The sequence below is a fragment of the Sinohyriopsis cumingii genome, chromosome 4, assembly GCF_028554795.1.
Source record: "Sinohyriopsis cumingii isolate HCF-2022 chromosome 4, ASM2855479v2, whole genome shotgun sequence".
Taxonomy (NCBI): domain Eukaryota; kingdom Metazoa; phylum Mollusca; class Bivalvia; order Unionida; family Unionidae; genus Sinohyriopsis; species Sinohyriopsis cumingii.
In genome coordinates, this window is record NC_142964.1 from 102,140,599 (window position 1) to 102,274,703 (window position 134,105).

Here is a 134,105-nt window from a genome sequence, read left to right on the forward strand (position 1 = left end):
TTTCTCTGATCTCTGTGTTTTGACCGCTTCGGTGGCCTTGTGGTTGAAGCGTCCGCCTTGTGGTTAAAGCGTCCGCCTTGGATGCGGTTATGCATATGATGTTCAAGTAACTATGTGTTTATTCAGTTCGTATCGTTAGCATTTCTATTTTGTACTAACTCAAGTAAATCTTCCACCTTATGCGAGAGCCAAAACCATTATACCTTCAGAATGGAGAGAGAAAAACAGAGTACAAACAGGAATATGACAAACGATGGCAAAATGAAAGCAGAGAATGCGATAATTTAATACCATACTCAAAGAGACTAAAGTGATGCAAACTTTAGATTGTTTCAAAATGCAAGACGTATAATTTTGAAAAACTTGAAAGAAAATATTAAACGAAATCTGCCTCTGAAAATGTTGGTTATTGCATCAATGACTTGTACTTTAGAGGACTTACCTTTAGTAAACCTGAACTTGTCAGTGAAGATGGCCTTAATATTTATACTTTTATATCATTTCATTTGATCTGTCCGAAACTGAGCAACAAAGAAATGATTTTACTGGTCACGCACCAAACAGATGGAAACCAGCGAAAACATATTTTTTTTTTACAAATTTATAAATTCTTTTTAAGAAACTCGATTCATGATCATAAATAACTTCATCATTGATGAAATTTTTAACAGTATGGAATAATCTATTTTTCCGATGCTTTAGTCATGGTAAACAACTATCCCTCTAATGACCACTATTCTAGGAATTGTCGCCAGAGGCATAAATGCATCCAAAGCAAAAAGTTACTTCAGATAGGTGTCTCTTCGAAAGGACGATATGTTTGATGTCTGAATGTATCCAAATTTGCACTCATGAAAATAAAGGTACCTCCAATTTGAACGGTAAAACTCTAGTGAAGTATTTTATTTCACTTGATATCATGTAATCATTTTGAAGTTTCTTTTGTAGACTGTCTAAAGTATCAATGGGAAGAAAAATGTTAATATATGATGGAGTAGGCTAAATTACAGCTGACTATAACTGGAACGTTTAACAGTTCAACCATTCCCACAAAATTTGATTTGCCTTCTTGATTAGTTTCCCTTTCATTTTGCCGACTAATTTTAAGTTAAAGTTTTTCCGGCTATATATTTGTTTTTAAATTATTTGAAATTCTTATATTCAATTTCTGTGTGTACTCTTTAGTTTCTCTAGTTTTTTTTTTTTTTTGTTTTGTCTTCAATAAGTCATGATGCTTTTCATCAGTGGGGCACTGTCAATTTCTTAACTTTTAAACATCTGAAAAAGCCTGAAATTGATTATGATGTTTTCTTGTTATGTTAAAAATCTTTTATATGAAGATGATGTTGTTGTAGATATATAACAAATACAAGTTGACGATGATCCATATTTTGGTAATTTTTTTTTTTAAGATCAGCACATCAGATGTCTTGTTGATGTTACACCAATTCGATATGCTCGTTTTTCAGGTGAGGTTTTCTAATTGTACAAGAACAGAATATAGCAGGTCCTTGGTATGTATACGTTTCAATATCATTGTGAAATAAACAACTTACAATACAAAATAAAAAACATTATATTGTGCACAACCAGGTCGTAAAACAATGACAACACCCAAAATTAAAACAGGCAATACGGGATAGGAAATTTGGGAGACTATGCCGAATAAGGAAACCAAATAAATTTTAAATGTGTTTCCTATTCACGAGAATATATATAAATATCGTCTGAAAACAACAGTTAACATTATACAACCCATACATGTACATGAAACAGCAGAGATACAGCTTTGCTGCAGCGCGAATCCGCAACTTAGATGTGAATCAAGAAAACGTGAATCTGAAAAAGTAGATGAGTTTTTTGATGAAATACAATGAGTACCCCATCAATCTATAGATCCCTAAGAATAATTGCAAAATGGCTTTTTATCAACAAGAAGAAAGAAAATTAAGACATTGTGTAAATACTGTAAAATGGAACAGAAAATATTCATTCTGATTTCAAATGTACAGTAAACAGGTCGAAGACTGGAAAATGACATCGGGAAAGAACAGACAAAAATAAAACAAATGTGTTTCAAAACTGACACAGCTGGACATTTTGAACCGCTTTTATGTCTACTACGATATTTTGCTAAGCTGAACTTATAGAATACACGAGAACGCCAACGGTCTTTAATGTTTAGAACGCAAGGAATTCCATGTGAAGTTAGAAGTCACAATTGTCCATAAAATGGAAAGGACTTACATGGGTAAGTTGATTAATAGAAACAAGCCAGTTGCCAATGTTGTATCAATAGCCCAGACTGTGATGAATAGAAGGTTGAAATCTAGTCTGTCAACCACCACCTGCATAGCCGAAAGTAATTACAAGGTGAAAACTACACATAGAATTTGAAACAGAAGCAAGAAATATGTTGTTGTTGTTGTTGTTGTTGTTTTGGGGCTTAACGCCATTTTTCAGCACACGATAGGCTATACATGGCGGCCAGTATTAATGGTGGAGGAAGAACCCGGGAAAACCCCGGAAAGAACCACCGACCCACGAGAAGCTACTGGCAAGCTTTCTCACATACCCACATTGGCTGAATCCTAGACTCGAACCGCCGCAGACAGAGGTGAGATGGCAGTGATCCGTAACGGAGAGCGCTTTAGACCACTCGGCCACTCGGGGCCCCGCAAGAAATATAAAAGTAGTCTTATGATGAAAAAATACAACGACTAAGATCGTTTGGATCTAGTGAAAACGTACGACAGTTTATTCAACAGAAAGGAAAAAGGGACTCGTTAGTTGTGATCACCACAGCGCAAGCTACAGGATTATACAACATTAGAACATAGGGCGAAGGGGAACATAGAAGAAACTGAAAACATCTTCGGAAAATATAGGAAAACCTACCAGAGTGTAAAGGTCTGCATGGGGAGAGCAGTGAATATCTAGAAAAGAAGGAAAAACAGGAGAGCACCAAGATGTGTTAGGCAAAAGATGAAACCACGGCAGAGTTCTACAGAACAAGGTCTAGAAGAGTCGAGAAGAAACCAGATTTTGTAGAACATTAAATGAATCTGAAATTTGAGGATCATTTGTGACTCTGTCTCCACAATTAACGGGCTTGATCATTTCATTATTTGGTGGATGTGTCAAAGCGGTTAGAGTGTTGCTCCTTTAAAGAATACACATCTAAGTCTAATTCAAAATGCAATTTTTTTTACAGCTTATTCACAATTTCAAGTTCCTTTGTTTATTGTTTTTTTTTATCTTCTTTATATTTTGTTTCTTTTAACAATACTCAGAAAGAAGTTAAAATAATTAATTTAATATACATTATACTGGATATATACGGTTGTTTAGAAATTTACAGTTTAGTTGGCAACTAGATAATTGTGTCATAAATTCAAGTACTGAATCTGTTAATGTCATCATTGGATATAGAGGACTTTAAGAGTGGCATGCAGGTAAACTGCTTGCTTGACTGTTTTGAGCGTGTGTTTCGCTGATAGTTCAATAGGACATATACGGTATAAAACTCTAGATTATTTGCGCAGTGATTTCAGGGCCATAAAGGTCTGATTATCTCACATTGGCTAGATCTTGAAACCTGAAATAAATTAATTTAATTGATTTATTGAAGTAATTTATGTTGGTTTGTTTCAGATGGGAGTTGCAATGATGTGATGTGGGTTAGCCCAGGACGCCTGAGTAATTAGGATCAGTTTGCACTTAAAGCGAGATAATATTTATTATGTTGGTTTGAGGGTGTTTTGTCTCCAGTTGAAATCAAGCAATGGACACTTGATAATCAGCTTAACTTGAAAACAGACATAAATCAGATTGATGTTTTACAGTACTATTACAAAACATAACAACAGAGAGTAACTCCTAAAACGCCAGTTATAGAAACGAAGTATGAATTTGATGCAGATATTTGTGATTTTTTGTGAAACCAGGCCCAGGAAAATGTTCAAATATTGTCTGAGACTGAATTTTCACAAAACTTTGCACACAACGATTCAAAATTGTTTTGTTATTTGCCCTTATTTCGCTTGCGGCATAAATTTTAGGTCAAACTCATGATCGAACATGCATTAAGGTCATGAGCAGATGCCAAGCAAGGTTTATACAAAATTAGGTGTGAGTCATTTATAGGGATGCAAAGATGGTACACACACACACACACACACACACACACACTCTCTCTCTCTCTCTCTCTCTCTCTCTCTCTCTCTCTCAACGGTGGAATGATCACCAGTTTTACATATGTCATCATTTCAGAGAAAGCTTTCAGTGAAATCACTGTAGTTCACTCTTCCATTCTATGACGTACATCCCCATTTAAAAATGTGTATAAATAATTCAAACTACGTCATTTGAAGTGTACTGAAGTAAGACAGCAAACCGTACTGAGGTGCGTCTGAATGTGGATAAATTCGTAGGGTAAAATGAAAGCAAGCATTCTTCTTTTCTTACTGCTGGTTAAAGCACTTCTAGGTATTTCAAATTGTTCCGAAGCATCATGTTACTGCAATCCAATAATCCAAATTGGAACAGAATCGTCGTTTAACTCTGAGAAGAAACATATGGTAACTGTGATATCCCACTTACAGGCTGATCAGGTCAAGCAAATATTTGAGAATGTGTCCAGTGCTCTCTTGGACAACCAAGATACCCGTTTCCAGAATCTTCTTAAACTTTTGGATCTTGACTCTCGACCAAGTGACTGCCAGGACTTGATGCTGATGGGTTTTGCAACATCGGGAGTCTACAAAATCTTTCCCACTGGAACTTCTGGCTTTTCCGTGCGGTGCGACCAGGAGACAGAGGATGGCGGTTGGACAGTGTTTCAGAGACGGACTGACGGGAAAGAAGATTTCTATCGTGGATGGTTTGACTACCAAGTAGGATTCGGAAATCTGGACGGAGAATTTTGGTTAGGCAACCAGCAGCTACACACGATAACTTCGCAAGGATGGTATGAACTTCGGGTCGATATGATTCTAAATAATGGGAGCCGTGTCTTTGCAAAATACAATGTATTTTATGTGAAAGGGATAGATGAATATTATCGTATTTTTGTCGATGGGTATTCTGGCACAGCAGGTGATAGTTTAAGTAGTAGTCGTCATTTTGGACAAAAGTTTTCAACAAAGGACAAAGATAACGATATTTATGAACCTAGTAATTGCGCTACGGATTATCACGGTGCTTGGTGGTATGATAAATGCCATATATCAAATCTCAATGGGCTATACGGATCCACGGAATATGCTAAAGGTCTGACTTGGTATACTTCGACTGGTTATTATCAAAGTGTTTCTGGAAGTGAAATGAAAGTTCGCCGCTGGATGCATAAGAAAAAAGAATAGTCAAGTCTGTATAAATTTAACGAACGTATTCGCTTGAAACTGTTGGGCTTAAATGACCTTAATGGCTGAATTAGGAAAATAATTGTATTTTGCTGTGAGAATTTGTTAAATTCTAATGCTAGGGATACACACAGACGGCGCAGAATCTCTATATAGTCCATAAGAAATAGCCTTTTGAATCGAAATTATAACTTTATTAGTAAACTTTGTTTGCAAATGCAAGACAAAGTAAGAGAATTGTTTTTCTCCTAAACATAGAAGGAACAATTAGCCAGATGGTATTATGATATTCAATCAGTGTATGATACAGCTTTCACTTATATATATATATATATATATATATATATATATATATATATATATATATATATATATATATATATATATATATATATATTCAGTTAGAAAAAAAATACTATTATGACTGGGCCACAAAAAAGAAAATATTCATTGTGCATGATTGGAATAGTTGCTTTATGATGATACGTATACGGTTACTTATGTAACGCAAATTTCATCGGGAACTATTCTGACCCTAGAAAATAATAGTGAGCCGTTTTTCGTACGGGTTACGCCGTTTACTTTTAGGTCGTCCGACTTGAATTTGTTTTTTAATTAAAGAAACGACACCACAATAAAGAGTGGCAAATAACAAGCATTGTAAAAAGATCGTGGATGCTGTTGTGGATAAACTTTATTCATTTGTAAAGCCGGTAATAGTCGATAGGCGATATAAATCCACAGCTTGGCCAATATTCTTAATCTAACTCCTACCCACCCCCACCCACCCCATAGATATTGGTTTTATTTCGTAAATAAACGTATTTCGCTTATTTTGTCACTACACTAAACACATATAGAAGAAATCAATATATACAGCGCACTTACATATAATGGCAACAAAAATTTCAGGAAAAAAAAAAAAAGAAAATGGGTGGGCAAAATATGTTTAGCACACTGCATAGAGATCCTAATTTATCAAACTCTGTATATACTCACCAAGTCAAATCCTACCGCAAGCTCCACAGATCCAGATCTGTCATTACATTATGTACCAGCAGAGATATACGTCGATGCATTTTGTGAGGAGTGATCAGTAGAACACAGACCCTGATCTCCCAGCACATTATTCAATGGTTGACCAGGGTCAGTGTTCTTTGCAATTTGACTCGACTTATGAGAGAGTACATATGGTATACAAGCACTCCAGTGTAGAACAGGCAAATATATCTCTATACTGGACAGCATCATATATGTACCCAATGGTGCACTGGGCAATATCACACAGGTACCCAGTGTTACACCATATTGTACTATACATTTCTGTATGATTTTCAAAAACGTATGTGAATCCATTTCATTCTACCGGATGTGTAATGCATAGTTTTATAAGCTTAGTGAAAGTCTAAGTCAAAATAAAATTTAACATTGGACCATAACCCAGATCATAATTTTGTTGATGCAATTTATCAGTCTACACAGTTCTGGGTCAACCAAAACACATCTTCTCTAGCCAAGGTTCCGATGTGATAACCCTATCTACACCTTGGCGCATCGAGCAGACATTTCTGGGCTTCGGGTATGTGAATTTTACTGGATGCGGCCGCAAGCCACCGCATCTAATCTAAAGTAAGTTGTGCAAATTTGAACACCGTTCCTACATGATCGAGTAGGGGTGGGGGGCACATAGCTCGAATTGACTAATAAATAAGCAATTTTCCACTGCCGGTGCGTGTTTGCACCAATACCTTTCACTTTAATAGACCTGTAATGGTTTTCCTCTGGTACAGAGTCCAGAGTCATACTACTTTCGATGTTAAACTTACAAAGTATTCTTTTTAGGTCAATTGCCTAAACTATTTTCGGCCAATGTACAGTGAACCACGCTATTGGTTAGTTGGCATTACATACTAAGGAAGGCAACTCATGAAATCCAATAGATGTCGCTACCGCAAAGCACCAATATATGTTCTATCCGCCAAAATTTAGATAGGGTTATCATATCGGAACCTTGGCTAGCGAAGATAATCAAAATAAAAAATTCATTACATGTTTATAAGAGACACATATTACAGTTGAGACTGAAAGGTATTGACAGACTGTATGGGTCATAAGTGTAACTGCAGCCATAAATCTAGAATAGTACTGGTGTTGCTATCATATTCAGAAATAATTTAGAATTTTGTTTATTTACAGAAACGTATATGATTGCTTGGGTAGATACACTATCTTAGATTAATTAGTTAAAATTAGACAAATATTTATGCAAGAGAGTACATGTAAGAGTTTAACGTTGTTTTTTCTGAGTTCATCGTGGTATAAACTGTCACTTGCCGACTCACACAGCAAATAACGCCCGAAGGGCGTTATGTAAGCTGTGTGAGTCGGAACTGACAGTTTATACCACGATGAACTCAGAAAAACAACGTTAAACTCTTATAATTGAAATTGTAATCATTGGTTATGTTATTTTGTTTGCATCATTAAAAAAAACAGAAATCTTAATTGAGCGTAGTAATACATATTTGTGGTTTTTCTGTTACGTGGCTATTTATAGCACTTGGGATGTCCTGCTTGATCGCAATAAGGTCATCATAATACCAGTCCTTCAACCAATGGAAGCCAAATTTTTTTTCAATTATTTTTTGTTTGTTTGTTAGAATGTTGTTTTTCTTTAATGCTTACTTCATGTCTGCCTTAACTGGCGGTGTTTATCTTATGTTGTACACGTGACTCTATTTATAGAAGTGGAAAAGTAGTTCTCCTTACAGTTCATACAGAAATGAACGCAATTCGTTTTGATCACGTGGTAACATTCTGACCAATGGAAATGTTACTTTCCTGTACCAGCTACTGGCATTGCAATTATACAGTCATCATGACGATAACGTTGACTTTTGCTAGAGAATTCATAGTCACCATGATGATAATTCTTAGTTTTTTTTATAGAATTAAGTCATGACAATGATAATGCTGATCTTTTTAAAAATAGAATTAAGTCATGACGATGATAATGCTGACTTTTGTATATAATTAGTTCGTGACGATGATAATGCTGATTTATTTTTATAGAATTAAGTCATGACGATGATAATGCTGATTTTTGTATAGAATTAATTCATGACGGTGATAATACTGATTTTTATATATAGAATTAAGTCATGACGATGATAATGCTGATTTATTTTTATAGAATTAAGTCATGACGATGATAATGCTGATTTTTGTATAGAATTAATTCATGACGGTGATAATACTGATTTGTTTTCTAGAATTAAGTCATGACGATGATAATGCTGATTTTTTCTTAGAGAACCGATACATTCGTCATGATGATAATACTGACTTTTGTTAGAGAATTCATAGTCATCATGATAATGCTTACTTTTTTATGGGGAATTCAGCCATCATGATAATTACGCTGATTATTTTCTTATAGAATTTACAGTCATCATGATTATAATGCTGACTTTTTTTAAGAATCTGAATGAGAATATTACACGTTGTGGTAATCTTTATGTTAATATTTGTGGTGACTGGAATGTTTAGAACATGCATGGAGCCCGATTCTTATATTTTGCACGTTAAACACTATATGGCCCGAACGGCAATCCGGAAATCAAATTGATTCACTAGATCATGAAGAAAATTCTGTCAAGAGAGTAGATTATTTTTCTTGATATTAGGCAAACCCTCTGCGGCCATGTTTTCAGGTTTTAAAGACTCGTGTATTGTATCTGGACCTTGAACAGCTCCATCAGCAATAACAATCGAAGTGTCTATATCTACATTACGTGGAGGTTCTGGATACTGGAAATTCAATACCATGTTATGCAAGCAAACTAAATATTATTCAAAATGTATACAACCAATGCAGTAGAAGAATACTGATGTGATGCTGGTAAGAAACACCCAATTTAATGATTAATTTTTTATATAAAAATTCTCAACACGATTATAAACTTAGAATCAATTAGGTATTCACATGGTAAAACAAAATAAGAGAAACAAAATTTCGGGAAAATTAAAGCAGAAATACAAACTTTGCATACTATGAATACAAAAATATGAAGCAGATTTACTACTGTGTTAAAGGAATTTTCTGGACCATTTCCTTTTAACTGCCGAGTGTTTAAACCATATTTGATACTCTTCAGCGATTGCATGCTTTATGTAGATGACAAGATTGCTTTCTACATCTATTGCTAACCGGGTAAAGAAAATCCTGTTATCAACAGTAAAAGGGTTTTATAAAAGGGAGATTTATTGGTGAAAATACAAAGCATACGTCTTGAGGAAATACATTAATATTTTTTCTTCTTATTGAACACTTTAAAAAATGCTACTTATTCTGTTGAATGTGACCTTTTGAAAACAACTCTGAAATCTTTTCATTTTGGAAAATCCATTTGTCACTCGTTCAGGGTAGTTTGAAATAAATAAAATAGTTGTGCAATTAATAACGGACATTTTTTAAATTACTGAAAGTTAACGAGGGAGACCCCTTTTGGCTACCAGCTTACTTATGAAAGGAATTGAATATCCTGCACTCTAACTAAAACAGATTTTCTGTTTTGAAAAGGAGTTTAAATTAGGGTAGTATGCAACTATAGCTTTCCTATTCAAACAAACATAAACATTTTTAATGACTTTGCCCCGCTATCCGGTCTGTACTGTCAAATTTTTAAATCAAAAGCTATAGAAATTGAAAATACAAAATGCTCAAATAAAGATAAAAAATGTTCAGAAATTGATATAACTGGTCAACGTATATTTTTAGATTACGGGGGTAAATCTCTTTGAATTTGGAAGATGTGGCAGAGCTTAATTATTCAAAGAAAATTGAAGTAAAGAAACTGCTTGGCTGGTAGAGAAGAAGAAATTTATCCCTTATTGGAAAAGTTACTGTAACAAAATCCTTGATTTGGCCTAATTCATGCAATTCTTTTTAGTCTACCAAATCATCAGTCCCATGTAGAAAATGAACTGGGGAAAAAAAGAATATTTCCAGTTTATTTTGATAGGTAAAACAGAGGGTTAGACGAGACACTCTTAAAGCTTCTTTCAAAGGGGAGTAAACATTGATTTACTTACACTCATTCGTGTTATTTCATAAGTTTTTCTCAATATGGCATCATTTGGCAACTGAGGATATTTATGACAAAAATTGGTTTCTGCAAAATATTTTTGGAAAATTTGGAGGGAGAGTTATTGAAATTGGGTAAACTTAAATGGTATGATATTTATGCTTTATAAATATGAAAAATAAACAATAGACTGCTTGTCTCGAAGATAATCTGAATTGAGTTAATACATGTATAGACAATTTAAAATCGTGATCTGGAGAACTTACTTATTCAATACCTTTTTGATGTACAATGATTTCTATTCAGATGACATAAACAAGAGTAGTATAATGGGGTTGTTTAGGGTCAATGGAAAACTCAGTCAAAAAGGTAGTAGGCACGTTTAGGGTCAACAATTTTTAAATCACACTGGGTACGCTTAGGGTCGATGATAAAATACATTACAGGCCCCCGTGGATACGTTTAGGGTCAAGATTGTTTTAGCACAGCTTGGGCACTTTTAGCGTCAAGGGAAATTATATACGGGGAATATTGGGTCTGTATAGCGACAAGGAAAAGCTGGGTTGTTGTAAGCTGGGTTGTTGTATAGGGTAGCGGGTAAGTTCAACTAGTTCAGAGGGTGACGGGTAAGTTCAGCTAGTTCATAAACTAAATCAATAAACAACGCTTGGCGGGGCGGGACATATAACTTCTTTATAGACAGAGATACAGATATACGACACATACATAGACTGATGAACATTGAAGCAAATCTTTTCGAGGCATATGAGTGGCCCTGAAAAGGGCCTTTGGCATATTTTTTAACGCCATTCCGTTAACATAGAGGGCATAACATAGGTCTTCTTCTCTTCCTCAGACATCTTACGACTTCTGGACCGTAGATGATGACTTTCTTCAGACAGCCTTGTCTCTCCACATAAATCCTTCTTTTCCAAACGCTTGCATCGGTTATCCGGATGATTGTCCATGATGATTTGCCATACATGGGTAAGCCTGTGGGGAATAGCATCAACGATACGAGAGTAGATGATAGAACATTAGTTCACATCTTGTGACGAGAACAGGTGAAGGGAATGAAGTGGAAGATCGGAGCGAAACGGATTGAGTTTTTTCACCAATCCTAACACGCGTTACAAATTTCAGTAACAGTGTGGAGCCTGTCTTCCAATCCGAAGAGAGCTATATGTGACGTCACATTCCCTATATAGGTGCGCTAGCGTTTGTGTGTAGTGAATCAATGCGATAGTTTTCAAACATGACGGAAACTAAGAAGATGATGAATTGGGGTGCACCGGCCGTGGAGACGAGAAGCGATGATATAGCAGCGGCTACCAAAGTCAACACAGTCCTACTTCAAGAAGAGGCCGATTTTAATTGGGATTTAGTCGATTTTCTTTCTTCTTTGCAAGAATTTGTTCCGGTTCCAGTACCTTCAACGCCTTCTCCTTCTTTACCACACGTCGAGGATTTTAAACAGAGACAGAAAGAAGAATTGGAGAATTTTTTACAGGAGCAGAAAGAAGCAGAACAAGCTTTTCTCCTTCAACAACAACAGCAACAGCGGCACGAAGAAAGAATCGACAGGAAGAAGAAGAAGCAGCAGAGAAGAAACAAGGTCTAGGAGAGAAGGAGGACAGTGAAAGTCAAACAGTGACGGTACTCTTAGACATTTTAGCAGAGTTAAGGAGTTTGAAACAAATGTATCAGACTTCTTTAGTACGAACCAAGAGAAAAAGACCTTCCGGTGCCAAACAGCCCAACCATATTAATACACCTGCGATACCATCCCTAGTCCCTAGTGATTTCTACCAAATCATCGACAGGAGCCAGTCTAGAAGTAGGCTTTGGCCGTGGCACAGACTTAAGGCAGTTAAAGCCGATTACTTCCCTTTCCTAAGTTTGTTTTTTTTAAAAAATAAAAAAACAACACCCAACGGTCCTTTTCAGGGCCACTCACTTCTCTCGAAAAGAGATAGTATTCACTTTGCAAAAATCAGTTAAAACTAAAAATCCCTTTTTTGCCCTTCGATATACGTGTTTGTGCGTGAGTGTGTGAGTATAGGTTCTTATTATGCTTATAAAAATCAGAACCAAGAGACACTTATGTCTTCTGTCTGGTCTATTCTGTTATAAATTTTACAATCCAATTCACAACACTTTACAAAGTTCATAGACTTCTTCTGTGCCTTTTTTTTCTCACTCCCTCTGTTTTTTAAAAATAAAATTTCTTCCCTTTCATTGGTTTTCCCTTCTCTTCTTCCTCACTATCTCCCCGTCTTCTTTTCTTCTCTTTCTGTGCGTGTCTTTATTCTTCCTTTTCGGAGGGTATCTCTTCTTCTTGTTTTAACCCCCCCCCCCTCTTCCTCTTGCTCCTGTTGTTTTAGGGCATTCTGAAGACCAATGTCCTTTCTCTTGGCAGCGATAACAGGTACCTTGACTTTTGTCTCTTCTGACACTTTTTTCTCGAAATGAGGTGAGTAGTCCGTCGGCTTGACTGAAAAAAACTTTGGTATGACACATCGCCAAGATCCGATTAGAAGTTCGATCTGTGTGGGCCCTTCCATCTTTCTGGTCGGTTTGAGAGTGAAATGAATACTGGAAGGGAATACACTGACCCTTTATATAGGGAAGACCCTGGTTTTATATCAATATAGGGACCCATGGCGTTTAAAATGTAGTCATTTGCCTTTCTGCAGTCAAGATGAAACGATCGCATCATTTCATGGAGAAAGGAGAAGAAAGTAAAAGTTAGAAACGTGATTTGTCGCCTCGCACAGTAGCCGAAGTCTTGGATCAAATTCATGCCAGCGATTTTGAAGATGACATAAGTGAGCCAGAATCCATTCCTAGAGAGCATACACCCAACCGAAGTCCACCATTAACTCCTCAAAAGTACTACCACATTTGAGAGACGGAAAAACGCTCCTCTAGAAAATGAAGAACTACGGCTAACACGTACGCGGAGAAGTTTAAAGATTTAAAGTCCGACGTGCCGTTGGAGAAAGCAGAGGTGTGGAATTCTTTGCTAACCACATTGAAACGGTAATGTGAAGCTAAAGAAGACGGTCGCTTGAGACTTTCCATTCATCACGACAGTTTGAAGTCTCCCACTTTGATCGAGTTTAGCAAGCCAGCAGAACTAACACCTTTCAAAGTCATTGACAAGATTCAACACGTGCAACAATCCAACGACAAGTTTCACATCACCGATTGAAAAGCGACACTGTTCATGACCCACGTTTCTCTTCCCCAAAAGACAGGACGCAAAAAGGTGTTATTGGTGGAAGAACTTCGCAGTACCAAAAAGAACCTCGTTCAAATTAACAATCCTCAAGACAAGATGTGTTTATCCTGTGCCATCGTGGTGGGATGAACGTATGCCGATAAGAACGACACGGCATAACGGAAAAGAGACTGGGAATGCATTCGACAATCGGACCGAACTAAAGAAAGAAGGGAAGCAGAACTCTTGTCACAGCAAGCGGGGTTATCCAAAGACACACCCTGTGACATTCCTGAAATGCAAATAATGCAAGACCCCTTGGCTACGCTCTACACCTTCAAAGTACACCCCCAAGAAGTGCGTGGACCTTTGTTGTTTTCAGGCAAAGATTTAAAAAACGGAAAATACATTCACGTCTATCATCAAGATGAACATTTAAATGTCATCACCAGTATCGCTGCATTCCTGGGATATGGTTATTACTGTGAGAAATGTGATCATTGCTATAACAATCGAGGGCAACACAAGCATTGTGGATCGAAATGCTCGGGACGTTTCGCCTTTCAACCCTGTGTTGACGAAGGAGGAGAGCGAGTGCATTGCCCTGCTTGTCAGCGAACTTTTGTCAGCCCTGTCTGTTACCAACAACATCTAAAGACGCAATGTTCACAGCATAAAAGTGCTTGTCAACTCCTGAGAGTGTGCCCTACTTGTGGACAAGGCATACGTACCAATAATACCAAGGCACACGTATGTTCAAGAAAGAAACGATATCACATTTGTTGCCAGATCGTAAATTTGGAACACGAATACTACATTAAAACACACCATTCCAAACAAGAGGAGGAATATAACCAGAAGAAAGGGAATTTCATCTTTTTCGATTTCGATTGCACGCAAGAGACCGGCATTCACATTCCTAATCTCTGTGGGGTTCATCGAGCGTGCGAGAAGTGCATCCAAGAGCATATCTTGTTACGTGTTTAGGCTCGAATAAACAGTAACACGAGAAGGAGTGAAAACAACAAGCTTTGAAAAATATAACAAATAATTTATTTCCCTGGATAAATACTGTAAAAATGAAATTAATATGAGAACTTGCGGTTTCCAGAATCAAATCCAAAAATAATACAAGAGTAATCCACGAATAAAATTTTTGAAGTCCTAATATTGAAATGTTCTAATGATTCCAAGTTCGAGTCCAGACGAAGAATCTAAGAGGGAAAGCGATGACGTATGCTATAACCTATACTGTGTTGACGTCTATAGTTCCTTGTAGAAACGTAATAATTAATCCTCCGGTCTTGGAAATCCAAATAAAATTTTCAAGAAAAGTCCTTGTTCAAGAATTCTGTATGAATATAATAATATTTCCAGATAAACGAATTAATCTTCTAGAGTCCAAATAATCTGAAGAAAAATTAACATATAACTTAAAAACTCAAACTTCAATACTGGTCACAACAGAAGAAAACAACTTGACATCAAAGTGTTTAAAAGTCCGGACTCTGAGATCTCTCTCTCTCTCTCTCTCTCTCTCTCTCTCTCTCTCTCTCTAAACATCACTATTAATACTAAATATTTCGCGATTTCGGAAATGTCTAATTGCATATAGAGGATGACGTGATCATGCTTACATGTAAAAGTTGCATAGCTCCTGTATGTCCTTGATAAGAACCAATCAATTTGCTCCGAGAAAAAGTTGTTTACTTGACCCTCGATCAAGGCCAGGAACTATTTCAAAAATAGAAACAAGTGTTTCTATTATTAGGTATCTAAAGAAAAACTCAAGTGTTTCTATTATTAGGTATCTAAAGAAAAACTCAGGTCAAACTGAATTTTCTGGAAAATATCAAATTCCTAGTATACAAAATTACTTTACATTGACATGTAAAGAAAATAAAAAGACTCCATAACCCACAAACAATCAAATCAAATCAAACACAAATTAAATATATGTAACAATCTTTAGACATTGCCCTCGCTGCAGCAATATTTCTGGAGGACGTGAAAAAATCTTTCGGGTCCTAACATGTGGCCGATTCGCTCAATTTATCTTAGAACCCATCTACGAGACGTGTAGCCAAGAGGACATCTAACGTTACGGAGATTGTCATCGCCATGCCACGGTGATGGCTCACAATTTCTCGGGATACGATGGACAGTTTCTTTTGAGGTACTATACGAAGCAAAGTAACTTTGAACGGATCCAGAATTGTTGTCATGCAAGTGGGACAAGTGCAGTTTAAAGATTCGATGAGTTACTTGGCCATGCCTTTGAGAAGAATGCCTAAAACGTTTGGAATGACAGAAGTGGCCAAAGGCTATTTCCAGCACTTTTTCAGTACCGAACCAATCAGTAAGCCGTTCTACCCCATTTGCCTGTGGCTCACTATTACGACCCCGACATCATGCGTACCGAACAACGAAAAGCTTTCTACGCTTGGTACCACATTCACGTCTGGGACCCCTTCCACTTTCAGGAAGAAATGTTAAAGTATTTTCGTTACGACGTGGACATTTTACGGCGTTGCAATGGAAACTTTTGAGAACTGTTCATGGAACACGGAGGTATCGTTCCTTTGAAAGAAGCCTGCACCATTGCCAAAACGTGTTCCTTAGTGACCACCAACGATTCATGCCTGAAAACACCCTCAAACGACGAACTTTGACAGAACCGTCCTGCTACTTCCAGATGATTCACGACAAAACCAAACACATGAAACACTTGGACATCGTTCGTGAGGACTTGATCTTAGTCAGATACGAGGAAGAACTGGACTTTGATGAAGCTGACGAATTTGGAAATGTCACCATTGCGGCTTACGTGACAGCCCATGCTCGCTTAAATTATACGAAGTTTTAGAACTGTTAGGTGATCGCGTCCTGTATTCTGACACGGACAGTTGCATCTACATCGATGGCCTGGGTTAATGTTACCCTAAAATCGGAGACCGTTTAGAAGCATGGACGGACGAGCACCACGAAGACAAGATTATAACTTTTGCTAGTGGCGGTTCCAAAAATTACGGCTACGAATACCAGAACAAGCAAGAAGTGCACACGGAGTGTAAAGTGAAAGGATTGACTCTGAATTATCGCACCAGTCGAGTGGTGAACTTTGGCGAACTGAAAGAAGCCTTGCAGTCTGTAAAGGATGGAAACTTTAAAGTGACCACCTACGAACCGCACAAGATTATACGTTTACCCACACACCAAATCGTCAGGGCCTTTGGAAAAGGTATATCAAATCGTGTACCAGAAGAGAGTGCGGCTTCCCAACCACTTCACTTTGCCGTACTGACACGTCAATATTGATCAGCATATAAAAAGGGACAACGTCCAAGACCGATAGTTTATTATAACTACCAAGACCAAGCGAGAAAGATGAATACCTTTAAACGGACATCATTCACGTTCGGTGATTCTCAAGTGGAGTGCGATGTTGTGCCTTGCAATGAGAGCGATGCCGTACGCTGTGACCTCAGCGATACAGTACCACATCATGGGAAGTTTGCTATGACTGCTACTACTACTACCACTACACATACCACGGATGCGAAAGCGACGTTACTCGTTATCGTAGACGTTTTACTGGTTTTCATTGTCAATGTCATCCTCCACGTGAAACTATGCGGCTGCCACCCTACGGATGTCATCCAGCCCTAAGCAAACTTCTGCGGATTTCACCGTACCCTCAACGAAATGAACCTATGAAAGACGAATATTCGTTCCCTGTGCGTTTGCTGAATCTGCAACTTTGAAAGCCATTTTCAAACCTTCGAAGGAAAATGGCCTAAATATCTGGGAGGACCTACTCCCGAAGAATTAGCCATAGACGGATTTTTCTACTTGGGCGAAGGAGATAAAGTTAAGTGCTTCAGTTGCGGTGTGTCACTTCACGAGTGGGAGCAGAAAGATTCGGGTTACCTGGAACATATTCGATGGTCTCCGCATTGTCACTACCAACCTTTAGTGGGACTCATTGAAATGGCATACCATGTCGTTTAAGAAACCAGCTTGGCTAGGAGTCAAACGTTGAACAACACCGAGACAAGTATTTAAACCCCATCTGAAAAGTAATATTCAAGGATTACCTAACGAACTGCAAGAGAAGATCTACAAGGATGTTTGGCAGGGGCTTGCCAGAGCAAAATCTCAGTTGGTGACTGTAGAACTTTTGTGTCGAGAAATTCACAAGAGGAAAATGAAAAGTCAATAAACTCGTCATATTTCTCTGGATCAAGTCTGCATTTATCCGATTATTCCGCTTTAGACCCTTTACATTAGAAGATTTTATTGACATTCTTGACGGTTACTCTGAATGTCAGCGGTCAGAGATTACTATATCCATTACCTTCGCTCTTGGAGAAGATTTAAAATAAAATAAGGGCAATTAGAAGTGACTTCCTAACGTGGGTATAAATACTGACTGCCATGATCATGGATACTTTACAAGAGAACATTTTGGGCTTGCCTGAGGAGTTGAGAGGGCGTATTTACCGAGAGCTGGTCAAAATACAAGTGAAACGCAAAGAACAATTGCATCCGCCACGTTACCGATGTTTAAACCACTTTTACCTGAATGTTATTAAGAGGACTGATTCAGATGAATGTGTGTGTGATTTGGACTTTTAACGTAGCTTTAACAATTTTTCAGTGTGGCAGTTTACAGTGATGTCTAGCACTGGGACATCATGCCGCATACATATAGCATCATGTTCCACCAAGTCACATTATCCTGATACCAGGCCGACCTGTCCTAACACTAACCTCTTAATGCTGAACGCCAAGCGAGGCAGCTGTACCATTTTTATGTCTTGGCATGATTCGGCCGAGATTCGAAACTCGCGACCTACCGCGTCCGAGGTGGACGCTCTAACCGTTTAGGCCACCGGAGCGGTCATATCGTAGTACAAATATATTGCGTATACGAATATCTCTTTAAAAGTAACAATACATGTAGCAAGATTTTCCAGATAGACGCCAAAGTGGCTATACGTGAGGTCTGATCAGCACCATTCTGATTTAGGGCAAACGCATAACATCCACAGTAAGTCTTTAGTACAAACCGTATATGACCACAACTGTCGATTCTGGAGAAGTAACAATAAGACTTTCAAGATAGCCATCATGCCAGCCACAATGATGACCTAAGAGCCACCATTAGTCTTTTAGCAGAAGCGAATGCCAATATCACTGTCTATTCAGTAAAAAGAGTTACAAGATTTTTAAGATGGCCATAGTAGCAACACTGGAAGTCAGACCGTCATTTTTTTTTCTTTTAAGATCATCTAAATGACACAAGGAGTCTTTTAGTGTAAACTCCATGTTTGAAGAAACATTTAAACAGGTGTAGCAACAAAAAGAAAAAAATATTGACAATGTGGCTGTATTAACAAACTATCGCTTCTGCATGACCACATGCCCAACACTGTACTTGTATGCTTTTCTGGTTTTTGACCAGTATGTACCACAGTCGACGCATAAGCCAGGCATTTTATCACCTTTTTTCCTACTAACCAGCTTAATTTTTGAGCCAAAACTTAATGACTCTATTGTAAGGAGTGGATCTGACTAAAGTGGAGGTTAAAACGTGACAGCCTGGATAAGGAAACGCATGGGGAAAGACTCGGAAAATACGAGACACTGTCAATAAAGATGTATAAACAGTCCAAATTTCATTAAAATATCTTCATTGCTTTAAACGTTATACACATAAATGGTCAGAGACCACAAATTTACACATTTTCTTCACATGACCTTGACCTTGAGGCAGGAGGCATAGCTGTGATATATAAAATACTATGACATTTAACTGACTTTAGTTTCACTAAAATATCTTCAGTGGTTGAAATATTGTACATCTGATAATGATACATGCCAAAGAATTACAATTTTCGCAGGCATGGAGGCTGGAAGTGTAGCTCTAGTATGCCACATATTGACATTACATCATATGTCACTGGCTAAAATGTTATCATATCTTAAGTGGTTCAAAAGTTACACCCCAATCAAGGATGCAAGTTAATGAACTAAATCTCTCCACAATACAAAATCATGGGCAAGCAAATGATAATTGTGGACAGACACACATAAATATGTATGGTCAGATGGACAATGCCATAACATAATACACTGAAATTAGGACAAAACACTAACACCATCACATGGTCTTTAATTTTATTTGATCTTTGTGATATTGAACAACATATATTTTAAATTTCATCATATTTACAGTTAATTTTATATGCACCCATTTTTCTTTTCTATTTACAGAAACTGTACAGTAACTTACATTCATCAAGCATATATGTATACAATGGCAAGTGTGTGGCATTGTAATCATAATCAGAATCTGTAATTTAAATTAATTTTTTTTTGGATGGGGGATGAACAAGAAGATAGTTAATACAGCCGTTTCCCATTGACCGATACCAAGCAAAATCTGTGAAACCATCCCCACCAGCAAAGAAAAGATTCCACAATATGTCTACAAACCAATACTAAACATGTAAAATATCTGCATAGTGTTCTCTGGGACTTTTCTGCTTTTACATATTTTGACATGTTACAAATTTTAATGAGATTCAATACCTTATATATTCACTTACAAGTTGAGTCAAACTGCAAACTACACAGACCCAGATGCATTGGCAGATCTGGGTCTATGTTGTTTTAAGTTGGACTAAACTTGCACAAAAGAATACATGGTACATGTAAGAACCAGACTTCTCTCTGCAAATCATAACCCATTACAGTGTGCATTCTAGTCCATGCTAAGAATTTTAGGCATATGCTTTCCTTAGAAGTGACCCAATATTTTCATGGAATGAGAGACAAAGGTTATATTACCATTTGATGACACAGAGACAAAAGCAAATATCAAACTGTGACTAAAGCAAACATACTCTCATCAATAATAGTATCAAAGTACTACTCTGAACTTGGAAACTAAAACATGACTAAATGTTCACAATGTTAAAAATAAAAATAAATAAAAATCATTTGCTCTTATCAGCTGCATTGGTACAACTTGTTTGCATGAACACTTGAAAACGGACACTATTGCTTAAGTTTTCAATATTTGCAAAATTATGTAATGAATAATGATACACTGTAGATCCATATACAAATTTAATTTGGCAGACTCTTCATAAGGATGTTCCAGTAAAATGTAATTGTGGACCAAGGGAAGACACTTCTGAGTAGTCACCCACTGATGCAATTTAGAATTTATCATTTTCATTTGAGCTCTGAGTAACCAGAGTACTTTGGCACATATAATTTTTGTCAGCTCCTTTCCTCTTTATTACATGTTTGTATGGAACAGCTCTAATGAAATTTTTAGAAAGTTACTAATTCCTCTGTAAATGGCTGAAAAATAATGACTTGTTCACTCTTTCTGAAACTGGCAAGAATGTGTATAAAATTGTTAGAAGTGCATGATTGTATGATTTGGATAACAAGAACACACACACACAACTACTAAATAGAGTTGGATACCACAAAAATAAGGCAATGTTGTAGGTCACACTATTTCTGAACATACTGTGACATGTACCTCAGTATGCTGCAATTATATTAGGGACCAACAATTTAATTTTCTGAGGCAAACATCTGTGATTTTTCTTTTAATTTCTGGCTCTCAAACAGTTGGAACAAATATCCTGCACTGATTTATAGCCAAAAACTAACATTATTTTCATTACATTATTTGAAAAAGAAAAAAAAAATCTCTTGAGAGAAAAAGAAAAGACCAAAAAACATTTCTCAGTTCAAAACAGAATCACACCAAGAACCAGCCCATTCCCCAAAAGTTAAATGGCCCATATCTTACATTAGATGAAATTGCTATGTGTATTGTATGGTAACTTAAGTGGGATGGTTCAGCTTTCTTTATCACTGATACCCAGTAAAAAAACATAATGCTGATATTAGAGTTTGATATAATAGGAAGGGAAACTTTGCCTGGGATGCCAGCATTCAGGCAAGATATTTGTGAGAGACAACCAGTAAACATAAAACACAAAGATTCAACAAGTCATAAAACATTTCATGAACTTGAGAAATGATATAAATGAACACAACCTAAAAAATCTGCTCTCCTGAAAATCTAAGAATGATTCTCAGCCTTACAAAGGAATAGATCTACTTAACACATTGACATATATACAAGTAAAGAACCGAATAAAATAAAAAGGACATTTTTTTTTCTTTCCTTTGTTAATAAAACTTTTTTTTTCAAAAGCATTTAGCAGTCTCTAGCAGCCAGTGCAAACATTAGAAAAATATCATGCTGAAATAAATTCAGACTGATGTGATCACACCAACAAAATGTTGACCCTGTGATAAGGCACAAAAGACAAACAATAAAAAAATACATTCTTCATACATTCTATATTACTGCTGAGGTACTGATATAATAATAGTTTCATTAAAACTAGAGATTAATTACTATTTTTAAATGACTGTTTCTGAAATTCTACTTCAGAAGCTACATTACTGTTCACCCACAAAAGCCAGATTTTTACCGGTTGAAGGTCAAAGGCAGTGAGTAACCTTGGAGTGACATGCTGTATGACTGTTATTAGAGGCATAGTCGTTGCATGAGTAATTACTCTAATTAGTCACTACAGCTGAGGCCTCAAATGAAATGCAGGCCATCTGTATATCTAATCCCTATATTCTGTCACATTTGCAATACACACTTAACTTGATGATGGTACATATCACAATATAAAATATAAAGTCATTGATATTTATTCCAACTTCCAACTGCGCTATCAGAAAGGGCCTTCTGTGTATGCTAGGCTATACATGGCGTGGAAGAATGTGAGTGGCCATGAGCTAAATACAAATACTAAACCCTATTTGAGTAAAGCATAAAATGTAGATTAACCTTCTTTGGCTGTAAAGGTGTAGTACTAACAGAAATGCATCCAATTACATCACATTTCAACATCAACAGCACCCAAAAAATAAACTTTAAAAACAAAATTTCAACAAGTCACTAATATGGAATAAAAGTTCAGAGACTTCTTTTTGCAGTATGGGTATAGTACTTCTCACTCAAGTTCCATGATTCTAGGTAAGATAGTATGCACATAAATTGCCAAATACTTGTATGGTCATTAGCTTGATGCATAAAAATGTATGTAAGGTCGGTACATGATGAAATATAGGCCATGATGACATTTTTTATTTTAAGTGTGGTACTAACAGAGATGCAAATCATCATCTATTTCACGATTATAGTATGAACACTGAGAAATACACACCAACCATAACATTTAACCTAAGTGGGCAAAGTGGGCCATAATGACCTACTTCTGTAATGAAGTAGTACTCATCAAGATGAATCACACTACTGTTTCACGCTTCCAGCTAGGATAGTATGTATACCACATTAAAAAAATTGTCATCAGGTATATGCAGAATCATAACCTATTCCAGTAAATTGTGAAATGGGATCCCATTTGTCACAGTGACCTCATTTGTCTGTACTTGCATAGCACTAATGGAAATGTTTACACTTGTCTAGTTGAGTGATTCACGTATGACAGTGAAAATGCATTTAGCCAAAGTCAGTGATGCATGAAATATGGATCAGTGACCTACTTTTGTGATGATGGTGTTAGTCCTCTAAGCTCATCACCATGCCAAATTTCATGATTCTAAGTATAACAGTACATATCCAGGGTGACAAAGAAATTTTTGTGGTCATGAACTTAATGCACTATCGGTCTTCAGCACAATTATGGCTATACAGTGCCAATTAAGTTCAGGCACCCCAGAATGTATACAAAACAAACGAAAGGAAAGGGTAAAAATTTTAAAATAAAACTAACTCTTTATGTCCAAGACCTCAGCATCAACACCATGACAGGCAACATCCAAGATACAAAAGGTTGCCTCAATTTGTGGTGCTTGTTGTGACAAGCAGGCATGTGTATTATGGTGTTTATAAATCAGAGTGCTCTAGCAATTGTTTCCACTGCTGTGAATATATATTGATCATGGAATGTTAGGTCCACTAATGTGGATAAACTATAAATGATGCATGTTCATGGAGGGTGGTTTGTTTCTACATTCGACCTATCTTTTGCTTGCAAATCCTTTTGTTGTTTCATCATAGTAAATGATAAAAGCAGTTTTTCAATAGTTTTCAGTTCTTTTCTCATCTTTCCTATATGAAGTAGTGTGGAACTATTAAACTATTGGCATCAGCATATACATATGAAGAAGCTCACTACATCTATACCCTTCTTTCTTCCTAAGCGTTTAGCAATAGTTTGTATTGGTTTTCATAGAACCTTAGACCCCCTTGGGAGGTGTCTAACTTTGTATATTAGTTGTACATTCTGCATTTATCACAAATGTTTTTGCATCCCATATACACTTTTATACCTGAAATTATGAAATTTACAGAATGGGGTGAATCTGATAAGTACTACATCAGCACCACTGAAGTACATTTGTGTGACCCATATTTCATGTTTCACTGACTTGAGTCAAATTTTGTGTTAAAAGTTTATTTCTCAAAGTCTGCTCATGCTAGAATCATTAAACTTGATTATATACATCTATATTAATGCCACACCCTTACAACAAAAGGTTACTGTGACATTTCACATTTTATTGGCTTAGATTTTACCACGCAGGTTTGGGCTTTAGAATAGGCCTAACACACATGGACTGATGCAATACTGGCCTAAAAAATGAATTTCAATGAAACAGTGATAAGACACTATTACATCAACTGCTATTAACACATTAACCCCTAGCGATGACTTAACGGGGCAGAAGGTAGTAGCCTACTGCCGAGCTCTGTAGCGTCATGGTCATGCATGATACAATAAAGTGGGTGGTAATATAGAAAGGCAGACAGATGTAGCTCTACAATGATACCAAATAATCTGGAATATCTAGTTACACTACAAAATATAGATTAAAAAAAACTAACTTTTTAAACCCAAAATTCGTCCATGGTCGGAATCCGATTTTGTGTCAGGATTTTAGACTTTTTGGTCTCGGATCTAAGGCAAACCGGTATGAACTGCAAACAGACAGATGAGCCCATGCAAAAAGTAGGATAAGATGAGCATTTGGAATAAAGAGTGGTCTCCATACAAAAATAATTGCTCCATTTAGCCAAAAAAAAAAAAAAAAAAAATTTTAACCCTTCTCTGCTCATGCGCAAGTCAAGTAGCCAATGAAAAATGATGTTTCTAACACAACTAGGCAATATGTTATTGAAAGATGACCGGGGATTTGGTGCTTTCGAGTCTATTCAGAATTAGCTTTCAAAATGTGTTTCCTACTTGATTTTCAGGCAAAAATGGCAAAAAACTCCAGGGGTTAATGTGTTAATAGGAATTCCTCATTGGGATTGATGCTGAACCATCCTAAAATAATTTCTAGGAATTCACTATATAAAAAAACTTTTCTAATGTGACCATCCATCAGGTTGAGTAGCAAGATGGCTGATGTGGTGGCCATATTAGATGTCTGAGCAGCACCATTTTCAGTTAGGGCCAACTAGGCCTTGGGATGAACATGTGTTTGAAAGTTTCATGGCAATCCTCCATGAAGTTTAAGGGAAGTGATAACATACTTGTGCTAATGGACAGACAGACATCAGATAATGAATGACAGAAGCCAGGCAACAAGCCATCCCTTCAGCTCTTCTCGTATATGAGCTAAAATTAGACTTTCTGGCATTTAATGCCATAGATACAAAATATATACAAATATACTGCTGCACTGCACACTCTATCATAGTTCTTAATTTAGACATACATGCTAATTATTATAAATAACAAATCAATATATATTTGGACCCATGGGCTGAAACTAAATTCTGAGTTATACTGTAAGAAAATTTGTATGGTTGTTGTTGTTGTAGGATTTAACGCCATTTTTCAGCACATGATAGGCTATACATGGCGACCAGTATTAATGGTGGAGGAAGAACCCGGGAAAACCCCGGAAAGAACCACCGACCCATGAGAAGCTACTGGCAAGCTTTCCCACATACCCACATTAGCTGAATCCGAGACTCGAACCCACGCAGACAGAGGTGAGATGGCAGTGATCCATAACGGAGAGCGCTTTAGACCACTCGGGGCCCCAAATTTGTATGGTAACTAAAGTATCAACTGTAGTACAAAAATGACACTGTAAATTAATAAGTTATCTTGTGTGTTCATAAACCACTTAAGATGCATGGGCCTGTGCTGGGGTGCAATTAGGAGGATAAATCTAAAGACAGAACATTTACATTTTATCTTGGCCTTGGGTCCAATAAAGCATAAACAAACATACTGCAAAGCCCAGGGTCCTACCTGCATCTTTGCAATAATGCTATCCATCCATTACACTAGTAATAATTTAAACAAAATTTAATACTGACATCTCTACTGCCACCCCAATTCCCACTGGAACAGTGTTACATATGCCTATACAGGGAAGACAAAAATAGAAAGGAGACTAGATAGAGTACACAGGACTTGCATAATATGGGATGCCAGACCATTACAGGTGAACACCCAAGCTGAAGGTGCCATTTACTAAGGATCTTAAAAAACTCTGCAAAGCCTATGAGCAAGATGTTATTTTATGTATTGTAAGGTCACTAACTTGATTAACTGCACCAACATTGCACATTTCTCTAGCACTGGCCTAAACAATGATATTTAAAATATAAATGTGGTAAATATCAATACTCTTAGAAAACCTTGGTCACAATGTTTTCTGAAACTAAGTATTTGGATTTTTAATGTAGCTTTAATGATTTTTCAGTCATATCGCTACGATGTCTGCAGTGTGGCAGTTTATAGTGATGCCTAGCACTGAGGCATCATGTCACAGACATGTAATATGATGTCCCACCCAGACACATTATCCTGACACCAGGCCGACCAGTCCCAACACTAATCTCTTAATGCTGAGTGCCAAGCGAGGCAGCTTTAAGTACTATTTTTTCTTTGATATGACTCAGCCGGGAATCGGACCCACGACCTCCCACATCTAAGGCAGACACTCTAACCACTTGGCCACCGGAGCGGTCCAGAAACTAAGTAGCTTCTTCAAAGACCGAGTGAATTTGTAGCATCTTCTGAACCCAAATTAGCTTTGCAAACTACCTGTATGTGTCAAAAAAAACCAAAATAACAAGCCTTTATTTTACCTGACATACACAGGGGGCTGAAATAAGTCAATATAACAAAACTGAACAAAGTCAACATTTTTGGGAAGTTCTGTCTAAACTTGGCAGATCAAGAAAAATACTGTTTGATATGTTTTTCTGTCAAAAGGTTTTGATACTCTAGAGATTATTGTCACATGGGTCTCAAAGACCTGGACCTTTCCCCAATGGATGCAGTCTTGAACTAAGCCATTATTTTCTTAAAAGAATTATTATGACCATGACCTCTGACCTTAGGAATACAGAATCAGAAGATTTCTGCTCCAGAGTACAAGCCAACCATTTTCCTTTAAGCCATAATGACCTTTTGACCCCAAAATCAACAAGCCTCTTCCAAACTTTAACTGTAAGCCCTCCACAAATTCATTTCCAGAACTTGAGTTCTTATGCAAACACAAGTTTTCTTCAATCAGTCAATGACCTTGATATTTGATTCCAAAATCATCAGGCTTCTTTCTTACCAACATGCAAGTCATCCAAAACTTTGAGTGAAAGTAAATAGCCACGAACTGCAACTTTTATGCAGAAAATTGTTTCTTTTTTCCATTTCACTGACCCTGACCTTTTTACCCTAAATATATATAAAGGCTTACACCTTACTCGAAAGTGCAAGCCATCAACAAAAGTATGGTCCTGGTCTGATGAAAAACTAATTTATTATAACCTCAAATCAACAGTTTCTTGCAGACTCCATATGTAAGCCATACACAAAGTTTGGTCCAGGTATGTGATGCGCACTCGTTATTGTGTATAGACAATTTTCTTGGTTGAGTCAGTGACCTTGACATTTCACCCCACAATCAACAGAGGCTCTCCATACATAAAAAAAGAACCATTTACAAAATCTGGTAACTGTAGATAATGAAGAACGGAAATCATCATGTAAGAAAGGAAAAGTTACTAACAGACAAGGTCATAGCATATTACACTGCTCCAAAAGGGGGGAATATAAAATTGGATAAGCATAGTTCTCACAAAAAACTCATGAACAGTGTTGAAGCCGAGTCACACGGTTATGACCTTTGAATTTGGAATCCCAAGTGAAAACTACTAGGATAAAACCATGCTATACTGCCTCTATTCAGTGGTAAACTATGGCCCTGTGTGCTTGAAGACCTTGTTAAATCTCAGTGCATGGTATATTCTTGCTCTCAAAGTTTTCTCTCTCATAAGGCACTTAAATAACAACACCCCAACCTCCTGAAATGAATGGAATTCAAGTTTTCAATGCCTACTGATTGACTGAATAGAGGTTTATGTTCACAGAGTGCTGTGCTTACTAAAAAAATACCCATAACTAGGACTACTGACAAGATCACGTTTGGCAAAAGATAAAATATAAACTCAAGTTCAGTTTTTTTTCTTAAAATCTCTGCCTCATTAATGAACTTTAATGAATGGTGTATTCTAATATGATGAACATACTTATCTGTCTTATTCATTAACAGCTTACCGTTCTGAAACTATAATCAAACCACATCTGGTGTCTGAAATTTAGCTAATTTAAAGGCTTCTTTGCCATCCAACACGATTGTAGCCAATCATTCTGAGGAACACCCATATTAGATCAATGATTTTATTTGGTCTAAAGCTTCCAATCAATGAATCACTCACAGCAGTACAAGGATGATATTTCTCCTCCAGTTTCATCTGTAAACCTTGTAAATGCCCCACCTGCCGACATCAAGATGATGTCATCCAATATGGCATACTGACTGGGGGTGGTGGTGGATGTTGCATCTGGGGTGCTAAATTTGGGGTGCCTGGAGGTGGAACTGGCATCTGCCCTGCATATTGCTGACCTGGTTGTGGGCTTAAATACTGAGGATGGGGCACATGAGGAGGACCCACAGGGGCTGAAAAAGACTGGTGAGGGGGTGGCCCCTGAGTAGTATACTGAGCATACTGGGGAGGGAGTGGGGGTGGGCCACTAAAAGGTGGATGTTGTACAGACTGTATCATATTTTGTGGTCCGGCTTGTGGGTGTGCTATAGTATAAGTACTCTGTGGGTGTTGTGTGTACTGGGAGTAAATGGAGCCTGGGACAGGACTAGGGTTAGGACTAGAATTGGGTGGTGGGGCCTGGACAGAGTATGTGATGGTATGAGGAACTGATGAGGCAATGGAGTAGTGAAGCTGTTGTTGGTAAGGTGGTTGAAAAGGCGGTTGCTGCGAAATAGTTTGCACTGGTTGACCACCCAGAGGATGCTGAAACTGTGCTGGCACCTGGTGAGGTTGGGGTTGATGGTAGTATGGATGGGGGGACAGAGACTGAGAGAGTTGGGCAGCCTGGCTCACTGCTGCCTGACCTTGGGGTGACTCTGGAGGGGGAGGGTACTGCCCCACATTACAAATTTGATCTGCCTCTGGAGAAAGGCCTCTGTGCGGTGGTCCTAGTATGTACATCTCACTGGGAGGAGGTGCTTGATTGTACTGGTCGTTGACCACTGGTTGCCCTGAGGATGGGGGTTGCTGACCAGGCTGACTGCCATAGAGTTGAGGTGTACTTGAGTACTGGTTGAAGGAGTACTTTTTGATTTCCATGGCCTGGTTCTTCATAACTGAAGGAACTTCTTCCTCTTCTTCATCTGACCCATAACCTTTAGAAAATATAAGTACATGCTGAATATATAAAATTAACTTTCTAATTTTCATTTCAACCTGTTTCTTTTTCATTTATGTACTGATGATTTCAGGCAAACCAACATTCCTTTTTAAAGCTTTTCAACAAGCAGAGTCTATAATTAAGCAACAATTCCAGAATACTGTACAGAGAATGAAAGCAGTCATACACATTTTGCATATTTATAATGTTACTAACAAATTAAATGAACCGTAAGTATGACATACTTTTACCTTGAATAACCTCTGACCTCTGTGTTAAGGAACATGCAGTGTATATCTGTTTTTTTAGAGATTTTTCTTAATTGGGAACTAGGCCAGGACACATCATTTTGAAAGAAAAAGATAATGGACCCATTGGGAACAAAATTGTCAAGAATGAATTGTTAAAACTGGGAGTTCTTTATGATTTTAAAAGATATATCATTGTAGCAAAGGCCCATTAATGACTCTAAAAATTTGATTTTTTAATGCCTAGATAAATATTTCTTGTTGGATGAGGAATCTATTCTGATTTCACTATGTGATCTTAGAAAAATTGTCTGGCCAAAAAATAAATATGAACCCAAAGAATTTACAGAACCATGATAACTGGGTGTGAACATTGTTTCAGTTCAAAATACAGACTTAAATGGCATCCCATCTGTTCAACATGGATCAGTGCATGCATGACAAGCCAACAATTGAAATGTCTATGTACAATGTGACCTTGACTCCAACATCAAATATTGTGCAAGCATATCACAATGATTTCTTGTAGCTTTATAATATTTCACCTTAAGTATAAGCAGAACTCATTAGGCGATTAGGAAATATAAGAAAATGAAAAAAACTTGAATCAGATGTTAATGCAAATCTTAATGAAAATGACAACACATCACATATTTAAACATTAAAGCACATTATGGTGGTACCTAATATTTAGGAACACAACTAATATTTTCAATTATACAAATTTTAACCTTTTCATATCTTAGCTCTGACATTAGACAATCAAATATCAAGAATATTATGAAGACAATAAATATGGGACAAATAAAAATTGGTCAGGACAAGCCATTTTTCAGAGTCACTTGTCCTTAACAAGTGACAGGGAAAAAATGTAGTCCAAGGAGTGGGGCAAACATGTCAAAGAATGTTTAGCTTTAAAATGATTTATCCCCAGTATGAGCCAAATCCATTCAGAAGGATCAAGGAAATATATGCAAATTAAAACAAAACTTCAACCAATACCTTAAAGCAAACTTTTTTCAGCCTTATCATGACCTTGAGATTGAAACATTAAGTGAGCACGTTGCAGAATGAATTTTCTTTGCTTCACATTGTTTCATTTCCAAGCATGGTGAAAACTTTAATCAAACCCTTGACAAACTGTTGGCAATGACAGCAGTGACGGAAGACTGACTACTATGTCTTACTCTCCAACTAATATGGGCTGGACAAAAATCATCTGAAAATTCTTGACACCGAGCTATTATCTACAAAATATTGTGCAACAATGGATTCAATAACAACAATGACCATTATCGTTGAATGCTACCATATTCGTTGTGCATCAGCATACAGCCATCTGTGAATACAGACCTAGCTCCTCCTCTCTTGCATAATGTGCTAGCAGATCTGGATCTATTATCTTCATATGGTGCATGTCACACATAGATAAATACAATGTACAGTAACTGCATGCTGCCTATTCTTTTAATGAATATTCACGTCATGATACACCCACCTGATACACTGCCAAGAGCTTTTGATTTTTTCTTCTCTGGACCTGTTTGTGCTGTGGCTGCTCGCTTTGCTCCATGTCCTGTTGGAGAAAAGAACAAAAATAATATATAGTACATGGTTCCCACGCTTTTCTAAAGATAAATTTCCAGGTCATTTCCAGGATGAAATTCATTTTTTCAAGGTTCACATATGACCATTACTGAATGGAATAAAAAAAATTTTTGATTGTAAAACATGCATTTTCTAAATCTATAGATATTTCTCTTTCAAGACTCTCCGAAACATCTAAGTCAGAAAAGAAAGATGATCGTGTACAAAACCACAAAATGTATCACACGAAACAAGTTTGACTATATTCCTATAAATTGGCATGTAAAGTCATTTCAATGTATAATAAAAATTCTAACATTATTTTGCTGACCTGCATTATGTTGCCAAGTGGGAACAACATAATGAACATAAATTAGTTTTGTTTCCTTTCAAACCTATAATTCTATAGCAATATATATATATATATATATATATATATATATATATATATATATATATATATATATATATAATAGAAAGTAAACATTTCCTATTACAGTATATAAAAAGCAATAAATGCAAATAATTAAAATCTTGTCTTACAGCGAAGAGAGTTTAACCCTAAATTTGTCAGTCCCAATAAAATCCCAAACTAGATTTTTCAAACAACCTAATCTCCTTAAGACAATCTGGTTAAAAATCCATCATTTAAAAAATATTTTCAAACAGGTTGATTTAAATTTTGACTAAAGACCTTCAAAATTATATACTGTTGTATAAACAAGGACTGAATTTTCTGTAAAATCAATTTGTCTTCTTGTAATTCATTAAACCAGTCCCCAAGCCTGTAATGATACAGGGGCTAGTATCGTTTTTTAATATTAATACAAGGAACAACAATTTCTCATTTCAGCTCTTAGATTCAACAATTTGGACTACAACTTTGGCTTAAAATGAATAGCAGTACGTTTTCAAATCTGGGTTTCCTCTGGATACTCTCACCCTATTTTTCATATTTGGACATTTAGGTTGGGGTGTGGGGTCATTGCAATTGCATATTTAAAATTTGGAATTTTCGGCCACCGTGCTTAGCAACATATGGTAGTCGCTTATCAGTGGGCCTAGCAAATCTAAACTTATGTTATATCAACTCACACCTGCATGAAATCGATAGGAAAATTTATTTTCTCAGAAATGGCAAGTATTATTAACATTATGTCTTTAATCCTGTGACAGACTAGACGAAACTACGGCATAGATGAAACCTGACCCTGTACTCGCCATTTGCATTACTAGTCACATGACTTCACAAATCTCAAACAACACTGGAGTCCAATAGTCACGTGATGTCAACAAAAAAACTCCTTTTTAATGGGGCTGTACAGAAATTCAAGTACAGTATATTAAATGAAAGTCAGATACTTTTTGTAAAAACCAGCAATCTGGCCAGTGATTTATCAAGCAGAGAGCACATGTCAACAAAACTCCAGAAGTTGTTCTTGGAATATATAAATATGGAGAATTCTGTGTTCTTTTGTTTTTCTATTTTTATTACAACCAGCATACAACTTTCATTTAGTATTTTTTTCTCTACAACATTTGAAAATGTGGGTTGTTAGATTTGTGTACTCATGCAACTAGCAATGCAAATTGTGAGTACCAGGTAACATTTCATCAATGCCGTAGTTTTATCATGTCTTTCAGCAGATTAAAGACAACAATTTTAATCCTCACAATTTCTTACAAAATGAGTAATTTTCATATCGATTTCATGCATGTATCACTCAATCTAATAACGTTTAAGTTTACTCGGCCATCCGGTAAGTGGCTACGCTTTGCCATGACCATGTGAGCATCTTGTGATGCTATACTGGTTTTCATACCTTCTATGTAACAAAAGATACGAATATCGAGCTGAGTTTGAAAATAAAAGTCTACTAGATGAATCTAATCCACTGAGCATTTGGATTCACTCAGCATATATGTTTACTGCAATCACTCAAATGATCCATACTGCATCCACCGAATATTCTGGTTAGAACTGGATAAATTTAACTCACGATCAGTTTAGTTATGACTCAATTACGTGACCGTTTCAGGTGTCAAGTGGTGGCGGAAAATTCCCGGGTTTTCCTGACTTTCGTCAATATTTGTGAAATTCAAGGACTTTTCACGGTCAGTAAAATTGTTTAATTTCTCCCAACTCTTTCCTTGATTTCCTGGTAGCGTGGGAACCGTGAAGTATGTAAAAATACAGTGTTCATCTGAGCTGATACTATTAAAGCATTCATACCTCTTTTCTTTTTGAGGGGGGGATGGTAGTTTCATCACAATGATAATTTTTATTCTCAACACATTGAAAGAAAAGGTCATGCTTATGCTTGGAATTTGTTTGTTCCTGAAAAGTTGCTCAGATCACCAGATTTGAACCAGGATACAAAGGACTGAAATAGCATGTGAATGCATCCAGCATTTTAATGAATTGGTGGGTAAAAAAACTATCCACAAAACATTTATTAACTACATGCTTAAAATTCTATATATAGTCACTTATAAGATGAGTCCAATAGCAAACACTGTCAACCCTAATCTGCCATCACATGTATTGGCAGAAAAGGGTTCATGTTGTTCTACTAATGATTCCTAACAAACTGCACAGACCCAGATCTGATAGCATATTATGTGATGGCATATCTAGGTCTGTGCAATTTTCAATTGGACTTGACTTACAAGCAGGTATATGCAATAATTAAATGGTTATGGGTGGAAAGATTAAATCTCAATCAATCATCCTGCATCTGGGCACAATTATTACGCATACCATTAGATACCTGATTAGAAGTTGGATCCAACTGCTAGGTATGTGCAGTTTGTTTAGAGTAATCTGTAGAACAAACAAATACAGGCATGTTGTTTGCAGCTGAATAAAACCATATCAGCCCAAGAAAGGTTTGTATTCAGACCAAAGAATTTCTTTATCAGTGGTGCAGACAATCCCCAGAGAATACATCCCAAGATTCATATCCATTTTACTATACAGAGCTTCAATGGCTAAGACTAGTATTCCAAAGTGAGTCTGAACAACACCTGCCCAGGCCAACACAAGTTGGTTGCCTCGGTGTGTCCTCGTCAAAGACATTTAGGTCCAATTTACTTGGCTTAATATATCCATTAGTATTTAAAGTGCCATTCAGAAAACCTAACCATTTTACTAAATGTGAAATTAGAAGTGAATGATAACTGTCAATTCATCTATTTGTATGAGTTACCAAGTTTTTTTTGGGGGGTCACAAAAAGGATAAATTTGTGCATGTTTTTTTTAACACAAACATTAATGCTCATTTGTCTTTAAATATGTACTTTGTAACAAAAAAAAAATCCACAAGAACAGGTACAAACAAAAAGTAATGAATTCAAAGCAATAAAGAACTGGATGCTATGGGCAGTTAGATCGACCAACACCAAGGTGTTAAAGAATGTCTAAACACCAACAAGTGGCACAACATGTTACTGTACACATTATTTAATCTGATGACTGCATCTAATTATGTGAACAGTTACTGTGGTTTCAGTTATTTCTTTGTTGACTAATTTTTCATCAATTTAAGATGAAAAACCCAAAAGAAAATGAGCCAAATATGATGCCAAAAACTCAACCTTATCCCCACTATTTTACTAATACATTCAAAACAATCAACAAAATGTCATTATATGATTACTGAACTTCATTACTGTAATAAAATATTGCCCCTTACATGTTTTAGTTTTTTTCTTTTAACCCTTTTAAAAAAGAATTTTTTAAAGCATTTTGTGTTTTTTTTCAATGCACAGGTATGTGCAGTATCTGGTAACTAATGGTTTGACTTACAAGAGGGAAAAAAATAAAGCAGTTAACGACAGTATTATTGAAAATTAAATAAAGAATAAACAAATAATCTAGGAATATTAGATTTAATCCTCATTTACACTGATGTTTCATTTAAGTGAAACTGCTGCTGAAAATATATGACAAAAACTGAATTGTAATACAAGATTTATCCATAAATGTAATCTGACTAAACAAATAATCTTGTGAGGTCACAGGCAAATAATTATTTTATGACCTTTGGATCTGGTTGGCTGACTGGATTTTACGGTGCACAAGCATTGAAAGGCTACAAAGAGACCCACAAAAATGGACAAATGATAATGATCAATGCATCAAAAAGATTCACCACCAAGTGATGACCAATGGAACCAGCCTATATGTGGTGGGTATATTTAATAGGGTATTTACAAGAATGAAGTTTGCTGACTCACTGAAAATTTTTCAAAACAAGGCTGCATATGGGTAAACTGCACACATTAGAAGACTTAAACATACAACTATTTTTACTTTACAGCTATCGCCACACATGTACTACTTAAACACATTGATCTCATCTGATGGATCTAGTGGGAACCTACAAAGGAATTATTCTCAAAATGATACATGCAACATATCATTTTTATTGTTTTTAAAATTTCCTAATGGATATATCATGCACAGAATGTAAGCACGATTTGCAAGTCTTACCACAAAGGTGCAGTTATTTGGCCAAATAGTAAGGTGTAAGGGAACATAATTAGTTGTCTATGCTCACAATACACCATATTTTGGTGGGTATAATGCACACTAATTTTACTAATTTCTTCTTTTCTGGAGTGGATGCACTATTTACAGAAATATTTTTAAAAAAGTTCTTCCAGGTCAATCTGACTAAAAGCACTGAAGCACTAAAGTTTTTGACACATGAAATATTAAATCCACTGCAATTAGACAAAATTGTTTATCAGTGTTATTAATGAGTTAAACACTGCTTACAAACCTTGATAGTCTTGATTACTTGTGTCAATTAACTCATTTTACTTCACATTACTGTCTAGCTTTCTGCTTTGACTCAACAAGAAATACACGTATATGTAACTGGTATGTTGTATTTCTCTGCCACATTTACATTAAAGCTGTACAAAGTGCAGCACTGCCGCAGAACATATATGATTACTATACCAAAATCATGTTCCATATTCAATAACTGATGATCTAACCACTAGGCCACAGGAGCGGTCAGATTAAAGTGAACATTATAAAGTAATATTGCATGGGTAAGAACAACATATGCATCTAATTAAGATTTTTTTAAAATTCTGCACATATATGCATCTCGAAAAAGAAAATAATAATGATAATGAAATCTTGTTTATGGTTGTTCAAAAACCAATTTTTGAGAGATGCAATGTTTTTGTGTTTGTTTTATGGATGTTTCTTTTTGTGTTTGCTTTTTGGATGTTTAACGTAAGATTAACAATTTCAGTCATATTGCTATGATGTCTACAATGTGGCAGTTTATCGTGATGTCTAGCACTGAGGCATCATGCTACAGACATGTAGCATCAAGTCCAACCCAATCGCATTATCTTGATGCCAGGCCAACCAGTTCTAACCTCTTAATGCTAAGTGCCAGGCCTTTTCATGGGTGTCCTCTATAGGTCTGACTGTAGATTCGAATTGAATGTATGCAGTAAGCCAATTCAAATATTTTTCAATTTTATATCTTTCCAGCAACCATTTATGAAAAAACAAGGGATAAAGTAGGGCTGCTGTTAAGAACAGTTGCAAATATATTGAAGAAAATAGTGATATTTTATAAAGAAAAATAGGATGAAATTTAAATAAATTAATGAAACATTACAATGTTTACCTGACTTATATTAATATACTTGAACAAAAGCATCCTGCTACCCACATAATGGCAGTCTCTTTAACCCAGGATGCCTTGATCTTCTTAAACACCCAGCTCCACATCACAAAGATCATATCAGAATTTACTTTGCAATGGCCATTCATGCAACATGTTATCAATTTTCAATATAAAATTTTCAAAAAATTTTGACAGAATATCCATTTTTGAAACAGCTGGGGAACAAAAAGTTGGAAAAAGCGAAAAAAGAGAAATTAAGACTTGGGAAAGAATGATATTTGTATAGTTTAACACAAGCCCAAACATTTGCACCAACATGAACTTTTTCCTGGCAAAAATTGTTCATTCAGAACCCTAAATTATCTACCTATCTATGCTGGCCCTTACCTGCTGGTGGTGGTGGAGGTGGCATCAAGGATTTGCCTCTGTCCCCAGGCTCAAAAGGACCATTATTAACTGCAGATGCAGTACTCTGGCTGTTAACCACTGAGGAGGGAGGTGGCATTACCATTGTTGGGGTTCCATTTGCATGATGCTCCAATGGTGATTGCCTAGAATGTTAAGTGTCATCCACTTGCAATATACATCATGCCTAAATGTTCAAATCTGACAATTTATATGATTCTTTGCATGTCTTTTTAAACTATGTTTACAAATACAATGTCTATTAGTAATCTACTGAATTTATTATAAATCATAATATCAGGATTTATGCTTGTGAAAGTGTTAAAGCCATAATTGGCATTTTTCAGGCCAAATGATCATCTCAACAAGGTTATACCGTAATTCAAATGATTCCGGAATAATTAACTAGAAAACAGTGTGGTAACTTGTAAAATTCTGATAAGAAAGACACAATGTCTGGTCATAATAATAAATGATACCAAGTTTTACTAACAACAGGTTCATGAGATAATAATTAAACTGAAGTATAACAGGCAAATAATTACAAAAATCAAAACTGTACAACAGTACAGAGTAAATGAAGGTGTAACTGATGGACAGATAAATGGAAGGATAGATGGGAACAACACTACATGTCCCTCCCATGTTCAAAACAGGGCACCTGCTTACCTTTGTTCCTCCAAGCCTTGTAGCCCTACTCCTCCATTTTGTGGCCCTAAATGAGGGCTCCAAGCCATGCTAACCACTTGAGAGGGGGATGAACCTCCAGAGCGAGCATGATCACTGCTTAAGGGTATGGAGGCATAAGATGAGGGAGGAGGTGGACCTTGTACCACCAGATTCGTCAGATGAGGTGGACCATGCTGAAAAGGATACAAGTAAACATTTACACATGGGTACTGCAAACAGCACATTATACATTTGTTTCATGTTTAATGGTCTTCCCTGCAGGCACAAACACACTAAACTTGCAATACAGAAACAATTTATTTTGATATTAGACTTTACCATGACTGTGATCTCCGAACTTTTTGATTCCTGAATCTATACACTTGCATATTTGGTCAAGGACCTTACTACTGAAAAAAAGTTTATTCTGCAAAACCTATTTTTCTCCATTCAGTCAGTGACCTTGACCTTGGATCTTTTGACCCCAAAAATCAGAAGGCTTCTTTCATACCCAGTGTGTATGTCATCCACTAACTGTAGATTAAAGGTACATGGTTAACAACTAAAGTTTTGTGTGCAGAAACAGTTTTTCTGCTTTCACTCATAGATCTTGACCTTTGGCCTTTCACCCCAGGGTTCTTACACAACCCAAGTGACTGCCATCCACAAAGTCTAGTAACTGCAGATGATGGGCAACTCAAGTTATGTGGGAAAACGAAGGTTGGACAACATCATAAAACAGTTAACTCATCTTAGTGTGGAAATGTAAAAAATGACTAACAGAAAAAGATGTCAAATATGCAAATTCTGACTCTTTACATTAATCCTCTAAGCATCTGTGTAGCCTAAAAATCGTGTCTAATTTAATTGATATACTGAGTTTCATTGGTAAAATGCTTTTTTTCCTAGACATAGATCAATTCAGAGTGGGTACTTTCATTCTAATTGAGAAGTTCATATTTGGTTCTTTGTAAAAATTATATGTATTTCTTGAGAGTTAAATTTTAAAGGTATTCCCCCATTTTCCACACTGGTTATCCTTGTTACAAGAAATGTGTATATCCTATGAGAGATTAAAAATTTTTTTTTTTTGTATTTGAATAATGGTGATTAATTTGGGTTTCATGGCATTCAAACTAGACCTTACTTTTGATGCACCACATATACTTGCTTGATGAATTTTTAATGCACATTCAATTTACACTTAGTTGGGGTCATGTTATAAGCATGACATACAACACATTTGATAAATTTAGAGGATATACTGGAAATTCTTTTTTCTGCAGAACAAATAAAATGGTCCCAAACAAATATTTTTACATTTTTTAAACTACCATTTCCATCCAGAAATTCATATGTGATATGCAGTGTTTGCACGTTTAATTATAGTATTTACAACACAATATACACCACTCCCTCGATAACTCGCAAACCTGCTTATAATGCGGTGTCAAGCATGGATCCCATTTTTTAAACCCGAAAATACCCCCAAAATTTATCCCTATTTGTTGAACTTGAAAAAAAATCGTGATCAAAATTGGTAACGGAAACTTTAATGTATCACTTGTTTTATTGTTGAAAACAGTAGATAGGACCTGGAAATTTTGATCAACACTATGAAATATCAAATTTAAAAATAGCTCATACAATTTTTTACATTTTCTTTCCAAACGACATTCCTAGTACCCCGCAATTAACGATATGTAAGGAAATTTTGATCAATGAAAATGTCACTTACGCCGAGTGGATAAATACAAATTAAATTAAAAAAATTATCAATTGAAATTAGTGTTCTACTTCCATCTTTTAGTTCCTTTTAAGTGTAATCATCATAAATGCAATGTGTCCTCTTGTAATTAAATGTAAAATGTGTCAATCTACCTTAACAGCTATGTCGTGAGTGTTTCTCTGAGAACCTAAGTGCCGACCGTGTTTTGATAACTGAATTGCGGAAGTATTTGTTGTATTGTTGCACTGAATTAAAGCTGGCCTCCTCCGTATTATCACGTTAATTATGTCTTTTGAATATAAAAAAAGGAGGAGGAATAAAATAGTTAAAAAGCACAAAAATCAGACTAACTTAAAATCTAGCGGCTTCGGTCATATGTCGGGTGAACTCACTTCATTTGATCAGTCAAACACTTGAATAAACGTTACTGTGTATGTAACAGAAACTACCTTAAATTAACCGACTCTTTCATAACTGTGATCAAAGATAACAAGGCAGTCAAGCGAAATGAATACTTCGTAAAATATCGAGCTTGATTTCACAAATAGGGACCATTGTGGACAAGCGAGGTGCAGAGAATTCTTGAACTGGCATTTAGAGATATCCTCAGGGATGATAAGAAATTTCATTATTACTTCCACTGAAATCACAACATTAACACTGTACTAATTGAACAATAAAAAATTGAGTTTCGATGTAGATGTATCACAAAACAAAATGTTGCATGTTTATGAAAAAAAAGGAATCTTGTTTGGTGGTGTATCAACAGTTAGTCTAGTTCCCAAATTATGGACTACAGATTTTGCAAGATACTATTAAATACCACTACGGGAACAAGACTCATCAAGAAAACAAAAAGCAGTGACGTAATACACATATTTTTCACGTACACATGATGGTTGTTTAAATCAGTTAGAATGATCTTTCATATGTTGGATATTTTGAAGAAAAAAATGTTATTTAAACAGAATAACAAACAACTTCATTAGAAAAAGCACATTATTAAAAATTATTATCGACATGATTGTAAAATGAGGATTCAGTCATTAAACAGCCCAGTTCCCTAATGCTGGCCCCCCCCCCCTTTCAGTTTTCTCCACGTCAAAGCGATTTTTTCCAATTTTTGGAGGTCCCTCGGTAACTTGCGCCTCGTTTATAGTGCGGTCTATGTTTGTGGACCCCGTTGTGTGCGAGTTATCGAGGGAGTGGTGTAGTGTGACCCTGCTATTGCATGCTCCATTATAACACAAATTCAGATGTATGATTGTGGTTTGGCTCCCAAAATGTCATATACATATATTTTTCTCATACATGAACAAATATTTGTTTCTTCTTTTGTTACATAAACTAATTTTTTGTTCATAATTACATATCATCTTCACAATGAACTGTCTTATCATAATCTGCTTTTGCTGACATCTGGCCTGTTTACTATATGCTGTAATACACTCCAACAGTCATACTACCGGGTCTAGTTACAACTGACCAACCTCTGAAGGAAGAAACAGTAACTGCTACAATAAACCAATGACGATTAATTCCTTTTTTTTTAATGCACCCAGAAAAATAGTTTTGCTGAAACTTCAAAGAAAACTAATTACCTATGAAGTAGTGATCATTCTGTATAAATACTAAGCAAATAAAAAACGAATCAGTCTCAATCAATGTTCTACAATTATTTGATGTTGCTGCCACAACAAGAAATGGGCATTTGTTTGGTTCCCAAAGCTCTCCTTTAGCAGTGACTTCAACAGTAAATGCACCCTTCATCAAAGAGAGCTGAATCTTCAAGAAAAAGAGAACCTTTTACCAAAGGAAGTCAGCACCAAACTTAAATAATAAAATCTGATGGATTGTTGCATTTTCCAAAGTGACTGGAACACGTTTATTGTGCCTTGAAGTTTCCTTTTGCAGAAAAATGTTTATGCTTACAACTGCTACCAATAGTGGCATAAATGCAAATTTAATTTTCAACTTTTTGAAACCACAGATATCTGGCCATCACATTAACTGAAAATGGGGTACCTCACAAAGATGGTTGTTAAACTTTTAAATTTGTTAATGTTTTCATTTTTCTATGAATAGCGTCATCCCCTGGATAGCCTTGGCAAGATGATATGTCTCCAGCTGACCAAAAGCCAGGCCAATTTAATCACACGTACATGTAGTATGTAAACAACTTAGCCAAATGTTACTGGCAACAATATTGTAGCTAAATGTTAAGTGTCAGTTGGATATAGATCAAACGAGGACTACCAATTTTTTTGTACATGTGAATTTTTTAACACGTGATCTATGTTCAAATTCATAGATTTTTCATATACATGTACAGTACTTAACAGAGTATGAAATACAAATGTTAAGCTGTCAATATATAAGTGTATTTCAGACTAGTTTGTCTTCATTTAATCAAAGGAACATATTTTTTCACCTGCTTTTATTAATTATCCCCCCCCCCAAACATTCTTTTGGTGTGTGCATCATTTTCTTCAGCTAACCAACCTGGTTGGTTATAACATGGTTTGGTCTATAACACGGTCAGGTTCTATGGTCCGCAACCACCGTGTTATAGCCGGGTCACACTTTACTTACATCTACATTTATTTTGATTATAATAATCTGAAATATTAAATTAAATATTACTCATCTAAAAGTGTAGTGTCCATCAATGTTGTTTACCATGGGTCTTTACCAGAAAGTATACTGCTTTCATTTTCACAGTCCGAACAAATTGAATTTATATTCTTTATTGTGTTTTGCTGTACAAAACAGTTTGTTTTGATGCATTGAAAGCTTTGATTTGATCTGATTTGCATTTGCCATTTTCATTAGCCAGATCTAATTCCCAAATTATATTTCCTAAATTATCACCAAGTGCATGTGGGTCAACAAGACCTTAGTTTGTAAAGACAGTAACCACTTGATATTTATTCAGTTCCAAACAGTTCTACAACCCCCTGTGCCATCTGAACTTAATCCCCTAGCATCCAAAGGCAGCATCCAGTTTGTTTTCCCAGTTGACAATCTTTTGATCACACTACAAATCTGATACCTGAATGCCTAGCAGAGCCTTATGGTGCTTATTTGAACTTCTTGCAGACACCTGTTCAGTTACACAAACCGGTTGATCAAAGTGTCACACATAAGCATCTGCAGATGGCAGTAAAGATGATGTTTAGAGTGAACAGGTAAAGGTGGAGGATTTTAGATCATTATTTGGTGATTCAGAAAATGCTGAATTCTTGTGGTTGTAACCAGATGACATAGTGTGAATCACTAAAGTGTGAATTTTTATTTTCAATGTTTATATGTAAAACTTATGGAATTATCATGTTACAGGATATTGTGAATCAGATCATTCATGACTGCTATTGTGTGACCTATAACTGATATCAGGGATTTAACATATAAATTGACTAATGTCAAACATTATGGATATTTAAGGATTCTTTACAGAAAGATGGACAAACAGTAAGTTTTCAATTTATTTGTGACATATTCCTCTAAATAACATAACTGTATTTATTTTACACTGATTTTTATCTTTGAATTTCTGCATTAGTTTATTTTATACTGGTTTTGTCTTTGAATTCCCTATCAACCCATCCAGTTTTGTTTGTTGATTTTCCAAAGTGAAACCCTGGTGTATGTGTGATTTGGACTTTTAACGTAGCTTTAAAAAAATTTCAGTCATATTGCTCTGATGTCTGCAGTGTGGCAGTTTATAGTGATGCTTAGCAATGAGGCATCATGTCACAGACATGTAGCATCATGTCCCACCCAGTCACATTATCCTGACACCAGGCCAACCAGTCCTAACACTAACTCTTAATGCTGAGCACCAAGTGAGGCAGCTGTCATTACCATAAGTCTTTGGACTCAGCTGGAGATTGAATCCACGACCTCACGCATCTGAGGCAGATGCTCTAACCACTAGGCCACCTGAGTGGTCACTGCAACCCTGGTAAACTGATGGTACAGATGGATTTGACTTGCAATGTCAATTATCTTTCAAATTTAATACTGATTTCACCAATTTGACTATATAGTCTTAAAAAAAATTGTTCTGAATATAAAGGCATAAACAATATCCATAGCTACTTGCTCATAATCAAACTTATACAACATCTTGATAATGCATATCCATTTACCAAGTTTTATAAAAATTAGATGAGAAACAGACTCGAGATTTAGACAGGGAGAACAGGTAAGCCAATCACATCCAAGATATCTCCTTAATACTGTAGTATCATTTATTTTCGTTGGGCTCAATTTTCGTGGTTTTGTAAAAAAAAAAATGACCTTTTCGTGGGTACTTAAATTCGAAGTTTTGCCTGTCAAAGTTTGCATATTAGTAGGTATTTAATTTCATGATTTAACCTCTACAAATACCCAAAATAAAGAATACAAAAGAATAAAACTATGCCAACACAAACAGCAGTCACTTTAATGTTTAAAACAATACTACCACCTGTATGAGCACAAATCAAAGACCTGGCAAATTCAATACTTACACCGTGTTTTCGACCAAGTGAATAACATCAGTTGAAGCTGATGCAGCCAACAACACTAAAACAATACTTCCATCTCTATGAGCATAAGTAAAACATCTGTCAAGATAAATCACTTCAACATGTTTTCATTTGAGTGCTCAAAATCAAAGGAAGCCAAAGCAGTCAACAACACTAGGCCAATCAGTTATTAAAGTACATATGAATGATCTCTAACTTAAACCATTGTCCACCAAGCTGCAGCATCAGTACTTTCGGATCATCATGGCGTTAACACAGTGGCTTAAGAGTGGTAAAATTCAACTTAGACACACCCCTCCGTACCTGGACTTCCTAACCTATCACAAGCTGCGAACACGGTGCAGGTGCTTGCTTACCAGGCAGATAATGATTGTGCCTGCCTCTTGTACAGATGGACTTCAACCACTAGACTTGATAGTAAATAAAGAGTACAAAGAAGAATTAAAGTCACAATTCCATGCTAAACAGGTCATGGATGTCATTATAGAAAAAAAAGATGTTACTGGTGACGATCAGTGCACAGTATTAGTAAACCTTGCAACCTCATTAATCAAGCCAATTCACAGTGAATAGATAATTGCAGCTCACGTGACAATGAGTGAAAGATTGGACCTAATTATCAGTGTTGTGAGAAAGCTGGACTTGTTTAATTCAGCAATTTGGTAATTATTTACCGGAGAAGTATTTGTGAGTACCATGAGACTTGATTGACATGATGTTGATACAGTGGCTTTGTCCAAAAATCTGTGTTTCATTCATAATAGTGTTTCAAGAAATAGTTAATGTATTTTACAGGACTGTTGTTCCTTTGGATAAAATTAAATGTGTTATCAGAAGGATTTAAATGTTTCAACAACAGCTGTACTCAACTGAAGGATTGATTTGGATAAGTACTAAATTTAATTTTCATATAATGTTATTTTGTATTATTTTTTTTCTTTCATTTTGAGTATTACTATTGTTTAAATACCTTATGCTTTTTCTCCATTTTCTCTCTATCCTTACTTACCTCACATATCAATTAAACGCAGTGAATGTAAAATTACAGCTATCGGATACCTTATGGAACGTGTGCATTAAAACAATATAAAATGATTTATAATTCTTGTTTCAAAAGGTTAAAATACAAAAATAAAACAAACACATCATCCTACATGGCTCATTTTTCATTGAGAATTTTAATTCATGGTTTGGGGCAACAATGAAAGCCATAAAAATTGATGATACTACTGTATGCACAGAACATGCTTATTGCACCTGTTGAAGACAATGATAATATAAGCTTCTTCACCAATCTGGCATAAAATCTGATTGGAATGCTGTCTCCAGACTGGTAATATGCTCAGATCTTGCTCACAATCAAAGTTATCAAACACCTTGATAATAAAAGATTAAGTAACAAGTTTGATCAAAATATGGTCAGAAATATGGATAGTAGAGTGTTGACGAGTCCAGCCAGTCTGATGCTAAATCACTCCATTAACATGCATTGCTCTCATTCATACTCATACTCAGTGAAGATCTTTGATACAAATCTATTTACCGAATTTTATCAAAATCAGTCAATCAGATCAATCACCTAATAAATATGCACAGGTCATGATCATAATAAAAAGCATCCAACATACTGATAATATTTGCTCCGTTACCAAACAGGATAAAAACCAGGTCAGAAATATGTCTCTCAAGTGCGATGAAACTCATTTAATCATATGCAAGATTACCTCAATAATATGCACAGATTTCACTCATAATAAAATACATTATACATTTTGGTGATATAAGCCTATTTACTGAATTTGATAACAATCTGATCAGAGATAAAGTTGCTAAAGTGTTGACAAGTGCAATCTGAGATCTTGAGCTTATATTCCTGGTTTGGTAACAAGCTCAGATAATCAGAAGCAAGATAAAACCATGCATCGATCTCGCTAACATTTGAACTGGTCGAAGCACTTCATGATATCAAGTATATTCCGAATTCCATCAAAATGAATCAAAGCATGGCCTCCAGAATGATAACAAGCTTAACTTAATAGATGTATAACACACAAACACATGACATATGATTCAGCATAATACCATATACTCAACTGACCTTACAGAAAGGTAACTACTGCAAAAGATCACAACAGTAGGATATGTACATGTTGACTGCATGTGAATAAGGTCTAAAAGGTTTCCAGGAAATTCATCAAGAATTGCAACCAGCTGTGCATACAAAAATCACCATGATAAGAACAGCAAACAACATGAAAATGGGCGGCACAACTCTTGGATAAAAAAAAAACTGCAACCAGTTGTGCATACAAAAATCATGATGAGAACAGCAAACAAGAAAATGGGCAGCACAACTCTTGGAAAAATAAAAAAACTGCATCAGAGCATGATAGAAGAACATTCTCATGTGGAACCCATGTCAATAATGTCTGCCAATTTTCAAGGCCATTCATTGAAAATCGTGTGACATAAGAAGTAACATATATAGTATATACAGTAGAACTTTGATTATACATCAGGGTGTGGGATTGAAACAATGACAGATATGAGAACAGAACAGTAACAGAATATGTACATTAAAAGTATTATGCAATATACCCAGTGATAAAAAAAATCATAATATCTACATATGTACATGTACCTGTGTTTAATAGTTCGTTCAATGCTCTGACAGTTAACAGAGACTGAGGGTTGACTGGGTGCTGGATAATCAAAGTTCTACTGTATAATTAACACCAAAAAAGAAACATAACTCATAAAATATCAAATGTATCAGAGCGTGACAAAACAATGTACAAAGTGATATCAGCCAGGTTCCAACACATTCCATGCAAAATTGAGATTGGTTGGACACAAAAAGTTGAGGATACTCAACAGACATACAAGACAACCTGCCCCTGCCATATTCATGGTGGCTGCATAAAAATTAAGCATCCACATAACACTATGGCTGGCCTTCAAACAATGTTGTGATATATCAATAGCATAAAACTGAATGCAGGCAATACAGTAAATTTCTCAAACACAATACTTTCTTTTTTCTAAAAGTACAATCCTTACCTCATATCCTAGCAGATTCTCTGGCACTTTATCTTCCTGTCGCTCTTCAGTGAACCTGCGTTTTGGCTCCTCCCTGGGGGCAACAGAATATGTGTAGGAGGCAGAGGATACAGACACTGCTGTGGATGATGGAACAGTGGAGACATAACTGTTGGAGGGAGAACTGTTTACATAGCTTCCTGATAAACCCTGCCAGGAAAATGAGGAAACTTCAATAGCTTGGTTTTATTTACCAAATTTTTATGGTAAACAAAGTTTCTTCAAGAATACTTACAGATCTTAAAATATTAGGAATACATCCACTAACTTGCAAATCCAGCTCTCCTGAGCTAAAAATAATGTTTACCATAATAATTTATTTGTTTTATCAACAGAAGTGTTGAAAAGTTGTTTGCCTGCCATGATACAGGGCAGACAAGACTGATCTCTCCCTGCACAGAGAGATTGAAGCTAAATCAAGTCAATCATCAGTTTTTTTTTCTACTGGAACGGATCTGAATGATTTTCACGGATGCAACTGCAGGTAGAGCTTGGGAGAGTGTGCCAAAATTATGAACAGGAAAGGATTATGAAAAAAAAAAAGATTTTACTCTTGGTTTCATCTTAAAATATAATACCTGATAATAATATGCTAGGAGAATAGGTAACAGGATGAGTTACATACTCTAAATCCCGAGCCGACACTTTCTCCTAATGTATACGAGTTTTGTGGTTTAGCTAAAAATATTTCACTCACACAAATCAAGAGGAAGTAAGGTAACACATGTTGTACAAAGCTGCTGAACAACCTGAAAAGGTAGCTTGTTGTGTTGCTGGCATATACCCCACTAGGCCAAACGAAGTCCAGTTTTGCATATTTTAAATCTGGTAGACACAAAATTTCTAAGGGACATCTGCACCATTATCTTTTCTGCACATACTTACATGACTGTAATACAAGCATCACAAAAAACTTAAGTAACCAGGGAGTATTATGAAATAAATTTTGAATATCCCTCAATGATAGCATCTAACACCAGACTAATTTCTTGTTTTGTAATGAGCAACAGAAATAGGGTACTAAATTATGATCACCAATCCCAGTCCACTCTATGCTGACAATGCATGATTTTAGTTCTGTAGCATCATGTGATTGTAATACTTTAAAGTAGAACTTTTTTTAAATATCCAATTCCTACATCAATCATGTTCATCCATTCTAATACACCACACTACTGGATATTTCAAAATAAACGATTAAAAAAACCTACCTGTAGGTATGCTGAAGATGCTGGTGGTTGGGAAATTGGTGGGCCTCCCCATATATGACCCCCAACACTGATAGGAGGGACAGGCATTGGCTGGTATGCTTGGGGTTGAATATGGTGTCCTGGTGGGCCAACCTGCAGGGACTGAGAATAATCTGGACCCAGAGAGGGTGAGGATGAGGGTGGGAGACTGATCTGAGAATGGACCACAGTCACTGTCCCTGGTAGCTGGCCAGCTAAGGACATTTGGCCAGGAACCTGACTAACCAGAACCTGACTGGGCTGGCAAATGCTCATCTGACCACCACCAGGGCCTGAAAATATAACACAAGACAGAAAAAAATTTAAATTCATCTTTGACAACTATTTACTCACCCCATCCCTGGTTCTTATGATGTTTTATACCATAAACTGTACACATACATTTCAAACCTATGAGTTATTAGTGAAGATGATGAAGTCACAAAGGAAACCATAAGAAATCTTGACAAAAATATAAATTAATAATAATGTACATGGTATAACACTGCTTAATACTAATACATTTTTGCCCTCTGAAACATATACTACAAGAACAAGAAATAAAAAGATGTATGCTCGAAACGCAAGCATGAAACCAAATTTTTCATAAAAATCACTGTGTGTGTATATGTGTGGACATGGACTGAAATGACTGCAAACATCCAGACCATGCCAAAGATTATTTCATGGTTTCAAGTCTCTGGATTTATTAGTGTAAGTGGTGTGTGATTTGGATTTAACAATCTGAGTCATACCACTACAATGTCTGCAGTGTGGCACTTTACAGTGAAATCTGTCACTGGGGCATCATGTCGCAGACATGTAGCATCATGTCCCACCCAGTCACATTATCCTGACACTGGGTCGACTAGTCCAAACACTAATATCTTAATGCCGAGTACCAAGTGAGGCAGCTGCTAATACCATTTTTGGTACAACTCAGCCAGGGTTTGAACTTGCAACCTCCTTGCATCTGAGATGGACAATCTACTACTTGTTGTGAAGTGGAGTTGGGCAACAACTTAAACTCCTGAAATTACTATCATTATTAACATAATGAGAGTATTGTATATGGTCCACTATACATCTGGCGTGTGGTAAAGAGTATTATCATACTTCTGTTTAAAAACCCTTTCATTGGTTGGATTATCTTGTACTAAAAATGCAGTACCTATTGAACACGTGTACTATGCTACTATCACTGTGATCTTGACCTTTGACCCCTTGACACTAAAGTCAATACTTTCCATGCCTTATATGCATGACAGCCAGAAAGGTTGCCCTAAAAGCATGCTACTAATGAACTTTGGACTAGGCATATGGCACAGAAGTTGCTATTCCTGTAGATTTTTTATCTTGACCTTTTGAATCTGAAATCAACAGGCATCTTCCTTGTCTCAAATGCAAGCCATCAAAAATGTCTGGTTTTGGTCTGTGGCGTAAGTCATAAGTTTATTTTCCAGAAACTGTTTTCCTTATGAGAGGGTACTATGTTCACCTTTGACCTTGAAAACCACAAATCAATAGGTGTCTTCCTTACAAGTTATATATATATCTTTGGTTTTAAATAATTTTTCTGTCTTTCAGTCACTATGACCTTGACTGTTTAGCCGCCTCCATGCATGCATGCACACACATGTACACGCATGCACACACGATACACATCATCATAACATGATACACTCTACCTGATGGCAGGTGCATAGCAATATTTTGAGGCTAATGTGTCCCCTTCTGCACCCCCCACCATTCTAACTCCAACTCTATCCCTTTGAGTTTCATCAAACTTCTAAACCTGTTGTGCAGATCAACAGACCATCCACAATTATCCAAAAGTTTAATGTCTATCTGTAATGGTGTAGGAATTAATGTGTATTAAACATACACAAGGATGATCAGATGGGCAGGGTAACATAATCACATATATGCCAACTCCTCGAGAGGAATAAGCATAATTATTGCTATTATTAGTATCAAGAAAGCATAATTTGAGCATAAAATGTGTAATCTATACATTACACGCCAGAATAACAGCATGTATGAAAAATATACATTTTTGCTAGAAACTTTGTTCTGCAGCTGGTCAAAATTCTTGTCACAAAAGTTCAAAATCCATATGATGTACATCCAAATATACTGACAAATTATCTCAGACCTGCCAACATTGAAAAAATCAAAATCAGGAATTTGCCCCCAGATCATCAGGAGGCAGGGTAATAAATCAGGAGGTACAAGAGTAAGGTGTATATATCATGATAAAGATGTATACTTTTATTATTTAAGTCAACTGTATGTTGCAGATATGCATTTCTGCAAAAGTTCATCATTTATTTGTCCTTGGGTGCCAAATTTGCTAACAAGAATAGCTTCCACGGTTGATGCTGACAGGCTGGCTCTTTGGCTAGTTCTGCTTTTTCTGACCATTGAGAATGCTCTCTCAGCATTGCTGTTGCTGTGCGGTATTGAAAGTATTGATAGCATTATCCTCACAAGGGTTGGAAACAAGAGTTGGCCAGATCCATCCTTTTTTTTCCCCTGAGAGCAACCCACTGATGATCTGCTTATTCCACATTCACTGTGTTTATTAATATCATCTAGACCACCACATCATATTGAGAGATGTTGTGAGCAGCATTGGCAGAATGCATGATAGGCCCTGCAAGTTGATGGACGAATGAAAGCAAACTGCTTCCCCCAATCACTCATATTTTTGATCCCATTCCTTTTCTTGACTGTTGAAAATTCATCAGTTACTTCCTTTTCTTTTTTTCGCTTCCTGCTGATAAACTTATCCTATATGTTGCTGAGATTTGCTGATGGGGTCAGAAAAAAGAGAACCACACTGTAAGACAATCTCTTTGTATTGGCAGGTGAAAAGTGGAAATTTAGCCTGATATGGTAAAGTACTAAGAAACATACCAGACACAGAAAAACTAGATACAGAAAAAGGAAATGGAAAATGATGTTTTTGTATATATAAAAAATAAGGATTTTTATTTTCTTGAAGAGCTAAACAAATCAGGGAATTGGGAGAGAGGTCCAAAAATCGGGATTCTCCAGATTTTTTCAGTAGGGTTGGCAGTCTGTTATTTATATTTAGCACTCACTGTAACTAGTGTACTTGTGTAACTTTCACCGAATGATCATGAACTGGAACTTAAATTACAATGAGCATGATCATGTGCTCAGCATGCTGTATAACAATACTCTCACTTTCTTTTGCAAAGGTTTGTAAAGCAGTGATTCTTTATCCTTTTTTCTGATCTGACATGTTTTGAAGTTTGAAAAGATCCATCTGCTCTGACATTTTCCATCATATAACATCAACAACTTGCTGGGTAAAGTGTTTTGCTGAACATGTGGCACCATTTTCTTTAAAAGTATGAACTAGTTTGCTGACTAACTAGCTTACCAATATAATGAATCTGTGGTGCAAAATTCAAATTTGAAGAAACACTTATGTTTTCTTTAAAATAGGTCATATGCCATTGCTATGAATAGCAAATAGGGAAAGAGTATTCTTATACTATTCTTATGCAGCAGTAATCTTTTTAAGAATATTCTCAAATTTATATCAGTGGAATTAAAGAGGTGATAATAAAAATGACAAAAACAACTTTTCATTGCTTTATGTTTATATTTTTAGAATCCATATACAGGCCAGTGTAAAATTTGGTGAAAACCATAATGGATGGCATGTATGTCATCTGCACCTTTGATTAAATAAGTATAGGGATAATTGAGTATGTTCATTATAACTCCAAACAAGTGACATTCATTTCAACTAAAAGCTGTGCTTACCCAGCATTTGTGGTTCTGATGTTGGCATCATCTGTTGTAGCTGAGTGATACCACCACTGATTGGCTGGGAATATGTGTGCTGCAACACTGGAGGTGGTACGCTGAAGTTCGGTAAAACTGTAGTACCTGCCTCTACCTGCCCTGCTATACTCATGTGGGGTACACCTGTCAGACACATGGTTGTGTTCACTGTAATAGATGTTTCCCATACAGTTAAACATGCTTTATCAAATCTTAAAATGATGGACACTTGCTAATGCAAGGACAAGTATACAGTGCGAACCAAATTTCTTTCACCTTGCTGTCATATTCAACCTCTAAAATATACATTAAACAGGAGTCCCCTGTGGAGAATAATGCTCTACTATCCAGAATTTCCAGGAACGGAATGTCAGAATCACTCCTCACAAGTCGCTACATAATTGACCTTACAGAGAGAAAATGCATGAATATTTGTTGACTTCTATTTTCAACATATTGCAATTTGTTCTAACAGCCCAATAAAGTACATAACTTTAAGTCATACAGAGAGTTCAGTGATCTGATTATCCATATTGTATGCTCCTTTCATGTTCAGTTTTGTCACACTGACAATTACTGGCTATTATTAACACTAATAATTATGAAGATGACAAAAGATAACCACTGAGGAGCACAGTATTTTGATCCAGTCAGCATAAAATAACATCTGGTTGATATGAAGTAAAAATTATACGACAGCCATTGTGTTTCCTCTCTTTTAAGATTATGAAATGTGCCTAAAAGGGTACCAGACTAAAACCTTTCAATAATGTAACAACCTTGCTTCCTTTGTAAATGCAGCATTTCATACTAATAAGTGCTAGGGGCCCCGAGTGGCCGAGTGGTCTAAAGCGCTCTTCGTTACGGATCACTGCCATCTCATATCTGTCTGCGGCGGTTCGAGTCTAAGATTCAGCCAATGTGGGTATGTGAGAAAGCTTGCCAGTAGCTTCTCGTGGGTCGGTGGTTCTTTCCGGGGTTTTCCCGGGTTCTTCCTCCACCATTAATACTGGCCGCCATGTATAGCCTATCGTGTGCTGAAAAATGGCGTTAAACCCCACAACAACAACAACAACAACTAATAAGTGCAAATTGCCAATGATGCAATACATTGTTGCAAAAAGAGCTAAATGCCTTCAGACATTCAATTTAGAAGAAAAAGTGAAAGCAATTCAACTCAACAAAATGAGGTAGAGTCCTATGACTGCTGCTAAGAAATTTGCTTTCAGAAAGATTCAGATAAACATCATCATTTTTCTATGTCAGTGGGAAAATGAAACAGATGCACACTGATCGTTACTGATGTTTGGATCCAGATATTTCTGACAAGGTAGTTTTGCACCAAGTAAGTATGAAATATTTTAAAAAATTAGTTATGGGTTTCACATTTTATACATATTTATTCTCACATCTGTTAGACCTAACTCAAGAATGGCCCCATTTCTTATAAAACAACTTTCCTGCTGCAATTAGAGGTGGCCATATAATATAGGGACTATTGTATACGTAGATATTTTTCAACAGACTTATACATGGATAGGAAGCAAACTATTTTCTAGTTATCTTTATATCAAAGAGAGAACTGCCCGTCCAGATAATCAGTTAGGATCATTCAATAAGATTTCTGAATCATAACTGAATCATAATTACCAATGAACCATAAACAACCCTTTCATATTGACAAGACATTAAGCAAGCTCCTTGAACTTGCTGATGCCAAAGAGAACAGGAAAAAAGTCGCTAAAGTTAGGTTCCCAAATAAGTTTCATTCAAAAGTTCAAAGGGGGGTTTTGACATTGCTCAAACACACAAAAATTCCATTTTGGCATTAGTGAGATACCAGTATTTAAAGCTTAAACTACCTGATGAGATCTTAAAATGAGGGTCTAACACAATTAAAGAACCCCTTGGGAATTATAGAGGTTTATAAACAGCCTTAGTAATGGATACTCAACATTCTCTTTCCTACAATTGAGAAGAAAATCTGCAACTTTGATCCACATGTTTCCTACTATAAAAATCAAAGACTGCATCATAAACACTGCAAGCTGACTGCCTCGTAGCCCAGACAATGCAGCTGACAACCTTGCTCGAAAACTTGTACTAGTGGATTAATCCCTTAAGAGGAGTCAAATGTGAAAGTGAAGAATCTGGTCTGTTGTGGAGGAGAGGCCCCCTGTACTCTGACAGCATCATCCTCCGCTGTGGTAATCTGCATTCATCTACTAACAACTGGAGTAGGTTCTAGAACTGCGACCACTAGGGCCACAGGGTAGCTTCCAGAATGAACCAAGCAGTGGAGATCCTGATTTGGTTCAGCACATGCATAATTATTATGAAAGGTGAGAAGAAGTACAAAGACAAATGATTCCACCTTTGACAGAAGACATCCACCACTGAGGCCCTCCTATCTGATACTGGCAAGACATAATTAGTGCAGCTTGTTGTTCAGTCTCATCAGCAAACTGGTCCCTCAAGGGTCTTACTCATAGTTGGAAAAATGTCTGCTATAGAATGGTGCAAAGACCCATCTGTGAGGACCATGTGACCCTTCTAGACAGATGACCTGCCAAGATACTCCTCTTGCCCAGAAAAAAATGGACTCAGAGTGCAATCTCCTCAAAGTCTGTCCATCAGTGGAGACTACAGACTTCCAAACAAGAAAAAGCAAGTGAACCTCCATTATGTCTGCAGTGTGCTACTACTGATACATTGTCTGAGGCAACCATAACCTGATGAGGTTGATACACCACTGTGGCAGTATAACCGCTCTGGTGGTCTAGTGGTTAGAGCGTCCGCCTCGGATGCGGGAGGTTGTGGGTTCGATCCCCGGCCGAGTCATACCAAAGACTTACAAAAATGGTACTAATAGCTGCCTTGCTTGACACTCAGCATTAAGAGGTTAGTGTTAGGACTGGTCGGCCTGGTGTCAGGATAATGTGACTGGGTAGGACATCGTGCTACATGTCTGCGGCATGATGCCTCAGCGCTAGACATCACTATAAACTGCCACATTGCAGACATCGTAGCGATATGACTGAAAAATTGTTAAAGCTATGTTAAAAATCCACATCACATAAACACTGCCATTTTCATGTTGTTTATATGAAGGATGATTCTTTCCAGAACCAAAATCCCATGAGAACTACCTCTGCCATCCCAAATCTGATGCAATGGTGTGCAGAAAGAGGTGAAAATTTTGGGGTTTTGGGGACTTCAGCCACATACTCTCCTGCCCCCCCCCCCCAAGTTAAACACCAACACAACTGATAGAGTTTCTTTGAGCAGTCTCCAGTTTACAAGTAGCAGGATTGGGAAAGTGCACATGTAAAGTCTCCCTAGGGGAATGAAGTACACAGCTGAGTTCAGAGTCTGCAAGAGAGAAAAGTAAAGTCTAGCAGAGAGCAAGGTCTTGGCCAGAAAAGTCATTAAGTTGACAGGATTTTGGTTTATCCGGTCTGGAGAAACACAAACACTCCCTAAGCTGGACAGGAAATTTTTCCCACATATACAGAGTCAAGAGAAAGGATGAGATCAGATTTTTCTAGAAATTGACAGAAAAATGGACAGGTTACTGTTGACCAACAGCTGGTTGTTGTTGTGGGGTTTAACGCCATTTTTCAGCACACGATAGGCTATACATGGCAGCCAGTTTTAATGGTGGAGGAAGAACCCGGGAAAACCCTGGAAAGAACCACCAACCCATGAGAAGCTACTGCAAGCTTTCTCACATGCCCACACTGGCAGAATCCAAGACTCGAACCCACATGGACAGTGGTGAGATTGCAGTGATCCATAACGGAGAGCACTTTAGACCACTCAGCCACTCAGGGCCCCTGACCGACAGCTGGAAAGGTCCTTCAGATGATTCTCTCTCAGGATGTTATACATCAAACAGCTGTTGAAATTCTGGATGAATCCGGGAATTCCAAACAATCTCAAGTGGGCAGCAACTACCCTATCACTCCACTAGAAGCTCAATGGGGGAGATGAGGCTGAACAAAAGAGCTAAACTTAAAAACCTCCTGGTCAGGACAAAACCTGAGGTATTTCCTGTGTGGAGAGAAGGTGGGGATGTGCAAATACACATCCTGAACATCAATGGAGACTGCCCCGTCACTGCATCTTAGGTGGAAGTCATAATCTTTAAGTGTTATCCCCCTGAAGAAAAACTGTATGGTAGGAAAGCTTTCTGCCTTTTTTTCAACACAAGATTGATCCAGGAACATAAAGTTGGAGTCTTGTCATTTTCTACTCTCTTGACTGCACCTTTCTGCAGAATTAGGTATATCACTTCCCTAAATTCAGCCAGTTTAGACTGGTGAAAGATGTGGATCAGTAAAAGAGGAGGATGTTCACAAAAATGAAGCCGTTAGTCATCCTTTAAGTTCAAATTGACTTACACATCACTGGTGATGCCTAAATAAATCTTTAAGGGGCAAATGGGCCCTTTGCCTGGAGGCAGAAACTAGTCGCTGAAGCAAAAAAGGAATAGATCACCTCTTCTGTTGCCTGGTAAACTCCTGTGCCCTGAAAAACTTCCATGCAAATTCTTGGCCCATCAATGAGTGCAGAAGCAACATAAGAGCAGGATGAAATGCTGCTCTGAGAGTCTCTCAAGATGAAAAGAAACTTTTCATACTCAGCACCAGAAGTCTTAGGACTCAAGTCTAGGGGAAGGAAGCAGTATCACCCTGCAACAGCTGAAATGGAGGCATTTTTTGGAGAATGTGTGAAGTGGAATATGGAATATGGAAATCTGGATCAATCAAATCCACAATGATCATGTTTTCATTGTGACAGGCAGATCTTGCCATTGCAAACTTGAACTACTTGGCAGAGATAAATTGGTTGAATCTGCTCAAGTCTATTACAGGCTTCCATTTTCCATTGGCTTTCTTCACCAGTAATTGTCTACAGAAAAAGTAAGGGCAGTCTGCTTTTCAGACAACCTCTACTGCCTGCTTCATGAGCAACAGATCTTGTTATGTATGATGTATGCCTACATGGAATTGCTTCGGAGTCTCTGTCATAATGGGGACTGATGAAATAGAAGAGGGTTGGAAAAAGAAAATTTGTAGCCCTTCCTGCCTGAAATGGATGACCCAATCATTTGTAGGAGAAAGCTTTAGCCATGTTTGATACAACAGCTGGAGTGTGGCACCCACAGGTGGGTCACTGGCAGATAGGAGAATTGGCAATGTAGGCTTGGGAGATGAGAAACTTCGTTTATACTGTTCCCACTACCTACTATGGGATTTGAGCCATAAGGCTGCCTATAACTTGTGTGGCTGTGAAAAAATTGCCATTGTCACTGATTGTTGACCCCACACTCTTTCTGATGTCTGCTAGCCCTTCTCTGGTATCCCCCTTTACAGGGTCACACACAGTTAGGGTTTTGCCCAGAAAGCTGAATAGGTTGTTTCTGTGCTTCCTGCTTTCAGACTTCCTCAGTCTGGTCACCAAACAAGAGTAGGGTACAATGCTGAACACCCACTACAAGTGTCATGATTGTCCTCCACTACTCTGAAAGGAACAAACATAATTTTTTTCATTTGACTTGAAACTCTGTAATAAACGGGAAGAAATTTAAAAAAACAAAAAGACCATGTAGCAAATGTACATGAAAAAGTAGTGACTCAAATAAGTAAACTTGTGAATAATGACACAGTCCAAAAAGCACATAAATACTGGAATTAACAATGCAATGCAAAATACACTGGTGATAAATTAGTATTACCAATTACAATTGCAAAACATAAAATAAATTAACCATGGAACATAAAAATGTTGATTATGCCAGTTATATCATTATTTCATCTTAGTATGCTACTGAAGAAAAAAAAGGTGGATGGTGAAAATTAAGCACAAATGTTGATGGATTCTTCGATCTACAGGGCTCTAACTAGCGGCAATAAGGGTTTATAATCTATACAAGTTACTTCCTTTGGTCTACAACACTATAAAGTGGCAGGGTAAAGTTTTGTAAATTGGCCCCTGGCAAATTTCTTAACTTAAGGCTATGGTATGACTTTTTCAGCTATTATTGTTTACTTTTTATAGATATGGATATATTTGTGAACTAGGTGTTTCGGGCTTGTGTTGTTCTTGAAACTGATGTCAGGCATGTACACCTTCCATAGTTGCTCTGCAGTATGTTGATAGTGAAATACCAATAGTAGGCTAGGAAGAAGAGCTAGCCTCTCATAGCAGTAGACATGTGAGTTCAAAGCAAGTAGAATATCCCAAAAATGGCTTGGATGACAACTATTCTGAATTGCATGAAGCTATTTAGTAGACAATTTTTTTCAAAATTTTCATCCAGGGAAAGGGCTTGGTGTTTGCACTGTGAGCACCACATGCTGTCAAAATGGCCTTTGGATGTGAAAAATGCATGTATAAACTAGGGGTTGGGGGCATAAACTTCTTCTGCTATGAACTGCCATTGACTTCTCTGGTCAAGTGAATAATATTCTTATGCTTTGTTTTAATATAGGTATCTACAAATACCGACCTTTCTGACCTCACTTGTGTATTTGATTTTTTTATGATTTTTTTTTATACTAGGTCACTGATTGCGGCATTAAATTTGTACATAAAAATTGGCCACTGCCCCCTCAGGGCTGAGCAAATTTTTTTTGTGACCATTAGTCCAGGACAAGTGGTTTCAGAAAATTCACTAGTCCCACCTTTCTCTTCACTAGTCCCACCTTTCTCTTCACTAGTCCCACCTTACTCTTCACTAGTCCCACCTTACTTTTCACTAGTCCCAAAATGGTAATCACTTGCCAAGATTTGATGAGACGTATGTACTTAATCCATAGAAGAAAAAAAACAAACGAAATAATATACAACATAATTATTTCTTAAAAGAATTTAATTTTTCAAAAACATTGGTTGTTGTAACATTTGGCTTCTTCAGGTTCATGTATATATGTTTTAGCTGATGGATTTGAAAATATGTCCATGTATATGTCTGCCACCTGCACCAGCACTAAGCCAGCAGTTGATAGCTGTGTCTGGGTTAAAGTCCTCAAGCACTGGTCCATTTGCAGAAATGGTCATTAGCATTTGTAAACTCTTTTGGTTTAAGGAATTCCTTAAAGAAATCTTCTCCAAATCACTGTTATTACCTTCCTTTTTATGGGGGGGGGGACCAGACAGATGTCCCCCCCACTTCCAAAAAAAAGAAAAAGGTGCTTTATATCTGTGTGTACCCCCTCAGATATGCTGTGTGTTGTTGTTTAGTTACAGAATTTCCATTCCTTACAAAAATAATTTAGCAAACTCATTTTATCCCCAAAAGTAAGTATCAGCTTGCTTGACAGCTACTTCTAAAGGGATCATAACATCAATTTTCTCTTTTAAATATGAACTGAAATAGCTCATTAATTAGCGTAATTGTTTCACTTCAAACACAATATTGCACGTGGAAGTTAATCATCTGCATAATCAATTATAAATTAAAGAATCATTACTGTCATTTAATCAGCTCATAAAGGAAACCAACACTGATGCTGGTAAAGTACCTTTCATTAATTTTATTACACTGACTCGCTCGATTAAAATCATAGTGAGCTGCTCGTTATGATCTAGATTGAGTAAACTGATTGCAACAAAACCGCTTACAACACTGCTAATTGATCAGACTGGCTTTCTTTTGTTTGACGTGTTTTGATTTGCCAATGATTTGGTCGCTTAGCCCAATATGCAGTCAAGCGGTAACAGGATGTAAATGTATACACGAAGAGGGGTAGAATCAAGTATTCAGTACGCCTGAAGGGCATGATCGGCCAAATAAAGGTAGATATAGTGATTAAAGCATGAAAATAAGGACTAGCCTGACTTTTTAAAAAAGCACTTGTCCTGGACTGGTGACCTGGAAAATTTTACTTGCCCGACTTCAAAAATGACTAGTCTGGGACGTCGGGCTATGAGATTTGCTCAGCCCTGCCCCTATATGGTAGATGTACAAAGATTCTTCATTTCCAGAAGAGCTTGATTCTATAAAAGACAGCAATTTCTAATGCTACTAATTAATAATGCTAATGTCACTGGGTAAACTATTTGACAGAGAAATGTAGGATATTATGACTGTATTTTAAACCTTAATGCCTGCTAAATGTTCACTGACATACTAAGTTCCAAAGAGCATTCGAAGATGAAAATTTGAGCAAGCAGATGCAGGTAGGTCTGTATGTACATTTACTAGCATTTAACATTACCCCAAGACAATAATGGATATATAGTGCCAACAAAAATATAAAATTATGAAATTCTGCACAAAGACTTTATGATAAACCCTTACAAATAAATGTAAACCTTAAGAAGAACAAGATAAATTATCTGAATGAACATTCTTTTCTTTCTGTGTGAACTTGTCAGTTTTTTCTTCTTCATTAATTTGCTATGTAAACAGCATGCATTAGACCAAAATTTATGCAGGAGTTAAAACAATTTGTACATAAAAGAAATTTGGACAATATAAAGCAATTACATATCCCTCATGCCAGTTATGTTGTCACTAAATTAAAACTTTCACATTGTTGACACCCAGATATTACAGATGAAGTCAGACCTGTCTTCCAATACTGTTGGGACTAAAACTGTGAAAGATTTACAATAAGGACAATTTGGGATAACACCTGCTGCAAGTCCTTTAATGAACATGTCACATACAAACTATTAATGTACATATTGGTCATACTGATTCTTAATTTATGCCTGATATGTTAAGTGACATTAGCCACATAGAGTGATGTAAAGAACTGTCTGAATTTCACCAGCATATCACATACCAAAATTCAAAATCACTGTTCATCATCAGCAGTTTATCACAGTCAATCCATTTGTGTATTGTACTATAGCTGCCGACCCCAGAGTACAAAAATACTGACTGCTTATGACAAAAATACTTATTTCCCCAAATAAATACTGTTTAAAATTTCAATGCATATGTAACAACTTACAACATCTACAACCATTAGTAAAGCCGGACTATAATTTGCTTAATTATTTTATGTCAGAGATGCATGTAATGACTCTTGCATCCTCTGAGTATGTCATCAGACAAAGGCTGTTTACAGAAGCCTTTTCCACGCTTGTCTTTTCAATCATTATTGATTCCAATGTACCATCTTTCATTGATGAACCAAATTCAGTGCAATTTGTTGTTGTTGCTGTTGTTCGGTTTAACGCCATTTTCAGCACACGATAGGCTATACATGGCGGCCAGTATTAATGGTGGAGGAAGAACCCAGGAAAAAACCACCGATCCACAAGAAGCTACTGGCAAGCTTTCTCACATACCCACATTGGCTGAATCTGAGACTCGAACCGCTGCAGACAGAGGTGAGATGGCAGTGATCCGTAACAGAGAGTGCTTTATATCACTCGGTCACTCGAGGCCCCAGTGCAATTTGTAATGAACTAGAAATCCTCTCACAATCAGTATTAGAGTGTGGTAAAGAAAGAAGTCTTGACATAAAATAACCCAGATGACTATTTTCATTCTAGCACACAAGTAATCCCTTGAGATTTTACTGACTGGAAAAAGTGAAAATAAATCTCCAGCATCACTAGGAACTGAAAGAGGAAGGTTACTTTCTGAAGAAATTAAGTAAAACAAACTTCCAACTGAATTAAATCAAGGTTTTCTCTGGTATTTATAATCGTCAGTTCAGGCTGTGCTGTTGTTGATGAATCAGCAAGCTGATGTTTATTACCTTTTTCATGCTGCTTTAAGTATTGGGCACTTCCATGCCCAAAGTTGAAATAACAATTACATTATCTGCAAAATGCCAAGTTTTCTCCTTTACTAGATGGTTTCACAAATTTAAACTGGACAGCAAAATTGTCCTTCCAGTTTTCTTTTTTTCCTGGAGAAATTTTTTAATCTTATGCTTTCCTTTTCAACATGATGAAGATAAGATACAGTGATACTGGCACATGCATTGCATGATCCAATATGGTGGTTAAAGACTATGACTGGCACAGTAGCCTTGAGAACAAACCAATCATATTTTAGAACTCTGTGTCACTATGTACATGTAATACATTTACTCTAAGAATGGAATGGGTGCCCATTCTAAACAGAAAATTACACAGAAATTTTTAATTTTACAAAAATACATTTTTAACATGCACAATCATATTCAGGTTCAAAATACAGGTCAAATATGGAAAAAACAGGACACTTGGTAGCTATGTTCTCAATTACCCCTTAATAAAAGTGTTACTTTCAATGGATCAGATAGAAATTTTGTAAAGTCATTAGAAATTTGCCCAAAAATCATAAAAAATATAATTTTTAAGCATGTTTCATGTTGCTATTCTTTTTATTTTGGTATGGAATCAAGACTAACCTGGTGGTCCATTCAAATAGGTTGATGAGGGTGCTGTCACCAGAATACTTGGTCCTGATGGTGTTGAATATACCACAGTTGTTCCCGGGGGTTGAAAAATCCCTGAAGATGGAATAAATGTCACAATCTGAAGTTAACAAGATATATATCAAATAGCTGATATGCTAATATTTAAATGTGAATTATGCTGGATTTTAAATTTAATACACATGGATACATTTTTCGGGAAGATGTATATTTTGCAAAGATACTTTTTTCTTAATAAAAAAAAATCTACTGTACACCAACATATTTTTCCTGTATGAATTATGTTATAATTTCATTTTTGCAACAAAATTTATACTAATTAAACTAAATTACAAAGTCTGCTGACAACTTATGTCAATTCATTAATACATGTGCCAAATAAAGCATTTAGTGTGTAAATCGGGTAAAAAGCTAGATATCAATTTGAAAGATGGCATAAATCAGGCACTCAGAAATAAATTTACACTGTGGTGCCAATTATTTATGAACAAACTTCAGCAATACAGCAAAATGTGTATGTGCCACAACAATTTTTAATCTTGAGATTACAGCTGTTACAACTCTCTGGTCTTAAACTAAGCAACAGAAGAAAAGAAAAAAACCAACATGTTTAGTAAAATTCAACAAATAATTTATTTCCCTATACAGTGTAATACAAACTGAAAAATTTAAAAGGTGATTACAGTATTGTGAATTAAATCACAAATAATAAATAATCCTAAAAGTTCTATCACAAGTCCAAAAGTATAGAGTGCTCCAAATGAATTCCAATCTTGAATGTGCTGATGCACTAACAGCCTTGAATATACTGATATACAAAGTCTTGCTAATCCATAATGTCCTCAAGCGAGTCCACAATAATCTCAAAATAGTGTTTTATTCCAAAGTTAATCAGCACTTTATAATTCCAATGAAATGCTTTTTATCTAAATAATTCCTCTCAAATTATACCTGAACACAACAGTAAATACTTCTAAAGACTGAAATTAAAGGAGTAACAAATAATCTTTTGATCTGAACTTTATACACATCCCCACTTAACCTCTGTTGCAATAATATTATCTGAAAAAATGAAATCATCCTAATGGAAAATTACTCCTAAACTGGAAGCAAGGTGAGTCTGGAACCTTCTAAGGTCATAATCAAGACAAAAATCCGGAATGTACTAAAACTCTATTCTCAATCATGGACAAAGGTCAAGTACACAATACAAACCAAATAAAAACAACACAACGGAAACATTTACTGATCTCAGTACTTGGTTATGCAGCATCTCACATGAATTACTTTCAGAAGGCACCTTTGGGATGGAAGTATATAAGTTTCTGATTTACACTAGTGGGTTTTTATTCCATATGTTGGCGATTTCAAGTTCAAGGTCTGTGTTACAATTGATGAGCAAAGTTCTGTTTTTCAACCCAGTCTTCGCATGTAGTCAACAATTTTCAACACCATATTCGACATGTATATTGGGACACTTTAAATTAATTTTAAAGATTTTTTTTGTGCACTGTACGTTGGGACACGGATTTTTTTTTGAGTTGCAAATTGTCAGACACCATTGAATTCATTTAATATTTTCTATCAAAAAATACACTCAAACTTAAATTTCATTTTTAAAAATATTTATAAATAAACTGCTCAGTGTTGTTTACAGTTTTCTACTCAACTGTAAATTTTTGAAAAACAAGAGTTTGGGTAAGAATTAAGTTTCTGCATATGAGAAAAGTTCAACTTTTCTTTTCAGATTTATGCTGCAGCCAAGTTTCTTGTTGATGCAATGCTAAGGTTTATTTCCTGTTTTTGCTCATTACACCAATTATTCTGAACAAATGACTCCTGTTATCATCCCTCTTAGGAAAGTAAATTTCTATTTGCAATTGAAATTTCGTTACTTCTCACCCAAAAAATGAAGTCTTCTGGTCAAAAGCAGTTTGTATTTGAAACTTTTTCACTTTTTTTGACATTATGTAAGTTGCTTTGATAAAGCTGTTTTACTGCTATGTTATCTTTGTGTCCTCTTTTTACCATATTCATGTGACATACCAAGCACATGTGTACTATTTTCAGAACTATTTATCTGATACAAACTGCACTGAAAAGTACAATTATCAGCAAATAATTTTTATCAGATATATCCAAATACTGGGTTTCATAAAAGTCTACACATGCTTTTTTGTGATGTCATGTTCACAAGTTAGTGCAACTAAACACCACTGCCATGATCCTGACCCTAAAATCAACATCAGTGCTATCAACTTGATCACTGAAAAGCAATTAAATACATAATCACTTGTATATGTACAAATCACTGTGTTCATAAGCTAAATGAAGTACAAAAATGCAAGCAATTACCTTTCATTTGACCCCAGGGTCAAGTGCACAATTATGCTGGTGGTCAAATCTGAACAATTTTGAGACAAAACCAATTAAATTTAGCAACAAGTGTTTAAGTGAAAACCCCAATCAATGATACCATTCTTACAAGAGTAGTAGTGAGAAAACAAATTGAGATGACAAATATAGTACCATATTGCTGCCAGATGAACACCTTTTTCATTAAGAACTGGATACATAGTTATGTGTTTTAGCAAAAATATATGTCAATACCACATGCTCAGGAGAAGTATACATACCAGAATTTTCATGATGCCTCTCAAGGATGCCATCTGGAGGTCAGATCAATATCATTTTAATACAAGACAACTAAATATTGCAATAAAGAAGCTTCTGGTTCCTTCCTTCAGGCTATCTTTTCAGAAAAGGCTGCCATAAGATTTGTAAATATAGTGATGTCACTTTGCCATCATTTTGATTTAGAACCAACTGCATATAATGAGAAGTGTTTCAGTTAAAACTCCAGGTCAGTATAACCAGCCCTTCAGGTTGAGTGGTGATATGAAGTTTTTCAAGATGGCCCCCATTCACCTGTGCCACTTTTATTTACAACAAGCAAAATATTATTAGTCTTTTAGTGAAAACATAATGTCTTATATGACCATCAGTTCAGATGTTGCTGCAACAAGATTTTCAAGCTGACTATGATGACTGTTATACTGGAGGTCTGATTGGCACCCTTTTTCATTTAGGAGCAACAAGAAGTCTTTAATTGAAAACCTCATTTCTTTGAATCCACCTGTTTTGATAAAGTAGTCTAAATGGAGTACCTAAAACAATTTTCAAGATGGCCACATACTGGATGTCAGATCAGCACCATTTTAATTTAAGATCAACAAGTCTTCCAGTGAAAGTTTCATGATGATATGGCCATTCATTCTGGAGAAGTGATACGATTTTCGAAACAGTAACTGTCGCAGCCCTATCAGATCCAGATCAGTATCATTTTCATTTAGGACCAAGCAGACATATTAAAGAAGTCTTTTAGTAAAACCTCATGCTGATACAACCATCCATTCAGGGGAAGTAGCAATAATAAGACTTTAATGATGCCTGCTGTGAGGCATCCTGACTGGATGTCAGATCATCACCATTTTTACTTAAGACCTACTGGATATCACAAGAAATCTATGGTAAAAACCCTACATAAACATAACTTTCTGTGGAGAAGAAGTTGCAGAATGATTCAGAAGATGGCTGCCAAGGTGGCTATGTTGGACTTCAGATCAGCACCATCTTCATTTAAGACCAACTTGCAAAGTCTTTCAGTGAAAACTCAATGTTGATATCATTATCCAAGTAGGATGAGTACTAAGTAGGAGTCACAATAACAAGATTTTCATGATGGTCAGGTGGCCTAGTAGTTAGAGCATCTGCCTCATATATGGGAGGTTGCGAGTTTGAACTCTGGCCAAGTCATACCAAAGATTTTTAAAAAATGGTACTCGCAGCTGCCTCACTTCGTGCTCAGCATTAACAGGTTAGTGTTAGGACTGGTCGGCCTGGTGTCAGGATAATGTGACTGGGTGGGACATGATGCTACCTGTCTGTGACATAATGCCCCAGCGCTAGTCGTCACTATAAACAGTCACAATGCAGACATCGTAGTGATATGACTCAATTTTTTTTTAAAGCTACATTAAAAATCCAAAACACACACATTTTTGTATAGGATAAACAAGACATCATAAGACTTTCAGTGAAAACGCCATGCTGATACAGTTATCTATGTAGAAGGAGTAGTGATAAAAAGATCTTCAAAATGTCATTGTGGTGGTCATACTGGATGTACGAAGAGCACCATTTTCATCAGAGACCAACTAGACTATGGGATGAATGTGTGTGTCAGGTTTTATGGCAAATGTCCTAGTAGTTTAGGAGTAGCGATAAACCTGTGCTAATGGTCAGATTAACGAAAGACGGTGGATGACAGACAACAGACCATCTATAAAGCTCTTCTGGTCTCTGACTCATAAGCCAGAAACCAATGTAGATATAACCATCCATTCAGGTGTAGTGGTGATAACAAGATTTTCAAGACGGCCACTGTGGAAACTACGTCTAAGGAGCACTACTTTCATTAAGGACCAATGAGACATTACAGAAAGCCTTTCAGAGGAAACCCCATGTCAATATCACCATTAAGGACAGTGTTTCCCTTTACGCACAGTTGTGCGTCAGAGACACATGTTCAAAACAAGTGACGCACACTTTTTATTATCATGCGTATTTTTGACGCAAAGGATGTACACAATGCGATGTGTTCAATCTCCAATGCAATGGACGAATGATGGCATCGTGTCCGACTTCGAGTGTAGGCATTGTTATGATGGAGTACCTTCCCCTATCTTGCGAGCTCATACCAGTCTGGTTCTAGTGTAGGCTTTATTATGATGGAATAGCTTCCCCATATCTCATGATTATGCGATTTCTTTCAGGCTCAGCAGCACGTCTTGGAAACAAAGGAACATTGATACTTTTCTAAGTAGAAAAAAAACCTCCAGAGGAAAACCATGCATACCAAGAATCATCAGCCATGAAGGTGAAGGTTGATGAACATATACAAGTAACTGTGGTGCATAGCTTCAATGATAAATGGACAAAAGAATTCCCCTGGATGGAATACATCTCATCTACTGGAATGACATGCTTGACTTGTGTTCTGTCAAGTACAAAGACTTCCAAAGTGAAGAAATCTTTTGTGACTGGGTCAAAGAACTATCAAAAATCCGCCCTTGTTTGCCATGAAGAATCTGGGGAACATATTATCACAAAAAGGATTATTTCGCAACAATGAAATCTGGATGCTTGCCAAGAAAAATGCAAAGAGCAGGTAGACGCTAGCCTCATGGCGCAGATGAGAATGGCGGCACATATATGCCTAGAAAATATTCCAGACTGACAGTTTCCTAGTTTAATCGAACTTCTGGTAAAATCCGCTCCCCCACTCTCTCTCTCTCTCTCTCTCTCTCTGCTTGCATGGGTCTGTGTATGTGTCCCATGTATTATTACTTGAGATCAAATTAATTTATAAAGCGAAATGGTCATTGATCAGTCCACTCCAGTTTACTTTTTTTAAAATAGAATTTTTAGTTAAAGAACTATAACACTGAATGAAGGGATTAACATTGGTTCTGCAATACATAGTAAACTCAATACTTAGTAAACTCATACCAGCTGACTTGTGCTCTGTGACAGGATGATACTTTTTTTTTTTTTTGATAAAGCATGGGATTGTGTCTGAGGTGCAGGCAGCAGCCTCTTTAGTTTGCAAGGAGAGGTTTCAACAAAAGGTCCATGCTTCATCATACCTGGGCATTCTTTTGGATGAGTCTTTGGATATTGCTGTGCAAACAAAATTGGTTATATTTTGTCGAACTGTTCATGTGAGAAGGTAAACACAATATTTAGCGAACGTGAAGTTGCAAGATGGAAAAGCTGAAACAATCACAAATGCCGTAATGGATATTTTTCAGGAATACGAGATTGATATTAAGAAGGTGATTGGTTTGGGCACTGATGGGGCAAATGTGATGATGGATTCAAAATCTGGAGTGAGTGTATGGCTGAAAGAGAAGAATAAAAGAATGGTGAGAGTCTGGTGTATTGCTCATAGATTAGCCTCGGTTGCATACTGGGCTGCAGCAAGCATAGCATACATGAAAAAGTACCAGTCTGTTTTGGTCACAATCTACAACTTCTTTTCATATTCAGATTGTAGATATCAGAGGATAAGAGACATGTGCCAAATGCTTCAAAAGACATGTGCCAAATGCTGCAAAATGCTTCAAAAGCAAAAGGCATCCTAGCTGAGGTACATACATACAAGTTTCTAGCATCAACAGTGTTATTGCTTGATTTCCTGCAAGAGGTAAACATGTGCAGCAAAGTGTTTCAAAAGGAGGTCATTGACATTGATCAGGTAAAATATATGCTTGATGCTACTCTGAAAGCACTTAAAAATCATGTCAGCAATGTAGATGGATACACATCACGTGTGACTGAACTTAAATGATCAACTTGACTTGCCAGGAAAATACCAAGGTGTACAACCCAAAGAATATCATCAGCGTACTAAAGAGTCTGTCAAAAATCTTGGAAAAGAGTTCGTAGCATGTGTTGAATCAGGGATGAGAAAAAGATTCTCCCCATGTGATATGCATATTTTGAAAGACCTCTCTACAGTACTCAATCCTAGACAGTTACCTCAAGACACTTAAGAAATAAGAACCCATGGTTCCGAGTAATTGGAGAGGCTAATTGAACAATTTGGAACAGGGGAAAATCCTCTGATTGACCCTGAGGAAACCAAGGCATCTTTCCTTTGCTTCAAACGCTACATTTCAAGACATAAAGAGAAGGGGCTGGCTGAAATCAGTGAACTACTTCTTCAAGAAGGAGGGGATATTTTCCCCAACTTTGCTCAGCTTGCTGTTATTAGTCTGGCCATCCCACTTACCTCTGTGCCTTGTGAGAGAGGGTTCTCTTCAAAATGCTATACATTCACTCAAAAAGAAACAATCTTTCATTGAAGTCTCTTCATGAGAAAATGCTTGTCAGATATGAAGACAAACGTCCCGACTTTGATAAGCAAGAGTTTGCAAAAACTTGTGCATCAAATTTCAAGAAATCTGTTCTAGGAAGAAATAAAATAATGGCAAGAGTGTAAATTTCCTTTCAGACGCATTAAAATGATTGTTTGATTATTGAGCTCGTTTGTTGATTTTTAATTTTAGTTTGAGATAAAGTGAGCATGCAATACATGTTGTAATTTCATATGTTCAGATAAAAAAGATTAGGGATGAGATGAAAATTTGTCAGCATATTCTTGACCCCCAAATTTTTCATTTGACCCCCAGTTCTGATACCAAAGTTTTTTTTTAACCCTCAGTTTTACACTCCTAGGGGATACACTGATTAAGGAGAAGTAGCAATAATGACTTTGTGTGTCTAAACTGATCAGTCCATTATATACGATGTAAATTGTGAACTGTACTTTTTAATCTTGATTCTTTATTTTAAAAACAGCATATCTGTTCACACTGTTGGCAATGACTTGTTTCATTTTTCTAAGAAAACTGAAATTGTTTGATTATTTGACCTTTCTGACAAAGGATTGCCATTGCATTAAGGAGGATTCCACCCACCCCAATACAATTTCTATGACTAGTATCAGTGTAGACCATGATTGTATGTGTCTATAGATCAGGCACTTTAGTGCCTTTCAACTTATGACTTCATGTGAACAACAGAGATCCTAATGTACCATTGAATAACCCATAGACTGGAGTCTTTACTCTTTGTTCTACTGGTGGCAAAGTGTAGATATGAATCTGTTGTTATTGTTGTTATGGGGTTTAACGCCATTTTTCAGCACAAGATAGGCTATACATGGCGGCCAGTATTAATGGGGGAGGAAGAACCTGGGAAAACCCCGGAAAGAACCACCGATCCACGAGAAGCTACCGGCAAGCTTTCTCACATATCCACATTGACCAAGCCCGAGACTCGAATCCACGTAGACAGAGGTGAGATGGCAGTGATCCGTGACGGAGAGCTCTTTAGACCACTTGGCCACTGATATGAATCTGTGATTAGACTCTTTAATGCTAGTTCTACCTGTCATTTCATGAATTTGCCACTGTATAAAAAAAATCTGTCCACATATCAGGCTCCTTATTGCTTGTTCTACTTATGAATTTAAGCAAAACATAGTAGATCCCAAAATGCCAATGTATAACTTGCCCACATATCAGGCTGTCAACTGTTATGTTTGTCATTTTTTAAAAAAAAGGTCTCAGATCTCAGTTAGCCAATGTATAATTTGGCCACAGATTAGGCTCCTTACTGTTTGTTCTACCTGCCATCTCAAGTAAACACCACAGATCCTGATCTGCCATTGTATAATCTGGCTAGAGATCCGACTTCTTATGCTTTGTTTGACTAGTTACTTAAAGTGAACAGTGTAGATCCATATCAGCCATTGTAAAATTCATCCACAATTCGGAATCCTTAATATTTGTTCCACCTGTAACTTTAAATGAAGACTGAAGATTCCCATCTTCCATTTGTATAATGTGCTTACAGACCAATCACCTTACTGTTTGTTGTATCCAAAATTTCAAGTGAAAAGTGTAGACTCTGATGCATCCATGTTTTATGCAAAAACAGGGATGGGTCTTCTTACTTTGCAATGGTGGGCAATTTTTGCTTGCATAAACATAACCATGTGAAAATACACCTTGTGATTCCTATAGATTTAAAGCTCACCGTTTGGTTGTACTTGATGCATGACTGAGGGAGGTTGTCCCAGGGAGGTCATGGGCTGATGAGGTTGGGGTGTCATCAAAACTGAACCATGATGTACAGATAAGCCTGGGGGAGCTAGAGAAAGAAACACTGAATGAATAATCAAAAATTGAAGAAAAACCTGAAAAATAAGTTACAATACATCAATTAATAAAAAGAGTGAATGGATGTAAATGTTTTTGCTGCAAAAGATAATATTGTTAAGGACCTAAGTAAACCTTAAAATAAATATATTATCTATAGCTAACTAAAACAAACATGTTGGCTTCATCTGCTCTGGCCCACATTTCACTGAAAATTGTAAAGAAAAATTATCATCTTACTAGGATTAGAGAATAGCACATCTCTGCTGAGGAAGGCAAGAAAGAAACAAGGACAAAAAGTTATTTTTATTCATAAATATTAGGTTATTTCACTAAACAGAACAAAGTCTTGCATGGCCTTATTATTGACTATAAAACTGTTTATGAAAGAGAGACCAGAGTTTAGAATGAAGACAAGAATACAAAAAGATGGCAAAATGTATGAATACCCCATATACTTACTGAGTCAGATTTCAAAATGCACAGACTCAGAATGAACATCAACTAATGCTATGACATATCTGGGTCAATGTGTTATGTAATGAGTAATCAATTGAACAAACAACACAGATCCTGCTCTGCCTGATTAGGTGATGACAAATCATGGTCTATGTTGATGTCAGTTGGATCTGACTTATAAGCAATTACATATGGTATTTTGGTTCTCTTTTTTTGCCATCTTTATTGATACTCTATGTTTGTCGCAATGGTGACAATACTGATGCAGTTAAAATCAGATCAAAACCTGAAAATGAAGGTGAAGATTAGTGGTACCTTCAATATGACACATTGATAAAGATAAAAATAGTATCTATCGCATCTTCTGCTGGCAAAGTAGTAAAGTTCTGGAGGGAATAATGAGTAACAAACAGGAAAGATGGCATGAAGAGCAATAATTAATACAATATTCAAAAATACATATTTACACATAATTTACAGAAATTACTAATAATTTAACTGTTATTCTAAACATTTTGTTTTGAGACAACTTGAGTAGTAGTACATTTTTGGTGCTCACTGTTTGGTCAGTTTTAGTGTTTTACAGCACAGCAACACAAGTATGTCATTTATAGCTGAGGCAACTGGAGTGACAGGACTTGCCAAAGAACATATTGTATTAAAAGCCGATCCAATGAAGGATTCAAACCTACACTGTTTTGGATCGCATCAGGCATGCCTGCCACCAAGCTATTGTAGCTCATGTCTCCACTAGTTACCAGTTACCATGTGCAGAAAGAGCACTTAGAGCCTATCAAACATACTATATCATGCAGAAATGTGCTTTTTATTGTGTGGTAAAACAAAATTTAATTATATAATAGATACTTGCTGTTACTGAATTGCTATCAATTTTCCTGTTACTTGTTCTCAGTCCAAGGTAAATATTCCTAACTACAATCAGTAACTGAAGGTCTAGAATAAAAACATGAACCCAGTCTGATTCCTTAGTTATTTCTGTCATTTAGAAAACTGTCTTTCTTTGACTAGGGGCAAGACTGAAGGAGATCAGAGCAAACAGGGAGGAGAGGTATTCACAATAATAGCAGGTAAATACTGTGAATGATTTTTACTTTTGTGGGTACAAACATGTGGTTTGTAAACACAAAAATAAATTTTATAAACCTTTTTGGTCAGTACTCAAATTTGTTGATTGTAGCTTCCATCATTTCCAAAGATTTAAATTAATGGTTTGTGGCAATCACAAAATCCACGAAAAATAATAACTTCACAGTATCATATAATTAAAATTAGCCACCTCCCATCACAAGTACATTCTCAAGAAAGAAAGATATCTATCAGTGAAAGTTAAATATGTTCTTTTTATCCACCTGAAGATGGTGGCTACCAAGATATCAGAGATACCTTCAACAGGAGAAAGAAATTTGGCCATTTTTTTTGCTTTAGCCCGACCATTCTGGTGGCCTAACTGGTTTGATCATCTGCCTCAGATGCAGGAGGTCAAGGGTTCAAACTCAGGGGAATCATATCAAAGACATAAAAATGGTACTAACAGCTGCCTCACTTAGCATTTGGCATTAAGAGGTCAGTGTTGGGACTGGTTGGCCTGGAGTCAGGATAATTTGACAGGGTTGGACATGATGCTACATGTCTGCAGCATGATGCCCCAGTGCTACACACCACTATAAACTACCACACTGCAGACATCGTAACGAAATGACTGATATTTTTTAAAGCTATGTTAAAATTCCAAATCACATGCACACACACAGATTGAGTCCAATAGAAACACAAGACTCAAACTGGACAAAAGAACATATTCTGATCATCCAGAGATGCAACTGAGACAAGGGATTTCGAAGATGGCAACTTCTGTTTCAAGGAAATATTGAGGATCCCTCACTCATGGGTGCTGACAACTTACTCTCATCAAGAAGCATTAGTGATCCCACTTTGGTGGGACCAGACCATTTCTGTACATCAGAAAGTGCCGCAGCCTTATAGGCATTAGCAACTTCCCTATTACCAAAAATGTTCCAGACCCCTAATGAAAACAGAGGGGGCCATCCTGTGTGAAGAAGATGGCAACATTCCCCTTCATCCTGTCCATATAGGCATGGCAGATCTCTGCAAAATCGAATGTCTCACCAGACCAGAGAGTACAAAAAGGAACTCCAGATCATGCATGCAAACAGATGTGGGTAGAGTCCCATGCAGCCATTTTCTGGCTGTATTTACCCTCACCTTGAGGCATACTGAACACTGGTTAGTATAAGACTAGAGGGCTAAAAACTGAAGCAACACTGCTAGTGAGGTATCAAAAACCCTCAAATATGACAAAAAGAGACACAAGAAATACAAGCAGTGGGGTGAAAATACCAATTACAACACAAAACTGTATGTGACCAACAGAAGACATGCCTATAGTCTACTTAGATGATCAAAACCACCCAGCAATGAGACATGCGAGAAATAAACAAGTCTAAGGAAAAGAAGGATGTTACTTCAAATAATGGAAATAACTCAAGAATCAGACTTATATTTGTTCAAGACCTGAAATTACAAACTGACGGAGAGAATATTGTATATACTCATTTATAAGTTGAGTCCAACTGCAAACAACAGATATCCTGATCTGCCATAGCATAATGCACCTGCAGACCTGGGTATATTTTATTTGTTTGACTGATCAATCCTTACAAACTGCACAGATCCAGATCCGCTGGTGCATTTTGTGATGGCAGTTCTGGGTCATTACAGTTTGCAGTTTAACTTATAAGTGAGTAAATACAGTATTCAATTCGAACTGTGGACCAGCAGCAGGAAATGAGATCAATAACAGCAGGCATTGTATTAGTACTTTTAAAATTTCCACATCTGCAGTTTTCCAAAGTTTACACTAACCTCAAAGATCACAACAAATTCACATAATGCAAATAGTGCTGACCGAAATTTTTTAATAGCCCTGACCCGAATTTACAAGTTTATAATGTAATGACAGATCTATATTAATGCTGTTGGGAAGTATTATGCATGTAAATATGGTTCATATTGTAGCACTCTATCACTATTATTATAAATTTACAAATACAACAAACACTGGTTTAGAATTAGGAGGATTAAGAAACATGCATAAAGGTTATAGGGATGCATGTGAGTAGGTGTGAAGAGTGGAGGAAAAAATGATCCACAGCTAAAAGCCTGCTCAGTTTTGGAACATAATGACTGCAAGAGGCTTAAATCTGAATTAGTTAAAAATCTTTGCATGTGCTGAAGTATTTCAAAGATCACTCCAAGGAATTTGGTTTAAGCCCTCAGTTATGAGTTCAGGCCTGAAAGAGTATACTACATACATCATTTTTCTTACTGGCCTTGATACAAGTCCAATGCAAGTCACGTGGTCCAAGTCTGGTTGTATTGACCCAAGGTAGCCCTTCAGGTCTATGCAATACAAACGATTGTTTTGACTGATCAAGGACATATAAAAATAACCAATGTGAAAATACCTATTTCGTTATATGTTTATTAATCAACTTGTAGCTTTGCATACTGCATAAATACCATCAACTTTCATATAATGCATCATTATTTTCCTTTTATTTAGCTACTGAATTAAAAGGTTTATTATTAAGTTAAGAGAATCAATGGCAAAAGATCATAGTTGTACAGTACATATGTTTACTGATGGGGACATCAATATTCATATGTATAGTAAATCCTCATACCTAAATTTGCAAATGAAACAAGTCTTGACATGGGGAACAACATTAATTGGAAAGACATCCATATAGTGCCTGAACTTTGTGCAATGTTGCAAAACTTTCTTTTATATCTATATAGGAATTCAAGTACTGTATTGACTGGACCAACATCTATGCTGGCATGGCAGTTTTATATTGGGTCTTGTACAGGGTCTATGCAGCTGTGTGTACTATTTCAGAAAGAGTAATAAAGATGCTGAATTTATCCCCATACAAAGTTATGTATGCCACCTGCTTTGCTATAATACTGTATGGACAATTTATAATGTATTACACTATGCTGATTGACAAATTATGGGCTCTTCCAGGAAAACATGCTTGGTATGCAGGGAAGGCACTTTCAACTATGGTAGTTCAATTGGTAGAATGTCGGACTCATAATCAAAGAGTTGCATATTCAATACCCACCCAGTCAGCTGCCTCTGTCTTTTTTGGGAAGTGCACCAAGATCCCATTACCTTGGCATGATGTAGCCAATCTTGTGCCATTAAAATCCACAGAAACAAAGCACATTCATAGTTGTTGTTGTTGTACAGTTTAATGCTATTTTTCAGCACACAATAGGCTATACATGGCGGCCAGAATTAATGGTGGAGGAAGAACCTAGGAAATCCCCGGAAAGAACCACCGACCCTCGAGAAGCTACTGGCAATCTTTTTCACACTGGCCAAATCCGAGACCTGATCCCATGCAGACAGAGGTGAGATGGCAGTGATCCGTAACCGAGAGTGCTTTAGACCACTTGGGGCCCCAATTTAGAATTTGTTACCATTTTCTTGCAAACTGAGTACCTTGGCACATATCTTATATCTTTCAGATAGTGCCTTCCCAAGTACCATGTATTTTTAAATGGAACAGCCTTAATAGAACGATATAGGGAAGGATAATGCGTCAGTTACATAGCTGTGTCCGTTCACAAGGTTATGTTGTGTCATATATATATATATATATATATATATATATATATATATATATATATATATATATACACACACACACACACATACTCACACATATACATACATTCTCTCTCAATCATCTTACAAAGTGATTTATGATTTATTTCTTTTCAGAATTTATTGTTTATATAAAAAACATCAAATAAAAGAAACAATCTCCAATGAGCAGGTAGGCATGTCCATTTGACTCTATTGAAATATGTTCTTGCTTCACTAGAAACATTAAAAAAAATAGAAATGAATTATAACAATTATTATAATGTTATTATTTCTTCCTTAATTCCCCCACCACATATCAAATCTCACTAGCTAGCAGTTACTGAACAAATGTCTTTATATACAACAACAACACAAAAATGCAAGCAAAAAATATATACTGTCAATTCTAATGCAGTGATACTAATCTCCCTGTCCACAAAGTTTTTAAAAGTTTTATTTTTAATGCAACAAATTCAAATGCCTGTTTGGGAATCTGAATATCTCAAAATCATGTTTCTTTTGCAAGATGGCATGTTTTGTATGTATGGTAACAAGTAGCCCCCCAGCTTTTCTTGAACTCTGGGGGACTGTTCTGTCAGCAAGTTTCTGTAGGAGGGATGTATCAGTGAAGCTGTAATGAGAAGTACATGTTCACCTTCTTAACCTCCAGATACATTACTAAAATTTTAAAAGGGAAGAAAGATAAATTTTAGGCAAAATTTTGTATATCTGCTGTCAAGAACAGTTCAAATCTGCATTCCAAATGGCAGCAAAGCTGAAGATAAGCTGCCTGGAATGTTCAGTCTGCATGTATATGATTGCAAAGAGTTGACCAGCATAATGAGATAAACCTACTGACTGAGTTTTATCAAAATGGATGATATAGTCCCTTTACTAGTCCTTTGAGAGGCAACAAGCCCACCCAATCAAATGCAAGAGCAGATCATTAAAATAAGCATATCTCACTAATACCATAACATAAGACTATGGTGATGTGAGTTTATTTACTAAGTTGGAACAAAATCCAAACAAATTCAGTCTACAGAATGCATACCAGCTCAGGTAACCTGATACAAGATTTCCTTACAAAATATGCATTGATCTGCTCATTATCAAACTCATCCAATATCTTGCTGATACAAGACATTTAATAAGTTTGATAAACTCTAGTAATTTAGTTGCAAGAGTGCCAACAAATTCAACCAATCAAATGCATGATCACATCATTAATGAATGGCTCTCACTCATAATCCTACTCACAGATTTTAACAATATTGACCTATTTACCAAATTTCATAAAATTCAATACAAAAAATACAGATGGTAGAGTTGTAAAAGAAGCTCTTCCACCAATTCAAGATCACTTCATAAATATGCACAGGTCTCGCATAATATAACCCATCAACATCTTGATAACATTAAACTATTTAAGTTAAATAAGGTCTGAAATAATGTCTCTCAAGATGGGTTCAGGAAAGCAACCTGTCCTGACCTTTGAAATATTGACTAGGTTGAATAAAACTTAACTACCTACTTGTCCCTAGGCCAAACAGATGCAGAACTACATCTTGCAAATGAAGTTGTGTGTATTTTCTACCATTTACAAGTGCCAAAGTTCAACACTGCATGACATCTAGCATGTTTCAATTACCCATTACTTTTGCTTATTTGCCTTCTTGTTGTCAATCTCCAGCATGTTCCAAAGAGTTTTTCTTTCTTAATGCAGGTACCCTATGTAAGCTTGATACTAAAATGCATAAAACTAATGAGTATTATGTTCAGAATGAAGACAGCTTTTTAAAATCTTTCTGTCAGTTGTTGCTGTTGTTGTAGGGTTTAATGCCATTTTTCAGCACACAATAGGCTATATAGGGTGGCAAGTATAAATAGTGGAGGAAGAACCTCGGAAATCCCTGGAAAGAATCACTGACCCATGAGAAGCTACTGGCAAGCTTTCTCACATACCCACATTAGCCGAATCCGAGACTCGAACCAACGCAGACAGAGGTGAAATGGCAGTGATCCATAACAGAAAGCGCTTTAGACCACTCGGCCACTAGGGGCCCCTCCTTTCTGTTGGATAAATATATAATGAGCTATAAGGTTTGTATATTAAGACCATAACTGAAAGTTTTATGTCTATCACTCGATTTCTTAATGAATTTATAGAAACACTTTTCAGTGGAGAAATTTTCTATTTCAATGAATTATACACATCTTATTGAGTCAGAACTGTGAGAAGTTACTAGATAAAGAATATCAATATAATGATTTTTTGGGGTCTGTTTAAATGCCCTGATTGGGGTCTGTTTAGATGCCATTAATTGCAACTTTAATAATACTTTCTATAACTAGAATTGAAGATGCCAGCATATATTTACACAAGTCTGTAAATAATTTTCATAAGTGAAATTTTCCTAACTTACATCTGAAAAGAAGCATTTTAAGAGTCAATTTCCGCCAACTTTCACACAGTGTATGCCATTATAATCTATTTACAAAACTTGTATTTCAAGACACCAGCTGCTTGGTCAAAATTTAATTGGGTCATTATGTAGAAACCTTCCAATTCTTCTTGCTGGTTAAGGCCCTGGGTAGCCAAGTGGTCGAAAGTGCCTTCTTCTACAGATCACACACACATCTCACCTCAGTAACCTCAAGTTTTTGTCCTGGCTTGACCAACATGGGCATGTGAGAAAGACTGTCAGTGGCTTCCCTTGAGTCAGTGGGTTTTCCCGGGTTTTTCCTCTGCCAAACATACTGGCTGCCATGTACTTAAAAAATGTCTTAAATCCCACAAAGCCAAAACACCAAAGCTAGTCTTCTGCCTAACTAGCGATCTTTTCTTTGACATGTGACCCTGAGTAGTTCCCTTGGAACAGAGGTAGGACTAGAACTGATTACTTGGTACTAAAGTTGGTGAAAATTGTGTTGAGCCACCCACCCCATTATAACTTTTAGGGTTGACCTTTTACAGTGTAGGACTATACCTGACTTGACAAAATAGTCTAACTCACACCCTGCAAGAGCCTGTAAAAGTGGAAAATTCTACGTAAGTATCAAGCTTGTGTCAGGTACCTGTGCTGTTTTTGTTTGAAATAATGAAGTAGCATAGTGTAGGAAAGCACTGTGTTGAGCAAAATAAGGACCAGGAAAAGTAACTGTTGCAACTCACTCATCCCAGGGACAAGTGATTTGAAAAATATTTCCTGAGCCCTACTCAAGTGATAAGAAGTATAGCCATGCAAGACCACCTCATTAATATGTCCAGATAATAAAAATCACTGGATAAATTGATGACACCAGACTAAAAATCAAATCAGAAATAAAGTTCCAGCAGTGCATCTGAAATATGGTCGCCAGAATGGAAACAAGCTCAGCCAATTAACTGCAATAGCACTACATTAATATGCATGGATCTCATTCATTATCTAACACTTTCAAGATCTTGATGATATCAGCCAAGATTCCAAGTTTGCTCAAACCAGACATAATGAACACCAGTCCAGTTAAGTGAATATATTTCGTCAATTGACACCCAGACTGAATTTAAATATTTAATTTCATAATTTTTTTTACCCTGGTCACAATGAATGTACTGCAACAAAAGTAGATTTACAATAAAATACTTTAAGTATATGGTAAGACACATGCTTATCTATTCTGACTGGAAATCCTGATGAAAAAAAGGCAATATATTAAATTAAATGAAGCCCCATCTTTGGAAGCATGGCCAAAAGAACTGTACAATTACTAATATTAATCCTGTAAAAAAATTATTTGGTTAGTCAATATACATGTAAATGCAATCAGATTTTTATATTTACTAATTTAGATATACATCTAGTATGTTATACATTTGCACAAAAAATAAAAGTACCACATAAAATACTGCTGTTCTTCAAATCATCCCAGCTCTAAATATCTTTTTCATTGGATTGTACAAGACTAACTTTAAACCATTGATACCTGTATGGAAAAATCTTTAAAAAAAGAGAGTACAAAAGGTAAACAATGAAATGTGTTAGTAAAGGTATCTGTTAAAACTCTCCTGTAAAATAAAATAAAAATCTTAAATTCTAAATGAAAAGCAAGTAATTAATTGTATTATTCTTTTTCATTTTTTTTTAACGTTGACAAATCACAGTTGCCTGATGCCTTAAGTGCAGACTTACGCTGTTGCTGCAGACCTGTAAAGAAGGAAGCAGCACCTGGATTGATGTTTGGTGGCATGGCTGCCAATGCTTGCTGAAACTGTGCATATTCTTGTTGAACCTAGAAGAGATTAAACACAAATATTTCACTGAATCAAATACACGTATATCAGATAACCTCAGCTACAAAACTTGGCATGATTGTCTACTGAAAATGGCTTACTTAGCCTAAAGCAAGTGTTAATAGAATGGCATTAAATTCATTGTGAAATAAGTGCATGCTTTTCTTCGAACAACCATTAATGTATGTCTGACTTTAGAAAATATGCAGTGCATGTGAGAAATGTAGAAGAATCTGCTTTTTATCTACATGTACCCCATCAAACCAAAATGCATTTAACCTATAATAACTAATTTCGCTAAAAAGACCTGGCCATGTAAGACCAGATTATATTGCTGCTGTAATTACTGTTGCTGTTGTCAAGTTACTGTTGTTGTTCAAACTTTAGAATAAAAAAAACCCAGCAGGTGCAAAGACTCAATAGCAATGTTTTTCTCAAGAAGGTAAGATTAATGATTGTAAGATCAAAGAAAAATCACGATTCCATGAACCATATAATTATTTTCAGTGCAACAATAAAACCCAAATTAAAAAGATTAATATAATAATCTAAAGGTATAATCTAAACTTTTGCAGCAGAAAAATCTTTCTTGTTAATATCAGAAATTTACAATGCCAGTTCAATTTGATATTTTTAAATCCCTAATGTTTTTGTCTTTAATGTGCAATATTTCAATTCAGAAATCTCTTCTTTAAGCATAAAACCTGAAAACTATGCTTTAAAATGAGTGTTTGCATACAATACAACATACAGTGTAATTTCAAAAACTTTAATGGCTTTTGGCCAGAAATGTTTGTTGGTGGAAAATTTCAAGAGCTGTAGACAAGTGTCACTTGAGTTATGCCAAGGATTTGAGATCGACTTTAGAGTTTTCGAAGTTCAACTGTAAATGTTTGCAACTACAGGCAAGCCTGTCAATAGAGGCCACCTATGGGAATAAGCAAAACTGGCCTTTGTACATAGGTGACCTATATACACAGGTTCATCTTTTATAAATGGTTTTTGAACAAATATCATGCAATGAATATTATTATTATTATTATTATTATTAATAAACATTTGAGTTACATTATCATTGTGACTCACGTACAAGTGAGACAAAAATGTTTGCATATTGAGTTAAAAGATATTCCTTCATCTAAACAATGCCTTCTTCATAATCAAAAATTTTGTTAAGCAGTCACTGTAGATACAAACCAGTGACCGCTTATGGCAGGGAGAAACCACTGTTTGTTTAAGAAACACTTGGTCAGTGATCAGTGATGGCAAGTGACTGTTACATATAGACAGTGATATAAGAAATTTGCCCAGGCAAAATCTGAATATCTGACCACTTAGTAAAGGTGACTGTTATGATAGGTTTGAATGTACTCGTATACAGGATTTTGTGTGGCATGAATGAAAGGTAATATACCCATATCTTATATTGGTAAAAGATGCAAATGAACATAGTACTTATGAAGTCCAACAACTAAGTGTTGCATCAAGGTTTGCGTTGAGCAGGTCGAGTCTAATCTAAATATTACATGCCAAAATTACAGCATGTATGAAAAAGATACATTTATTTTTACTACTAACCTGGTTCTGTTTCTAGTCAAAATTCTTGTCACAAAAGGCAAAATTTAAATGGATTAATACCAGAGAACACAAAATATACTGAAAAATTATTTATTATTCAGCACTCACTTTAACTAGTCTACATGTATAAGTTTCACTGAATGATCACGAAATGAAATTCTGCAATGAGTATAATCATATGCGCATTGTGCTATATTACATTACAATGGAACCCCGCTGTAACGCGATAATTGGGATCCCAAAAACTGGAACGCGTTAATATCGGGGCTGTGTTAATGCGGGGTTTTACAGTATTTTACTTTTTTCAGAGAACAACTCATTGGCACATATACGTGTATTCATGTCTAATGTATAAGATGAATAGAGTATCAACACTGTTTACTATCGTGCTGTCGTGGCATGTAGTTCATCCATAATGCATGTAATTCCATTGAAAAATAGCACACAGATTTACAATATTCAATATTTTGTCCCAGATCATTGTGTCTGAATTTCAAAACGTCTAATATACAACATGAACAGAGTATTAACACCGTTTACTTGCCATTTGATATCGTACCATCGGGGCTTGCAATTAATCCATAATACAAGTGATTCCATTGCAAAAACTGCATACATATTTAAACTATTCAATAATTTTGTCACACATCATTATGTGTCTGAATTCAATGGGAAAATTTACCAGCAAAATTAGGTTAAGAAAGACGAAGCACATGTACAGTTCATTATTTACTAGGGTCTATGAACGGTGTCTGTACAAATTTCATACTGCAAAAATTTTCTCAAACGCGTTTCCTTGTAAATTGATCTATTGCAAATTTCCAATAATTAATGCTTGTACGCCTATTCGTTTGAATGACTACATCAAGAATAATTAACAATCAACATATGCTTTCAGTGTGCATATAACTTTTACTTCAGATTTTGTGAATATCGAAAGAAATGTGTGAAAACCATCATTGCGCAAAGTGCTGAGAACGACTTGCATTTGTGAACTTGCTTTTCCATAACGGTAAAATATTTTTATGAAAAATAGGAAATTAATAACAAGTTCATAAACAAACACCATACCCATGTAAAACCAGAGAACTAAGTGCAGTAGGCCTGCAATGGTCACAAGTCACTTTTATATAAAAAAAAATTAAGCTGAATGCATGTACAATTTCATACCCTTTCAATGTGCAGCTAATAAAGTGGACATTATGTACTGGTCAAATGATTGTGTCTAATAACATCGCCAAGCCCAGCAAACATGTTGGCGGCTTTTGTTTTTTGATGTTTATTAAATTGTGAGGATCTTTTATCAACCACTGCATTGTCTGCTGCTTGGTTGTGTATGCAGTTAAAGAAGAAACACATTAGCTATTGCTTGAACAACGATTGTATACAGAATTAATTGAAGACAATCATAAAGATGACTTACTGGCTTTACTCATGGATTAGTAATAAGTAACATTTCCGATAATGTTTATTGTGGCATAACACCTCAAGAACACGGCGTAATTGTTAATTTCAGAAGCTACACCATGATTGTATTATATTAAAATTCATACACGAACTCTTCCCCAAAATGATAATCAACGTTTTACACACTATATCTTGTACTTAAACAAACATTTCCAAGTATAAGAAAAATACACATATTTAAAATTTCAGGAACCACGCCACGATCATATTATATTCGAATTCATACGCGATCTCTTCCCCAAAATAATAATAAATTTTTTATGCACGATTTCACATACTTGGATCAAAAAACATTTTTCATGCGAATAAATATATGAATTTTCGGGAGCCACGCCACAACCGCGTTACATCCGAATTTGCGTTATCACAGGGTTACACTGTACTCTAATATTCTTCTTTTAAAGTTTCTAAAGCAGTGTTGATTTGCCCTTGTGTTTTTATGTGACATGTTTTTAAATTTGAAAAGATCCATTTTCTCTAAAATTTTCCCTCATATAATATCCACAACTCACACTGTAACGCATTTTTGCTTAATGTCTGGTGCCCTTTTCTTTAAAAGTATAGTCTGGTCCGCTAACTAGCTTATCAATATAATGAATCTGTGAGGCAAAGTTTTGAAGAAACCTGTCCATTTTCTTGGAAATGGGTTATATACAGTTGCTATAAATGGCAAATAAGGAAAGTACTCTTACTTTATTCTTACACTGAAGTCTTCTTTTTAAGAATATTCTCATACTTTTTATGAGTTGAATTAAAGAGATGATATTAAAAGTGACAAAAATAAATTTTCATTGCTTTATTTTTTCTTCTTCATTTTTTAATGTGCCAAAAAAGCATAATCCTTATACAGGCAAGCACAAAATGTAATTTTGGTGAAAACAAGGCATAATGCTTATGCCAAAGCATAATGGTTGGCACGTATGCTTATGCCATTACAAAACCAGACAAACTGCATGTCCTTCAACTGCATATATATACAAAACAAATATCGATAAAAGCTGCAAAGAACAAAGTATATCAAACATTTTGGATGAGCCTGATGAATATCACAACGTTAATAGTATCCTGTTTTTGCAATCCCATTCCTAACAAATACCATCAGAGATTGTTTTGACTACTAGGTTAAAATAACTTAATAAATTTCAAATTGTAGTTCACTCACTAGGTCAGTCTTCATGAAGCCATTAGGTAGATGCTTTAAAATAGTTGAACAATGATCTCAGTTTGTTCATGAGGCACAACAAATGATCAAGATTTCAAGTCTCAAATACATTGATAAACACAAGACAGATCACAAGTCTGAAACTGAGTGATGAACACATGATCAAGATCACAAGTCTAAAATACAGTGAAGAGTTTGAAGGATCAACAATCAAAGCAATGTCAAGATAGTTTTGACTTATTTACTCAAACATTTCCAAAAGGATCAGGCTTTCTGAGGGTCTTTTCAATCCAATTAAAACAATGAATGATATATTTAGTATGAATTTTTGTTCCAACTAGGGCTATTGTACAATAGAAATGGCTCATAGGACTAAAGATTTTGCACTAGGCCATCCAACACACACAGTACAAAAATGCACTCTAGATTCAAACCACACTTCTGTTCTTAATAATGTTTTCATTTTTTAAACTTTATTAGAAAATAAGCATTAACACTAAATAGACTTCAATATTTATACATATGTGAACAAACAAACATTAGTAGAAATTAGGGGTTCAGGATGACATCCTGCATACTTGTATTTTGCACATAACAGAACTGCAATGTCTTGTCATATCATTCTGCCTATAGAAACATTTTTCAAAAAATATATGTAACAATTTATGTTTAGCTATCAGAAGAAAAAAGTTAAATAATAATATACAAAGCTTGATAGATACAATTTGTTAAATGTATGGACTTCTCTTTGCACTGGGACTGCAAATTTCATTCAGTCAGTATTGTAACAAATCCAATATATTTGACGGAACAGGTCATTAAGTTATTACAACAACATTGCTTTTACATGCATGCATGGAGGCTTGAAGAGAAAGAAACATGAGTTTTGGTCATAAGATAGTAAGTGAAGACAACTGGAAGCAACTGTCACACTGAAAACAAAATCTGCACAATTAAAACAGCATAAATATTGATAGAAAGATGAATAAAATAGAACTCATTTTTTTTGGAAAGCAATCCCTTGCGTAACTGTCTCTGCTACTCTGCAAGATATCTCCCCGATGGATCCCTAATTTTTACATACAGGCTAATAAACCCTGTTAGCAGTACCAGATACATCCAGTTCAATGAGCTTTATATTTCATCAAGTTTTACAATTATCAAAATTAATCTTACAAATTCCATAAATTATATATTCACAGGTCATTTCATATTAGTATTATAGCAAGTAGTCAGTATATATTATTATGGTGCATTTCTGTCAGAAACCAAATATTGTACTCTTGAGGAATTCAACTCTAAAAAAAAGATATAAAGGGAGAAACAAAAAGAAACCACTTCCAATACTGAAGTAAATTCAGACATAAACAACAAATCCAGGTGTTGCACATTCACTCACCCAACTCAAACTGGCAAGTAAAAATCTCCAGCAGTTCACTGAATGACAATCACATGCCCAATCAGGTGAATGCTGATTTGGGGCTTACAAGTGCTCCCTTTATGGAAAAGGATATTCTGTTGAGAATATTCTGACTCTATTCATTGAAAAATCCATGTTTTCTTTGGAAGTTTGTTTTCCAGCTGTTTAGATAAACTCAAACATGTGTACTTCATCTATATAAAAATACTTAAAAAAAGAAAACTAGTTAACTATGACTGGTGTTAGAAGGGGCCAAGACTAAGTTCCAAAAATAACCTTTCATACAACTGAATTTAGATCAATAATATTGCCAACTTTTGCATTTTCATAAAGAATGGCTGATTAAGAATTTATACTGCAAGAGTTAAACTTTTTGGTACTTGCCTGACTGGGTAAGTGGATTTTTTTAAATAGATTTTTCAAACTCCTGTCATTGGTTAAGTACCAGCAATTATATAAAATCATCATAATCTAAAAGTTACTTGAAACCTCAGTATAAAGGTTTCTGCAGCTTTACACAAAAATTCTCTGATGAATCTAATTACCTGATAAATAATGAATCCTGGGGCCATAAAATTAACTCAAAAAAAGGTGAATCAGCTTTTGGCTGGAAGAGGTGTGAATAGGCTAAAGAAATACAGTAAAGACTGTTTATTACATATTCGGATACAGTGTTTTCTCTCTTATAACATTTGAGTTTAATTCCCAGGCCAAATTCCAAACTAATATGTATTATGAAGGCTTTGTTGTAACATTCCACCTGAGAAAATTAGCTCAAATGTATCATTTTTATCATCTGATCCACCAAACCCAGATAACATAAGTGATAATTCCACATCATACATAATCAACAAATAATAAAGGTGTCAGGTAATAAAGCTGTAACAGTAACACCTCATTCATACTGGCACTTAAGAATCATGTGTTGCTGGATCAGCATAATTAAAGCATGAAAAGATATTAGTTTGTTTTGTAATTTTAGACTATATAACTCTGAAATATATTTTAACTATCTTTCTCTACCTGCATGTTGACTATTTGAGTACAGCTCAAAGTAAATCTCTCCTGTTCATTTTGAATTGAGACTGTTCTGAGAATAAATGTCTCTTTAGATACAGGGTTATGAGAAGATGCTTGTTATTGAAAAATATATCAACAAAAAGGATCACATTAATAGAAAACAGGTGACTATTTATAATTTCCATCCAATTAAATATGATTAATTTACGTGTTGTACACAAAGGCGTTTTCACAAAAAAGTGCTTTTTATTATTCGCTGGCTGATACATGTACATTTATGTTGACACTTTCATCTAATATTAAAACATACTGGTTTAAAATTTTGTTTCTTCGTGATAAAATGTATTTACAATAAATTTTTGTTATTTCTTGAAACATTTATTACCATTACACGTTTTGACAGTAATCATACCAGTATAAATTGTTTACTACAATTTCTCAGTCATAACATTAAAAAATCCCAGTCCCCTCTGAAATGTTATAAATAATCTTTACTATAATATGGGGAAACAAACTGTGATGTAAATAGCTGACTAATTTTGTGTTGAACTTTTAAGAACACACAGTGCAAGCCAACCACAATGATAGCACAGCAAGCATTAGATTAACTAAATTTAACATTCCAAGACCAAAGAAGAGTCAATGGGTTTGCTGTGAAAAAAATACATTTACTCAAGCTGAAATAATCTTTTATCATTAGTAATAACAACACTACATTTGCATAATCATTACAATCTATGAATTCAATCCTCTCTCCCATGAACTCAAATAATGCACAAAAGTGATATTTTACAAAAATTTTAATTCACAGATTAGGTCAACAACAAGAACGTGGTTTGCACAAGTAACATGTTGGATGATCAGTGAATGAAGCAACAAGTATCTGTTTGTGCAAAATATCATGAAAGTCTAAAATAATAGGCATACTACCATAATAACAGTTTATCTCGGTACAAGACAAGTAATTATTTTCCATATATATATATATATATATATATATATATATATCTTATAAACAAAAAACATTCATTCTGGAAGATGTCCAAAGGCTTTCAGCATGTGAAAAAACTATCAAGTCCAAATGCTTGCAATGCATTAAAAATTATTTTAAATATGTTTTAGTGTCTCAACTTTCATGGTGTCCAAACATATACAGTAAATGTGGTATTCAAAGCAAGGACGGGTCACTGTAACATAGTCAATACCAATGTCTCTATCACAGCAATTTAAGATTTATCACTTTTCAAGATTCAAATTTAACTTATTACCTAAGTATTATTACTAACAAGTTCAAACTAAATTATCATTCTGCAAACATTGTTTAGAAGAACTTCATCACTTGCATTTACACAGTTAAGTTCCTGTCTACCTTCAAAATTTGAGTTCTTGGTGTTAACTACAACTGAGAAATTACATAACTCATGGGTGAAAGCACTAACTACATGCAACAAATATGTGGGTGAACAATCTTTTAAATAAGGCAAGATAATGCTTTTCTGACATTAGTAAAGCTGGTGTTTCCTAATAGAACTCTATTATTTTAGCATTTCTCTATAGATGAGTATGCAAATGAAAACTTAAAAAATCGTTCCACTGAGAATCAGTCCCATTTGAAACATCTAAACCTATAATACTTGAATGTAATATACAATTTTTTTTACATGTGTTAAGACTTTACATAAAAAGACTCAAAGGACCACCTGTTTGATGTTATATTTCTGGTGCTTTCAAAGTGAAATTTTGATTAAGTATGAACCCAAGCTGAGATGTTTCATACAAGCAAGGCCAGATTGTGTAATGCTATACTAAAAGTGTAAAACCAAAAAAATACATCAAGAAGCGCTTAGATGTCTGAAGCAAATCTATAAAGTCAAGAGATATTTTGTCAATCACACAAATAAATTAAGTAACAAAATCTCCTCCTTAACCTATAGGGTAATTAAAAATAGAAGACTGTAATCAACAATTACACAGCTTGCCTCTACAAAACTTTCAAGTCTCCATTTGTCACTGTAAACATTATCATGCTGAAAGTAATTTCAGTATAAATGATCATGATAATGAAATGGTGGCCCCTGCAACATGGCATATAAGATTTGAAACAAAAACAAGTGGCCCAAGACTGCTCACCTGATTGACATCTACCTATAAACCAAATGCAAAATCTGTCACAATACACAATGTATAGTCATAATGAGGAAAGATTATCACTAAATAAACATTTATTCCTAATACTATTACTCTGGTCATAAAGAGACTTCTGTGTTGGCTAGGATGTATGCAACACTGAAAGATCTATGTGGTCATGAACTAAACAGAAATACTTGGCCTATGTTAGGAAAGTAAACAATGTTAGGTTACAGTGACCTTCTTTGGTTGTAAGATTGTAATACTATCAAGGAGATGCATCCAATTGTAAAGTTCCTTGATTTTAACATAAAAAACACCTTCACCAATTAACTTAACACATTTCTAGATACAACAGTATGCATACAGGGTGCAAAAATCCTTAGGTTATGAGCTGCATATAAGAACCAAACCCACAAATATCTCAAATGTAGGTCATGGTGACCTTTCTTGCACTTCTAACAGTGACGCATACAACTAACCAGACTGAAGATTCTAGCATGAACAGTGCTTGAAAAATAAACTTAAAGCAAACAAGTCTATTGAAGAGACTGACACTCTACTGCTAGAAAGAATTTCCAGGAAGTTTGGATAAGACCATTTCTTCCCTATAAATGCCACGTGTTGAAACCGTCTTTATTATTCTTCAATTTTCTTTTTGGACCAAAAAGACATCATAAGAAGTCTTCTAGTGGAACCTCCATTTTGGAGGAGTGACCAAAAATAAAAGATTTTCAAGATGGCTACTATGGTGGCCATACTGGATATCAGTCAGGCACCATTTTCATCAAGGAGAACTAATGATAACAAGATTTTCAAGATGGTCATTGTGGCAACCATACTGGAGGTCAGATTACATTATTTTCATATACAACCAACCCGACATTGTGAGAGGTCTTTCAATGAAAACCCAATGCTGATATGACCATTCAGGACAATTTTGATAACTAAATTTTCAAGATGGCAATTTCTGCAGCCATATTATGGCAACATTTTCATATAGGACCAACAAGACATTGAATGAAGTCTTCAAGTGAAAATTCCATGTAAATAAGGCTATATCTGTTCAGAATGAGTAGAGATAATATTTTCAAGATAGCTACTACAGCGGCCATATTGGATGTAGCATTAATACCATTTTCATTTAAGACCAAAAAAGATATGAATATGAGTCTTTATGTGAAAATTTCATGTTGACATGATCATTCATTCAGGAGGCGAAGCATTAACAAGATATCCAATATGGATGATGTGATGACCATAATGAATGTCTGAATGGTATCATTTTCATTTAGGACCAACTAAACCATGGGATGAATGTAATTGTAAAGTTTCGTGGCAATCTTCCAATTAGTTTAGAAGAAGCCAAGATAAAAGCTTGTGCTAGCAGACAAAAGGACAACAGTCCATCCCATAAGCTGTCCTGGTCTATGACCAAAGAGCTAAAACGTGGGGCAGCATAAGATATAGGTCACTGTGATCATGATGTAGCTCTCACCAAGATGCATCTCCTCACAAAGTTTCATGAATCAAGGTACAACACTATGTCTGCAGGGAGCAGTAAACTTGAGCTAAACATAAACACTTAAACAAGAATGCACAAATAATGTGCATATACAACATTAGCCCCTACAGCCCCCTCCCCTGCACATAGATGCTATGAAATCCACTCCAAACCTCTGCCTTGGACCTAGGAAAAAAGGATTCTTGATATGAAGTTAGACTGTACACATGTATATGCTTTAATATAAGCTGACACCAATGCTGGTGTCAGGAGCAGTACAAAAGATCTCCTCAACTTCACAAAGGCAAGCTACTAAAGTCAATCAAAATAAGAGTTCAATAATGAATTGAAATGTGGTGCAATGGCATATAACTCCTGAATCCATTATTTACTCTGAAAAGCAGAGGAAATTTTCAAGAATTATTATGCAAATGATATAGTGAATAAGTAAATGTAAGATAGTCAAATGACTTACAGTTTGAATCAAATTCTCAGCTAGCTGTTTAGCTTGTTGTAACCCCATCAATGTTGAATGCCTACAAAGAATAACACAGAAGAAAACCCCATTACAAAAACTAAATGCTTAAAATTATGAAAAGACAATATTCCACAATCAATTAAAAATAGAAAATCTGCATCTTTGACTCATTTTTATCTTAGGGGAATACTACATCCATCCCCTTTTGCACTCACTCCCCCCATTTTAACAAAAGCACCACAAATGGCACATGATGTGCCTATTTTGTGCGAGTTTCCTTACCACTATCCTTCACTTCTGAGTTTGGGACTTGATTACTTATTGGAAGGTGTGGCCCAGGAGGTCTCATTAAAATATTTATAGTACTTAAAAAGTGATGACCTGAATAAGGAAACTGGTCAAGTATTTGCATTATTCTCTACTGTAACAAAATATCTTGAGAAATCTATATCACAATCCAAATTACTTTGTTCAAATTTCTGTGAAAATTTTACAACTAACTTCCCTCAACTGACACCATGACATTTTACCTCTATGATGCATTTGCTTGTACACATACATGAATGCAGTTTAAGAGTTTGCCATACTTAAAGGGTGTGGCAAGAGTTATCTTTCATCTTGTGCAAATCTGTCAGAAAGTTTATCTTCTAAAAAATCTGCCCCAAATATAAAAAGATTACTAGTCAATGGTTTGGATAAATTCCTTTATACATTCACAAATACTGTCTATTAATGCCATCATATATTTCATGTGTGCGTAGTCAATCTACCAAAAGGACTCAATAGCTTACTGTAATTGAATGTGCATAGGTTCAAAGGCCTCTCTGCCAGATGCAAACTCAATGAAACATGATCCTTTTCCCCTCAATGTCACCTTAGCTCCTGTCTCTGTCTGAATATGCTGCAAGAAGGAAGCCTGAAAAGAAAATCCGTTACAAAAGGTTATCAATATGATTTTACTTCAATCTATTCCATATATTTACAAGAAAACTACCAATGCCATAAAATCTAAAAATTTAGTTTAAACAATGGTACCCAATCATTGCAGAATATAAAATATTGGTCACCATAATCATCTTTTGTTTTTAAAGGTGATGTACAAATAGAGATGCATGCAACCATCTAGTTTGATGATTCTACCATGAATAAAGCTTGAAAAATCACACAAAAAATTTAACCAAAAGTTACCTTTGTGAGTAGTATATGCATCCCCTCACCAAGTTTCATGATCTAGGTAGAACCATAAACAAAGGATGCCAATAAATCTATCTGGTCCTGTGCTATCCACAAAAATGTATCCTAAGCCAGTATAATGTGAAATATAGGTTACAGTGACCTTAATTGTGGTAAGGATATGGTACAATCATAATCTGATAATTCTAGTATGAACAGACCTTGAAAAATGGAAACAATATTTAAACACACTGAAGCATGAATATAGGTCACAGTAGCCTGTGCAATACTCACAACATGCATCCACTCACCACTTTTCATGAAGAGAACTTACAGTAGTTCAAGATAAGACTATTTCATCATTTTAACTGCTGAGTACTGAAACCATCTCAGATATTCTTCAGTCAAAACAAACTTTTCAAATAAGCTACTGTGGACATACTGATGTCAGAATTGTACCATTTTCATTTGCAACAGAGTAGATATCATTTTAAGTCTTTTGGTGAAAACTCCAGGTCAAGAATTCAAGGGGAGTAGTGACAAAATTTTCATGACAGCTCTTGTGGCAGCAATAGTAGATGTACAACCAGCACCATTTTCATTTAGGACAAACTAAGTACAGTAAAACCTGTCATAAAATCTCCCATTCTGCCAACAAAAAATTGGTTTCTTGGGACAGGTGGTCTCATACTAGGTTTGGGCAACAGGGCTTAAGAAGGAAAAATAGCAATAAAGACTGATACATTTCATAAACATGTACATTTATATTTGAAAATCAGGTCTGATCAATGACCATTAGAGCTAAAAACCTGAGCTAAATGCAGAACTTATCCAAGAATACACAACTAATGTACATCAACAAAGTTTGCCTCCTCAGCACCATTCCCAGGGGGAAGTTCAATGAAACACACCCAAACAGTTGCCTTGCGAATATGAAGACATGGTTGGTGTTCATATGTATATGCTATTATCTGTGCCAACACCAACATCAATGCCAGTGGTAGCACAATATCTTACTTGTACTCTGAAGAGGTCAGCTATAAAGGACTTAGAAATATCTTCAAGTTTTAGTAATAACAGTAATATTTGATGTCAGATAAGGATCATTTGCACAAATTTGGCAAATGTTCTGATCAATTTTCAAGAAGACATTATTTGCAAATACCTTATGACACTGTCCATATTTCATTACAAAATGATTAACGTTTGGGCAAATTTTGATGGCTCTGATGCCAAGATGCTTTTTGTCAAATCTCATCATGATGAGTTGTGCATTTATTGATAAGTTATTCAATGATTTGTAAATTTTTAGAAACAAAAGCCATGCTTGATGGCAGATTACCGTGATTTAACAACAAACTTGTGTGGCTGTGACAATAAGGTGTTTTCTGTCAAATGAAGCAAAAACACTGGCTAAGCATTTTATCAGACGTTTAAAACCAATGTTGCTGAATACACAATACTCAGCAGGCAACAAATGCAGGGTCAAACAAGCCATCATGGTCATAGAACCTGGCAAAAGGGTCACAAATATTTTTATTTTTCTGGGACTAGGTTATAATCATTTTATCCTGATACTCACCCCAGGTCCCAAAATCTTTCCCTTCACATCAAAACTGGGTGGAGCATGCTCAAGTCCTATGTACAGCTTCTCTTGGACAAATGGTAACTGAAGTACAAAAACAAAATGTAAAAAAATCAAACGTATACTAAAGCTCAAGGGACTTTCTCTGGCTGATGTTTCATCATCAATCTAACTGGGCTGCTAGAATCACTTTTTCTTGAACCCACCTTTTATTAGCTGGTGAGAATCATACTTGAGCTACTTGGGCTTGATCTAAAATTCTTAACTCCAATATAGACTTAGAGTGTGGATGGACATAATGACATGGATACAAATGCCTTATTGGTGACTGTTAGGTTACATTCTGCTTTCTGCCCTAACTGATAGGAAAAACCTTCAATGGCCAATGTAGACATTCTCAGTGTACCTTCGATAGCATAAATACAGAATGAAAGACTATTTTTTCATCTTTTATGAACATCTGGATTGGGGATAGCAGAGGGTAATTTATCATTCATGTGATTAGGTAATAAATCTGATGGAGAAACCTTTAAAAGGCATGTGTTTAGTTATACAGCAATGCATAAAATGAGATAAAATGAGATAAAATTATGTTGAAGCTAAGCTGAGCTGCTAGTAACAAGATCTGTGAAAAGATGGACAGGCAGTTTGACAGATGGAAAAGCAGATTTCTATACAGTTTCCACATCTCGATACCAGGTCATAAAAAGGCTTCTTTGAAAGCCCTTACAAAATTATTAGACATCCTTCAATACCAAGAACATCTGTCTATAAGGACTAATTTATTTACTGGAAGACATGTTTAAGTGTATTTGGTTCCCATACCATAAACCCCAACAATCAATGCAAATCAATTAGACATCTGCTCCACACCTGCTGATCCAAATAAGACCTCAGTAAGGCAGTCAATATTTTCTGAGAAGACCAATATTCAGAAAAGAGTAATGAAATATCATGTACACTAATGTTAAATGGGACACATTCATCTGAAAAGTTCAGAAATGTGATCTGATTCAGCAAAGGCAACATTATGTATAACTAAAAGGGTTTGTAATGTATTGTTAGACCATAATGACCAAGGTTTAGAAACTGAAGTTATGAAAAAAAACAGTATCCCCAGGAGTGTAAAATTGAGGGTAAAAAACCCCCTTGCTGTCAGAACAGGGGGTCAAATATGTACTGACAAATTTTCATCTGACCCATACTTTTTCAGCTTGAAATAGGATATTGCAACTTGCACAACATACTCTCTTGCTCTCTCTAAACATACAAATAAACCAACATGCACAATTAACAAGCAAATGCATGATCCATTCAAAGATTAATTGTATTAGTTCGTTTTTCTTTTAAATTCGTACTTTTAACAGTCTCCTTATAATCTTTCTGAAGCAATTTTATAGAACACACATTACATATAAGCCAATACAAATTTTTTTATTTTATTTAACTAAATGGAAATTAATTAATTGCCTGTCATAAAATGTGTACTATCATCAGTTTCTTTGTACTTCGTCCTTGAACACATTTATCCAAAAATCAAGGAGGCTAATGTTTCATCTTCTTTCTAATAAGTTACACTTGAACTTTAAGATCTTTTTTTATTGCAGCAAAGTTAAAAACCAACAAAATCTGCAATGTCCCCTTGACTTTGTAATCCAAATAACGCATTTGTCTCAGAAAGTTTACCGATTTCTTAGTTGTGAAAGAATGTGTTGGGTTATAATGTGTTCTCCAGATATCTTGTAGCAAACAAGGGCAGATTCTTTTTAAAAATTCTTAAACCCTGTCACAAAGGATCATTCACTTTTGCAGTCTTCTTGATCACGTGATCAGAAGCCACACCATTAATCCTAATGTGCTGTATTCCAGTCAAGGGAATTATTTTCTCCATTTTTCATTAAAGTTAGATCCACAGTTACTCTTTCATGTTCTACTTTTTTCACTTTCTTCGCTAATGATTCTTAGTGCATGTCGTTTTAATCTGGAGATCAAGCATTGAGACCTGACATCTTGCTGAGCTCAATGGAAATCGCATGAGAGCTCGCAAGATTAGGGGAAGCTACTCAGTCATAACATTGCCTATGCTAGTCTGGTTCCCTGTTTCATATGCTCTCTGAATTGCACCCTGCTATACAAATAGAGGAGTGTAACGCAGGGAGTAAACAAAGCAGGGAACCAGTCAAAGCATATGCTCGAAGTATAAATGATGCCATCCCTCGTCCAAAGCATTGGAGATTAAATAAATCCTCATGCGAATGTTTTGGATGAAAAACATGGGCTGATTAAAGCATCTGAGATACTCCTGACAAGTCAGTCTGATTCCCTGAATCTAACATAAAAACAGAGATCCAGACACAACCAGGACAAGCCAATACCTGTATCTGACTGCACTGATTGTCTCTTCCTATCTCTTGCCATTATTCCCTAAGTTTATAATTTACTGGAAACGTCAGTAATACTTACGGTCAATTCATAAGGATTTGCAGGCCTGTTAATTACTCCAGGAGGTGATGGCCCATCTTGATTGGGTAGGAATCCTGGTCGCTACAAATAAAGTAACACAGTTACGTTGTAATAAGAAGCCTGTACTAGACCTGATGCATTTTTCTCGCAAGTTGTTTAAGGTACAGATGGTCATGATATGACATGTATCTACATGTTAAATATTCTAGTGTAACGTGTAAATTTCACTGCATCTCATCTCACCGGAAATGCTTTGAAATGTTATTTAGTTCTCAAATACATTTTGATCTTTGATGCATGCTCCAGAGCCTATGAATAATTTTGAATGGCTGTACTTCAAAGTTTTATCATGTTTGGTTAAAAGTGACAACCATTAAAAGGACAATGAGTGTAAATGAGTAAAACTGCATTAGCATTTTTTCTTTGTTTTCATCCAAATACATTTCTCTTATGTTATGAAAAATAAACATTTCTGAAGCGAGGTAATCAATACAATACATTGCTAAGTTACAAATATTTCTGTTTGCTACATTCAATGAATTATACAGAAAAAGATTTATCAACATATATAAATGTACATTATGTTTACTTACTAGCCCTTGTTGTGGCCCCAATGACATCATAGGCTGGGACTGGAGCTGGAGATGGGGCTGGGGTGGGGGTTGGGCAACTAGAAATTGTGGTCTGGGACCACTAGGCATGGGAGAGAATCTACTCCCCTTGGAAGCTCCTCTCATTCCATTGACAATGATCTCATGAATACGATCAACAGCCTCTGCAGAAAAACGTAAACAGAAAATTATCCACCGAATTTTGAACAAAATGTATATACAGTCCTACCCGTTTATGTCGACATCCTTGGGCCTGAGGAAATATTGTCGACATAGGCAGATGTCAAGATAAGTGTGTGGTGGGGGGTCTGAAAAAAAGATACAAGTTAAATTCGTCAGTAAGGGGTGAACTGTCATCAGTGAGTAGCATTTTCACTTTGAGAAAACAAACAATGGAAATTTTGAGTACATGAAGACAAAACCAGTGTGAAATAAACTTGTATATTGACAAATTACATTTTGGTTACATTTGTGTAATAAAATCTACAATAAAATATTGCATCGGTCACATCCTGATATGAAAAACATTCACTAAGATGTTCAATGTCGATATTCAATATCGGCATTAGCACATGGTTGCACAGTTGTTATTTACATGCTTCAATACATGTACTTAAATTGGCCTAGATTTTGGTCAGTCTGTTCCCATTGCATTGAGGCTATCAAGGGGATGGGGCTATGATGGAAATGAAAACCTGTCAACAAGTTCGTTTAAACAATACATGTATGTAGTTACAGAAGTCATCGTGAAAAGTAAATAAAAGCGAACAAGAGATATGCTGCTGATACGATTAATGAAGGCATAATATGGTATACATCGACACACGCGAAATAAAGTTAAAAAGGAAACAGTCATAGCACAGTAAACTTGTTTTAATCACCGTTCACTTTGGAAAATGCAAGAATCGATCAGATTTCATTGCTTTTAAGTCACCGCGAGAGGCCAACTTTATAGGACCAAACAAAAGCCTGTTTTTTTTTAACCGACCACGACATTAAAGCATGGCGGCAAGATCAACTAATTGCTGAATAAAGTACAGGTCGAAACTGGCTGCTTGCCGACATAAATGATTAGGTAGGAAAATTGAAGCCTGTTGGCAATATCAACTAATTGTTGAACAAAGTATGGGTCGGAACTGGCAGCTTGTTGACATAAATGATTAGAAAACAAAGGATTTGTTCAAGCTGGGACCAAGGACTTCTGTCGACATGTACATTTATTTATCAACATTGACATAAGCACGACAAATTTGGTAGACCAAGGTACCAAGACTTTGCTTTTCTCTCATAATAGGTGGCTTGTCGACATAAGTGATGTCAATGTAAGAGGGTAGGACTGTATCATGTAATCAAGAATGACCCCAAAAATAGGACTGATACAACCCCCAGGCTTACATAACTTAAATTGACAATTTCACTAAACAGCCTTATGCAGTATTGCCAGAACACATGTAAACTACCTCTAGAACATCAAATCAGGTTAATTTTAGCTCTTCTATTACATAGTCTGATACAATTATTTCCAAAGACAAAGGCAAAATTAAATGCATCAACTCTTGCTCATAACCAAACTTGTACAAGATCTCAATGATATTAAAATATTTACCAAGTTTTATCAAAATTGGATGAGAAATATAATCACTTAATCAAGAGAGAGGTAAGCAAGCTCAGCCAAACAGATGCAAGATCATCACATTAAAATACACAGATTAAACTTATTACAGAACCTAAGACACTGATTGATATACAATATATGCATCACGGATTATGGATAATCCACATTACCATGGTGGACCTTAATCCTTTCATGCACCAGATGTAGTGGTCATTGTGGATTATCCATATCATGGCTTGCAGTAGACAGATTAAGTTTTATTGCCCCAATCAGAAAGTCTTAGCAATATAATTATGTAATAGCGGATATCCACCATATTGTGTAAAACTTACCTGCTGGCTCTGCTACAGAAGTACACTGCAGAACGCTGTTTTTTAAATTGCACACAATGCTATTTAATATTCAAAGACTTACCCACTAAAATGTATTCAAATATCTGTATTATGAGAGATGAAAGATAAATTTCCATGCAAAAACTCCTGTCCCTACTTAGGTGCTTAAAAAAATATACAAACTTTAATAATAATAATTTGAATGTGTGAGAGATATAGATTCTGCTTTAAAACAAACAAAAGGAAAAAGAAATCATACACAAGTATTGCAGGTTTCATTCCATTATTAACATTAAAAAAATGCAAGAAATGCTGAGATATTTTTCTCTCCCCCGGTCACTTTTAAATAGTTTAACGTTTCCACACAATGAAATATACATAGTGCTATCCAAAATACAACCTCTACTAGTCCAGCCTGTGTTTAGTAATTGTGACCCAAATATGCATATCCTTACTGGAAATAGGCACATATTACTTCTACCAAAAATCCACCACTTTTACACAGACTCTGCAATACATGTGATGTTGTATTCTACTTAGGGGCCCCGAGTGGTCTAAAGCGCTCTCCATTATGGATCATTGCCATCTCTCCTCTGTCTGCGTGGGTTCGAGTCTCAGATTCAGCCAATGTGGGTATGTGAGAAAGTTTGCCAGAAGCTTCTCGAGGGTTGGTGGTTCTTTCCGGGGATTTCCCGGGTTCTTCCTCCACCATTAATATTGGCCACCATGTATAGCCTATCGTGTGCTGAAAAATGACGTTAAACCCTACAACAACAACAACAAATTCTACGACAATAAGCTGAAAATTAAGTTTAGACTTGCTCTTTTGGTTATCTGATGAGTTTATTGTTACTAAATGAACAGGTGAAGTGATGAAAAAGTGTAATCACTTAAATATATTCAATAGGAGATAAACTATCTATTATCAGCTAGTACAGTACATTCTTTCAGTCTGCATGTCAACAACTACAAATCTGTTCCCAAATGTCAACTAAATATTGTTTGTCAGTTTAGTTATTAAACTTTTACATTTTGACCTAATTATCCCTTTAAAGAAGTTTATGTGAATACAAATATAACATCTTGTTGCCAAACAAAACAGACCAAATGCATACTTACATTGGGTCTAGCTATTAATCCGACATGACAATACTGAAATTAGGTCCATAATCACCCAAATGACAATAAATTTTTGGGAACCAAAACTAGGCATAAACTTTGAACTAGCTGAATTAAAAGTAACAACTGAACATTAACTGCCAAAAGATATACATGTACACAGCAGAGTAAAAAGTGTTAAGCCTGTGTGTATGTGCATATGGGGGAAAAATGTTTTTTATTCCTCTTCATATTGCAGTAGCAGTTAATTTCTCTTCTACATCCATCATCATTTTTTGCAGTTCAACATAATGCCAAGTTTGTTCCTGCTAATTATGGACAGATTTGACAACAGATAATAAGAAAATCAGAATAGCATGCAAATATCAGATTAATAATTATATAAATTCTTGTTAAATACATAATGAATTGCTAAGCAGCAATTTACCTATTTACTTACTTATTATGAATAAAGAATGGAATCAAAACTTTCATTCCTAAATTTTGTCAGGAGAAAAATTCCAAAATGCTGGTAACTGCAGCACATTTAAAAAAAAAGCATACACTCTAGTTATGAATGCCCATTTCAGAGTTAGCAATAAAACCTAATAAGTCACTTCAATCAAAGTTATGGTGTATTATCTCTCTCTCTCTTCTCACTGTCACTTTTGCGAATAACAGATTTCATTACAAAGAAAATAGCATTTGTTTAAAACACAAAGCCTGAAGTGTAATACAGCTTTCGCAAAACATGTTACAGCTTTGTGCTGCTGCAATGGAATTAAAATATATCTCTTGTGTTGAAAGATTAAAGGGGAGAAAAAATTTTTATGTGGTTGGTTTAATGTACCACTAAAAACCAGTTTTACGGGAAAATATCACAAACTCAACCTGATTGCATTTCTCAGTCAAAAATTTTTTCTCACAAACTAATGTCTTTTTAGTTGTAATGTGTGTGGTTTTGTTTCAACATTTTCCTTCAATAGTAATTGTGCATTTTGAAACATCAAAGCAAAAAACTGAAATGAAGCTGGCAGAAGCTGTCCTGACTGATACAGTAACAGGAGTAGAGTAAAGATGCCACTTCTTGGCCAGTGCATGTCGATGCATGTGGATTCATGAAAAAATGAGGAACAAAAGTAACTTTCTTTCCCTGTAATCACTTTGTTCACAACATAAATGGCCACCAATATAGTGCAACAGTCAATACAATGTATACAATTCAGTGCATTAAAAAACTCGCACTCTCTGATAAACCTTGCTTTTTTTCAAATGGCAACACATGCAGACTATTTTGCCAAATCTCAGTTAAGTACCCAGAATGTGGTCTAAAGAGGCAATAAATCAGGTAATCTGTCTGAAGGCCAGAGATCGCAAAAACACAAGAAAACTGGCACTAATAAATGCAAGATTTTAATCTGGAATGGGTGCAAACTGTAAGACTAGACAATGTTACACATGTAAGTAGTGGGTTTGTCCAGAGAACAGCAGTTGCTCTTGAAAGCAGGGGGTGGTAGGGGCAGCAGGTATAATGATTTTTCTTGTGATAATTCGAAAACTAATAATCTGGCTACTATATATGAGTCTGCGGTGCTTGTGCAGATTGTTTGTCATGTTATTCAGGTGATCTGCACGTATCTTTTTCCTGAGGTAAGGGTACCAATAGCTAGTTTACCGCCAACAGTCAAGTGGTTGCAGTCTTACATGGCACTGGGTGTACTGGCATTGTGGTATAGTGGATGACCAAATGCAGGGTTGGAAATTCTAGTATGTGCTGTTAGATCAAACAATTACATTCTCATCATGAGAATAGAAATCAACTTATTTCCTGATCTAAACGACTGAAGTGCTGCACATGTTCGATTCCATACTTGACTTCATGTGTAACCTGGGCTACAAAACTTGTGCTTCATTATCATTATTGTCATAGAAAATGAGTGAACTGCTAACCCAGTGAGTGAAAGGCAAACAATGCCCAGAAGCTAAGTGGGCACACCTATCTCAACTACACCTAATTTTCTGCTTCACCTGCATGGGCAAAACATGGTCAATCCACTCTGTATGTACTGTAGTAACACTTTACCAGTTTAAGTTACATACAGAAACTGATGTAGAAAATACAAGACTTTACAAATCTCTTAACAATAGTGACACAGCTGCAGAAAAATGATATACATATAAACATACAACACACCTTCTACTAAGGACTATGTATATGCGTTAAGTCCAACACTAATCTATTTTCCATGTCTGACAACAATCCACTGATCCTGACAGAAAATCAAGCCTTTCGAAGTAAAAACCTTACACCAATGGAATTAGGGAAAAAAAGTAAAATCAAAAGATAAAATATGTCATGCATTTTTTGCGAAATTCAGCTGGTGCAGATAAAAAGTTCCAATAAACATATTCTATGACAACTATAATACCTGCACGTATTCAAGAAGTTATTAACTTAATAATGGGATTATTATACAGTAACTATAAGTAGTTGTAATGCATGTCAATCAATGATAGACCACACAATGATCTGACTACAAGATTACATGCATATATGCCTCATTACTTACTATCAACAGCTTCCTGTGATGGCCCTTGAACACACAAGTAGAGGGCTCTTTCTCTGTAACAAGGAAGTTCAATGAAAAATTAATCACTAAGGTACCTCTAAACTCAACAAACTTATTACAAATTACATCTTAATTTGCTGTGAACATACCATATTGATACATGCATAAAATACTCCACTCCCCAAAAGGAACTGACCCTGATATGCTGTCACATGCTGAGTTTTTAGATTATGGTCAACCAAATTTACTTTAAATCATGAGTTGAACAAACTCTGGATCTGGATCTGCTGTTGTGTGACATATGCCTTCATTATGTGCAATCAGGGCAAATGTCAAACAAAAGCGAATATGATACTGCAGAAAAAAATAGCAACATCATCCAAGCAACTGTAATATTACATTATCCCCATTATCCACTGAATTAACAATTTAATTACTAGGCAATGTTTCCTAGCTGTATCATATATTTTAAATAGTGATATATATATATAAATAAATAAATAAATAAGGTCATACTTTCTTAACCTTCATCTGATGGCAAACTTGCATTTTGCCTTCATTTTAAGATAACTGTCACCTTCAGCATCTGAAGGCTAATACTTTCACCATCATCTAATTCAATGACCTAACTTAAGGAACTCATGTCCTATACTGTAATACCTTAAATTCATTATATAATAAATTATTTCAAATATATATTTTTGTAATCCACTTTGAGAATGACGGAGAAGGCACAATTATCTCTAAATCTCCCCTGCACCTTCATCCCCATGGGAGATGATCAAATTTGTCCCCCATGATTATTTGGTTTGACGTAAGTCTGGTATGGAACCTTAAATGTGTATGTCAATGTAACTGTATCAAAATTCTGTAATTGTATGTTCATCTTTTCTTGTACTTAATGTAATTTACAATAAGTAACTAAATAATTTTAATATTTATTCAAAAGCTAGATAGGAGTATCCACAAAGCATATAGCATGGATGAGGCATTATGTAACATTAAAGAAAATTCTATCCCTGTAGTCACAAAGCTGAGACCTCATATTCAGATTGAACAGTTCCAACCTTTTGAAAATTATCTCCAAAACTAGAATTATAACATCTGGGCATTAGCTTATCGTTTTTTGGAATCTCTACATGCATGTGAAATTTCATTGATACCTAGAGACTTTAAGTACCATACTGTATTTCTGGTTTTAAGTACAAGTTCAGTGTTTGTATTCTATTTCATGACTTTTGTGTCCAACAGCTGATAAAACAAGGTCACAAATCACACCACTGCTATGCCTTTTTCTCCACTTGCACATGGAAGTATGGAAAAGTAGAAGCAAATTTCAATTTCCATTTTCGCAGTAATTTCATATTTGACCATATAAAATGTGCTCAACTGATAAAAAATATAGATCCATAAATGCCATTACTATGCTAGCATATCAAGTTCTATTATTTGAATTAAATCATACGTGTATAGAACACCATAAACTACATTCCATATTTTATCCAGTATGCAAAACTGCAAATATCCCTGCTAAATTTAATGCCACCCCTCTACAAATGAAAAGCTGATTTGTCATGATCCTAACAAACCAATAATACTAAGAAAGCTGAATCTGATCATATTACTGCTTTAGTTCTAGATCACATGTCATAAACAAGTGCTTAGTAAGCTAAATTTTCAACAAAGAAATGCTTTCATTGATTACCTAGTTATTAAAAGCATTTTACCAACTGCATTTGGTGAGGCTATACATTGGCAGACATGCCATTTTCACTATTCAGTGGTAATGTCTCTGCTCTAGTTCTAATGCATACAATGCAGAACCTTAATAAAATGTACATAATCACTGCCACTGTGTTCTCGACAGATTAAAAATATAGATCCATACATGCTGTTACATAATACTGTATGACCTTAAATACATTATCAATAAATTATTTCAAATATATATTTTTCAATCAACTTTGAGGATAATGGAGAAGGTACAATTATCTTTAAAGCTCATTTGCAACTTCCCCTTCCCCAAGGGAGTCTATCACATTTGTCCCCCATGATTCTCTGATTTGACAAGTCTGGTGTAGAATCTTAAACAATAACAATTATAAGTTTAACATTTATTCATCAATAATTATTTTTGATACACACATTTGTTGCAAAAGATGCAAGGGGTATCATGCACACATTTGCTGTGACGTACTACAAAGAGTCTATTCACAGATGTTCTCATATGGAAAATGTCCCCCACTCCCTCTCGTAAATCCACCCTTATGAAACTGTCAGGGCAGCAACTCCACGAGTGTAAAAAAAACTGAGGATAAACACTGCTTACTAGTAAATCCACTTGTGTGCCTAAAAGGCACATTTAATCATTGTTAGTGCCCCCGGAAATTGAAGGGTAACAAATTGCATTCTAAACTTTCCTCCACCATCAAGGAAAAAGGTCAACAATGTTCTCTTATTCACACTTAAAAAAGTAATATTAAAAGTGGTTTTAAAATCATGAAAGAGAACATTTCAACCAACCCTGTATTTCTTCCTCTGTCCTCAGGAGTCATGTAGCGTCCTCTTGTTGACACAGCTGCTCCACTCATTTTTGAAATCTGGGGATGAGTGTTGAAATGACCAGTGTCAAATCATTGTGATTTTTTTCACTGTATGAATTTTGTTCTACAACATTTTTTGTTACAGCTTAACCAAAACATACATCATCTTCTGCACTTAAAATTACATACAGATATAAAGATGCATCAAATATAAAACTCTGAACAACACATCATTCATATGATTTTTATTGCTTTCATACATAATCTTACTAAGTTTTCATGTCTTGCTTGATTTAATTGTACAAAATCCAAAAGCCATTTTCTTATAAGGCCAAAAATATGACAAGCCTATACATAAATCTTCTGTATGGTTCATGTTCCTAGAATATGAAACATGCATTTAAAACAAATGTTTGTTTGCACCTGGTGGGACAAAATGGTGTGTGCTACTACAGTATAATGTATGCCTGTGGAATGGATGTACCGGATCATGTAAAGGGACAGACACCAACCATCATATCTAATTTATTTTTAATGAAATGAGACTTGGACTAAATTAGATTGTTAGATCAGTGACTTTCAGATTTTGAGAGCTAACTTACATTCTCACACAATCAATCACTTTTCTTGAAGTCTTATGCACAAAGTTGAAATGAGTGTGGGGCTACATGACAATAAAATATAATTTTCAGAAAATAACTGACATTTAATGTCAATGTTCTGCAAAGACATCCTGCCTTACATTTATCTTCCATCCCCACAAAAACTTGCACTCACACAAAAAACAGTACCATTTATTTCTTATCACACAATGCAAGTCCTTGTACTTTTTAGCAATTAAGAAATTATGCTCTAAATTATTTTAGAAACCAGAGGCTGACTGACATAATGACTGCCTTGTCTTACCAGGCATTTTGTAATATTACTGTCAATTAAACAAGAAGTACACTGAAAATTAAATCCTAGTTACCTCCTCCTGAGTGGATCCTCTAGTCAGCATATTTCTACATCCTATTGGTACATCATTGATCTCGACTTCTGCCACCATCAGGCTGTTAGGCTGGCCCAATATCTGCAAACAAGAACAAAATGCCTCTATGGATAACCTAGATACTCTAATTATGACATGAATCTGGGATCTCATAGAAAATTGCATCTGTTATCTAAAGCTAGTTTAAAATTAAGTAGTATAACTGCCCTTGAGATTACCTTCATCTACAAGACCAGAGGCAAGAAAATCCAATGCCCAGCACAAACTGAACACTTTAAATGAAAACTGTATGCTATTTACCCAGAATTTTATATAATGAATGAAGAAAATCACATCTTCTGCAAACTGACCCATTTGAAGCTTGATAGATGTAATTACCAGTTTGAACTATTAAATAATCAGTGTAAGTCTCTTGAGGAAACAACTACTACAATAGAACAACTGAGCCATCAGAAAGGAACTGCATGTAATTCTGATCCATGAGCAGTACATGCGCTCTGCAAGTTAATTCTAGAGCCATCAGGAAGATCACATTGTACGAACACTGCTTCAGAAAGGTTGAAGACAAGCTCAAACTTAGAAGAGTTGAGGAATGTCAAGACATAGGACAGGTTCTATTTGGGAACATGGTGAGTGAGAATGGCCTGTATACATCTAAACTGGACAACAAGTCAGAAAAGTCACAGCTGCAATCAATATCTCATCCATGACGTAACATGTCTGAAATCACATAATAGTATCCCTTGCTTGTGAAATAGGCTAGCTTCTAGTCTTGAAAGAGGAAAAAGAGTTGGCCATTTGGGAAATGTATGCTGAGAGTGGTGTGGTGTTTGCATCATACTGGTGGTTGAGAACTACACCTCCCCTCATATAATTTCAAATGTTCAGGGCCATCTAGCTGTTGCAATCTGCTCCACAAGTGCCTATCTCCTTTCCATGCATGGCATCCCTGACAATAGCTAGTTATGAATGAAGAGTTTCTACAGAGACCGGTGGAATAAATGCGACCGTGGCTGCTTGAGCAGCATTGGGTCATTATGATTTTCCTGTATACATCCATCACCAAACCAAGCTGATCACTGATCCTAAATATGTCCCATAAAAATGGGGCAATCAAGACTATTGTACATGACCTGCCCATACTTATATGGGTTAGCTTCAGTATTAGAACTGCAGGAGGGAAGACATATACCTTTACTCCCAGCTGACTGAAAGGATGTTAACAGCCCATGCCCCAGGGTCCATAAATGGAAAGACAAATGTGGGCAGTTTGTTGTTCCATTGGTCTAGCATCAGCCAGACCCATATTGTGCTAACTCATCTGAAGATGGATGGATGGAGAGATCAATCCACATAAAGCAGTTGGCTTCTCCTTGATAACAAGTCAGCTGATACATTAAGCCTGCCTGGAATGTGTCGGACTGGCATGATTGTATCATTCTGGTCACACAAATGTAGGTACTCCCATACCAGAATGCAAAGGTCAAGTGATTTCATTCCCCCTTGTTTGAATAGTAGTTCACTATGGCCATGCATTAAATAAATATACATAAACTGTTGAAGAACATTAATAAAAGTATACTGACATTAGTGGGTGTTTATCGACAGAGGTCCAGAGCACAAACTAGCCTGTAAAAAGAAGCAATCACAATTACCCTTTTCGCTAGATGCACTTTTACATTTAGGAGCAATTTCCACGGTGCAAACCTATTTGGAGATGACCCGTCAGTGAAAAAAGTGGTTTTTAATCATATTCTTTTACTATCAGTGATTTTTTATAATCAAGATCCCAGTTTTCTGAGGAACCTTACCTAGGTTTTAACGTGAACATTTCCAAAGAATGTAGTATGCAGTACAGAGTTCAGACCATGCAGTAAACAAGAGACCTCACATCTTCTGCAAATTGACCCATCTGAAGCTTGATAGGTGTAATTACCAGTTTGAACTAATAAATAATCAGTGTAAATCTCTGGAACACCAAAACCTGCATAAAAATACACTTGTTTCTTTTTCTGAACACATGAAGATTCCAACAGCCATGACCTTGGGAAGCAATATCAAGATTATCAAGACAGCTGTCATGGTGGCCACACAAGATATCAGATCAGCACACATTTCATTCAATACCAATTAGGCTCCATACCAATTATGACAAAAAACCAATACTGATATGACTTTCCATAAAAGAGGAGTGTCAATATAATGTTTAAGATAGTTAATGTGTTGGCCATATTGGATATCAGATTGGCATAATTTTTATTTAAGAGCAGATAGGCACCCGAAACGACTTCCAGTGAAAACCCCATGCTGATATGACTTTCTGTTCAGAAGCAGTAGTAATATCAAGAATTTCAAGATGGCTGCTGTGGTGGCCGTATTTGTTGTCAAACACCATAACAAGTTTTCCAGTGAAAACCCCAGGTTGATATGGCTTTCTGTTCAGGAGCAGCAGCAATAAGATTTTATAGATGGCTATGATATTGGATCAGCATAAATAAAAAACAAGTACACCTGTACCCTTGAAGAACACATACATTCATACATACATGTGTGACCCCACTATAGCAGGCTCCATTACAACATGAATTCAGATTTAACATAATCGTGGCATGGCTCCTGAAATTTCCAATACATATTTTTCTCGTATACGGAAAATATTTTTTCTTGTTAAAAGTATGAAAAATAAAATGTAAAAAGTTTACTTCCATTTTGGAAAAAAGATCACATATGAATTTGAATAAAAGATCACAGTGGCATAACTCCTAAAATTTCATACACATGTATTTTTCTAGTACACGAAAAATATTTTCTTCTTAATTGTATGAAAAATAATGTGTAAAAAGTTTATCATTTTGGCAAAGAGATCACCAAGGAATTTGAATACAACGATCATGGTGTGGCTCCTGCAGTTTTATAACCATGATTTTTTTCCTCCATAAAAGTTGGAAAAATAAAGTGTACAAAGTTTTATTATGTTGAAAAGATCGTGTATGAATTTGGATATAAAATGAATGTGGTGTAGTTCCTAAAATTCTAAAATTTCATCATTTATTGCAGTTCTGTGCTAAAATAAACATCAGAGATACGAGTAAATGAACCAATCACTTGACCATTTGAGAACTTTGATTTTAGTTTATTGTTCAAAGATGCAAGCTCATAAGTGTTAATCTTCACTGATCCATGAACACAAAAAAAAAAACACGTTAAATTTTCTTTGCGTTTGTTTTCAATGCATTCTGTATAATATTGTTGCTCAAACAATATCCAAAATGTTTCTTCTTTCAACTACAAACACAACCAAGCACCAAACAATGAAATGGTTGATAAAAGATTCTCAACTGAATTTAAATACATTGCTGATCATCAAAGTCGACTGCAGAGCTAAGTCTTATTCAAATTATGGGGCATCCATTTATAAAATATCAAGAAATGGAAGCCGCCAACACATGCACATAGCATGGCTGTGCTGTTAGACTCTATCAGTTAATCAATGAATAATATTGTCCATTCCCTACTGAAACGACCCCATTGTTGAATGTTGATTGACAATTATTCTTGCTGTAATTGTTGAAACGAGCAGGTGTGAAAGTGTTAATTAGGGGACATTTACAAGGAAAAACATGACACAAAAGTGTAAGGCATTTACCATTAAAAAGAATCTTGAAGCCCTGGATGTGATTAAGTCTGGTGTTCAAATTCTTCAGCTGAGGAATATGATTGACTTTGCCAGGAGAAAATGTGATGGCAACAAAATGCAGATGAAAATCAATTAGTTTTTAAAAATGCAATAAAGTATTATGATTCAAAGATGAGAAATTTTTTGAAATTTATAGATACCATTTACTGACCTTAGGATGTAATGAACCATAAATGTGCTTCATCTTCGGTTATGCAGTTTTTCACACTAAATTAAGACACATAAAAATCTGTTACAATTATTTAATATTTTACATCTGTGTGCATATTTTTGATGGAATTACATGTATTGTTGATTCAATGCACATGACAAGATTATCAGTGGACTACAGGGTGTTGATACTCTACTCCTGCAATACATAAGACGTGTACATAAACAGTATACATGTAAAAACTATTATATATGCAATCTCATTTTCACTACATGTGTATTTCAATGAAGCAAGTATTTCTGCACATACTTTTAGTAACCCATCCCTTGCCATTTTTCTGTACATGCATCATTTTCTTCCATTAACTGATTTGGTTGGTAAAAACATGGTTCGGTATCAAACACAGTTGGGTTCTATGGATTGTGTTATAGTGGAGTCACACTATACAAACATACGTACATACATACATTAGGCTACACAAAATATCCTTATCTGCCACACATCTGGTAGTTCAAAAAGATTTTGATCAGCACATACTCCAAGCAACTATACATCGGTCATAGGATATCCCAAATATCATTATATTAAATTATATCTGATTTGTTTATCCATTAAACAATCAAATAAAAACCTAACAAAGTAAAATTCAAAGTTCAATATGTCAAGTTTACAGACTGTTTCTTTGTTGGACAATCAACAAATGTGGCACCAACTACATTAGTTACAGCTCAACTTACTTACAGCTATACCTTCGAGTTAGCTCATTACACAGGGGTACAGAAAGGCAATTTAATCCTGTAGTTAATATGAAATAAATAATGCAGTAGATTTCAAAGACTGGCATCACAGATATTGTTTTATTTTCTTAACTAGAAGGCTTTTATAAATATTGTAGAGATAGCAAGTATCAATCTGTTTTTCCATTTTAGAGAGAACATTTCACCATTTCAAAGCGTAAGCATAACACTAATCTTTGAACAGTGTACACACAGATATTTCCTTGACTGAGGTACGACAGCAGCCCTTCTGCTGTTTTATGAACTCTACCATTATTAATCTACGATTTCTCATTCAAATAAATATTTTTTACCATTCATTTACACAAAGTTACAAAAACAAAAATCTTCGTTTCTATGTTAGGAAAACAAACATGCATTAAAATATTTGCCCATAAAAGCTGTTATCTGATCAACTGACATGTACCAGTTTATTATACTATCTTCTAGCTAGTTATCAATGCAAAGATGTCCTATCAATAAAGCTTTTAAGAACATGATTATCACCTTGACCTTAGTGCTTGAAGTCTGGGATAACTGGGAAGGCTTAAGTTTTCCTTTGGCGATCAGCATGGCATTAACTTTGGCAGCTGCCTCTGCTGCTGCTTCAAGACTGCTCTTTTCTGGAGCCTCGGACCACAGATCCATCCTCACTCTTCACCGAGAGGGGATGAACTTGTTATCATCTGTATAATGAATTAAGATGCTGGATACAATGGACTTCTTCTTTCGTACTGTATAAATGGATCCACAACAGGATTTGATCATCAGTCCAGCTGTATCAATAAAAAATGAATTTTAGATCTGTTTAATGGAAGTACCAAAATAAAATTTTATGGAGCAAATCAATGAATTTAAATTATGTTGTTCGGCCTAACAAATGCATTAAGCCATCCTATATTGCACACCATGATCCATTTTAATGACATTACAGGTTACTGGTTTTAGATAGTCAAAATATATTTAAATTTTTCTTACTTCAATGTAGTATCATCAAAAATAAAGAAAAGACAAAGACTGCAAATTGCCACTTTGCCCCTCTACAGTAGGATCAAACTTTCATCATTTTCCTGCAATGGATCCAACAAACGTATTATCTGTATTAAACTATTTGTTGGAGTTTACTTAAAATTTTTTTAAGTATAAAGCTTATGTAATTGAGACAAAGCAACTGCATCATTAAATTCCATATTGAGAGCTACAGTGGCTCAGTGGTTAGCATGCTAACCCTACAAATAAAAGGGTGCAAGTTGGAATTCTGCCTTAGGGCCAGCTATATTGGTGTGTCTTTGGGCAAGGCACTTCACTAAGATTGCCTTGGCACCAAGTAACCTGCTTTTGTTTCCATGTGGTTAAGCACCAAACCAAACCAAACAAGGCTGTGGAATCAAATTAACGGCATTGAAATGTCTACCTAAAACATCAATTACCTAACTTTTGAGTCACATATTAATCAAATAAATAATTAGGCAAAAGAAATGTGTTTCCTATTGCACTGGTTTTAAAATTAGAGTAGGTAGGTTGGTTTTGTGTTATTTGTAAAAACATTAAATATATTTTAATGATTAGTAAATATAATGTACTAAGCACTTCAAGTACTGGGTTAAACCAGCTCAATTTGATGCACAAAAACCCCAGGACAAAAAGTGCTAAGGTCAGCAACAAAAACAGTCAGACAACTGGAAACACATTTTTCATTAGAAATACTGATGTGAAAACATGCATAGTTCTGCCCAACAATTATTATCTACTTTGTAAACTGGGGTTGTTATAAGATGAAGCTGTGTGCACAAGCATAATAGAAAGAATATTGACAGATCACTATGCTACTTTCATGTACTATGCCTTAAATTTCTTTGTACTTGATGTAAGGGAAATGGCCTGCCTGAGACACAGACGTATCCTCCTTCTGTCCTTCAAATCTATCAGCACATCCAAACCACTTGGAGGAGCGTCAGAAAAAGTTATAAAACAAGCTATTTGTGAACTTTTGTCCCCATCTTACCTATGCGAGGTCACAAAAGTTGGCAACAATGAAATCTGGCAATAACCTTAAAGACAAAACAGTAATGTTATTGGGAAGACACTGAAAGTAACCAAGTTTCATTGTCCTGTGTGAGCATTAGAGAAAAAGTGCAGAAATTGGGGGGGGGGGGGAATGATCAGTGACACTGACCTTGAAGACAAAACCTTCACTGTGGTGGATTTTGAAGCAGCAAGTGTCAGACATGATTTTAGACTTCTATTAAAAAAAGCTGAAAAAATTGAAAGGGGGTTTGGGGGTCCTCTCCCAACGGGGTCTCAAGGGTGAGCATCCCTAATCTGGGGGTCCAAAAAATGAATTTTACACTGATAAATAAATGCTAGTGGTGCAACTTATGATAAAAAAATAAACCAAAATAATCATTTGAAAAACTAATAACCTTACCAAAAATGTTCAACTTGACTTCAATAATTTCACATTATTTATTGTCACATGAATTTGTTCTCCAATACTATTGATGCAGAAGTTTTTTCATGCGAATGTCAGTGTTCACATCGTAATCAAGTCACAACAATTTCTCAATTTTTGCCACAAATATATTTTACTTCTCTCTTTCATAACAAATCTGTAAAAGAAACACCCCTGTACATCAACTATATACAAATAATCCCATACATTCACTTGTCTTTTTCTCGACTGGACACAACCTGTTGATATGCCAGGTGAGCTCTTTCTCCGGCTTTGGCAAAGATTTCTATAGCCTTCCTTTTTGTCACCAGACTTTTTTGACTCAGTGTGCAATCATTTCTTTTCCTTCTCAATGAGAGCCTTTTTCCTTTCAAGATTGTGTTTGTATTGGCAACATGCAATGTGCATATTCTGACAGAGGGCTACATCTGTTCTCTCATGCAAGCAATCTTAATCCTTATAATAATTATTTGTACTTTTTCCAGATGCCTTCTGAGCATCAATTTTATTTTATATGCAGCTTCTTTTGTAGGTGCTGTTCCAAACTCTTGCATCCGCGATTACCATAATTCAGATCTTTCTTGCAGAGGTTACAAAATGCCTGTCCTCTAGTGTTCAGTTTTCTTATAAACTGACCAACTAAATTTACGTCAATTATTTGCTCCAGCCATTCTCATATGTTTTTTAAACCTTTATCTAAACTTTTTGTGTCATGGTCTCTCTCGACAACTCAGGACGCCATGCTTTGCAAGCATGCTTCTTCTTTCCATTGCCATCAGTTTACATTATACAAAGATTTACTGGATGAGTGTAAACTTTGGACCAATCAGAATATTCTTATGAGAGTCATGTGCTAACTAATATATGTAACAAATAATTTACAAGGGTCATTGCAGAATGGGACCGGACAGACCATTTTTAAACACCCGGATCAGAGATGATATAAAAAATGGACTATATTAAGCAAAATACGATTCAAGCCAGGAGAAAAGCTGAATTCTGAAAGTACTTTTCATTATCTCTATATGGGTATTAAGATTGAAAGACTGATGATACCCAAAGATACAATGTTTGGAGGAGTAATACTTAGAAAAGCACATGTGGTTAGAGTTGAGATGAGAAAAAATAAAATGCAAACAATCATACAAGTTATTTTATAGTGTGTATTTCATGAATGTCAGCGGATTAAAGACATAACGAATGCTATGCTCACGATTTTTGAGAAAATAAATCATATTCCTATCGATTTCAAGCAGGTATATCTCAATGAAAGGTTGCCGAAGTTTGCTGGGCCGGCTAGTAAGCGGCTACCCAAACTTTTCGATAGGGAATGGACTCTGACCCTACACCCCAACATAAATGTCCAAATATCAAAAATGGGGTGGCAAGGGTCAGAGGAAACTCGGATTAGACTATACCTCCACCCTATTTGTTTTTCCAAAACATAATACCAAGGTCGAGGTCTTACAATGTAAGACTACAATTTGAGGGGATATACTTCCTAATCAGAATTTTTTCCAAAACATAAATATCAGGGTCGATGTCTTATACTGTAGGACTACTCAAATTGGAGAACATTTAACTTTCTTTTCTTTTTTGTTTGTCCATTGATATGGAGCAGATGACGAAATTCGACAGTGAAAATTCGCGAAACTTGCATCACATAGAAGAGGCACTATGTGTCGACTTACGCTATTGCGTTCTTCTACTTCTGCAATGTTAGTTTGATAGAAATTAATAAATCAATGTTGAAACTATGTTCAACTACACAACGCGTAAAAATATTAGCGTCCACTTCGCAACTCATCATTTTTCAGTGCGCAAGCGCTAAAAGGACAGGAAGTCTATTTACAGAACCATAGTCTGGGTACCTGCTTCTTCGCTTAAAATATAAAAAAAAATTCTTACACTGGTTCCGGCTTTCTGTTGCTGCCTAGCTATAGGACACACGGTACTAATTATACGGAAGAACTGTGAACCAGTGTAGACATGGGTGAAGAAATAATAGAGTATTTACAGGTTTGGTGGTCCATAATTGGTTAATAATGAAAATTAAAATTTTAGGAAAAATATCTTTTGAGAGCTTATCCTATATGTAATGTAAAAAAAATATTGACAAATTTCTACTGATGCAATTTTAGCCTTTTTACAGGCTTGACTCAGGAGTACTCAATACTGAAAGTAGCACCTGATTCATTTGGTGCAGAATCAATAACACGTGTTTCATGCACATGTATGTAAACAAATTGCCGCGGGTCATATGGTGTTCTCCACACATAAGCTTGCACCAAGGTTAGATGTGCACGAAAAATTATAGGTGTCATTATCAGCACCCATACATTTTAAGTTATTGAATTTTGAATATGATAGTGTTTCCATATGTTTACCATTGGAGTGGAATTAGTACCGTGAGTCCTATAGGACAATTATGGACCACCAAACCTGTAAATACTCTATTATTTCTTCACCCATTTCTACACTGGTTCACAGTTCTTCCGTATAATTAGTACCGTGTGTCCTATATGGACATAGTACACAATTAATTTTACTATATGTTCTCTACATTTGTTTCTCAGTACTGACCTTTCCACTGTGTGACAATCAATGCAAATCATATGTTAATCTAAAATACCTTCAAAGATGACTTCACGGTGAAGTTCTTGTCAAAGGTTGACCTGCTCTTTTTTTAGATCATTGACTGTCAACATAACAGCATGTAACCAGAACACGTATTTCACTTCCGGATCATCACCAAGGCCTTATTACTCACTGTGCACTGTCGCCAAAATACATTCAGACAACAACACCCTGAGCTCATATTATCAAGAATAAACAGTTACCTTTAAATCCCTACCAAAAATGCATAAATAAAACTCTTCTATCACCACCAAAATGAGAGAGGAAAAAATGTTCTAAAAATAGACTAGAACTACATTCGTACTGAACTGGAAGTATTAATTGTGATGTAATTCCATATTGCTCCCTGTGCATTCGGAATGATCTCGGCTATTTTAGACTTTATTGTGCGCTGAAATATCTGCAGAAAAAAAGAGACCCTAAATTATTCGGACTACCCTGGCTATTTCTGCTATTGGACTGTCTGAGATGTCACGAAAGACAAAAAAAAAAAAATAATAATAATAAAGAAAAATAATTATATCATTCGTAACGTCTCGGTCAGTCCTTTATAGGCATATATACATAAGCAGTCCGAGTGGAGAGTAGGAGGAGTATCGACTCAGTATAGTAGCTAGCTTAAAGGGGGTATTTCAGGCAAACCCCTAGTTTGTAGCTTAAAGGGGGTATTTCAGGCAAACCCCTATTTTGTATTCGACGACAGAATGATTAACCCTCTCCAATGCCCCCATGTTAGGCTAAACAAAATACGAAAACAACTTTTTTGAGCAAACAGTGTTAATTTCATTGTTGATTACATGTCAAGGGCCTATCACTGAATCATCATCTTCGTCATACAAAATAGGGTTTGGCTTAGATACGCCCCCTTTTAGCTAACTACTGCGGTTTTTACTTCAAATCGCTAGCGATTTATATTTATATTTCAATTAAAATTTACTATTCCGAACACGCAGGGCTTTTTCACATCTCACATGTCCGACTGCCATGAATGCGCTATTAATAACTCGCTGCGATTTTTAAAAAAAAAAAATGGATAATTGTATATTTCACAACACACGCTCTAAAGATGGTCTCGTATAAATTTTAGATCATTCGCCACGCGATCGTCTGATTTCACAATGGAGGCTCTGACGATTTTTTTACGCAGACAATTTTGCGCAGCCAATTGCCGAGATATTTTTGATATTCACACAAAATTTATATGTAATCGCTAAAGATTTACTGTAATAACCAATCTAAAAAATCCACCTTGCTAAAATCAACACTATCAGACTTTTTATAACCTAACGCAAATGCATTGATCCCATCAGAGCAGAATCTTTTATCATCAATATTACAAAGACCAGATTTTATGACAATTTGATCTTATTGCGATCATCTCAACATAACTAGAAAATCCGCCTAACGCAGATTTATAATTATCGAATCCTATCACCTTACCTACCACGTATCTTTTTAATCCATCAGCTAGTTTCTTAAGTTTATTATAAGCTAGTTTTAGACAGTTCATTTTACTACGAAATCCGATAAACTCTACGATAAGAACCAAAATTGTTTCATCCTGAAAATTTCCTATTACTTTTTTATTATCATCACAGTGAAATCCGTTGTTTTGTTTTTTGGATAATTTGAAAGAGCAAACATTTCTCGGTTGTCTTAAAATTCTTGATAAATATCACCAGATTTTATCTTGTACATTAGCGAGTCACTGTCAGTAAATAACAATTCTGCATCAGGCCACTTATCTTTAACAAAATCGGAATGAAATTGGTACATTAACCACTTTGATATTTCAAGTACTGCCATACAGACATAAACTGGCTTATTCAAATTTAGATTTGTCTTACTTCGTTGAATGGATGCAAGATTTTCATTAAATATTTGCATACTGACAAAATCGTCAGATGCTACAAGTTTATTACGACATTCCATGTCATTGACGATCTCAATATTGACCAGCTTTCTGCTGTTTTCTATGGTCTTGCAAAAGACGCTATTGTTCATAAGCTTGAAAAAGTTGTTTTTTTTCTTCTCAGATTCCGTTTTGGCAGCTGCTCGTCGTACTGTGTTTGAGTCTATATAACCTTTCATCCACGGTGACTGATCAAATTTTAGCACACGATGAACTTTTCTTAATTTTGGCCCAAGATCAACTGCTTACTTAAGATTTTTATAATGACAAACGTATCTCCGATGTAATCGATCAGCATTGATTCTGGACAAAATGGATAGTCGTTATGCTTATCATGAAGCTCAGTAGGATAGTCAAGATCACCTTCTATGAGATAACTAGCATCATCCGGTGTTTCTTTGAAAAACTGTTTTTCACTGATCCACCTAAACAGACCAACTGGAATAGACTCCGACATGAGATAGCCATACAAGTTATTTTAAGTTTGAGAGGCTATAAAACTTGATGGTTTTGTCTTATCATAGTCGGGTAGATATTTATAATTAGCCCTGGCATAATTTTTGTTATAACACTTAATCCGCCTCTGATTCCAAGTACTACAAAGTTGAACATATCAGGGTCTGTTCATAGTTTTATTTTTATTTTACTGTGCTTGAGTAATACATCCCGACTTAATCAGAGTGCCGAATAGTACGAAGCCGGGTCGAGTCAGTAGTTATCAGCGCTGACATTTCTAAATTTTTCAAATATATATGTGAGTAAAAGAACGTCTGTTATAAGATATAAATCATAATAACTTCCTAAGGTATCACAGCCGAACGAATCCCATATCGATCGAGCATAAACATAATCATCAGCACTAACACCCTCAAGATTTAACCTAGAATAAAACTTATCTTTGTCAGGTAGACACATTTCATCAAATCTACTCCAGTCATCAAGATACTTGTACTGAACGATACCTTTTCGTGTCAGCAAGCTTGCCTTGACACCGAAATATTCAGTCAAATTATCAAATTTACCGCAGCCTTTTACTAACACGCCTTGATATGCTGCCATAACCTGCAGACTATTAATAAATATCAAATTGCCTAGTGTCACTGGCATGTACTTTTGAGTGTTATTTGAGTGTTATTTGGGATGCACTTTATTTTAGCATTGTTATTAATTTTCAGATGGTTTATTATATTCTTGTTTCCGAACGCTTGAACGATGGTATGAAAATCATATCTTCTGAAATTATGGAATACAACAGGAATGGAATAAGGTACAGTGTATTTTAAATTACATTATCATGTGCTGGACCGCGATACTTTCCAGTTATATGATAGCGATCTTTTACTCGATCTTGAGGCAAAAGTGCCCCTCATATGGCATATTTCTGCTGTATTAAATTTAGTTTCTTGTTTTACTGTTAGAGGTTTCATATTTTGTTTGTCTTAGCGAGTAACATTATAATAGCATCGATCTCGTCGATAGGGTTTCTTAGCAGCCAGACAGCAGGATCTTTACCTCAGTTAATCTGTATTGGTTTTGACACAGATCTATCAGCAGCACAAACGACCTTATATGCTGCTTAGCAAAGAATATAGTCTTGTATTTCTCTTGTCGAAGATATATTTTCTGATCATTGTACTGGCAATAAAATAGACTTGAAATCTGCATATATTATAAAAGGCACTTTCATATTGTCTCTGTAATTTGTCAATTGTAATATCTTTTTGTCTTCACCAGGAAAATATATTTTCTGTACATTAGAGCAATATTTGAGACGTGGATCAAGAACCACTCACGATTTACAGCCGTGCAAGCACTTGAACCAGAAATATTTCCTTTCTTTATGCTTGTTATACTGTCCTCCGACCAGCCCGTTGAAGTTCTTGTTCCACACGTAATGATTTTTATAAAATATTAAATTTACTGTCTGCTGACATGCTCGATCGCTGATATATCTTGGATATATATTTTGTTCATCATCAACACAAAATGTATTAATACGTCCATGTATCAGATGTTTATTTTGCTTTCCGAATTATGGAATTTGCTATTCAGAAACAGGAAAGACAACCCTGCTAAAGTTTAGATTGTTAACATGACCAGTATAATTTAAAACTCGATAAGGATGATCTCATGCTGAAAATAAGGCTGATAGTATGGCCCATTGAAAACATAATTTGTCACTGTTCTTGATATTTACACAACATTTTGAGTTTTTAATTTTAGTTGGGAGCTCGACAAACGAGCTACCTCGCAATGGATTATATTTTATAGCGTGAATCAGCATATGTGTATATTGTATCAAATTTCCAGCCAGAACTAGATGCAGTATACTCGTCGATTTTCTTCCATATCTCCTGAAATATATTATATGACAGTGATATTAAATATGTTCCTGTTAGAATTCGACTAGATTCTGATGTAATATAAGGATTGGCAAATTCCTCACGTGGCATCTCATTGACGTAGGCATCTGATTGGAAGGCCTATCCTCAGCTTTCTGCTGGGATTCAAGAGATATATTTAGCTTAGAAAGCTTAATATAAAACTGCACTAATTTTTTCGAGACATTGCGCTTGGTAAGCTAGGATTTAATTGTTGGCTGAAGCAGATGATATAAGTTTGTAGCAGAGAAATTTACTAGCAAACGTTATTATCGAATCGCCAACTGTTATCGGAACAAGCTCATGCATTTGCGATTTTTGTTGGCTGATATTATCCTGTTGAGGATAGACTTTTCTTTGCTATATCACTCAATTTCAGCATCCTATATCTACTGTTTTTATTTCTTTAATTGAGAGTGCTGTGAAATTTGTCAATTAAAGAAAGGAAATTGCTATTATTATAGCATAAGCAAAATTATGCTTAGTGGATTTATACCGACAGCTAGTGAGCAGGAGATATTCTAAGGTCACGACAAGTACAACTGCTATGCAGAAAATATGTTGGGAGTGGTAAGTAATCTTAAAACTAAATCTCCGTTTGGGATTTCGAGCTCTGGCTGGTTATATAATAAAAGTGAAAGGTGCTGATGATACCGGGTGTATTGATATGTCAATCAAGGACTTTATCTATTCGATGTCTTGTGAGGAGATTCCTTCTGGTATGCGAGTCTCTCGGGTAAATAAAAGTATTACTGACAATAACATCGCCGACTTTTCATTGCAAGATGAGTTTTAACCACAACCTGTTTATCATTTACACGAAGCTAGCGCCAGAGGTGTTATCAGACATACTAAAACAGAAAAGTTGTTGGAAATATTAACAATATGGGTTATCTGACTATAAAAATTGGTGGAACTAATACTAATCGAAATAATATGTCTCACAGGTTCGTGTCTGAAGATTTTCATTGACTTGTTTTAAATGGTTTGGAAGTTGGCCACTTCACAACATCAAAGCAGATAAACGAACTGAGAATTTAGATCTTGTTACTTCGAAAGAAAACACACGACGAGGTAATGTTGGAAATCCTAACAATTATAAAAATCTAAGACCGGTAGTATAAACTAACTCTGAAACTAACGATGAAATATCGTTTCCTTCTATTCCATCAGCTTCAAAATACTTGAAGATTAATAAAGCATCAATGTGTTGCAGATGGCATGACAAAATCTGTCAGGTCAAAACGACCAGGATATAAAATTTTCTTTCGATATGAATCACCTTCTATTTAAAATATTTGCTACCTCGATATTTATCAAGCAGTAATTGATATATTTGTTTAAGGTTTGTCGTATTCGCCTAGGATCTTTCCGTATATCAACACGTGATCAAGTTCTATGCTGCTGAACAAAATCATATTAATTTTTTCTAGTTCTACTTCAAAGCGAGCTACCACGCTGTTGTTACCTCGGAAACTATTTCCTACAGCCTCTTCCAGCTGAAAGGAATTTGCAACATTAGCTCAAGTAACAAATCTTCCCATTATTTGATAATTAACAAAACATTCGAGTGCAAAACACTCCATTTAGAGATCAATTTTCAGAATATTTTTTAGATCTTCCCGTCTCAAACTGCAGTTACTGGTTTTGGCTGTAAGTTGCTTTTATATCATTTCTTTTAGCGTGCGATTAAATCTGTCGGCGATGAAAATTTTTCCCTCATTCCCGGTGATGTATTTGGTGATGTTATTTTGTTCCAGAAACTGTTCGAATTGTTTATTAAACAATTCTCCTCCGTTTTTTGTCCATACCTTGTTTTTTTTTTCCGTGTTGATTATAATACCTCGCATAGCATCAGTTATAATTTTCCCTGTTTTATCAGTGACAGGTATGCTAAACGCGTACTTGCTAAAACATATCAGATACACCCATAAGGTACCTTTTATTATCATTGTGCTTAGCAATATTTGACACATCAGCTAGATATATTGCCCATATGTCATCAACTGAGTTTGCGACAACTTTTCGTCGAGTATTTTTTTATTAGATCTGTGAAGTTCCTTTTCGAGACCGCTCTGCGGTCCATCATTATAAAATACATTTTTACCCAGTCCAAGTTTATATTTCGCTCCAATGATGCATTGTATTAGTTCACGATCAATTCTCTCTATTATTCCCTTCGGTCGCATATCCCTTAGCTCATCAAGGATAATATGGTCGTAACCAGATTTATCGTTTTCGTTGTCACAGTAACATATACCATACGGCATTGCAATTTAATCGACCTGATGGTACGACTCCTCCCCCGGGATGGATTGAGATTTTCACCAAGGTGTTTTTCGAGTGGATACCAAGGACCTGTATAACGATGGCGAGGCAGGGTCCATTCACCTTTGGGTTTCGGTAATTTACAAATTAACTTACAACATGGGCAATAAGTTACTCTTTTATATTGCTCAATACAATTATCACGGTCAGCTTTAAATTTACACGCTTTGCCTTGCATTTTTGTTATAATTTAATCGTCGACTAGAATAGTATTATAAATTTTTTTTGTCATTTCCTGATCTCCAGGTAACAGTGAATCACGCTTATGAAACATGCTCATTTTCTTGCCACAGACAGCACAAATACTTTTCAGCATTAGTCAGTTATTCTTAGTAGTTTCTATGGTGGGGCTGTCCGAGCCCACGTTTGTATTTTCATTTTTACTTCTGCATTTCAGGCAATACGTGGGCATTTTTATATTTACTTGTTGGATAAAACTGAAATTTTATCGTTTCCCGAGCTCGGTTTAGGTGTGAATTCTAATATAAATATTAGAAAATCACCATTTGTCCCGGACATATGTTTGATAAACATAACGCAGTAATATCCACAAGCTGCAGTTCCAACCGACTGTAATTGATTAGAAGAGTGATGGATATTTTTGTACCTGGACGATAGCACGTGCTGTTTGGTAATATCACTCGGTGATAGCCTAAACGAATCAAAATAGTTGTTTTTATAAAGCGCTACACAATGCATGCCAGACCCATCATTGAAATTTTGAATATTTATTACACAGCTTGCCGAAGCTCGCAGAGAGCGAATTAATTGGATCGCTAGCTGTAGGATTCGTTGAATCCTGAGCTCATCTTTAGAAAATACACATTTTAATCCCTTGATATCTTTTAGTTTATTTAAGATCTCATTGTTGCTCAACGGGGACGCTTTCAGCGTCTGGTACCGGATAACATTAGTCCTCTCCTACGTCCTATTCCAAACAGATTGGGAAGAAGATTTCCCGCTATTCGTACTAGCAACGACCCTATAAATACACTTTCGATCGCTTTCCGATTCGTCTTTTTTTAAAAAGTTGTTTTACGTTTCCTTGCTGTTTTACGTTTCTGAACACTTCGTGTTTTAGGCATTTTTATTTATTTATAATCGTTAGGCAAAAGTGAAATGCTTTTCATTATACATTAACTGTTTGATACCATCACCGGAAACAGCTTTTCTGGTCGTCCCGGATATTGTCCCCGAGGCAACAGCTATTCCCAGGATGCCTAGTACAGATACTAATTTGGGAAGTACAATTTTTGCAATAATCACCAGTGCAGGCCCACAAAAACCACCACGGATCGCTTGCGGTCTGGACATTGCATTAACTTTTTATTAAGCTGTCACCGTGTTAGCATTAGGTTTGCTGGCAGAGAAATATCTTAGCGAAACAGACTGTTGTTTAATGATAGCTTGTGTTAATTTTTTTTTAAACTTGTCTTTGTTCATGCATAATGTATTTCATTTTGTAGTTATTTTATTTTCGTCTGATAAAATTTGCACCGCAATCATACCGCCACTTGTTAGGGGATCAATATATTCCACAGTTTTGCCTGATAAAGCCATACCGCCCTCATTTAGACTTGGATGGTCATCCTGCCCTTGGTAGAATCTATCGTTAATAATCTGTCAGATACAATTAGCGCGTATGCATAATAATTAACAGCTCCTGTAGCCTGTCCAAGCGTCCACGTAACTTCAGTCTCAGAATCTGATCAAGTAACTCGTTTGCTATGCTTACTGACATCAAATTGATATAGCGTTCCAAATTGTTCGACTGAAATTTGAGATCCACTGTCAGCATCTTGATAAAATAAAATTGCATTCGAGTGCTCGTTCTGAATATTTTTTATAATTTATTCTGACAAATATTCGTCTGGCATCTGGACTATCAAATACAGAACTGTTTTGAAGCTGAATTCCATGTCAATCGTGTCGTTAAGACATAATAAATACATTCCTTGGTAACTGCTCACTTGGCGCTGTTGTTATCTGCCATGTGTTATTGATCGAAGTCGGTATTTCGGTTTGATAAACTTTTTTTCTGCATAAAATGTATTTTTTTGTGAATGCTGTGAACATTGACTCAGGTTCTACTGATTTATCAACGGATCTACACGTGGCATACACAAAGCCAAACGTGAAATTACAAAGCATCAGCGACACCTGCAGCATGCATCACACAATAGTTTTGATCAGCTCGGTCAAGTATAAGAGTATGTTTTATTCCACGAAATACTTTGTTGTAGTCCCTACAACATCCGAATATGGCGCTAAGCGGAAGCATCATTGTGATCTGAAGTGAATTATCTGTGAACGCTCGTTATACTCTCTATTTCTAATATTTATTATTTTTATTATATTTATTATCTTGTTTACTATAGCTAACATTGCAGTTCAATCAGCTGCACCAGCTGGTGCAATAATTCTAAGAAAATTACAAACTGCTATCAGAGAAGTCCTTGTTGCATCTGCATCTTCAGCTGCAGCTGGTGTAGTAATTCAAAGAGATAAAGCATTTGTAATAAGAAAAGCTCTCACTAAAGCTAGATCATCATCAGCAGCATCAGTGCCAGCTGCAATTTCATTAAGATAATTAAATTGTTTTGAAATAACATTTCAGTTCGAGTATCTTTAAACCCCATCATATCTGTTGCAACAAATTTGGAGTAGTCGTCGCTAAACGAAACTACGTTAAGAATAGTACTTGCAATTGGTAAGTGCATATACATATCTTCTTCAGTTTGATTGGCGAGCTGATATCTAGCGCTTATAAACAAACTCCAACCGTTAATAACAAGTGTCACTTGTGTACCAGCAGATAGTACTGCACCAGCTGATGCTGTCATTATGCTACCTCGTACTTCAAGTACTGCTTTGTGTTATAGTAAAAGTATGTCCTCGTTTCTTGCATTAAACGTTTGTATTCCTGTTTTGTTCTGTTCGTTTGTATCTTCATCGAGATACTCAGCATATTCAAATTATGTTGTTGAGTCATCTTTTGGTCTTTCTTCGGTCAGGTCAAGGTAATTTTTGACGGACATTCTTTATATGTTAGAAACAATTAGAACGCCGCAATATCTAGTCGAGTGCTATCACTCAAAAGTCTCGTTTTAGTTACTAATTTTCTAATAATTACTTCGCCGGGCGAAGATAGCAGTTTTGTTGTCGTTTATATTAACGCCGCAGTGGTTTCTGATGTAGGCGATATTTTAGAAGTTGCTTGTTTTATATCCCCATCGTTTGGCAGACTGGGTTTCAAGGGTTGTCATCGCCGGAGGCGGTTGTGGGAGATAAGCACCCACTTCCCTTGGAAATCTCCCAATGGCTTGCGTCTGATAGAGCCTCTGACAACCAAATCCAGCTCCAGGCCTTCACGAGTGGCGGAACCTGTTTAAACTGACTGGAGAAGGGATGACAGGCGAGCTTCTGGCGTCTCAAAACCAGATGCTTCGGGCAGATGGGGCTCGTTAACCTTGGATGGTCGCCCATCTAGGAGAAGGTAAACTCCGATTTCAAACCTTCTCTGCCTTGCGACTATACCCTCTCAGGGAAAAGGCTAAGGGAGTAAACCCCAACAGAAAATCCGGAGTCGGAGTCCCTAAGGCGACTTGGCATTGATTTCAGTGTCATCTCGACAACTCCTGCAACGCAGCTGGTGCCATGACGTATCGGCTTGTCCTTTCCCTTGGATCCGTCAGCTGCGTGGAGAGGGGGGATCATCTGCATGGGCAACAGTTGATTCTCCATATCACCCTGCCCAGGCTTGTGCCCTGGAGAGGACACTCCAGCTTCGCTCTATAGCGTCCACACAACACGGGAAGCAGCAGTTTCCCGGTTATAAGTCACAGCTCGATTGGCGTAGAGCCAGACACCAGGGGTTGCTTCTGACGGTGGGAGAGACCAACATGTTTCACTGGACAGCTACCCCCAGCCTCAAACTGGGCAGTCCCCAGCCAATAAGGTGCCGTCCCGCCATAGTTCGCCTGTCTTGCTGGGTGTGTAAGGCTTAAGGTACGCGAATACCTGACAAGCGGACTGCAACTACTGCACCAAGAAATAACAAAATAAAAATAAAAAAGAAGGCTTTAATCCTCAAGCTAGGTACCTGGAATGTCCGGACCATGCTGACTGGGCTTTCAGATGATCTCCAGACAATCAGTGATGTTCGTAAGACTTCAGTCATCAACGACGAACTTGCAAGGCTCCAGGTCGACATCGCCTCACTACAGGAGACACGACTAGCAGATTCTGGGTCCCTCAGAGAAAAGAACTACACATTCTTCTGGCAAGGAAAGAGTGCAGATGAAGCCAGAGAGTTTGATGTTGGATTCGCTGTCAGGAACACTCTGCTGGGAATGATAGAACCCTGCCAACAAGGAAATGAAAGACTGCTATCCCTCCGCCTCCACACTACAAACGGGCCTGTCAACCTGATCAGTATTTACGCTCCCACACTAAGATCCGCCACAGATACCAAAGATGAGTTTTATGATGAGTTAAACTCGCTCAAGGAAGAGAACTTGATTTTGCTGGGTGACTTCAATGCTAGGGTCGGTGCCGATCATGACTCTTGGCCCTCCTGTCTTGGCAAGTTTGGCGTTGGGAAGATGAATGAGAATGGGTAGCGCCTTCTAGAGATGTGCTCGTACCACGAACTCAGCATCACCAATTCATTCTTTCAGACAAAGCCACAGCACAAAGAGTCTTGGAGGCATCCCCGGTCTAAACACTGGTACCAGCTGGACTTAATCATTACAAGACGGTCAGCCATGAAGGGTGTGCTTCTTACCCGTACCTTCCACAGTGCTGACTGCGACAGCGACCACTCGCTGGTGTGCTGCAAAATGAAGCTTCAGGCAAAGAAGATCCACCGCTCTAGGCAAGAGGGTCAACCACGCATTGATGTGAGCAAGACATCATATCCAGACAAGGCTGAGGAATTCACATATGCTCTTTCCAAGATGTTTGACTCAGAACCACCCAAAGGCAGTGCCAGGGACAGATGGGATTACATTAGAGAGACTGTATACAGTACAGCCACGCGGATCTTTGGTAAGAAGCAATCAAAGAACAATGACTGGTTTGAGGCTAACTCTGCCACACTCATGCCGGCCATAGAAGAGCGTCGCAGTGCTCACCTACAATACAAGCAATCCCCCTGTCAGAAGACACTAGAGGCATACAGGTCTACCAGAAGCAAAGTGCAGAGATTAGCACGGCAGTGTGCCAATGAATACTGGCTTCAGCTCTGTCAGAGTATCCAGTCAGCAGCAGATATTGGAAACATCAGAGGCATGTACGATGGCATAAAGAAAGCAATGGGTCCCACGAAGAAACTGACAGCACCACTGAAGTCTGCCGCAGGCGATACCATCCACAACAAGGGCAAGCAGATGGAGCGTTGGGTGGAATACTACTCCGAACTGTACTCCAAAGAGAACCACGTGAACAATGATGCCCTCAACACCATTGAAAACCTCCCTCTCATGGCTGAACTGGACGAGAAACCTACTGTAGACGAACTAAAGAAGGCCTTAGAGAAACTGTCCCTAGGTAAAGCCCCAGGGAAGGATGGCATCACAGCAGAACTCATCAAGTGTGGATGTAGTGTGCTTCTTACGCACCTGCACGACCTCCTCTGCCAGTGCTGGGACGAGGGGGCACTGCCTCAGGACATGAGTGATGCTAACATCATAACCCTGTACAAGAACAAGGGCGACAGAAGCGACTGCAACAACTACAGGGGCATATCACTTCTCAGCATCGTGGGTAAAGTTTTCGCACGTGTCATCCTGAACAGACTGCAGACGCTTGCTGACAGAGTTTACCCAGAGTCGCAGTGCGGGTTCCGCGCAGAGAGGTCCACAATCGACATGATCTTCTCTGTCAGGCAACTGCAGGAAAAATGCAGAGAACAACACAGACCCCTCTTCCTGGCCTTTATAGACCTCACCAAGGCATTCGATCTGGTCAGCAGAGACGGACTTTTCGCAATCCTGGCGAAAATTGGTTGCCCTCCAAAGCTGCTAAGCATGATCCAGTCCTTCCAGATGACATAAAAGGCACAGTGCAGTACGATGGCTCAATATCCGACCCCTTTGACATCCGCAGTGGAGTTAAACAGGGCTGTGTCCTTGCCCCCACGCTCTTCGGCATCTTCTTCGCAGTCCTGCTCAAGCACGCCTTTGGGACGTCCACAGAAGGGATTTACCTGCACACACGATCAGACGGCAGACTGTTCAACCTGGCACGACTGAAGGCAAAGAGCAAAGTGCGTGAAGTAACCATCAGGGACATGCTTCGCAGACGCTGCCGCTCTAGCCACCCACACAGAAGCTGAGCTTCAGCTCCTAATGGCCCGCTTGCTAAAGCATGTGATGAGTTTGGGTTACCATAAGCCTAAAGAAAACAAACGTGATGGTTCAGGACGCGAACACCCCAAGCATCATCATCAACAACTACGAACTTGAGGTGGTGAGTCAGTTCATGTATCTCGGCTATACCATCACCAACAACCTCTCGCTCGATACTGAGCTCAACAAGCGGATCGGAAAGGCATCAACAACTCTCTCCAGGTTGTCGCAGAGAGTGTGGAACAACGGCATGCTGACCATGAACACTAAGATCACCGTGTACCGTGCATGCGTGCTAAGCACTCTCATGTATGCCAGTGAATCCTGGACTCTGTACGCCTCACAAGAGAAAAGACTGAGTGCCTTTCACATGCGATGCCTCCGACGCATACATGGGATCACCTGGAGCGATCGAGTAACAAACAACGAGGTGCTCGAGCGTGCCAAGATTCCTAGCATGATCACACTCCTCCGCCAACGCCGCATCAGATGGCTGGGCCATGTACGTCGGATGGATGACGGACGGATCCCCAAAGACATTCTTTATTCGGAACTCGCCTCTGGCAAAAGGTCGATCGGATGGCCACATCTCCGCTTCAAGGATGTCTGTAAGCATGACATGAAAGCCCTTGATATTGATGTCAACACCTGGGAAGAGCTCGCTCTAGACAGATCAGGCTGGCGACATGCTCTGATCACTGGTCTGAAAGACGGAGAGGACAAGCAACGCTTGCTAGCTGATGAAAGACGATCGCAGAGGAAGAAGAAGCAGCTTCAACCAACACTTGACACAACCTTCAAGTTCAGCAAGTGCAGCAGGGACTGCCACTCCCGCATTGGACTACTTAGCCACAGCAGACACTGCACAACTACCAACCAGGACATCTCTCATGGGCGCAGTTCCATCGTCTCTCGAGACTAACGGATGCCAACAACAACGTTTGGCAGACCACTTTGTGGTCCGCCCTTAAGTTTATCAACAATCAGCTGTCCAACAGTTGAACCTGCCGAAGATAAGGCTGGTGTGGTTAAAGCTCTAGATGCGTCTAACGCGATAAGCGCTACTTTATTTGCAATCCATGTATATTTTTAATTATTTTAGAGAATATATTTCCAAATAACCCTCCTATAATATTATTGTGATAAATGTTTCGTTGTTTCATTTTGTTATGCAAAACTGCCTGATAAAATTGACTGTAATAAGTTAACTGTGGTGAGCTAGCTCACTGTGATTAGCATAGCTGACTGAGCAGAGATCACTCCATCATGTAGCTGATGGACCTTAGGTGCAGATAATATGTTACAGTTTTGTTATTGAAATTCAGCTGCCGACCGGATTTTATCATCGTGATAAACAGTACGTGGATACTGTTACACACTCGCTTGCAGTTGGTGGTAGTATAAGCGAGCTAAAAATAGTGTCGGTCATATTTCACATCTAGCTGCTGCTCAAAAAATCGTTGAGGTTTTGTTGCAAGTGCATTAAATTATTATCAAGGAGATGATCCTCAATATGCGTTTGCGCTTAACAGCCCTATATCGGACGGGTCAGAGTGGATCACAGACGGAGAAACATAAAACTCGTGTATCAAAATAAAGTGTCCAGCGGCCGTATCAATTTGGAAATTTCAACTATTAGGTCAATTAAATTATAGTTTAGGAAGTATTTATAACTTTGAATTACAGGGACTGAATGACGATTCGACCTCGACTACGCTGTATAATATAATAAGTGGTCATTTTTCTAGTTTTCGGCAATCTACACTTTATCCTGACTTTACCACAAATACTCGTATTTCCGGATTTATGTTATCAGCGCTAGAGGTCCTTACCCAGGTTTGTCGATGTTTCAGATATATACAATCGATGATCTAGTACAGGTCTGGCGTTCAAGCACGCTGTGATTTAATGTAATTGTAATCTATAATGTCTATTAATCCTCCATCTATCAGAGTCGCAAAAGAGTTTTATAATTTTATACTAAACCCGAAAACAAAGATCGAAATAGCTGATACTGATTCGCTATACCCAGAATGTGTTGAAGAGGCAAGAGCGATAACTATGATTGCTCGAATGAAAAATTTAACTTTTGATTCACAAGGTTTAACGGAGAACAGTGTTTCAGGAATGAGAGGCCATCATCTGAGATACGCGATCAGAGACTTTGATATAATTAGCAAATACTTTCCTGTAAGTGACTGCGAGGAAATACTATTAAAAGTTGACAAATATTTGATAAATACGTTGCTTGAGCTAAATAAAGAAATTGTTTTTACGATCGACAGATATAACCTTTTAAAAACAAAGCTTCATGGTGATAAAAAGCCAGAGCAAGAGCGGCTGAAACAAATCATGAGCTTGACAAACAAGCTGAAACAAGAAAACACAAGTTTCCTAAAAATCGTAAACTCAAAGACACATTTGTTAAACGCCGAGTATTTCGTGTACTCGGTATGGACTATTACGTTAAAAAGACGCTGTTAGAAATAGTAGAAAACAGTACTGACGTAAACCTGCTAACAACAACATATTTAGTTTTAATAAACTCTCTAACCGGCGATACAGAAAAGTATGACATATATCACACTAATGCTGCACTAAACACAGTATCGTAAATTGAGTATAGAATTGATTTATATGATGATGTTGAACGAGATATATTTTTATCAAGAACTTGACAATATTACAATTGTAAAACCTAGTATTGATAAAAATTATGAAATACGTAATAGTTCTAAACAAATTGCGTTGAAAAACTACACACACACACACAAAGAAGTCGGAAAGTTACTGACAGAAGCAAAATACAGAAATATCAAAGAGCTGATTGCTGGATATCTAAACCTACCCGCCATAGATATAGGGCAAGCAGATATTCGTCTTTTGATATATGCAATTCTCAGGCAGCATCTGGTACTTAAAAATTTAAGCTGGGACATTTATGCTATGTTGTTAGTTATATCGACGAAACAGAAGATATTTATCGTGCTAAAGTCAATTCTATTACTGAATTACCAACACATTTTAAACCTCCATTTTCATTCTCAGTTTTCACATATATCAGATATGATGATATCTCATCTGAAGTGTGTGATAAGTTCATAGAGTTTCTTGCCAATCATGTCAATAAAATTTTTAGCACTCTGATCGATATGACGTCCGCCGAAAATACTTTTACTACAGCAACTGAGATAATTACCGAACCAGTTAAGCATATGATGATTATGCTTGACAATGAAAAAGTATCGCACGCACTTTAAAAATAGAAATAAGATATAAAGTTATCTCTGGTTCGCACAGAAAATTCTGATTATTTTAGTAAACATGCTTGAGTTACAGACACACTTTCCGATGCTATTGATAATCTTTAAAATCCAATATCACAGAATAAATACACTAAGTACACAGTCGACGACGAACTGAAGAAATGTTATGTCGATACATCAATAGTCTCACAAGGAAATTTTATTAAGATGCTAGAGCCTGGCTCTCTCATTAGTGGTAAGATTAATCTGTACTTGTTTCGTCATGAGGATGTGAGTTATATAATAGCAAAAGCTGAAATTTAAAAAATAGCTATATAAAAGAGATTTTTAGGAGAAGCCGGTGGTCTGGCATGCTAGCTACATGGCCTGCCCATTGCAACTATGATTGCATCAAGATGATGTAGATACTGTCATTAACTTCGTCATTCTGGGACAGAGTGCTCCCAAGATAGATGAATCTGTTCACTGGGCTCAGTTTGAAGCCGTTGACTGATTTTTGGCTCAGCATACGGTTTGTCTGTCTTCTTTGTGTTGATCATAAGGCTGAAAGTTGTGCAAGCATCAGAGAACGTGTCAACGCTGCTTTGCATGTCAGCTTCAGAGCCAGGGTTGAGGGCGCAGCCATCAGCAAATAGAAAGTCTCTGATGAGGTCTATTGTGACCTTTGCTTGTGCTTGGAGCCTCTCGAGGTTGAACAGTTTGCCATCAATTCTGTATCTGATGCTGATTCCCACGTCACCATCTTTGAAGGCATCAGTGAGCATGGCTGAGAAGATGAGACTGAAAAGTGTTGGCGCCAGTACACAGCCCTGCTTCACTCCGTTTGAGACAGGAAAGTGATCTGATGACTCACAATTGTTCCGGACTCTAGCTTCCATATCATCGGGGAAATGCTGCACCATGGTGATACATTTCCTTGGGCATCTGTACTTGGCCATGATCTTCCCAGTCTCTCTCTCTCTCTCTCTCTCTCTCTCTCTCTCTCTCTGCTAACAGTGTCAAAGGCCTTGTTCAGGTCGACATAGGTGGAGAAAAGGTCAGTATTCCGCTATTGGCTTTCCTCTTGCAACTGCTTGCAGTGAACACCATGTTGATGGTTCCATGCTCTTTTCGGATTTCACACTGACTTTCTGATAGGAGTCCATGGTCAAAGTGTGATGTGAGACGGTTGAGGAGTAGACCAGCAAGTTGTTCTCCACCTTTTTTTTTTTGACCTCCGCCAGTCAAAAAAAAAAGGGGGTGGAGAACAACTTGCTGGTCTAGTTGAGGAGAATCACGGCGAGTACCTTGCCTGCGATGAAGTGCAAAAAAAGATATTTCGGTAGTTGTTACAAGC

General features: G+C 36.3%; 1 protein-coding gene and 1 pseudogene across 2 annotated transcripts; one reads left to right on the forward strand and one right to left on the reverse strand.

Moving 5' to 3' along the window:
- The first annotated feature begins 4,357 nt into the window (after positions 1–4,357).
- LOC149801794 (microfibril-associated glycoprotein 4 pseudogene) lies at positions 4,358–7,868 on the forward strand (annotated as a pseudogene).
- Positions 7,869–19,842: 11,974 nt separating this feature from the next.
- LOC149801795 (uncharacterized) lies at positions 19,843–115,710 on the reverse strand. Of its 2 annotated transcripts, none has more exons than XM_089956140.1 (20): positions 115,587–115,710; positions 111,957–112,219; positions 106,799–106,900; positions 105,809–105,885; positions 103,286–103,338; positions 97,653–97,834; positions 97,060–97,140; positions 94,594–94,680; positions 92,630–92,754; positions 91,836–91,896; positions 80,982–81,081; positions 71,527–71,640; positions 62,833–62,934; positions 52,448–52,636; positions 48,629–48,939; positions 47,379–47,567; positions 38,058–38,251; positions 37,371–37,534; positions 31,235–31,312; positions 19,843–29,483 (listed from the first exon to the last, which is right to left on the reverse strand). In XM_089956140.1, exons 2-20 carry the CDS (start codon positions 112,089–112,091, stop codon positions 28,567–28,569), a joined length of 3,261 nt encoding a protein of 1,086 aa, XP_089812266.1. In that variant the 5' UTR covers positions 112,092–112,219; positions 115,587–115,710; the 3' UTR covers positions 19,843–28,566. The 2 variants fall into 2 exon arrangements, with proteins under 2 accessions (XP_089812266.1, XP_089812265.1); XM_089956139.1 differs by having other exon boundaries at positions 111,951–112,219.
- Positions 115,711–134,105: the final 18,395 nt, after the last annotated feature.

Bases quoted from the DNA above. Each gene is read 5' to 3' on its own strand.
- LOC149801795 (XM_089956139.1), bottom strand. From the start codon at position 112,091: ATGGATCTGTGGTCCGAGGCTCCAGAAAAGAGCAGTCTTGAAGCAGCA. The intron at 52,637-62,832 runs GTTAGTCTTGAT...CATCTATTACAG, and splicing joins CTATTTGAATGGACCACCAG to TGAACACAACCATGTGTCTG. The intron at 38,252-47,378 runs GTAAGGATTGTA...TATCCTTTTCAG, and splicing joins AGAATCTGCTAGGATATGAG to CATGGTCCACCTCATCTGAC.